Below are 140,002 nucleotides of genomic sequence, written 5' to 3' on the forward strand. Positions count from 1 at the left end.
CCGATACATAAACACCTTTTTTGCATAATCAGCATACTCCTGGACAGATTTGGCAAGGTTCGAGGCTATGCTTATAGGACACAAGTCTTCATGTTCGAAAACCACTTTGTTTCGACACCACCAAGCAGCCCAGGTTAGCGTTGCAATTGACCTCAGCTCATTACTTGTAGTCTTCGAGGCAAGCCATAAGAACCTCTCACAAAAGCTTGAATCCGGTGCTTGCTCTATCAGAGCCTAAAATTCGCTGACATTCCATATCTCAAGTGCAGCTTTGCAGGAAAAAGTAGCATGGATCACCGATTCATCACCCATTCCATAGATTGTACATCATTTATTTTCAATTATATGACGGTTAACCAGTCTTTCTCGCACAACAAGAAACCCTTTACATGCCCTCCATAGGAAATGGGCTAGCTTCGGGGGAATTTTCATGCTCCAAATAATTCGCCAAATTTCATCTTGGGGCTGTCTTTGTATTGTAGCAGGGCCATGCTTCGCCAGCCAGTACCCCGACTTCACAGAGTACTTGCCACATCTTGCAGGCCACCAAAACATTCGATCCTTCACACACCTAAAGGATAAGGGGATGGATTGAATTTGAGTTTGCTCAGCCATATTGAAGTTGTCAGCAAGAACCTCCTGGCGCCATGACATCGTTTCATGGTCGATAAGATCGCTTACTCTCAGTCCCATATCGCTGTTCTCCAGAGGAGTAGGTACACACACCGAAGAATTGCTGGGCAGCCACGCACAGTCCCACACTGAGATGTCACAACCATTTTCCACCCTCCACTTCAAACCCTCTAACAGCAGCGATTTGGCACCCCATAAGCTTCTCCATGTATAGCTTGGGTCATACCCTCTAGCAGCCTCCAGTACATCACAATTTTTAAAATATTTTACTTTCATGATAGCATGAACAAGAGAGCCTCGGTCATGGTGGAGACGCCATAATTGTTTAGCTAGGAGAGCTTGATTGAAACATCGGAGGTCCCGAAAGCCCAAGCCCCTATACTCTTTGGCCTGCATAACTCTTCCCATTTCTGCCAGTGTAGTCTTTTTATTGAGGATGTAGACCCCCACCAGAATCGAGCCAAAAGCGAGTGGATTTCATCAACAATTCCATCCGGTATCCTTAATATCCCCATTATGTAGGTCGGAATAGCCTGAGCAACAGCTTTGATTAAAATTTCTTTCCCATGATTAGATAACAGCTTCGCTGTCCAACCCTGCAAAATCTTCCAGATCCTCTCTTTTATACCAGCGAATATAGCTCTCTTAGACCTGCCAATTATCGTTGGTAGCCCCAGGTATTTTCCATTCCTGTTAACTTCCCGAACCCCAAGAGTATTTATTTTCTGGCCCGACGCTCTTTCATATTTGCTAATTATATTAGCTATCACAGAGCACTCTATAGTCTTAGCTTTAGCAAAAAGGATACTATCATCCGCAAAAAACAAGTGGGAGATACGGGGAGCTCCTCGACAGATTCTAGCACCATGTAACAGACCATCCCTGGTAGTCTTATTAAGACGAGTAGAGAAAGCATCAGCACAGATTAAAAAAAAGATACGGGGAAATTGGATCACCTTGTCGGAGCCCTCTGGATGGTATTACTGACCCTGAAATTTGCCCATTTATTTTAAAAGCAAATTTAACACTTTGAAGGCAACTCATTATTCTACTAATCCACGCCCCTGAGAACCCCATTTTATCCATTACCCTCTCTAAGAACACCCATTCCACTCTATCATAGGATTTAATCATATCCAGCTTTAGAGCGAAGCTTCCATCCTTACCCTCACCACCTCTTTTCATGGCATGAAAAATCTCAAAAGCCACAAGTGCATTATCAGAGATGAGACGCCTCGGAATAAAAGCACTCTGGTTGACTGAGATCACTTTATTTAACACCACCTTCAACTTATTAGCTACTGTTTTCGAAACAATTTTATAAATTACATTACAACAACTAATAGGCCAAAAGTCAGACACTTGCATCGGAGCTTCACACTTTGAGATTAGGGCTATGAAAGTCATGTTCACATCCGACAGGTCCACCTCCCTTCTCCACCATTTTTTCACAAAATTGATAATATCTGAACCTACAATGTGCCAGAATTTTTGGAAAAAAAGAGCATGCATACCATCCGGTCCAGGAGCTTTATTTGGGTGCATCTGAAACAAAGCATGTTTTATCTCCTCATCAATCGGCTCCCTATTTAACATGTCATTCATCTCCTCGGACACTACCTCTTCTATTCCCTCAAGAGCTTCTGGTATCCCCATTGGCGCACTTGTTGCAAAGATACGAGCAAAGTAGGCCTCAATTAACCTTTCTATGTCCACCTGATTCTCGAACCAATCTCCATTGTCATCCTTCAATTTCACAATTCTATTATGTGCCTTTCGTTGACTTGCTTTGTGATGGAAGTATTTTGTGTTTTTATCACCATCTCGAAGTTCATTCACCCTAGCCCTTGCATGCCAGTACGACTCCTCAAGTTTATATAACTCATCAAGTTCATTTGACAGCGAGTTACACATTTCCAGCTTTGCCGCATCCATAGCACCCCTTTTCAGTTCACTCAACCTTTTTTCCCCCTTTTTGATTCGCTTTTTCACTAAGCCAAAAGTCAGGGCAGCCCACGAAGCTAGTTTCTCACTACATATTGCGACTCTAGAGGCCATGCTACACCCTACACTGTCACGCCAACCTTGTCCAACCACCTCCCCGCACTCCTCATTAGACAACCATAGGGCCTCAAACTTAAAACCCGTATGGCCACCAAAACCAGCAGTATGATTTTCCGTAGTTAGAACAATAAGGGCATGGTCTGACTGTGATTTTAAGATAGGTAGATTTTTGACGACACACTCAGGGAAGAGCGTACACCGATCCTCCGTTGCAATGAATCTGTCAAGCCTTTCTCGGACAAAAATTTCCATAGAGTTACCTCTCTCCCATGTAAAAATATTGCCAGTATAACCCAAATCACGCATGGTGCAATTGTCAATAGCCTCACGAAAAGCATCCATCATTCTTTCACTTCTCGGCGGACCCCCCTCCTTTTCAAACTGGCTAGAGATCTCATTAAAATCACCAAACATCACACATGGTAGATTACAGTCAACATACAAAGAAGACATTAGGGACCAAGTCAGGTGTTTATTAGATTGTTTCGGCCATCCATAGATTCCAATAGCCCTCCACACCGCCCTACTATTTTCATCAAGAATATCAATAGCAAAATGATGCATAGAGTACGAAATCACATTCACGCCAATATCTTTCCACCACATGCCCAACCCCCCGATCTACCATTACTACTAACACAAACACCATCTGTATAACCACAACTACTTTTAATTTTATTAAGACGATTTGCATCAATCATAGATTCCATAATAAAAACAACATTCAGCCTATCTCTCTAGCATAAGTCCCGGAGAGCCCTAACCGTCCACGGGTTGCCAATCCCGTGACAGTTCCAACTTAAAATTTTCATTGTTGTTCGGGAGTTTGGGCATTCCCAATACTCCCTACTTTAAATGGAAAATCGACTTTTTCATCAACATGTACAAAATATTTTATCTTCTTCTCAGCATGGTTTACCTCGACCTCCGGGATCTCAATCTCAGTGGCATCAAGCCTTCTTTTCTTGGCCTTTCCAGCATGTGCGTTCCTAAGCATCTCCACATCCACATCCACGACATCAACAACAGCCCCCAAATCAACAGAAGCATCCCCATCGATCATGGATTCACAATTATTCTGCTCAACAGCTTCTTTCAGAGAGTTATTTGGTGAACCTTGGACAGAGAACGGGCGTAGTACCAGCTTACCATCACCGTTACAATCAACAGTCCTCAGAGCAATGGATCTTGGCAAAGGAGGAGAGACCTTAGGTGTCACAGGGGAAGAGAACAGTAGCTTTCTGGCCGCACTAGGTGGACCAAGCTTGATAGCCTTAGGGTCGTTGTAATCCGAGCGCTGCAACCTACCTCTCGAATTCAACCTCTCCAGCCATCTTCTGCCATGTTCACGATCAATCTCAGAGACTTTTGATCGATAAGGGGACGCTGTCAAGAAAGGGCCATATTGGAAGACGATAAGCGAGACATCACTGCCACCATCCTTCTGTTCGCAATCCTTATCTGTGTGGCCAATTCGACCACAGTAGTAGCAAAAATCACCTAACCTCTCGTACTTAAAACCAATCCATTTCGCACAACCATCCTCAACTGCAATTTTCATACCCCTTCGAAGAGGCTTATTGATATTCACCATCACTTTCACCCTCATAAACTCATCCCAACAAAGGGGGTCAGATTCATCGACATCTATACACTCACCAATACAATTCCCAATTTCATGAGCCACCCTAGATGAACGCATGCCGAAAGGTACATCAAGAAGCCGTATCCAGAAAGGGCATGCATCGAAAGAGACCTCCGATGGTTGTTCAGTAGCACACATCTCCTTCAATAACAAGATTTGGTTATCAAACACCCATGGTCTACCTTCCAACACCTTCTTTCTATCATCAATGTTAAAAAATTGGAAGACAAATATGTTCGTGTTCACACCTCGAATGGCCACATTGTCATCAATTCTCCATAAGGTTTTTAAAACCCTTTTCATGGCTTCAACATTAAAAGATTTTTTGGTAAGAAGCTTACCTACTAGAGACAGGGAAATTTTTGTGTTCGACATTTCCTCTGTCAAAGAAACATCCGATTGCCCAAAGATCACATTTTCTTCGTCCGTTAGTTTTAACCGTTCCCAATCTTTCATCAAACTCTCATCCATACTCAGCGATCACCAGAGGAGGGTTGCACGATCAAATTATGAAATAAAGCAGCACATAAATTTGTGGAAAAACGGGGGAAAATCAAGAAACCGAAACCCTAGACGAGGGAGAAAACAGAAACCCTACGCGAGGGACTATCTCTGATGAGTACATTATTAATATCTAACTTTTATAAAAATCTCAAGATAAAATAAAAGGTTTGTTATACAAAAAATAATTATAATTTTTAAAATATACGGTTAAACCGCAAACCGCACTGCACCAAACCACATTTTGCGGTGCGGTGCGGTTTGGTTTGGTTTTATTAATGCAGTTTGAGAAAAATACAAACCGTAATTTTGCGATTTGGTGCGGTTTAGAATCCAAATCGCACCGCGAACACCCCTAGCTGAGCTGGACAAAGTATTGAATTATTTTAGTGATTTGGGGAAAACAAGCCCGCATTTTGACAATATTATGAGAAATTATGGTTGCCTAATGCCTATAGCCCTATTAGGGACTACGACGTTTCCAACATTATTATGATAATAATGTTTCCAAATTATTATGCGAAAGTAGGATTACTTATAGAGAGTAAATAACACCCTAATTGCGATTTCTATGTTTAAAAAGATATATCCTCATTTTTTTTATTTCTTACTTTTATTGATTTCAAGTATATTTTTGAGAGAAAACAGTCACTTCATGGCACACCTTAATTGGAGTACAATTTATTGTTTTACCAGAGTTTGCTATTGAGAATGTAATTACGACGGATTATTATCTCGCATTCAATGAAAAGGTAAGCCTAGGTTTTCTGAAATTTCCCATTTCAGTTTTGATAAAAAGGTAGAGAAAATTAAGAGGATTAAATCAAGATTAGCTAAAATAAAAACGGATGCTATTTGCCCATTTCTACCATCACATGGAAAACAAAAGGAAATTGACAATATAATTGTCAGCTTTATAAATTGCGCTACTCCGTAGTAAATTAGAAGAGTAAAATTATGCAAGGATTTGACAGTTTTTGTAGGGTAGTGAAGTCAAGAACAGAGTAGTAAGGCTGATTTGCACATGCATTTGTAATGTAAGCCCGTGTTAGTAAGAACAACCAAACCCATGGTCCATTTTTGGGAGTAATGGGTGGGCCACTCTTTATATTGTGGGCCTAACTATCAATTTCCCATCTATACTTTCTTCTATTGGCGTATCATTTAGATCAGCCTAGACCATGACCAGACAACCCCTATATTTTTCTTTGTCCATAATATTGTTTAGGCTTTCGCGGAAGAAAGCCTCATCATCGGCCACCAGTAACCGGTGTATTATATACAATCATGAAAATCAAATAATGTAACTACTTCTATAAATATAAATTCAGAAGATTAATATTGATTTCACAACTTGTTAATACATTGTGTTGCGTTGTCGTAAATCAACGCCCCTTCTTTTTTCAGCCTCCAAATTTGGTTTTTAGGTTTTCTTTGCATTCTTTCTTTCTTTTGCGTACAAGGTTTTGTGTTCGGTATATATACCAATATACCATGAATTATTTTAGTTGGTGGAAAATGTACGGTTGCTAATACTTAGAAATTCAATAAAAATTGGTTCATATTAAATTTAATTAATGAAAATGTACAAATGTTAATATTCGAATTATATATCAAACTACTTGTATATAAAGTTTAGAGTAGAAAAGCACTTATTAAATAGGAAAAAAAAAGACAGACTTTTTAAATTACATAATCCTTTGATTAGAATACATTTAAGAATAATATATACAAGTCATCTCTTTTGAAGAGTTCTTACTAGATCACTACAAAAATCCTCTCTATTTCAAGATTATCTACATATATAGTGAGAAGTACAAAAACTAGTGTTACGAATAAATAATACAAGTAAAAACTTTGTATGTCATACCTTCTCTATTTCTTCAAATTCTTTTTGTATTTTTAATACATATTTCTTCAAATGCTTAGGAAAAGGTCACCAAATGTTCTTCACACTTATCTTAAACAATAGTGTCTTTAACCTTTTCTATCCATCAAATCATTTTATTTAACACTTAATTACATCCCTTTAATTATAATTGTTTTTCTAATTCAACTTGCATTAATAAAATTTAACGTCCATATCCACTCATGTGTGAAGAAAATTACGGGACTAGTCATATGATTAGCTATTAGATTAACATGCATTGATGTTGAATGAATTGTGCACGGGGACAAGTATGATCTGTGTAGGGGCTCTTGGTATAAGAGGAAGGACGACGACGGTGACAAAGGAGGGGGTGATGATACGTCGAAATCGACGTCTCCATCGGAAAGTCACACGCTTACGAGTTGGAAAAGAAACGCCTTTGATGATGCCTATAGCCACAAAAGGCAAACGAATGAATCCAAACTAAGATCAGGTTGTTTATTAATTGCACTTTGCCCTTAAATACAAATGTGTGACTGGTCTTACCATCTTAGATCTTCTTCATGGGACCTTTTTTGCTTCCTTGCTACCCACCAACCTAACTATTGCTTACTATACGTTTACTTAAATTCTTTGGAGATCTAATTACATATATTCATCTTACTCTTAAGAAAATAAATTCATTGAATCATTTAAGGTGTACAGATGACATTTAAACAACACTATTAACTTTTGATAAAATTAGTTTAATTTAGTAGTATTTTTATTTTTTCCCGTCAAAAAAAAAAGTAGTATTTTCATTTTAGGGCCCAATTTTACAAAGTTACACTTGACCATAGTCATTGTTAGCATATATAGCCCTGCCGGCCTCTCACTTTCACCCAATGGAACCACCATATTGTTTTTAATTATACTAGTTTAGTTTAGATTCACACTCGTTAATTTGATTAAATTAGTATATTTGTGCAATCTTACATCATAGTACACAATAGATTTTCAACGTTCTTTTTGTCCCCCTTTAGGACCATTTATAAATTACTTTTGTGGGTGGGGGAAGATCCTTTGAGCAATACTCTAGATGGAAAATGATAATGTTTAGCATGGGAGACTTCATGGGTGGTGATTTGAAGACATCATTTTTAAAAAATTCCTTGTTCTTACTTTTTTTTTAAAAAAATTTACTTTATCAATTGTCAACTACTCTCTCTATCCCTATTTTTTTGTCCCATTTAACTGTGCACAGTCCCCAATACGCGTCTTAAAACCTCTATATTTTTATTTCCATAAACGTAAAAATTATAAAACCGTGATATTAATAAAATATATAATGAGACGAATCTAACAAGACCACTCATGACTATATTATCTTTTATAGATTAACGGTAATTTATGGTCAAAGATTTCAAAATTTATCCCAAAAAATAACAATGGGGCAAAAATAAAGAAATAGAAGAAGTACATATCTAACCGCTACTTTATTACACAATAGGAAGTACAAACCAAATCATATTCCAAAAGTCAAAACCGCTCAAGTCATCCAACAGCAAATTACATGAATTGCATATAACGAACTTATGTATTTATACTTATTGGGCTGATAAAGTTTACTTCGTACAATTTAGTGTATCACACACTAATTGTCGGATGCTAATGCATGTATCGGTATATATATGTGATATGTTCAAGTAAGTCTCTAATGAATTTGACGATTGTGTTACCTTGTGCTGTAATTAAGAGAATGACATAACACTTATAAATCCGAGTTTTTTTTTCTAAACATCACCCATGTATACCCAATATTTTGTCAGCCACGTACGTCATATACCCTAATGTTCGAGATTTTTTAAAGGGTAACAGTAGGACACATAATGGACCAAACTACTCAAATTTAAGTTGAAATTTCAAAGTCCATAAATTGAACTTTGCCTATTGTGGACAGCAAACAAAGCGTACAAATACGTAGAAGAATAAGATGGATGGCACATTACATCAACGTTATTACAAAGTTAAAGTAATTTAAATCTTCTATAATTGAAATTTGAAAAGATAAATTATACGAAGTATAATCAATCATTAATTTAATATATATCATTAATAATGTACTCTTATTAATATGTTATAACTCTAGTGTGAACCAATGCTTTAACTAATTAAGATCATATCACTAATAAACTAGGCATCACACAATATTCTCCAACACATACAAAATAATGTCAACCAAGAAGAGGTGAAGATACAAAAGATAATGGCATTAGAGGGCGAAAAATTAATTTTTTTACTTAATTCATTTAAAGAGGTAAAATAAACCACCTTTTTTTTTTTTATCTAATTCAAAGAGGACAAAAAGATCTTAGTTGTCCTCTGAAACTAGTACAAAGACAGTAAGAGGTCGGGTGATTACGTTGCCTTCTTCGATCTTATATCTTGTAATACGTGAATACCACTCATAAGCTTTGATTGGGAGGAAAAACGAAAAACCAACTAACAAAGGTCACAAGATTCTAAGTCTGTAATAAATAAGATCGATTAATGAGCCTTCTAATTATAAAATGAAGGCTCATGGCTTCATCCATTTATTAACACGGAACAACATACATATTCGTACTTGTACCCGACACATAAACAAACTCTTTCCAATCAAATTACATACCATTGCAATTCCCTAAGACCAAACAACAAACTAATAATTTTGTAAAACCAAAGTAAAGGGAAAAGAAAGAAGAAAAGGAGTGGAAGGGAGCGAGTGAGAAAGCAAAGTGGGTTAGCTTGGCAATGTAGTAAGACAAGAGGGTGTATAGGAAGTCATAGATAATAGAGCACCAAAGTTGGTAATTCAGAGGATCCGACTACCTCTTCTCACAACATCCTACTCTATTTGACATGTCTACCTCCAACACTCCCATTCCTACTCTCACACTCTATTTGTAGCACTATTTCAATTCAATAACCATCCTTTTTTTTATTCATTTGCTGCTGTTTTCCCATTTCATCATTGCCTCCAACTCCACTATTTCTCTCTATTTCTTTGCTTTCTTCATACTATCATTCATTTATTGCCTCCATCTACCTCAACTATTCTGAGTGTATACATATATATATATATATATATATATATATATATATATATATATATATATATATATATATATATATTTCATGTGTATGTTTATTGAGTGTACTACGCTATTGGCTTAAGAGTATGATGAGAGATCCTCGTCTTTCAGTTCTCTTACTATTTGCCGTCTCCATCTTCGCACTCTTCACCTCCCCCTCTTCTTGTAAGTTACTACTTAGGTAACCTAATTCACTAATTTCCATGTAATATAATTGATTATGCTTAAGCATAAACTTTTTTTTTAATTGTTTCCCAAATTCTTCATCATCTTATGATCAGCTAATTTAATAATCTTTTGCTAGAATAATTCTTTCTATTAATATCTATGATGATTAATGAATTGACTTACTTATTTGATGTGCTTGTTAATCAGCTAGAGATATGAAGCTGTACATGCTCAACTGTAGAAATCATGAGTTGCAGCAAGTTCAGGTAAACATAAATTACCTCCTAAAGCTTACACTTTTTTTTTTTTTTTTTTTTTTTTGCATGTTAGAGAACTATAATCATATATATGTTACACCTAATTAATTTGAAATAATTAAGTTAGCTCCTAATTAATCTTTTAGTAATTATAATTAAGTGAAAGGATATGGTGGTGATTCTGACTAGTGACATTATCCTGACGAGATTCTCTCTGTCACCCCCATTTCAGGTTTCAATTATAATACCCATCATCTATTATTGTACTACTCACTACTCAGCACTCACCCCACTTATGATTTTTTAGGGTGAGAGAATTAGGTTAACAGATGCATTTATTTTAGTCCTGTTACGGTAATTCTGTGGGTTTTTTTTTTTTTTTTTTCACAGTTGCAATTTTCAAGCTTCCCTTGCACTCCGTGTTAGATTTTGTCCTAAATGATAGATCACATTTCTATTTAGGTTGTCCTTAAATTATAAGCTTCTTTCTATATGTAGTAAATTACTTTTTGAAGTTTCCTTATATTAATCTTATAGACAGAAGCATTGAAATAAACTTAAATCTTCAATGGCAGGTGAAAAGGGAATAAAATCAAACAATAAACAGATTTTTTAAGTCGATTTCTCACCTAACAAACAAAATTATGAATGAAACGATTCCTTTGGCATATCACCATTTTTTTGTGCGGAGTACATGTGAAGGTTAAGACGTAAATAACGTACATGTAAACACCACCAAGTTCGAAAAGGTAACACTATAGAGGGATTGGGGGTAACATTGATGATGACGGGCACCTTCAACTTAGCAATATAGTGATGGAGTACATTATTGAAGATGCTTTATAGGGTTATAGAATAAACATATAATACAGTTAATGTTAATTTTATTTCTATTTATAAAGGGTATGGCAGCGTATACAGCGGAGCTTTAATTTACATGTTGTGATTGTAGTCAAGCAGAGGCTAAGCTAAACATGCACCCCCGTGAACTTGTCTTGGCCATATCCAGTACTTGTGTTTGGAAACTATCAATTTCCAACCAGAATTTTATCTGACAAAACTATAAAATGTTGCTTATCACTATTAGTCTCTCTTGTCTTTTGTTTAAGACTAGTCTCGTAATTTCCTCTCGCCGCGCTTCAATCGTCGGTGCACATGTGTATTGCATCCCCTGCATAGTCTCTCCCATTTCTTGGCCTATATTGTTGGTTGCAATGCCGTCTCATTATGACACGTATGTCATATTGTACACTTGTACATGTAGGCATGTAGCCTATTTTGCTCGTGTTTTAGTGTTATTAAATGTTTAATATTTCTACTTTTAGGCTAAGGCGTTATTCATGACTTAAAGACTAACAAAGTTATAACAATATCTAAAACAATATGAAAATTGCAGAAGATTATAAATGGTGCAACAAGCAGCAAAGATGAAAGCAATGTAGCAAGGAGAATTCTAAGAGGGATAGGTTCATCCCCACCACGCTGCGCATCTAAGTGCGGCAAGTGCAGACCATGTAGACCAGTTCACGTTCCGGTGCCTCCAGGGACACCCGTTACTGCCGAATATTACCCTGAAGCATGGAAGTGTAAATGTGGTAACAGGTTGTACACCCCTTAAACAAAAAAGCTAAATACTCAATCTTCATACTAATATCCACATATTGGCTTCTCTTATTTGCATCACCGCATGCTTCCTTTTGGCCTCGTTCTCACTGATTACATAGAATTAGGGTACCATACTAGTGTAATGATATTGAAGAACATGTGACACCGTCGAAATCCCGTCTACTTTATTATTGGTTATACATGGTGATTGATTACCTAATAAGTTCGCCATACTCGCCATTATTAGTTATTATTGTAAATAAAGTAGCAAATAGTTCTATTGATTGTAAATACTAAATACTTGGTATAATATTTCTAGCACCTTATACAAGCTTGTATATACTTTGAAAATCAAGAAGACCCTGCATTTTAGTGGTGTAACAGCTTATATTATGCAATGTTCTGGATGCCTCAAGTTCATCTCGAAGTTTATTAGTGTCACTAGATTCGACCTCTAATGGCCTTACAAAGGCGTTTATATAGACAATAATATTGAACTGAATGAGGCTTTAGTTGTAATTTAGGATCTTGGTAACAGTACTTGACATTATTTTTGGACCTAAGGACTGGATATCAGAATCATACTTGTACTTCGTAAGTAGTATATATTATTGATTAATTTAAATGTCAATCAATATTTATATATTTAGTTGGTCTGATGCTTTGTGTTTCCACTACTTAAGTCTTAAGAATAGTGCATACCATTTTCGTTATTTCTTATATAGATGACTGATGGTCTGTCAACATTGTCCGGTATATATAGAAAGCTGGCATACACAGCCGACTAATTTTAATATATAAGTTAAGCAACTGGTCAACTAACAAATACTTGTATTAAAGTTTGACCACCATGGGTAAGGTTACCGGTGCCGACCATATTAGATCCTTACAATCCATACGTCATAACCTAAAAGGCTAAAACCACCTGCCCTGGCCTTAAAAAATAGGTATAAACATTGTGCCAATATAATGATAATACTCCCACAATTGAGTCGCTAGAAGAAAAAGTGTAACAAGTGTACATGGACACTTAATAAATACTTTGTACTTCGTATAATTAAATTTTGATTATAATTATTTGATATATGTAAAACTCTGTACAAATAAAGAAGGAAGATATGGACCTTTAAAGTATTTGAATTGCAATATTAATATAGATTAGTTAAATATGGAAAAAAAAATAAAAAATTCACACTTATTGCATTAATTTGATTCATTTTAATAAATTTTGTCCTGAAAATGAGTTAGTATACTAGAGCGATCTAAAATAGATGTGATATTTTATGACATAGGTCGGAGAGGGTGGATTGTGTATTGTCTCTATTACACTAGGCTAGTAGCCTTTATGTATAGAAGAATTTAACTAGAGTAAATTCAAATCAAAGAATACAAATTGATAACTAATTACTCTTAATTTAGTATTAACTTGATCCATTTCGAATAAAGGAAAAAATCCAATCTGAATTTAATATATAGAACACAACGTATGTCATAAACCTAATAGGTTAGGTAGGATGGGACTCTATCATACATTTTAAACTCGTTGGAAATCAACTAGATTTTCAGCATACCAAGTGATAACAAAAGTAAAGCCAGGCAAGATTGATGGCTACTTTCAGAAATCTAAATGTACACATTTTTGTAGTGCACACTACTTCTCAATGGCTTGGGTCTTAACTAGCCGTCAACCTCATACTACGGTAGTACCCCATCTTGCATTTGTGCCTTTTGTGGCGTTCGTTGGTCTTCTTTTAATCTTTTGCATTCATAATAAAGCATGTCATGTAATTCCCACTTGCATGTAGGCTAAATGATAGGCAATCATACAAGTGTTTGAAGAAAATTCCGGAAAAACTTTTAACGTAATCTCCTTACAATTGCACCATTTATATGACCGTATCTTATCCTTCTTTCTATTTTTTTTTTTTATTTCTGTAATTTGACTTTTATTACTCTAGTACTCATTACTTTTAATTCACACATGCCCTAAAACTAACAAGCTACTTCCATAATTAACAATTGTTTCTAATATTAATGTTTCGACTAGATTAGTCCTAAGATATAAACATTATATGTATAAGTTTATGTAATACTCCCTAGTAGTATTACTATGCTTTTTAATTAGCACTTTCATAATATTATACACAAAATCTATCCTTTACAAGTCATGCTGAAAACCACAATCACATAAAGTGTACCTTAGGTAATTATCATATACATCATCAAAAACAAAGTTTAAAACAAGTCCTACGGTGATACATGCACCACTTTCATTTTCATAAACCTTATTTTACTAAAAGAAATCACATAATCAGTCAATTATGGTTTAAATTAAAATATCAATTTAGGTTTTTATCTACAACAAGTTTAATTTGAATATATGTATGTACTTCCTTATCTCTTAATGTTATTTCATTTTTAATTTTCACTTTATTGTCATACTATTTTTTTATATTCTCCTAATATTGATAAATGGCAAAGACACAGAATGTAAGATGAGGAGAGATAAATTTTTTAAAATGATAATGTTTCAATATTAAGAGATCGACGAAGAAATAAACAAGAGTTGTACAAAGTAATTAAGAATCATACTATTAACGTAATATAGAATAAAAATGGGACAATTCTTTTAAGCAACTTAGAAAGGTATAGACAATCTTTAAAAGACGAAGAGAATAGACGCGATCAGCACAATGCCTTATAAAATCTCTTTGACACGCCGTCCTTATGGAATGTGTCCTTAAAACATTAATGAAGCCATACAAATCAAACTGAAAGAAAAACTAAACCGTGTTGCCTGATGATCTGTCCCCACTTACATATGAGCTAGATGAACACGTGGAGGACCCTTAATGGTTCTACAGCTATTCATTTTCATATTTTAAAAATAAAAATCACCGTCTACTTGGTCCCAATAACTTGTACCAAACCTTGGAATCAATGGTCAGAAATACAAATCAACTAGCCCCTTGTCCACTTCAACGGTTCAGATTAACCTAACATCTTGACTCTTTAAGCTATAATAATAATATACTTTAATTATTGACGTAAATAATTACAATAAATTAAATATTTTTGTTTCTATAAAAATGAATTAGAAGTTTCTAGGCCAGCATTAAAAAGGCTGTTATTAATTTCCACCATTGTTGCAAATATATACAAGGAAATAATAAGACACGTAAATTATAAGACAGCCTTATAATCTCAAACTCCAACTAAATATCAACCTGCCAGCTCAAAAGAACCATTTGAAATTTCGAAACCTTCTTCTTTTTCTCTCTCTTTTAAAACATCATCATTTTCTCTCTTTTTTTTTTTTTTTTTAATTTCGAAAAAAAAAACCAGAGATTGAACTCGAACATAATATTATTATTATTATGATCGAGTTACAATACAATCTATAATCAGTGAAAAAAAATTCATCAATGGAAAAAGGCGCGCTATTTGGAAAATACGAGGTGGGGAGGCTGCTAGGATGCGGCGCCTTCGCCAAAGTATACTACGCAAGGAACATTCAAACCGGCCAAAGTGTGGCGATCAAAGTCATTAACAAGAAGAAGATTGCAGGGACGAATCTAATGTCAAACATCAAAAGGGAAATAACGATCATGGCTCGTCTTCGACACCCGAACATCGTACGTTTGTACGAGGTTCTAGCGTGCAAGACGAAGATTTATTTTGTGATAGAGTTCGCTAAAGGTGGGGAGCTCTTCGCTAAAGTTGCCAAAGGCCGATTTAGCGAAGACCTCAGCAGAAAGTATTTCCAACAGCTAATCTCAGCTGTTGGATACTGTCATTTTAGAGGGATTTACCATCGAGATCTTAAACCTGAGAATTTATTATTGGATGAAAATGGGAGTCTTAAAGTTACGGATTTCGGGTTAAGTGCGGTTAAGGATCAGATCCGACCCGAGGATGGGTTGTTGCATACGTTGTGTGGTACACCCGCTTATGTAGCACCGGAGATTTTGTCGAAGAAAGGGTATAATGGTGCGACGGTTGATGTATGGTCGTGTGGGATAATATTGTATGTTCTTACAGCTGGGTATTTGCCGTTCAATGATCCTAATTTAATGGCTATGTATAAGAAGATTTATAAAGGAGAATTTCGGTGTCCGAAATGGATGTCGAATGATCTTAAGCGTTTGTTGGGTCGTCTCCTTGAAACGAACCCGAAGACTAGGATTACTATTGATGAGATAATACATGATCCTTGGTTTAAGAAAGGTGGGTTGTTTAAAGATAAAGGTCCGGAGTTTGAGTTTCAGTTTTACCATGATTGTTATAGTGATGATTTGGATGACAGCTTGAAGTTGTTTTCTGAACAACAACAGCAGCATCATCAGCAGGTGGTGGAGGCGGGTGCGAGTACGAGTAGTAGCACTAGTACTAGTGTGAGTGCGAGTACTAGTAGTAGTAGTAGTATTCCATTGAATGCATTTGATTTGATTGCATTTTCATCAGGGCTCGATTTGTCGGGGTTGTTCAACGAGTCTTACAACCCGTTCGTGGATGGTGAGAAGTTCTTATCGGCTATGTCAGTGGATAAGATCATTGCTAGCATTGAAGAAGCCGCCGGTGAGCTGAACGTGAAGTGCCGCAGGAGGAAGGATTGTGTGGTGGATTTGGAAGGTCCGAAAGGCGATTTTATAGCTAGGGTGGAGATTAACCAGCTAACTGAAGAGCTGGTAGTTGTTGAAGTGAAGATAAAAGGGGGAGAATCTGCATCCTATAAAAAAATTTGGAAGAAAAAGTTGATGCCTAAACTTTCTGGGTTAATATATGACCCTAACTCACAACCTGATGAGGAAACTGATATAACGAATGATGAAGTCGAAGTTACTCCTGCTGTTGCTTCTACTGAGTGATTTGATATTCTAATAGTAACGCTATATTGCTACTAATCCATTACATCATGATCATCATCCGAAGAAATGTTGATACATGATATAAGAATTCTCATCATTTTGCGTGTTTTATTGGAAATTAACATCAATCAGGTTTAGTAAACGCGGCAGCTGCAAGCTGGGGTGGGCTTAGAGCTTCTAAAGGAAAGCCGGTATGCTATTGAATCCGAGAATGGAAGTTATTGTTTGTGCATTTTGTGTAGTGTCTGAAGATCTATCATATAGATGGATTGTGTGAGGTTCTTTTGTTGGTGAATTTTCTCTGTTTGTACCATAGTTTGTGAGTTTTAGCATAATCATCATGTGATTCGATTGTTTATGTCTAAAACAAATTTCATTAGTAGTGTAATCTACTAAATACTGTAATAATAATCCATGTATTCAGAGAGGAGGTAGCCATACCCTGGGTTTTTCCTGATTGCCCGGATGAGTAAGCATGTTGAGGTACTGTTTTTCATTGACAAAAAAAAAAAAAAAAAAAGGGGGGGGGGGGATTCAGTTCATTTGTAAATTGTATAGAACATACTACTAATCCATTGTATAGTTTATGAAATTTTAATGAAGTGTCAGTTGGGCAAGTCATATGTGTTCATATTTCTGTTCTCTCTAACTTAATGGTGCAAGTACTATGAGATTGCTGTAATCAACCTGACTTATCAAAGGGCATAATAAGTCATACACACATCGAAATTGAATTTATAAATCCGTGCACATTTGTTAAAGACGCAACAATATGGTGCATTTAAGATTCTTGGTTAAAATTATACGAATTTACTTTTTTTTGTCCTTGTAAACGGACAAATTAGTCGATTGTAAAGCTGTTTTTCAGTTGCAGGAATCAGAAATGAGTGGTGGGTGGGCCGCAGCTGTACATATCATGGTAAGCACTTGGAAGAATATAAGAGGGTCAGCTGTTCATGATAGTGTGGGTGTTAGGTCGTCTAACTCAAGAGAAGATATTTTGTTTGAATTTCGTGACGCCAATCTAGATTTGATTATTTACAAGGATAAATGTCAAATCTTTCCAACTGTTCAGGCCATACAATCAATCAGCTCCATCACTTTAAAGCTAATCATTACTTGTATAAAATAATGATGATGATTGATAAAACGGAAAGTTAGAACATGCTTAAGTTGGGTACTTCAATAGCCTGCAAATGACAGGCAACAAAATCATGCAATATGGTAACATCTAACACAGCATCATGTAGTATACCAAATGATGTTTAATAATGGTGTTTTCAAGCAAACTAAGGGTTGAACTGATGAACTCTGCTGTGTTGAGACAGGAATTTTAACAAGAATGAAGCTAAAGGGTTTAAAGTCTGCTGTATTGGGACTTCAGTCAGTTAAGTTAAAAGTATCATGCTGGTGTTGTGGTGTATTTAAATTAGACCAGCTTAATCGACTGCTCGGGCCTGATATACTTAGGAATGGTACAAGTAAATTTTCTGTCTTGCCTTTGAAATATCTATTTAATCTTAGTTATTTTTCTGGGGGTGAATTCAGGATTCACATCACGGTGCTGCTGCAAACTCACTTACGTAAAAAAGATGTATGATCACCAAAACAGCAAAACAGAAATAAGTTTACAAACTGATATGGAATGTAAATCCTCTGCATTGGAAACTACTCCAGTTTGTGGTCCTTCAGACTCCTACTGCATGTTTAAAGGATTACAATTCTCATCTGCTAATATTTCAGACTGCGGTACCCCTTGTATATGCTTCCATATCTCTCTTGTTATGGTTTCCCAAATCGTTCCTAAGGAGGCGGGATAATGTCACTCCAGAGAAATCATCAAGAGTGCAATCCTTTCAACAATAACCAACATCACACACAGGCAAAGATAAATGATATTCTACCTGAGGACCCTATACAATAAAGCCAACCACAGACAGCCCCAGGATTTTTATAGTTACTCGTATAACAGATCAACAGCTTCCCTCTCCATAGGCCCCTCCTAAGCTTCTTAAATCTGTACCTCAGCCTCCCTAAGCTTTACTTCGTACATCTTTACCACAGGCACCATACCCTTAAGCTTCTAAAATCACCACATTGACAAGCACAACACAATTCCGTACATTATTGATCTAGATTGTTGGAAATAGTTTTTGACAGACATTTCAAGTTAATTTTGTGGAATTACCTAAATGGTTGTAATTAGTTTTTGTAAGAGTACAAACACAATGATATACAAAAACAAAAAGTTTCCATTTTTATAAAAAATAAGGCTGATATAATAATAATAATAATAATAATAATAATAATAATAATAATAATAATAATAATAATAATAAGAATAAGAATAAGAATAAGAATAAGAATAAGAATAAGAATAAGAATAATAATAATAATAATAATAATAATAATAATAATAATAATAATAATAATAATAATAATAATAATAATAATAATAAGAGACACTTTTCATGTATGTCTTCAGGCTTGGTATTTGGATGATGGTACCGTTATTGGTGACAAATTGGTTGTGGGGAAGGTTCTGCAGTTGATTATGGAGGAAGGGTCTCGTTTTGGGTTACATCTTAACGTGGAGAAAACTGAAGTATTTTGGCCTTCAGAAGACCCTCAAAGCAGGCTTGTGGGTGTCTTTCCACCTAATATTTCAAGTTGCTTGGTGGTCCCGCTAGTTCCGATTCTGGTTTTGGAGGTGAGCTTGTGATGCAGAGGGTGACCAAGACCATTGCGCTTATGGATAGGGTTGCTAAGTTTGATGATCCTCAGTGCGAGCTGTTGTTGCTTAGGGCTTGTACCGGAGTTTCTAAGCTCTACTTTGCATTGCGTACTTGTCCTCCTAGTACTTTTGAGACTGCTCAGCGTACATTCGATGGGGCTCTTAGATCTTCCTTGGAGCGTATTGTTACTGCTTCAGGGCCTGGGTTTGGCGATTGGCAGTGGCGGCTTGCCACCTTGCCTTTTGCGTATGGCGGGCTGGGTGTTTATTCTGCAGGTGATGTTCGTCATTATGCTTTTCTTGCTTCCCGGTTGCAGTCTGCTGGGTTGCAGACAAGGCTTCTACGGCATGCTGGCGTTGTTGGCCTTGGTCGAGCCTTTGAGGATGCGTTGAGCTTGTTCAATAGAACGGTCGAGTCTGACATTATGTGTAATCCTAGTGAGGTCGCTGCCCCTAAACTCATGAAGAAATTGGCAGATATATACTTCACAAAGGTTTCCGCTTCTGCAGAATCCACCTTTTCTTTGTCTCCTCGGCAATCGGCTTTGTGGAAATCGCAGCAGGGAGATTACTCCTCCTCTTGGCTTCGGGCGATCCCTATTTCCGGGTTGGGTCAGACGATGAACGCAAAGACCTACCGATGTGTGTTGTGCTACCGGATTGGTGTTCCATTGTTCTCTATCTCGGCGCCGTGCTCTGCTTGTTCTCGGGTTTTTACTGGGGATATTTTCGGTGATCACGCGGTATCGTGTGCTAGTATTGTGGGTATTAAACATCGGCATAATGTTGTCCGGGATATCCTTGTTGATATTTGCTACAAATCTGGGATTTTGGCAAGGAAGGAGGTTGACATAGGGTTGTGTGGAGGAAATGATGGGGCCTTGAGACCTGCTGATGTGCTACTTTATTCCTGGGATCGTGGTCGTGATGTATGTGTGGACTTAACAGGGTCTTCTCCTTTGACACTGACAGGGCTACCTGACTTTGTTCCTGGACGGGTTGTAGCTGATGTGGCTCATTGAAAGAGGGTGAAATATGAACCTAGATGTCGGCTGATTGGATATGGTTTCATTCCCTTCTCCTTTTCTTCGCTTGGGGAATTAGAGAAGGAGGTTGTTGCGTTGTTGAAGCGGGTTCAGAGGTTCTCGGCGACGCAAGACATTGGGGCTCGTGCTACAACTCATATCTTCACTAGGGTTGACTTTGCAATAGCTAGAGGAGTGGGGGCCCAGATCGTATCTCGGCTTCCCACTAATTTATTGTAGGTTGTATGACTTTGTCTGTTTATAATAATAATAATAATAATAATAATAATAATAATAATAATAATAATAATAATAAAATCTCATTATTGATTATTTTGCATTAATTAACACAATTATTCTTTAATACAATAATTAATCCAACACCATTACAAGCTAGGATAACAAGAAAAACAAAAACTTGTAAAGGAAGATCAAGGAAGTCTTCGATTACCTGAGGACAGGACTTTCAACTCTTATAGATTCACTAAGGCTGAATGATGATGTAGAACAAGCAATGACGACTTTGAAAATGAGGAATTCCCACTAGTAAATTAAAAGGTATCCACTGACAGCATTCCAATATTTACAGTTGGATGAAAGAAGGTGATCCAGTTAAATCAATGAATGAAGGAAATTCATTGACTGCTCTTCTCTTCTTGCTGCCTCTAGTGATTATATCAGGTGAAGGCGTACAGAGTTCTATAACCTCAATCCCCTCATTAGAAAATGGCCGAACAGTATTAGCATTTCTGATAGGAGACTGAACCCTTATTGGTTGGCATTGTTGCTCAGTGATATCATCAATTACTATACATGTTATTTTGTCTTTCTTTGTAACATCTTCCATAACTGCAACAAAATCAACCATTGAAGAGGGATATGTCTCTGAAGGACCGGCTTGTTCAAATGGCTGTATATGCTCCTCTATTTCAGGTGAAGAGCCTCTCAACTCCTTGGGCCAAAACTCATTTCCATATCTTGAGCACTCGTCAAAATCGTTCCCAGTGGGGAAAGGAGCATCAGCAGGCAAGTCACAAGAAGACTGCTTTTCCTCTAGAATGGGAAACAACTCATTGTCAGAAGCATATATACCACAAAATGGTTGTATGTGCTCTGCTAAATCAGGGAAAGAAGTTCTTTCATCCTCAATCCATGTCTCTTCACAAGGTCGTAAGTGCTCGTTTGAAGTGTTCAGAGTAAAGCCACTAACATCAACAGGTAATTGATGCAATGGTTGTTCCTCCGGTGCACTCATCATTGATGATGAATCACTCTCCAATGAACCAACAATGCCTATGAAATCTCCAGCTAAGATAGAATCACTTGAATTTTGTGAGGTACAGCTTTGAACATGAATTGAAGAAGGTATCATCTCCATTGAAACATCAGCTGAAGATTCTATTCTGTCATCAGAACAGCTGGCCGAAACTTCACCATCATTTGAGTCAAAGTTGTCATCATCATCATCACAACCGTGCGTTTGGTCACTGTCCCCATAGCAAGGAAGCTCATCTATGGAACAAAAATGAAGTTTCATTTGGTGAGGCAAGCTTGGACACCCAGCAGCATGCTTCATGTACTTTGTAGAGAAGAAACTAACTGTGAGGTTCAGACTGAACATACAGCAATTAGAGGACAGCACAATGATACTAAATCAAAAAAGAATACAGATATATATCACTGCACAAAATCCGTAAAACAAAGAAGCGAAATATATATATAATATACCTTTGCCAGGAGTGGAGAGTAAGCATAGTGAGTGCAAGTTTGATTTTGTTGGCAAGTCCTCCGAGGGTTTTAAATCCCGCTGCCGCTTCTCGTACCGCTACTGACTCTCTAGGATGCTGCCATGCCCATTCAAACTGCAAAACCATTTAACAGTCAATCTTACAACTGTGTATTTCCAAATTTTAGTAGAAATTATAGTAGCAAAACTTATTCATAAAATCTTGGAAATGAATTACGTAAGAAAAGGTGCTAAATATGCAAATATGATAAGGCAATTTCCAAAGTCCAAACATAGCAGAACAAATTAAAAGCAAAAACCATCATAATTGTATAAAATCATAATCAAATTGCAATCTTGCAATAAATCAGACTAATTGTATCCCAATTCAAATCATCAAAATGTAATCTTGCAATTGACCACACAAATCAAATTTCCCAATTCGATTAAAGATCATCATCAATTATACTTATACCCCCAATTCAATGAAAGATCATAATCAAAAAGCATTCTTGCAATCAATCACAAAAATCATATCCGCCAATTCAAATCAAGAAATCCAATTTATGTTATAACAATGATTTACACATAACAAAGATTGTAACTTCAACATTGATGATAAAAAATAAAGCTTATTAATATAAAAAGGGGAAAACCTGAAGAGCAGCAACATTAGTGGGAAAACCATGAATACAAAGAACCATTTCCCAAGGTCGTTTTTTTCTTCGTTCTGAAAGCTCCGCTAGTAATTTCCCCATTATGTTGCCTAATTCGTCGTTTCGGGTTCACTGTAAACCTATTAATTAAAACAAAATTCAAAAAAAAAATTCAATCGAATAAATTTACGAAATTATTGAAATCGAAGATCAAAAGTTACAAATAGAAAGAAAAAGAATACCCAATATAAGAATGACCCTTGAAACGAGGGCTAAGAGAAGTTAAGAGATAGCATCCAAAAAACTTAGAAGTTCGATTTTTAGCATCTTCACACTTCTCCTTCTTCAATGTTGGTGGCTGGAATTTCTTCTGCGCACGGCGCCATTTAATTGCCTGCTCCTGTGCTACTTTTTTCCCTGTTCTTCTCCGGCTCATCTCTGATCTCTTTCTCTTTCTCTTTCTCTCAGATGTGCAATTTATTTTTTTATTTTTTTTAACTTTGGAGTTTTATTTTTGACCGTTGGGACTATTTTTTTCCCAGAAAAATACTGGTTTTTTAAAAATAATTACTATAAATAAAAAGATAATGTATTTTGCTATTTCAAGGGTCATGGGCTCGCGACACATACACATTGCCCACGACGGGGGAGAGCCAATTGAGTTACACGAGTCAAGTCTTTTTGACATTCTACGAAATATATATACTACTATACTAGCACTTCATTGGTTCTTTGTTAATTAATCAAACAATTCCTTTCAAAAAAATTAATCAAACAATCAAATGTTCATACTATTTCGATTCAATATACGTAGTATTAGGAATTACGGAGTACTTAGAAATCTTCAATCTGTAGAGTAAAAGAGTGAAGTGAGAAAATAACCTAAGCATATTTGTCGAGCATGTTTCTCCGTTTAATCTTTATGTAAACCAGTTTCACTTATCATTTAAGGCATGTTGCACTTATTATAACCATTTTTATTATTTTAAGTAGTTTGTTGATTATCTAAATTATTTTTTTAGGTTGAACCCACTAAACCTATACTACCACTAACGCATAAATTTGTCAATTTATATTTCAATAATAAAAATTGGAAATGTTAAGCACACTTATTTTGAAGGTTTAGGGTGAATTTGGATACATGAGATAGGAGTTGTATATTGTTCTGATATACACTGTAATTTTGGACTCATAACCAATTAAATATATAAACAAATTTTTTTCCCCAACTAATATGAAACTTCACTCTATTATACGAAGTTTGAAATTTGATAGAGTACTCCGTATTTTATTAGTTATCACTTCAAATGTATAAGTAATAAATACTGTAGTAGAAGTAGATAAGAGAGGAGGAGATTGAGATGTGCAATTCTGAAATACTTTGTATTCATTTGCAATTTGTAAAATCTTGTGAAATTACACAAGTATATAATTACTGCTATGAATTTCTTCTAACATTCAAATTATGGAGATCCGGAGAGAGACATTCATTCTGAGTTTCTAACAATGGATTCGAAGCAATCTTCAATGTCCATGCGCATTGCTTTTGCTAATGTTCATCAATTAATTGTATTTTTCTCTGCTCTTCGATTATCTTCAATGTCCATTTCAAGCACCGAATACATGTAACAAAGCTTATAAGCACTCATTCTGCAAAAGGATTCTCAAGTATACATTTTCCAGTAACACTTCAAACGACATATTCTCCCGTCCAAAAACACAAATTGCATATTCTCCCGTCCAAAAACAAATTGCACATCTTTGCCTTTGGAATAGGCAACGTCATACATTAACATGTACAAGAAACACATGACAGCGAAAATAAGGAGGTTACCCATTAGCTAGGTGGGTTACATCACAAGAAAGTTAATTCAGCTACACAGAAAAGTCAATGATAAGGGATGTCGAGCGTAGATACAATCTCAGCAAAAGGAAGTGTTCAAAGGGAATGGAAGTGGGCGATCATGATACCTCCAGCCCTCCTGGAATTGAATGAGCAAAGTGATGTATACAGTGGCAGCTATTATTGAATTTGAAAAGAGTACCAGTAACAAGACTCCCATCAGTCCAATTTCAAAATTCATTGAAAATAACATTTTAGCCTAATTTGGAGTACTCACAAGTCATAACTCAAAAATCAAAAAGAAGAGTCCGGCTACAGTTCCCTTTCATGCACATAAAGTTTCTTGGTTCCTGCTAATCACCAGCTAACCCAAACCAACGGTTCCAATCAAAAATATCAGAAAATACTTCTCGGCCAACTGATATAACTACTTGGATGGTCAAATTAACCTAACTAATGGAGATTTTATTAAATATTATTAACCTATTTTTCATCAGATAGTTAAGGATTGTATTCTGAACCTACAAACGCAAGGAAGGAGCAAGAGAAGCCCCCAAAGAGCTAAGAGCATGATTTTCATCTCTTTTCAGATACTCAACAAGGAGTCAGGAATCAAGAGGACAAAAGCAACTTATATCAACTTTAAAATTAGAGAAAGTTCTAGAATCAAATGGATACATGTCCAAATTCTAATGGTAACACACAAGCAAAAAGTCCTAATTAAAATGCAATTCAATCTTGCCCAAGCTTAGCTGAGTTACAACTTAGTGACGACATAAACAAAAATCCAGAAACTTTAATCCAATTAAAATGATAGAGCTCATAGAAGGCTATGACTGCAAATTTTAAATAATGGAGGTAGAAGATGATGATTACCAGTTCCTCCTAGAGTCATTGTAACAACTCTCAGCTACCCTAAAATGGAACATGACCTGAACATGAACAGCTGTTTATTAAAGAATCCCCAAAATGGAAGAAAACACATTCCTTATGGAGGTAGGGGTGTATCTCTAGATGGGATTTGTACAACTCTACAGCACTGAATTTCTACTTAGCAAGTTAACACCCATGGGTAAGTGACTAAAGCTGGACTATTCAAGTAATAACAGGCCTCTATTAATAATACAAAATGCACTTCTGAAACAAATAAATCATTGACAACAGAACAGCAAAGAGTTGATGCTTGTCAAATAGACAACTTTTCTTAGAAGAAAGGTACCACTCCACACATGCAGAGAAAATCAAGGCTCAACTGCATATACAGCAAGCTGATCTTGGTCAGATAAGCCCCCAACTCCCCACCACTGGTGGAACCTACATTAGTAAATAACTAGCTCCTTATAAGTGTTATCCACAAGCATAAAGCTAACAGTAACACCACAAATAGTAGACCACTTGACACAAGGTACATTAATATAATGTGAGCAATTAATAAGGAACCTGAAATAGATAGTCATGATGGAGACTTGAGTAAGAGTTGTGGGTAATCTGGCTACTCTCCCTGCACAATGTACTTAGCCCCATTCTAATGCAATTCTTTCTTTTACCTGTACAAGTTGATCAACGTTCTTTCTATACCCAGATTCTAATTATATAAAAAGTAAAAGGGAACAAGGGCATAACAACAGTTACAAGGGCTATATTGGTCCAATAAGCTTTCTTATCAATTTTGACAGCCAAGTGGATAATAAACTTAACATTGTTTGATGAAAACATCTCATGGTGCTCAAATCTTGGGATACAGAAACATCCTTCAGTAACAAGGTGGCAGAAACTCCAACATTTTTATCACTATCTAAGTCCAGAGCAGGAGCAATAATATGGATTCATGAGTAGCTTTGTGAGGGTAGGCAGTAAAATAGGAGTGTCAAGTTTGTATGCTCGGGTTCTAGCTAGATGCGCTCGAATCTGCTGACTCCATTACTCCAGTATTGTATGGTACTATGGTATAGAGTCGGACAAGCAACTTCTCCATAGGGAATGACAGGAGTGAAAGCTCAATCCAATAGTTCAATTTCGTGGAATCACAATAAAGAAGTAAATAGGTCAATGCCAATCAGAAAGACAAGGTTTAGCCTAGTCTAGTCCTAAGGCTATGAAATAGATTCACTGATACAATCTTCATAGCAGCTGCCCAGCACAATGCCCGTTTTATGATCTTCTAAAGAACTAGTACTACTTCACCACTACAATTAACCTGATTTTTTTCACTCTTTCTTCAGCAGCAACACACATAACAAAATAATGATAAAGGAATTAGACCTCAGCAATCACACACCGCATATGATTTCCGTAACAAATGATCAATTAAAAAACTCATATTATATGCGCTAAACCACATTTGTAGCGTACCTGGATCACCCGACAGGCTAATCCCTCAAACTAAAAAACCTTAGCCATACCCCCCCGTGGTTCCAAATCTATGTAAACAAAGAGACAGGGGCACACACACAAACAGCATAGCATGATATTGATTGAAGATGCAGGCGAAGAAATTAAGCACAAGAGAAAAATCAAAATTTCCATATCATTAACAAACATGTATATGTACATATTATTCATAGAATATTACAACAATAATGCATCTTCTTCAAATTAACAGAATCGTCATCATCATCACAACAACAAATACAACTACCGTATTATATCGTATCGAAAAAGAATTAAGACGAGCTCTTAGCTGAAGCAGCAGAGAAATACTTCCAGAGATACCGACCGCTCGCCATATCCACAACCGTCCAGAAACTCGAACAAATCCCCGCCATTACCTTATCCTTCAATTCAAACGAAATCAATTTCGAAAATTAGAACAAATTACATCAATTCCAACAAATTTCAAACCCTAAACCAGTGAAATCAAATTAAAAGAAGAGAAATGCGAAATTGAAGATACCTTGTATGAAATCGGAGAAGAATTTTTAGGTTTTGGAGAATCAGGAAGAAGATTGAGGTCGACATCATCGGAAGAATTGAGATTCTTGAGGACGAAAAATCCGGCAAGAGCAGCAGAAAGAAAAATCAAAATAATTCGAAGTGGACACATTTGAAATTTCTGCAAAATTTTGGCAAATTCACCAACCAACAGTAATTGAGAGAGAGAGAGAGAGAGAGAGAGAGAGAGAGAGAGAGAGAGAGAGATAAGGGATTGATTGAAATTGAAATTAGCGAAAATGGAGGAGAAAATTTGAAGATTGGCCAATTTATCATCAGCTTGAGATTGAAATTGCAACTTATGAAATTTGTAAAATTTTAAAATCTCTCATGATAATGTTTTTGAGTAGAAGAGGTTGGGTGCTTGCTGAAGAGGACTCGTATCTCCTCAGTTAAGCTTACGGACTTACGGTGCAATGTGAGTTTGTTACCCAATCAAAACTTTTAGAGCCGCAAAGGTTTCAAGCCAAGGCGTCCAACCATTTTATTTACGTAGTATTGATACACAAGATTTGTTACTAAAACTTTTTCAATATATAATCTTCTTCACATTCCGATGGTAGTGAGATGAAGGAAGGAGAAAGGAAACGGAAACTTTGGGCTTGCCTAGCATTGCCCTTGCTCTGAGCATACTTATATATCAAAATTTCTCATTTCAAGTGATGAAAACTTTGCATTGGTGAACAATAGTAGGCTATTCAGGAATTATTTAGGACTCTTCTTCTACCAAAATTTAAATTTGGCTCTTCGCACTAGTAATCATTTGCTTTAACGAATACATCCAATGATATTGTTGACATCCTTTCAAATCAATTTTGTTGCACTTAAATATTTATGTTCACGCAAAGTTCTGTTTATTACTTTTCTTAGTTGGAAACTTGCAAGTTGCAACTAGTTAATTAGAGTTAGAAAAGAATGTCAGATTTTCAGTGAACTAAAGACCTTTGGTCTTAGGATCAACTCTGCACAGTTCTCGTCCCAAAAAAAAAAAAATGTTGCTCCATTCAAATAGTTGTTAGTTTGTTACCATCATAAGTATAATTCTCGTTGCTTTAATATGTTCATCGTTAAAGATGCTCTTGGTGTGTGAAGAAACATTAATGATGTAAAGCCACGCTGTACGTAGTATTATGAAACCAGAAGGAATGGAGGATATATGTTGTTCACAGAAGAATTTTAAGAGCAGAGAATTTTTTTTAAACTGAGCAACAAATCAGGCATGGTAAGGTAAACGTAATTTTACTGAATCTGTATTGGAAAAGTAAATACAAACTTTGATTTATCAAGCATACACATACATCTTACATCCATATACTTGCCTCATAAATAAGCTCTGACCTTGTTGCAAAGTCAAGAACAGTCAGTAATGCAGTAAAAGGCATATAAGTCATTTAAGCTTGGAAAGGAAAGGAATCACATGTTAACGTTGACATACTCTCCCATCATCAAAAACATGATCAAAGTATGGGACCAAGACGGCTAAAGAGAAGTTTTAAGAGTTTCCACCATCACTGCTACTGCTAAGACTGCTCCTGATTTTGCAATGGTTGCTGCAATTGCAGTGGCTGCTGTTGTTGTTCCCCTTGCCAGGCCCAAACAATATCTTTTAGGGAAGGCCTTATATCTTCTTTTATCACCTTTTGATACTCGAAAGTATCTCCATTGGCTTTTCTCATCTCCACCAAATAGAGTGCAGGGGTGACCTCAAATATTTCTGCATCAATTGACAGAACACCTTTCCTTCCTTCGCTTGTGCCCTCGAAGTTGAGTAATCCTTTGTCCATCCTCCTTACTTTTAACCTTAAGCTTTTAGCAGTTTCCATAAGCTTAGAGATTATGGTAGAAGCAGCTTCCCTGGACGTAAATCTTGCTTCCTTCTTATGACTACAGTCTTCGAATAAGCCAGACAAATCAAAACCACACGAAAGGGATATGATATCAAATGCATTTAACTCTGCAGGTTTGATCCCCTCCTCCCTGGATTCTTCATTGGCATTGCTACTTCTGGAAGGGCCTGGATCTCCGTTGCTAACCACATCATTAACATTTATGCTATCTGATTCAGATTGGATAGGTTTTGGGGACAAGTCCTTTTTATACCAAGAACTCTCCTTTATCTTAGCAATTGTGACTCTAGTATCAGGGTTAGGGTCCAAGATCTTTCCCAATAGTCGGCGTGCATCCTTTGGAAACCAACTAGGGCATTTATATTCTGCTTTACCAATCTTTCTGTACATCTCCATCAAATTCGAATCATGGAATGGAAGAAAACCAGCCAAGAGAACATATAAAATCACCCCACAAGACCATATATCAGCTTTGGCCCCATCATAGCCTTTCCTACTGATGATTTCGGGAGCAACATAAGCAGGGGTCCCACAAGTGGTATGGAGTAAACCATCTTGTCGTTTAGTTTCAGCTAGAGCACTCAACCCGAAATCTGAAACCTTCAAATTCTCATTTTCGTCTAGCAGCAAGTTTTCAGGTTTCAGATCGCGATGATAAACTCCCCGGCTATGGCAAAAATCAACAGCACTAATTAACTGTCTGAAATACATTTGAGCAACATCCTCCTTTAGCCTCCCTTTGGCCAACTTGTCAAAGAGTTCACCGCCTTTAGCATGTTCCATCACAAAGTAGATTTTAGTCTTGGTCGCCATGACTTCATATAGATAAACAACATTTGGGTGCCTAACCATTCCCATTACAGAAATTTCTCTTTTAATTTGATCCATGAGTCCTACTCTTAAAACCTTTTCTTTGTCAATCATTTTGATGGCCACACTCTGGCCATTTTGGATACTCCTCCCGTAATAAACCTTAGCAAAGGTACCTTGCCCTAGTAGTCTCCCCATTTCATACTTATCCATCAACACAGGCGCTCTTGGCTCCATGACTCACAAAGGAAAAAAATCTAAGAGGCAATATCAAGATACGAATCTCCTGCCAATACTGACTGTATAGTGTATAATACTATGTACAAAGCAGGAGAACTAGAACAGTGAGCAAAAATCAACCATCCCCATAAACATCACGCCTAAATGCAGACGGCATCCTATTGCAATCAATCCCTTGAAGCTTAAAGTCACCACCAAGACTCACAAAGCAGCGATGTGAGTATCCAATTTGATCAACCGCCAACAAAGCTAGAACAGACAAGTTCCTAGCCTCATCAGCTAAAACATAAAGTCCCCCAACAGACAACCACATCATTTAGCATTCCCTGAAAAATGTCTCTATACAAGACACAATCAGGAGAATGCTTAAAACAATCCCAAAACCAAAATTTCCGGAATAACTCGTCGATTATCAGGTTAAGCTGCAAGAAGAGGCAAATTGATGACAACTAAAATCACAAGTAACAAAAATCAAAATTCTGCAATTCACCCATACTTAATTCATCATAGCAAAAAGTTTATAACGTCTTCCTAATTTTCCTTAAATTAAAACAGAAATACTGGATAATTAATAGCAGTGCTACTTTTAAACATATAAAATTAAACCATAATCCTCCACAAAATTCAATTCACCAAATCAAAAACCATCATTCACCATTAACCCAAATTTAAATTCTCAAAAAACATCAGAAACTTCATATATTCATTTGCAAACACACATATATCAACTTAAACAGAAATTGAATTCAAATTTACAGAAAATTAATTGGGAAAAACAAAGTCAGTGAAAATTTACCAAGAATTCGAAGTGGGGTTGTAGCTGCGATATAAAATTGGAGGTAGAAGAGAAAATTGAGAAGATTAAAGAAAACGGGGGAATTTGATGACAGATCTGAAAGACAAGTACAAGTTCGTTGCAAAAGATGGCAAAATAATCGTCGCGCTTACGATAATTTGGCTGGGTCAGGGGCTCCGGCTTCTTCTTTGTATTTAAATTTCGATTTTTCCCCTAATTTTTATTTTTTTATTTTTATTTTTAGTTTTCCTTTTTCTGAATGTTGCATAAATAAAGAAATGAAACGTGAGTAGATTTTCCCCCAAATAAAGAAACGTATGGAGATTTACTGGTTTTGGTTTTGTTTTTTATTTTTTGGTTTTGTCTTCTTCCTTTTATTTTCTTTAGTTGAGGTGTAAGTGTATTGAGTTGAATATGAATTTTTTTAATTTTTTTTTATTTTTAAGGACAGAATATGAATGATTTTGGACGGGAATGGATAAGGGAAAATGGTACTCGTATTAAAATTATATTGGATGGATATGTGTTTTATAAATACATACTTAGGAAAGATTGAGGTTGATGTGTGTTGAATCTGTATATGAATTATGTTTATTAGGAATGATAAAGGAAAATATTAGTTAAAGCGGAAAAAAAAAACAATTAATGAGTATAATGATGTATGCAAGTAAACATAATTGCTTTGCCAGCTATAATGAGTATCGAGGTATGTATGTTCAATAGATGACAATGGAAAATACGACCACATGGGGGTACATCAAGAGAGAGTTGTGATTAGGGATGTTAGTGGGGCGAGTCAGATAGGAGACATGCCCCTAGAGCGAAAATGGAGATGAAAATCATACTCAATATGGGTGGTGTACCGTATAATAGTAATAGATCTTAAGTTATGCCCGCCTCAAACCTGCCTTGCCCTTTAACTACATATATATAACACCAAAGCTAAAAATTACCTTATATCCATTTAAATGAGATAACAAATTTTAACAATTGAGTTTCATCTTTTGGATTCTAGTAAACTTGTCCAACATCAATTCAAGGAAAATTTTGGTTGATACTTGTTTAACAGTTAAGTTTTATATATAACAAAGAAACTTAATAGACACGTATAGGAATTACGAGATGGGGATTAAGCGGGAGGTGGGGGCAGGGAAGGTGGGTGTGGATGCATACCTTGGTGGGTGGGAATGATTTTAGATTTAAATCTGGTATGTGGAGATGAGGATGGAAATATAAGGTGGCCTGGGGATGGGGATGAGAAGACCAATGAACATCTGCCCTCACTCCGTCCCATCCCATTAACATCCCTAATTGTGATCATGCTTCATTCAAACGCCTTAACGATTAGAAGATAAATGAAGGATTTTGGAATTGTTCCCTTTGTTTAAAAGCTTAGGGCTTAGGGTAATGTGACTACATGTGGGCCGTGGCTACGGCTAATTATGTGCGGTATTATATTCTTGATTCTCCATATGTACCTATCATCCAAAGTTGTTTGAGGTCATTAGACTATGTTGGTGGAGATATCGCGATTATACATGTTGCTGTATATCTTCACAATATTGTTAGTTAGATCACAACATGGTTATTTGTGTTAAAAAGTCACATTACTCAATAACTTTAAGTTAGGCCAGATTTATAATGCTTTGTGAACAAAACAAAATAAAAAATTAGAGGATCAATTTATAATGAATATAGTTGAATAGTTCTCTGCCATGTACAATAAGTTTAAATCATACATATGAAGTATGGTTATGATAGTGCCATTATTAAACTTATTGAATGTTTTTGTGTTTTTTAAAAGAGATATTAAAAAATTAGGAGTTTTGTTGATATTAAAAGATTAGGAGTTTAGAAGAAGAAACAAAGAAAAGAAAAAAGAAGCATGAACTTTGTTGATTTATTACATCAACGTTGAACATGGCATGTCCGACTCCGACAAACTTGACTTTGTCTATCGAAGTAAATTGATTTTTTTTTCTTGTCTATGTATGCTATGCGATTCATTGGTTTACAACTATACAAGTTGTATTCGATGCTAGGTAAGATGGGCCAACATAAATAACTCTTCTTGATGTGCGATAGAGTGGTGTATGATGCTCCTTCATTCCCTGTATTAGTAGCTCCCTCGAGTCCCTCGACTTATTAATTAGTATATAAGGAAACACTTTTCTGTTTTTCTAATACATGTAACAAGTTGAGTTTTAATTAATACATTATATAATAATAAGTTATTGCATATATAAAAAGAGTGAGGAAATATATACGGAGTATTAGTTGTGTTCAAATAATCAATTTTTCGTTAAATAAAAACCTGAAATGCTAAAATGACATTTATGTTTTTATAAGAAAAACCTTTTACTTTTGTGGTTGTCATTGGTGCTCAACACTTGACTATAAACTTTAGATATACTACGTATTAAATTTGTATGCAATTATCTCTAATTTGTATGCACCTCACCCCTCCAAGAATGAGCCACTTGCAAATTAAATGTCTTCATCCACTCCTAAAATTAGCCCTTAATTAAGTTTGCAAAGTCGTTGGCTTCTTTTGTTACAATAAATTGAAAGCTTAAAATAGAAACAAAACAAAATATAATTAAAAGCAAAACTTAAAATGAATTCCTATTTTATTGTTTTTGAATAACAACCTTCATGGAGGAAAAATCAAAATGTAATAGCCAATTCACAATGTTTTGAAAGACGTTGTAAGAAATTTGATTGTTTTTACTTTCTCATTTGTAATTATTGCTATTGACACACAGATAAATCATGTGACCCTTTCTTGTCTATTGTTCTCATTTTATAATAAATTTCTCCTTTAATCATCCTAAAGAATACGAAGTATGATAGATTGATCTTTGAAATCTAGAAACTATAAGTCTATAAGACTAACTTACGAAGTATTTTTATTTCCTTAACAAACATAAAATGGCTAAAAAAAAACCTATATTAAATCCTTATCTATTTAAAAGTGGAAGTTTCACAACTATTTGCTTAGGAATAGTTCTTTCATTATTGTACAATACTCCCTTTGTCCCTTTATTTTTGCCCCATTGTCATTTTTAGAGTCAAACTTTGAAAACTTTGCCATAAATTCCCATTAATCTATAAAAGATAATTTAGTCATCATGAATGGTCTTGTTAAATTCGTCTCATTGTATATTTTATTAATATCAAGTTTTTATAATTTTTACGTGTATGGAAATAAAGATGTAGACGTTTAAATACACGTCTGGAACACCGTACACAGTTAAATTGGACAATAAAATAGGGATAGAGGGAGTACTTCGTATTGAATATGATCTACTAATGGAGTATTTGTATAAACTGTTGACAACATAAGATACTCATGTGTAGTACTTCTTATAAGTCACTTCGTATTTGTTAAGATAATATTTTAAAGATATATAAGTCACTTCGTATTTGTTAAGATAATATTTTAAAGATCAAAAGGCAAAATTCACCAATCGAACGCTATAAATTTTTATATGTGGCTTGCCATACCGTGTAGCCGGAGTTATTTATAAAGGTTATTTATTCTGGGGTTACTTAGCTTATAAGTAATTCCTGAATAAGTAACCCTTGACCGTCTGAGTAACCCTTGACCAACTGAATAACCCCTATAAAAAAAACCCCTGACCGACTAAATAACCTCTGACCGATTGAGTAACCCCTAAATAAATAACCCCTATAACTAACCCCGACCATATAGAAAAAGCATATAAAAAAAGCTTTTTTTATGTGGCCGGGATAGTCAGCCATATAGAAAAAGCATGGATCAAACAAAGCTTTAAAAGAAATAAACATCTAAAAACTAAATTATCCTCTTCAAATTTCCAACAATTAAAAAATAAAATACAAAATGAAAGGGAAAGCAGAGATTTTTATTTTTTAATGACCATAAAAAAATACTACAGAAAAAAAAAAACAAAGAAAAGAAAAAGAAGAAGGGTTACGTGTATGGCGGGAAGGGTGTGGTGGACTGGTGGGTGGGGTATTAGAAAAAAAAAAAGAAAAAAAAAAAACCGGATGTAAAGAGTGGGCAACACCCAGTTAGGTGGTCCCGTCACCCGTGGAACTCGCCCGATTCAACTATTACTAGATCCGTTTCCATCTCGTCACCACCATTTTTTTATTTTTATTTTAATGTTTCTGTGACATCATCTGTAGTCTGATTTTTTCTTTAACATATCATGCTCTTTAAGCTATATATGGTATACTGATTATCAAGGACTCTCTTCGTCTTAAATTCTTAATTATTTATCCAATTTTTGACATGTATATCGACTTATGTCTATGAATATGTCTACTCTACTCCATACTTCAAAAGTTAATTTGTATTACTCAAAAACTCTATATGTATTAAAAAAAAAAAAAAAAAACTTATTCTATAATACATAACTGCTTATTGCAAACAATAAAAAGTACTTTGTATTTCGTGTTATTGTTTGGCAAGAATCTAAATTAAATTTGAGAATTATTTCAATGTGTGAACCTAAAAGTTTTACATTTACCGTATTTACCATCGATCATAGCTTTGCTGAAGCCTGAAAATGTGTTTGTATTTGATTCAATTGTTATCTTTTATTAGATCGATATAAATTAAATCTCTTTCTATCACTTTTTATTTATGAATAAACTTATATATATATATATATGTGTGTATATATTTTATTATTCTATACTTTTAGCTACTCCACATCACCTTATATTATTTCATTAATGTACTTATTAATTTTACACATTTTTTTTTCAAAAAAAAAAAAGTAAGAATACATACCCTAAGAGGGATAGATGTAAGCATGCATAATAAAATGCTCGTACTACGGTGCTACCTTTCTCTCAAAAAAAAAAAAAAAAAAAAGGATGTAAGCATGCATGTAACTATGTAAAATCAGACTCATCCCACATCCTCCCCATTTGGGTGCAGTGGGGATAGATGATAGAAGAATTTTTTTTTTGAAATAGAGGATAGTATTAGTGCAAAGTATATAGATTGATGAAATGATTTAACAAGAAGGTAAGGTATATACTCTCCCCATGACCCCATCTCAATTTTTTGGTCATCAATTGTCACTTAATTGAAAATTAGGAGATAATAGGACTATAGGAGTGTAGGACATTATCTGCACTGGCGGAGCCAGGATTTTCAAATTGGGGGGACAAATTATGGATATAATATAAAAGCGAAGACAGTTGCATTATAATGTATTTAATCCTGATATACCAAAGCACCAACAAGAATAGAAGTATAAGCAATCACATGATAATGCACTAACAGGATTATAAGCAAAGGATATCACAAAATCTAAAGTGTTGCACATAATGACACTTAATCAACAAAAACATAATAAAAGCAGAACCAAATATACTTGCCTAATGGAAGTCCATTTAATATGGGCAGCTCCCAAAGATTGTGTTTGTACATAAAAATGGCTAAATGTTGCTCCTTCACCGATGATCACCTCAAGAACATAATTAGTCCAATAACACTTGTTACCATCTCCACCTAAAAACACCTCAACTATACCCACCTCTCCTCCCTTCTATCAACACCAATACTCTCGGGTTCGAAACCGGCAACATATTCGACTCGGCATCACTCCCTTTCAGTGAGAAAGACCTCAAATTTAAAGGGGCATCAACTCGGCACCCTTCAGGCACATAAATAAAGATCAAATCAGGAGCACCAACCCCATTTAAAGACCAAAACAAATCCCCTTCAATATTTGACACAAATTCCGATACCCTTTTCAGAATATATAGCCTCAGAAAATAAGTAAAGTATGGGGAGAAAGAAAGGGTTATTGGGTTAACAATTAAAATTGCAAATTGGGGATTTCAAATTTTCAATTAGAAGAACAAATTAATATATTTAAGAGTTAAGACATACCTTTAGATGCAGCGAAGACCAGAAGATGACCGAGGCGGCGACTGGCGACTGACGGACGACCGACGACGATGAGGGGTTTGGCAGGCAGCGACCGAGCGACAGACAGGACTTTGGTTTTTTAATTTTGGTGACTGTCGAACGGAATTGAAGGCTGTTCGCTGTGCGCTGTCGTCTGTCGAACCTCGTCATTGGCCTCACTGCTGCGAACTGCCGGAGAACGGTGGACAGCGTCAGGCGACTCTGGCGAGGTGAGGGCGAATCGAAGAGAGAGAAATTAAAAATTGAAAGACTTAGGGTTTGGCTGCAAATGTCGCACAGAGCACTCTGTAATTGCGTTTTTTTGTTTTTTTTTTTAAATTTTTTTTTTTAATTTTTTTTTTTGAAAATGGGGGGACAAGTGTCCCCACTCGTCCCCTTCTAGCTCCGCCCCTGATTATCTGAATCCGTGAACATTTAATAATCTAAAATATTTATAAAAAAGATTGTATGTGAAAATCATCCAAAAAATTACATTAGTGTTTGAAGATCTAATAAAGTTCATCATTTCAAATCAAAATAGCTGCACCACTTTGAAATACATTTGTACTATTCATATTAATTCTTAGAACATCTTTTTATTTATAATAAAAAATAATAATGATGTTATATGTAAAAAATTATCATCTTAGTTCCAATGTACCACTTTAATAATTTCTATTTATCGAGAATTAATTAAAGATTTCAATTCAATAGTCAAAGTTATATGTTGGTAGCAAATTAAATGGTCAAGTAGTGCTGTAATTGCAATTCTATCTCCTATTAATAACTTAATACTAAAATAGACATCGGGAGTGACATGTGTCACATCCTGGTGCTGTTTTTTTCCTCCAAAACTCCCCCTCCCCTTTTAGCAAAAAAAATTTATTTTTGGAATATTTTTATAATAAAACTATAATAATATTATTCCAAACTTATATATTATCTCTATATAAAATGTATTTCTTTTTATTGTGTTCTAAAATTTTCCATGCACATTTACCTAAAATAGTTTTCCAATTCTTTTTTAATCATCTTTTAAACGAGTATTATTGAGTTTTACCGAAAAAGAATAATAAAATTGATTCATATCGAAGTAATTGATATTAAAGAAATTACTTTAAAACATCACTTTAATTTGTTTTTTTTTTCAAATTCCTTTTTATTTTGTTTATTAGACTAATGGAGTATTAGATATGACCATAAAATAAATGTTGTATTCGACAACTATATTATATGTCTAATTTGAAAATGTAAAATATCAATCAATTTTTTCTTATTACATTATTAAAAAAAAGTTAATATCTTAGTAAATACAAAAAAGTTATTATCTTTTGATGAAACACTTTATTAAGATAATAATTTTATTACATTCGACATTCATAAATAAGCTGCATCTTAAAAAACACGTCGGACATAGTGACAAGTGACATATTCTTAAGTTTTTTTTTTTGGATAAATAGGTATCATCAGAAATGAAATTTTAAGGCAATAAACAAACAATGATCAAACTATAATTATTGGATAGCTTTCAAACACATTTTTATATAATAACAAAGAGCGACGATATCATGTAGAGCATCAATCCATAAACAGAAAATGTACTACTAATAATATAGGTTAGTGATGCCTAATTAGTGATTGTTATTGCCTTTAATGATCTAAGTAGTATTTATTTCCATTGAAATTATTTTATTGGATATAAAGATGATATATTATTTAATTTGTAATCTATATATTTACATGTATATTGTGCCAATAGTTTTACTGTAGATTTTAGTTTGTTGTTTGATTAATGTTTTGATGTTTATTAAAAGACATTTATAAATAAGTCTTTAGTCATATAGTCACTAGATTGTATAGTTTTATTGGGAATAATATGCATTATTAAGTAATATAATGTATACTACTTTTAAATATTTTCAACTCAACTAATCAACAATAAATTTTTTTCTTTCTCAATTGTAGTTTATATGAATTTTGCCTTATTATTTTATTTTTCTATATGCATTGTATTTGTTTATTCCACATGAGTTGCCTCATTTTTATATTATATCAAAATTCATTATGGAAAAAAGATTATTACTGCATCGCACGGGTACTAATCTAGTAATTAAAAAAACTGAAACCCAAGGCGGGATGGGAATCCAACGTGATAATCGGCTCGATTACCATCAATGTGACACATGAGTTAGTGTATGTTGATCAGCTGAATATTTGGGCCGGGGATGCGATCAAATTAAATGTGGATTACTTTTGATATTTAGATGAGATGTACAACTTCAATAAATCAAAGCATGTGATTATTGGTCATCTCTTTCGGTATTAAACATTATACATGTGATAATGTTACAAGATCTCAGGTGCTCCTATAATTTCATCAACTTTTCGAACTAACTCAAAGTCATCGATCCCAATCCACCACATCCATGGCTGTTAACTGTTAAAGTGTATAAGTTTATGTTCAAGTCCACTCTTTCTACCGTTAATGACGCTTACTATTCACGTGCCAAACTATCCAATTAACATGGAAGTTGTCATATATATATATATACATACATTATTATTATGAAACTAGCTTTATCTAGTCTATTTCCTAGCTTAAATTCTTGTGATCCAACAAATTTTTCAGACGACATTCAGAAAGCTACCTTACACTCCAATAAACTAGGACAATTGTCACAAAAATGAATGTTGATCATCCTAAATATCTTCATTCAGTCAAAACCAAAGAAGCTGCTGCTGCTGCTACTACTACTACTATTGGTGTCGCAAGTTGTAAGGTGGGGAGAAGGCGGAGGTTGATATCTCGAGAAGCTTCTAATTTAAGTAACTTCTCCGTGGAGGCCGGGGGTGGTGAGTATCATGCACAAGAACCCGCGGCTGTGCCCTTTGTGTGGGAATCAAGTCCAGGTACACCCAAGCGCCATATTATTATGAGGTCTTCAAATTGTGATCATGAAGTTGATCACTTATTTCCTCCCTTAACTCCCCCGCCTTCTTATCAGTATAAAGGTAACAAATATGCAACCACAAGAATAAGGCCGGCTTTTACTTCTAGCAAGAAAAAGAAAGAAAATGATGCTAATAGTAATAATAATGTTAATCTTATTCAATCAATATTTCCAAGATTGTCTTTTACTAGAGATCATTCTCCAACATTGTCATCATCCTCATCGACCAAATCATCATCACTGCCATCAACTTCTTCATCGTCATCGCCGTCCTCACAATCACGTTCCGTGGTGTCAACTCCTCCTCCTATACATAGGCAAAAGTTGTCATTTGAGTACCCTAGTGCAGAAGTAGAGGAGGAGGAAGAGGAAAGAGTAGTGGGTATACGTAGGAGTGGTTCGCCTGTTTCTACTTTGTGTTTTAGTCGTCTTTCTTGTTGCAATGCCAAGTTCCGAGGTCTCTACTCGACTTGGTTCTAGCTTAGATGAGCAATCGCCAATGCATCACATTGGCTACCATATATATATATTACATTTTTTTGCGAATTCCAACCAATTAGTTTTGGTGATTCCTAATTAGATCCGTATTATGTAAGCTTAGGATCTAATCGTTCTAAGAAATACCCTAAATGCAAATAATTCAAGGAAAATTTGGTTTTAATAATCCTAACTTTAGCCGATTTTCTTTAAATAATCCCAACTTTTGATTATTCTATAATAATCTCAACTTATATAAGTACTTCTTATAATAATTCGAACTTTTGTTTTTGTAATACATAATAGTCTCAAAAGGGGTCAACAAAAGCAACAAAATAACACTTCGTATTATTTTAGGATGATACATGTATAAGTTGGAATTATTCCAAAATAATCAAAAGTTGGAATTATTTAAAGAAAATCGACCAAATTTGGAATTATTAAAACCAATTTTTCCATAATTCAATGAAAGTATTAAGCAAAAATGCATAATATAATTATTAGAGATTGAAAATCTATATGAACTTTGTATATGATGTCACCCTCTGTATATCCTTCTTAGCAGCGTAACACGTAACAAGCCAAAACGGCAAAATAATCCTAGAAATGTTTCACATAACACGTAACATTAACACTGGAGGTTAATGTTGTCAACAATGAAATCATTTGGCAAGTTGAGATTTGGAAGTTGCCAGAATTAATTCATCGCCTTTATGATATATATTTAAGAGGTTAATAGCTAGCGGGAAATAGTAAGGCCTAATTTCGTTTCTGAACAGACTTGATCACCTCAATTTATGCATCCAGCCGGCACCCTTAGCTTCATGCGCATAGCCAGTTAATTAGTTTAGCCGGCCACCTCGAATGTTAGCTACACTAGTGTGATACCGATACCTTAATGTCCATGGTTCAGCCACACCGTGTATCAAATTTATACCTTTAATTTAGGACATGATCATGTACTCGTAGCACTCAAATTGCCTTAAAATTGTTTGGTCTTGACCCAAGCGTTTTTATAAGGAGGTTAGATATACACGACTTTACCCCTAAACTATATGGCTTGGTGACGATACATTCAACACCTTCACCAGCCACCACATTATTGCTCATTAGATTCCAGAATAATTCAAATTGTGACGCAGCAGAATATTATTGTTTAACTGGGGCGTCAGACAGTAGTACGTAAAATATACTCTCACAAGGAAGATTCTGAGTGTTATTTTGAATTTTGAACGCTACAATCTGCAGCAAAATAATCTTAAATTGTAATGTTTCCTATTATGCATGAGCTTAATTAACAAGCAATATTATTAGATAAATAGCAAATGCTTAGCGCACAATTCGCTGTTGACTGATAATTTTCAGTTTCAATTGAATACAGAGCGACTGTACTGTGACTGACAATCCGGAGGACATAACATAATGTTTCGTCGTGCCATATCATGCGAGCTGTACGTAATGTCCGATGTCCCTGATTCATACACCACTGCACCCTCATAGCGCAGCTAGCTAGGCAGCATATTATCACTACCCAAGTTACCAAGACATATTTTGTAAATCAATCTGAGGCCTCATTTAATTTGCTTCTTGTTTTGTGGTTTGACTGGGTATCACTTGTATTAAGGTATAACTAATAAACCCCTGTATCGTAATTAAGTTGAACAACCATTGATTTTTGTGTTACTTCTTTATTGACTTGCTACTAAGACGGCTCGCTTTGAACACTTTGGGTCTTCCTTTGTTTATTTGCAGATTCCTTTATACGGTCAACGCACACAAGAATCTAATAGTAATGGCTTAGATTTTAAGAATAACTTGCATGTGAGTTGAGACTAATTGTACATATCACAAAGAGAAAAAGAAGATGATGACAATCATATATATAAGACAAGTGGATTAAACAACCTAACTATTACGGAATACCATCTGGTTTTAAGAAAGAACAGTATAAGTGTATAACAGCAGGGGAATCACAATATGTAGCAACTAGCAAGAGTGCAAGAGCTAGACTACCAACCTTGGCCTACACTACCATATTTATTTAATACGGAGTATCTCATAAACTCTACATATCGATCTATTTATTCAACAGTCTTCTTTTATTCTAAGTTTTAACATGACGATATTGGAATCCAATACTCATGACTTGAAAAAGCCACAATATTCAAAGGTCCTTTAAATACTTATGTAGTATACGTGTAGCTTTAAACTCATGGATGCAAAGGGCATGAGAATTGTGAAAATAAGTAATATCAGTTCAAATTTCTCTAAATTTTATTATTATAGATTTATAGGTTATATAACTATATGATAAATGAATCTTATTTTAACCCTTTATTGTTTTCTTTTCACTAGTACGAAGATAATACTACCTCCGTTAAATATTACTTGCAACTTTGAAATACAACTAATATTTAACGGAGGTAGTAAGTTTTTGATATATGTGAAACAAAAGTTGAAGTTTGATATATTATACCTCATTATAATTTTCTTTTTATTGAGTCTACTTTATTTTAATTTATTTATTTATTTTTTATTTTTTTTGACGGGCTACATTATTTTAATTTTGACAAGCAAACACTTGGCCAAATGATTGACTTTCTCTAAGCCTCAAAAGGATTTTTGTGCCCCGACGTCTCTCCACAGCCGCAAATTTTAGTGGTAATGGACTTGATAATTTATTTAACAATTACAAAATTTTTCCTACAGTTCATTAATTGACTTGGTAATGAACATTTGTTTGACGGATTCGATGCAGTCATGAACAACTTAATGGATTGATCGATAAGCCTTTCTAATATTTGTTTGCTGCACCCTATCATCATTCATCGCTTAACCATCATTAAGTCCAATATGATCAGGCGATCACACATACATGTATGTATGATGCATTATATCAGTAGTAGACTAGTAGTGTAGGTCCTATTCTCTTTAACTTAAATATAGTCACTAAATATTATATTCAATGTATAAAAATATGTTTTTTATTAGTAACCAATAAATTTATTGAACACATACAACATTGGATCGATCATTGAAAAAAAATAAGTTTGCAACTATGATTATTTGATCATTGCTGCTTATGTCATGTTTTACACCTTGGCCATGATCATAGTATTCAACTAGATTATCCCCGTGCGATGCAAGGTTTTAATAAAAATTATAGTATAGAACTCGTATATATAATGAATCTTTTCAAATTTTGTCATAAATTCATTGGAAGGAGATTTTTTAAAAGAAATAGAGTTTGAATATTTTAGGAAATTTCTGGACGTTTGAATATTAGTGTAAGGAATTGAGGAGAGGGAATGATAGATCTTTAAATCAAAAGAAAGGAATACAATTGCTATTCAATTTACATACTTTGGTTTTTTAGATTAAAGTTGTTGAAATAACTTAATTAGCTTGTTTACGACGTATCACACAAAAGAAAAAAAAGCCTTTCAAAAAAAAAAATGACATCATCAATGGTTTTAGACGGAAAAAAAAATTTCATAAAAAAGCGACACGTATACAGTTTTGAAGAAAGATGATGTCAGCAATGTTTTGTTTTAGTAATCATTAATAGATTATTCATAGTTGTAATTAATATTAATTGTAACATAATTGGGGTTTGGAATGAAAATGAATTTTTTTGAAAATGAAATTTATATATTGAGAGAAAAACCTAGTCACATGATGGCCGGTGAAGTTAGATTGACTGCAATAATATTCTTCATTTAGAATAATATAATTATAAAGTAATTAAGTATGCATGCAAGAAGGAATTGCTAATAAGTAGTAGTACCAAATTATTTAATTGGACACTCATGTGAAGTAGTTAATATAAGATGTATGTAAATTACTTAATTTGAAACAACTGTGCGATTTCTCAGCCTTAATTTTCGGGTCAAACAAGAACTCATGAACTCATATGAGTCATGGGTTTCAATTCTAAGCAACACCAGATTATATTGTGGAACAAAAAAATAAAAATAAAAATAAAGATAATTAAGCTCATATGCAATATGCTTGCAATTTTGCATTGTGTTGTGTTAGGGTGTTACATTTGATCCAAGAGTTCATACATCAACTTACCTAAAAATTTGACGATAATAATAATGGGGAAAAAAAATCTGCATCGTAATTTAAATTATGCTTTGCTTTGTGTTTGATATACCTGATCGTGTGTATAGTATTTAAATACTCTGTACTTTATAATCTATCAAGTGCTCTCCCTCTTATCTTATACTTGTATATTCTGTCATTCATATAAGTTGGAAAATAACCATAAGGGACTTGTATATTCTTTCATTCATATAACTAAGAACCGTACATAGTACGTAATTGTGAAATCATATTTTGATGTTGATGCAAAATTACAAACAAAATTAAATTGTTAATGCACAAACCTTTAAATTGAAATCAAAACATCTAAAAACAGTGAGTGTATTGTGTTAGTGGTTAATATTTAGTAGCTTAGTATGTACCCGATCCGATTGGATAATCTAAGTTGCCTCATTTTCTTACCTACCATCAGGATAGCGGCTTTGTTGAGTCAACTACCTCTTTTGTTACTTTGTTAAGCTTTCCCGCTTAATCACTCTTCACTAATTCAAGTTTGAAGGCTTTAGTAGTCATTAGTCAGCCCTAATAATAATTCATATAAGGAAAAAATTTGTCTAATAAGGTGTACCTCAAATTTAATAGCTGCATAAGTAACGTATAACCTTTTGAAAAATAAATTAATTGTGATTTAGTGTTACCTCTTATCAGACTTCACTTGATATAATTTTGGGGCTAATAACATCACTCATAAATTATGACTTATGACATTATATGGGGCACAAATAAAGCAAGAAAAAATAATGACGAGATTAGATTATATAATTTGAATAATAATCACCTCATAAGATTTAATCATACACTAACATATACGAATTACGGAGTACTCATTTACACTTCACATCCATTTCATAGTACATATTTACACTTTGTATAGTACTTCGTATATGTTAGCTAAACAATGTAAATTTGTTATCATATTCGCCAATTGCAAATTTTAATTAGAGGATTATGGTCTAAATTCAATTAAATCACAATATATTGCTCTAAAAAAAAACCGAATATAAATTAAAATAATGTGGTCAATGATAAGTTGGCTTTCATAGCCGTGAAGTAACCACACGTGGGGGAAGCATGAATCAGAGCTGGCATTACTAATATATTTTCATAATTTGTGTTCACTTTCCTTCTAATTTCCTCTAGAATTTTCTTTTTTGCGATCTCTTTTTGAGAATAACAAATTTCTTAATTGTATGCAATAACTACCGTATAAATTACGTACCATATTATATCTGCGTCTTTCACCAATTATTTGGTGATATATACCAAAATAAATTGTGTTTTATTTGCTCCATTGATGGAATTTTGACTTTGCCTTTTAAGCAACCACCCTTTCTCTATCCCCCTCCACTTCTTAGTTGCCTCCCTCTTCTTCTTCTACACAACATATGAATGTTCAGAGAAAGGTAAATGAGCCGAGCTGAGTCGAGTACTATCATATATAATAATAAACCTTTGTTTTAGTTGATTTACACGACCAATTCAATGTATATTGTATCGTTCTTAATTATTTTAGTGAATTTTATATATAGATATTGACTTTCTTGTGTTGGTGACAATTTCAGGGACAGGTTTGAAAAGGAAGAAATAGGAAAAAGGATAAAGAGAGAAATCGATGCTTCAAAATCAATGGTGGCAAGTAATAGTTGTTATGATAATAACAACAATAACAATAATCATCAGATAGTAGGAAGGAGATCGCACATGATGGGTGTAGGTCCTCCTCCTCATCTAGGTACAACTTTGAACACCATCACCCCTTGTGCTGCCTGCAAGCTTCTCCGGCGACGATGCGCCGAGGAATGTCCTTTCTCCCCCTATTTCTCCCCTCATGAACCCCAAAAGTTCGCTGCCGTTCACAAAGTCTTTGGTGCTAGCAACGTCTCCAAGTTGCTCATGGTATGTCCTAGTCCAACTACTTTCACCTGCCTAACTTAAACTTCTCAACTTGATTTTTTTTTTAAAAGTTTTACCATGGTTGTCTTCGCATTCAGAAGACAACCTTTGTAACAGAACAACCAGAACCAGTAGATTTTTATTGGTTCTGGTTGTTCATTGTATCATGTTACAAAAATCCATATTTTTGAATCATTGATTCTTTGATACAAATCTAAAATTAACGGTGTTTTTTTTTTTTTTTAGGAAGTTCCGGATAATCAAAGGGCAGACGCGGCCAATAGTCTAGTATACGAAGCGAACGTGAGGTTAAGAGATCCAGTATACGGGTGCATGGGTGCAATATCAGCTTTACAGCAACAAGTCCAAACATTACAAGCGGAACTTAATGCAGTTAGGGCTGAAATTTTGAAGTACAAATATAGAGAAGCAGCAAATAACCTGATTTCTGCAACTAATAATGCTACTAATCATCCTCATCATCATCATAATCATCATAATAATAACAATAATTCTTTGGTTACTTCTGTTGCTGCCGCGGTTATAGCTGCTAGTTTACCACAACAGGTACAATCCCCTCCGCATCAGCCTCAGTCTCAGCCTCAACGAGCATCCACACCGCCTCCACCGGCTACTCCTCCTCCTCCGTCTTCAGCTTCAGTCGTGGTTTCGTCTTCACCCTCCGGTGGTGCAGCCTCCTTGTATACACCACCACCACCACCTCCTGATCATTCTGTTACCAACACCGGGTTTAGTTCAATATCAACTAATAATCATAGTAGTGTTCCATATTTTGATTGATACTTTTTTATTCTCTTCTAATTTTCAGTTTTTATTTTTACCTTCACAAAACTGTAGTTTAGACTTAAAGACACTTTTTTTCTACTATAACATTGTCTGTTAGTATTAGTTTAGATTAATTAAATAATTAAGGCAAAATAGTACCGATACTACCTTGAACATTTGAGCCTACACAGTATTTACAGCATCTATTTTATTTTTAACCATTAATGGAATCTTTGTTAATTAGCCTTTTAAAAGAAGCAGCAATAATTGTTTAATTATCAATTTTATAAATGCGTACAACTTTCTCCGTTCCTTAAAGATTGCCCAAGAAACGGAGGTAGTATGCGTGCAATACAATAATATTATTTCCAATGGTTTTTTCTTCCTAGCTATTGAACAACGTTGACAAAAATGTTCTAAAATGTAATTAAGTACGTCCATTTCCTATCAATCTTAGTTTTCTTAGTACAATGTGAAAGCAAAGATTGATATATTAATGAGACGGTGATGATCAACAAATAACGCGACTGCAACCAAAGATTAGTTATAATCTTTCTTAAATTAGTGAAGATAGAGACTGCATACCACATTTTACATCATTCTCTGATACTCTCCGTATGACATTTGGTACCATTATTTGACATGTATGTGGGCTATTAGGTTTCTCAAGATTAAAGTGACATGAGGGTGATATATACTACTTATATGATATATGTTGGTCCACAGAATCATGTACTTGCCGGTAATGTTTTGCAAGCTAGGTTGATCATTAGGTTCACCATACATTTTTTTATTGCCTAAACTTTGAACCGTTAATATTTTGTTTACTTCGTAGATTGATTCAATTGTGTTATGTCATGGCTAGCTAATGTAGTTCAATTTACATTGAAAACACAAAACCTAGCTTATTATTTACAACATGTGTTTTCTAATAAAATTATATTGTACTTGAAGTTTATCTCAAATTCCATAAATTTTAATACAATAATGTGTCCATGACTCATATATTATCCTCAAATTTTATTATCTAAATTTGATGATGTAAAGCACAACAATATTATCTAATGAAAAGGTCTTTCGTTCCATCATGCAATTGATGTCACCTAAGGAACCCAAAATTGTTAAGGACGCCAGCTAGTTTATTTGGTTGATATATACTTTCTATATCAAATTATCAATTGCATGTAACTTATACATGGGAGTAAAATCTTTTAACCAAATCTAATTTGTATATAACACAATAATTTCAGTAGAAGAATGAGCTGTATATCATCATCTCATCATAGTTAAAATGTTAAGCTATGCAATACGTACGTATATATGACTTATATACTATGGTTGAACGGTCAAATAAAATTGGCAACAACCTTATTGAACTACAAATTGTGTTTCCTTGGCGTGGGGAGCTCACTTTAATTTTAGTAGAATATGGGATACAAAAATTAATTACTACCAAAATACTACCTTTTTCTTTTTTTTTTTAATATATATATATATTTCTTATTTTATGGGGAATCGTGCATGTCTACATACAATTACATATATAGTACACGTATGCAATGTGATCCGTATAAAAATTAGATAGATTCATACAAGATGCGTATTTTAATTCTTAAAATTTGTACAATTGTATGTTAGGAAACCTTAGAAAATGGAGAAGTGGTGATGGAATTTGGCGTCACGTCGACATTGCTTAAACATGTCGCATCTATTAAGCACCTTTGATCTATAGTCTACAACTCATAAGTACAGATTGTTATTTTTTAAAATTATTGAACAATTTAACAACAATTTTCTATCTATTAGGTCCGTCCCTATTTGCGCTATCTTATGCCCGTTGTCCTCAATAGTCATATTTGTAAAAAATTATCGTATTCATTGCAACTTCGGTTACAAAAATATACAACACGAGTCTAACAAAAAGAGGTTACAAAAGTGACAACTTTGTTTTATGTGGGTAAAACTTGTTACACACGTACCTGGTTTGTTGTAATCGATGCCAGGCCATTACATATTGTCAATATTGACAATTGTGAACAAATAAATATAGCAAAGGTAATTAAAACTCAGGCAGAAGAGATGTTGAGAATATAACACACAAAAAAGGGGTAATCACATGGTTAGATAAGCAGATTTCAATGCTGCTTTAATAACACAAAAAAACCCTAATATTAATCGTTAGATCCAGTTGAATAGTACTATATGTCCAATAAATTAACACAGCTTCTGGCTGAAAAGATTTAATCAAAGCTAGAGGGACTTGGAAAATAGCAGATCATGTTCATGGGATGGTTGTTTAATTTTGGATCTGGTCTGGTTATTTCATAAATAAATTGTACTGTGTAGTTTTCTGATTTTGTCTATTGATTGAAATTAAGGTACAATTTAATTTTTATAATCAATTATATAATTATTATTATTTTATATAATATTGACTCTTCCTCCCTTGTTCCGTTGTTCGTGCTAGCAAGTCTTTCTTTGTTTAATTAATTTGAGATGATACTTATAATGTCATAGATAATCTAATGAAAGCTAGAATTATAAAATTATTTAGTTTGAGGATTGTTAATTAGTGTGTATAATGCAACTTCCCATCAAGGGACCATATTTTGGAGGTGAAAGGTAGCAAATGGCAATTTTTTTTTACTCTTGTTGACTTTGTTATTTTGACAATTTACTCAATAGGAATCATCATACTACCTCCATTTCAAATATGTCAATTGTTGCAAATAATTAAAATTGAGATAGTATATAACTCAATGAGAAGTGAGAATCCAACTACAACAATAATTATTCAATAATAATCACATTAAGAGAGGATTTAAGAATATTCAAGGGTACATACCTCATTGCAAGTATAAGCAAATTACAAGTAGGGGCATCAATTCGGGTCTGCAGGTCGGGTTTGGGTCAAAATTCGGGTCGATTTTGGATTGTGCTTAGAAACTATCAAAAATAGTGTAAAACTAAAAAATATTACGAAATATGAAATTTAGGTCAAATCGGATCGAATTCGGGTTTGTTTAGATCAGGTCGAGTTAGGATTTCTCTCGATAACTTCGGGTTGAATTATCGGATCGGGTCAGGGATTGCCAGCTCTAATATTCCATTATATATTCTCTAATCTCTAAGATGATGTGACAATAATTTGCGAACGTTATTAATTTAGTATACCACTTTTTTTTGGAAAAAAATTGTTGCCAGGTCACATATGAAAGCATTATTTACAATTCCACAAAGATTAGAGGCTGATTCGCCTGATTGGGTTCAATGCAAGCAATTTTGAGACAATTACTTATCATTAATAAAGATTAAAGAAGTTACATTGAAATTAGCAACAAATATTTGCACACAATAATACATGAGTAAGCCCAACCTACCCAACCCACATATATAGTAAGTTGTGAAATTAAGTAAGGAAGCCCATGAGGTATAACTATGTTCCCTGGTCCATAACCCAAGCCCATAAGAGATAATGCTTAGGAAAAAAAAAAAAAAAAAGAAAGCTTCATTTTTATTGACCAGAAATTTCTACAATTGAAAACAATATTATGTCACACTTGAAGAAAATTTGTTGTGCTTCCCTCAGTAGTACAACCAAAAAAAATTTCACAACCCACACAAATAATTAAAAATTGGTACGTAGCTAAAAACAAATTCAATTTTGCTGATTATGCAAACTTTTTTTTTTTTTTTTTTGGTGTTACATGATCATTCTTCTTGGTTGATCAACTTAATTGGCCTTCCTACAATTCTTCCTGATTTCGCCTTGAGAGCCGGTGAGAGGGCTAATATCACCCATCTTGATCATGGAAGTGGCAAAATCTGACCTAAAGAATCCAGGACTGTTACTGAATGATCGAACGATGGAATCAGTTGATCCACCACTATAGAGCTGCTGGTCTGAATGTAGCAAACCCCTCTTGGTAACGAGGTTTGTGTAATATTTGTTGTCGAAATGTGTAGGACTCTGAAAGTCTAAGGGAGCGAGGTTGTTGTCGCCCTTTCCACTTGTTCTAGGACAGTTCTGCTGCCTTGTGCTTGCAAAAGAAGCAGCGATTGTGCTTGTTTCATTGTATATGTGTGTTCTGAATGTTGTACACCTTGCCTGTCCTATTGTGTGTGCTCCTGCATGATAATAATAATATTAGTCACATAACTCACATAATATTGTGTGTACTGTGTATATATCTGATGACCGTGAAAATCCAAATTGATTATTTTGGGATGGAAAGAGTATAATTTGATTGACTCGATATGATATTTATTTAAAGAAGCAAAACTATACAAATACATTATGACAGTCAGAACAGAGGTGTGCATATATACCAGATAAGGCAACCATATCTTTGGCTGATAAACCATTAGACTGAAACCGAGAGATGAGACTGCTAAGGCTAGAACTCGGGGCTGGGATTCCGTTGTTGGCAGCAGTCTGACTCGCTGTCTTGGAATCGCGACGCCCTAGCTTGACATTCCAATTAGGACCACCAAGCTGCAATAGATAGTAACAAGAACATCTAATTAGTTACCTAGTTAAATTGTAACAAATGTACGAAAACTCGATTGCCTAGCGAATATTAAAGGATATAGGAGCTTACAAGAGCGACAGAGTCACGGGAAGTTATGGCAAGGATATCAGCACAAGATACAACTCCGGGACAGACCTCCTCTACTTTGGACTTGATTTCATCAATGACATTGAATCCCCTTGCTGAGTTCAAATTTGGAGCTGCTGATTTCTCCCCTTTGAAAGACGAGGTGTCATCCAACAGAATTGAGCCATCACACCCCTGAAATGTTCAACAAATCATGATTATTATGAAAACAAGCTAAGCTATAGTTCATTTAATCTCTAATTCTCTGATATATATAGGACAAATATAAAAGTTGTATATATGTATTATGTGATCAAGCTATTCCTAGTGTTTCTCTAGCATATATTGATATTATGAAATAACACGTTCAAACTTCAGAATTTTGGTAATGTAAAGTAGAACAACACAAAACTCGGCCCTTGACCTTAAGGTTGGAAGGTTAGAGTGTTGCAACTTGTTAACTAAAAAGAGGGAAATGAAGGATATATGCATGAGATTTTAACTAATATGTACATATTTTCTATTTAAACCATAAGAATTAAATTCGAGGAAAAGGATGTTTAAAGTTACGAAATAATGTAAAAAGGCAGAGTTAATTACATTGACAAAGCAATCATGGAAGAAAAGTCGGAGAAGAGAGGCGCCCATGCGAGGTTCCTTAGATATGGCAGATTTAACAACGGAACGGACGGTCCCAAAGAGCTTAGGACATGACTTAGAATAGAAATTGGGAGAGAGCTGAGCGGAGGAACTGCCTATGAAGAGCACTAGAAAGGATAAACAGACTATCCTAATCAAACTGGAAGTTGAACTACTTGAAGAAGCCATTTCTTACGTCTAGTTTGTTATTTTGCTAGAAAAGATTGTAAGATGAGCTAGTACACCAAAATAGAGTAGATAAGGTGGGTGTATTTAAAGAGACGAAAATACTAGGATCTTAGCTAGAATTATGGCACTTTGGACCACCTGGTTTTACCTACTGCTGTGCATGTTCATTGAAAGTTCCATGCATAAAATTATCTACTATTACTGCTCATGACGGCCTCCATTCCTATAAGTCTCGATTACATTTAAGCACGTAAGCTAAAAAGATGTTAGTTATTGATTTGGTATTTAATTTACTCGAGCAATTGTATGCCCCAAAAAAGACTTCCTAGATAAATTTCAAAATGTACTATGGGTCATGTACGTGGACTCAGGGTCGATACATCCAACGCTCTGAGTCACTCATTTAACGACCAAGTTTTCATAATACTACCTATTAAAATGTTATTGGTTCATAGTTCACCTCGATCAAATACATAAGATTACATTAAGTTCTTAACTAATTGAGGTAAAATTATATGAATTTGGCTCAATAAATGTTCGATTAAAATTTATTGTGTACAGTATATCAATCATATAATCTTATATTATTACGTAGTAGCATGCTGCTAAAGAAAATTTAGCAACAATAATCAAGTGTTTATAAGAAGCAATTTCAAAGAAATGGGGTCCACTAAAGCCTTGATATACTAATTTGTTGAGGCTGCGCTGCTTTAGATCATTAGTGATGATAAAGATGTCGTAACAAAAATTATTTGACTCTCTCGAAACATGTATGTTTGATTACCAATTGACTTTGTCTTATGTTGTATGATTTGTTTGCTTTTTATCTTAATCTTTAAATTTTACTTTTTATTTACGTATTAAAGAGTTTAATGTTTGACATTCTACTTGAATCAATATGATTAAATTAGTTAGAGAATATATAGCAGCCGACCAATTATATCTTTGCATTTGTAGCAAAAAAGAAGATTAAGCAGGCCAACAACCAGGCAATATCTTCGTTAAAATAATTGTTCTTTTGAAGAATAACTCTATATTTTTGAAAATTTAATGTGTAAAAGGGGTTCAAAATTTACTGTTAAAGTCCGATCCCCTCAAAACTGACATTCCTTGTTTGCCTTCTTCTACGAAGGTGGAAAGCTAGAGATAATTTTTCATTATTTCCATTTTCATCTTTATTATGACCCGTGATTACTAACGGTCCATCATGTTTAGTCTTAACTCTCATCAACCCCTTGTAATCAAGGAACTGACTTGATTATGCGTGCTTGTTTTCTACTCCCTCCGTCCCTTAATGATAGTCCCTTTTAGGAAAATTTCACAAGAATTAAGAAACTTAAATAAGAAGTAGTAAAAGTACATTGTAAAAGTAAATTTACATGGGGCATGTAAAAAAGAAGAGAGAGAAAGTAATTAAAGTATATGGAATTGCAAAATTTACATAGGGAATCTAAATTTGCACAAATATTGTTGCAAATTGGAGGGAATTTTGGTAAAAAATTAATATTAATAGTTGTTGGAAAAAGCAAATGGGGTGAACATTTTGGGACTAAAATTTGGTCATAAGGGACTACCATTAAGGGACGGAGGGAGTATAATAATTGTTTATAACCTTCTTATTAGGGCTACATATAAGCATTAAATACACTCTTGAAAATTGTATAAAATTAGAAATCCATGACAAAAACACACGCGTAAATCAGTGTAATTAGTGTTATGATTTTCTAAATATATACGATTTTCTAGTATGTATTTAATGTTTATATGTAATGCTAAATTGCTAAAGGGTATGTATAACATTTTTCTTATTTATATACATTTACTTCAATTCCGGCTATACTAGAAAAGGTGACATGTTTTTCCAAATATCAAAAATAATACTCCGTATAGTGTATATGTGACGACTTTTAATTTCGGACGTAATAATATAAGAAGTATGTGTTACAAATTTACAATCATCAAGATGTAAGCCGATAAGATTTAATTGTAGAACCAATTGGTACTAATCTAATAAGCCCACGGGATTTATGTGGAAGCAATTAACACCTCCTTAAGACCTCAACTATATGCGAATTATTCTTTTCACACTAGCTAGTTATATATAAATTGTAGTAATTATTTTTAATTTTATCCAAACATACAAGTGATTATGTCCTTGTCCAAACCTAATGGTTGACTATATTATTATTTTAAGTGGATAATTGGTGCTTAGCACCCATAGTTTAGATCCTATCAATTTAATTCTTATCCTCCAACGTCTAGCAGCTAATAATTGGTGCACCAATCGACATCTATCTTGTTTGAAAATTATGCTACAAAAGACTATTACTAGCTCATCAATTTGATCTTTACAATTATATCATCAAGCTAGGTGGGTACTAACAAATACGTAAATGATTGATACACATTTAGTCCAATAACAAGGTACATTAGTCAATTTAAATACATTATTTTTTATTATTTGAGAGAGTCGTCAATAAATTTTTAAGTCTAAGCTAATACCATTATACCAAACACTTGTACTTGATCATACAACATCGTAACACTTATCGATGAAATTCCGAATTTATTATTCTAGTGATCAAACTCAAAATAACAAAATTAGTACTTTAATTTGTTAGCTAATGTTAATTCAAACATTGTGTGCCATGCAATGATGCATGCATGCGGAGCAATAAGAAGGACATTGAATTTGTATGAAGGGAATAGTAGTCGACGAATTGAAGGGTTTGGCGTGGAATGTAATAGAAATAAGATGATAGTCAAAAAAGTTAATGCAACTTTATAATGTAGGACAGTTGGCAGCAGCTAAGTTCCAAGCTAAACAATGCAAAAAAAGGTAGCAGGTATGTAGTGCAGCACACTATGCTTGAATAGAGTAGAATAGTACTTCATGTCGTTTTATCATATGCTTCAACAATTTGCATATAATCGAATATTATTACGAGTATTATTATCAGTAAAGAACACGTGAGAATGAATATGATTGTATGTACTATGGATTCAATATGAAGGTTTCAATTCAAATATAAGCGCAGACAATACTTGAAAGCTAATAAGGGAAGTTCATGGAATATTCATGCTGCGTGACGGCTCTCTTTTGAATGAATATTGTCCCAATTCTATCTTTTTTAATCACGAAAGAGAGAGACAATGAAGGATCGGAGGTAACAAAGTTAAGATACCGTTACTCAATAAGAGCATATACATAGTTCGAACATAAACAACTATTATAGTAATTAGACTATTAATAGTAAGATTTAGGTTAATTTCCCTTTCTTGCCTTTTAAACATAAGGGGATGCTTACATTAGAACAAAATTTGATGTTAGATTGCTAAACACTAAAGATTTATACATATATGCTACTCAAAAAAGGTAGGTGGCAAATAAAAAAATAAATAAATAACATTCAAAGCTTACATTACTTGTTATAATTTCACAAGTAATGAATTTGGTAGTAGTTCAAAGTCTTCAAACCATCTACTTGTATTACATGTTATATTCTACTTCATACATTATTTTAGATGTATTAGCAAAAATGTTATATTAATTGAGATTATGTTATTTTTCCTTGAAAAATCCTGATCAAAACGTATACACTCCAAATACGTACTATGTATCGTATGATATCTTTTCCTATCTTATTCAAGACTAATCTAAACTTATTTTTGTATGAAGCAATAATAATTTTGGCCCTAAAATTATTGAATCTAGGCATACCATTGGACCACATTCAACATATAATTAATATCGGTTGTTAATTTGTTATACTTCCTCCGGTTTCAGTTATTTGCAACATTTACCTAATCGGGGTGCTTGCTATTATTTGCAACAAATAGATTTGTTTCCCTTTATGGTAATTTTTTTAATTGTAAATTTACGATAATGCCCTTAGAAAAAACTGATTATATTTTAATCCAAAGATTAAATCTACTTACCTAAAATTAATACCCACCCAATTAATATAACCATTCCCACCAAAAATTTAGGGTTCCCATCCCACCTCATTTACCATCTCAGTGTTCATCTTCCCAACTACCCTATTGAATGCAATTCCCACCCACCATCATTAATGGCGACTGTTCAACATACTGGTTCTTCCCCCTTTCTACACCAATTATTCCTTGTTTTTGTCTTTTGCTGTCTCACTCTCACTCTTCTCACAGAAAACCCCTCCTTTATCTCACTTTCTCTCCAATTCGAAACCCTAATTTTGGCAGATTTGGGTTTTCTACTACCTATTTCTTCCAAAATCTTTGAAAAATGAGTTCCCCTAACCAAAAAAAGCCATACCCTGACGTTGATGCCACCTACAAGTGCCAGCCACGCACTGGGAGGATGCGTTTGATAGGTACGCGTACTGCAACCTACCTTGATATGAAACGTAGAACTGGAGGGGGTGCAAAGCTGGCTCCTTACGACTCCGATAAGGAGCGTGATCCCACTGTCTCTCTAGATCTGGGCAAAGAGGTTGAGGGATCCGTCAATAAGCCTCCTGAAATTGTTAATCTGGACAGCGATGATGATGAAACCCCAGTTGCAACCCCTGTATAGACCAGAACCGTTGCGGAGGTGGTGGGTGTGGTCAGATCTGAGTCCACCAAGGAGATTTCTGGAAAAAAAGCGCGTCAGATCTGAGTCCCCTGTGCCTGACGTTGTTGAAAGTGAAGGGTCTTACAACCCTTTCGCCACTACCTCCAACTAATCTAGCAGCGTAACTCAATTCTTTACCTAAATTTTTTTGACTACTTTATCTGGTGTTTTTTAGATTTCTCCTGATTTGTTGAGCTATTGTTTGAAAAAGTTGCGTTGAGTAGCCTGATTTCCATGCTAATTTCCATATACAGTGTTAGTTTTATCTGTTGACAATGATTGATTTTTATTGTTTACTGTTGTTGGTCGTTCATGCTGGTTGCCCTAATTTTGCTCTGTTTCGGGTGTTGAGAGTGATTGCTAGTAACTATGGGATTTTGTTAGTTGAAAGATTTGGTTGGTTTGTTGTCCTGAGGCTGGTGCACAGACTTGAGTATGTTGTTGTTGCCTGTATAGGTTGCTTGCTGTGTTTGCTGTTCATGCTGGTTGGTGGTTGGCTGTGAGTGGGAAATTGTTCCTATGGTTGTTTGATGATGTTGTTATTTATTAGGTTATCCTGTTTCTGGCTTTATATGTTTTCATTTGTGGTTGTGTGGGTAATTTTATTGCATTCAGTGAACATGCTGGTTGTCCCTGTTTCTGTTATGTTTTGATGTCTATTTGGCATAGGGGTTAATGCTATGGTGAATGATGATCAACTTGTTGCCTACATGAGTATCCCTGTATGAGTCCCCCCATGTGATATCTGTCCCTAGGTGAAGTAAGAGTCCCTCACTGTATTGTGTGTGCCTGCAAAATCCAAGTGATGAAGGGACTCATTTGACACTTAACATGCATAACTTGGAATTGCTCCAAAAACTCCATATAGGAGTTGTTGTTGAGGGAATCGATTTTGCAGTGTATGTGAAAAAAAACCCATCTGATGGAATGATGCTATGAGTCTGTTTTGCAAAGTTACCTCATCCTCATTCTTGTAAATAAGAGAACCATCATTGAACTGATAACATTTATCAAAACCTTGTACATTTCCCATAAATAGGTTGTTAAGACTGCCTTACAATAATAGTTTGCATACACAAAAGACACCAAACCAATGATTGACATACTGTAATTAAAAAAATAAAAATAAAAATAAAGCACATACTGTGTTACATGCTTGTTCTTAGCTTTTCAATGGTTATGTGTGGCAGTCCCAATAAAACCTTCTTCATTTCTTTGACTTGAGTTCAGTCAGCATCTACTTGCATCCCTTCATCTTCTTCAATCCCTTGGTCAGTTGATATGAAAATAGTGTTGAGGTAATCAACAGCCTGTTAAACCACATTTTTTTCCACTTCTAGTTGCTCTGGCAGCATCCCAATCCTCTCAAGCCTTTTTTTGCCTTTGTGGGGTGGGATAAAGTTATTCCCTCCTTGGTGTTTCAGAATCTCTTCCGTAAAACACTGTAGACTAATCCAACAGTGCTTGTTCAACATTGGGTTGAACAACTCATAAGCCTCTTTCACTTTTGCAATGAGTTCCATTAGGTTCTTGGGAAAATATTGGTATTGTATTGATTGTATTACATTGAACAGCCCTAAATCCAGCACATTTTAGTCTGGGGACTGAGCTGGCTGGTAAATGAATTGAATATTGAATCCTTCAGACTGATAGGTTGATTCAAATTCCTCATCCCTTGGAATTTGATGAGGTCTGACATTATCCCACTGAATCCATATATCCTTGGGTAGATGGGCAGGCCATTTAGCTTTGATTGCTGGAATGACATTGTTGATTAACATTGCTCTTATGGCTTCTTTGTTGACATTCTGTGTTGCCTTGATTTCTACATACAACACCAGCCTCTCTATTTTTGCTTTTTTTTCTTGGCTATGCTTTCATAGACAAATGAAAAAATTCCATATTTTCCATCATGTAGTAATGCTCCATTAGGGTCAAAAATTGGTTTCCCTATGGCTGCCATGAACATCCCTTTCACTTTGAACCTCTTGGACTGTTGGCACATGTATGGATTTGTCTCATTTGGTAGAAGGTAGAACCTCCTTGTTTCTTGGTTCAAGTAGAACCATTTTTCATCTACATGAATAACTTGTTGCATGTCCACAAACTTGGGGTCCCCATTCTGTGTGGCTGGTAGTATATGATTTAACACCCATTTCATTCTTGCTATTTTGTGGTTGGATGTCAATGCTGGGTGATTTGTTGCTGTATGTATTCTCAGTCTGCCTTATTTCTTTAATTTATGGATGGCTGAATGTGAGATGTTGAGAGCAGATCCATAGCTTCTCTATGTTGTCCTCTTATGCAATGGTGCTGACTGTAGGAACTCATCAGTGTACTCTCTGGGTTTGGGTCCAGTTTTGCTCAATTTCTTGCTCATGACATCTATGACATTCCCCTTTGCCATTTGTGTTTTGATGTCTGTAAATAATCTCTAGATGGTTGACCTGTGTACATTGAAATTTCTTGCTTGTTCTGATAAGTACCCTCTGGGCAACTCCCCCCCCCCCCCCTCCAACTTCAGTAGAAAACCATCTACCAGCTCCCTTTTTTGCTGTGCAGTCAATTGTTTTCTTGCTGTTGGTTTCTGAAATCCACCCTCATGCTGATTGTTGTTGCTGTCATTCAGTTCAGTCCCAACCTGGTTGTTTGCTTCACTGTGTCCCATATTGTGTTCGTCGTTTAGCATCTGATCAATGCCAAAAAAATGGATCATTTGCAAATACTGACATGTTTAGCTATGTTGCACCGATACGGACACGGACACGGACACGGGTACGATACGGACACGGTAAAACGGCAATCCTAAAATAGGGGACACGGGTACGGCGAATAACTAGGCATATAATATATTAAAAAAACGAAAATTTGACAACCTATTCAATAAAACACTAAGTAATTAAACTCAAAATAAGTCATTTTGTTTAAAACAAGTAATTATTTAGTGTCCGTACCAGTGTAATTATTTAGTACCGTAAAACAAGTAAACAAATTCGGTACTCATCTATCTAAACAAGTAAACAAACAAGTACACAAATACACTCAAGTAAACACTATTTCTTCTTCCTTTCTCTCTCCTCTCATCTATCATTTCTCACTCTTAAACTCCCATTTCTCGATCTCTCTGTGTCTTCCTCCAATCATACATCACAACACTTTGAAATTTTTTTCAACTCTTCAATAACACCAAAAAATCTACTCTAACAAGAAAAATCGAGAATTAAGGGATGAATTTAAATGAAAACGAGAATGAGAGGATTAACTGAGAGCACCGGCGGTGACGAGCGAGGGCGACGAGCGACGGGAAAGATTAAAGGGGGTTTCCGTTAAATTCGAGAAAGAGAGGACGGAGAATGACACCTGCGACACCGGTGTGAGTGGTGACGAGCGGCGGTCAGCCGGTGACGAGTGACGGCAGTCGGAGACAATCTAGGTTGCGGTGAGGCTGAAGTTCCAGTTGTTGCCTTGTTGGTGTTTGAGTGACGAGAGAAAGAAGCAGAGAGGATTGAATTTGAGATAGGCAGGAGGACATGAGCAATTGAGCAGTAGGGTTTGAGGAAAATGCAAAATTAGCGTGTCCACTACCAAACGGGCCGTGTCTAGGGGTGACACGGTCCGTGTCCATGCATCGTTTTTAAAAAAAAAAAATTGGACACGGATTTTGGTGTGTCCTAGACGTATCGTACCGTGTCCCACCCGTGTCGGTGTCGGACACGCGAGTCGACTCGGACACCCCTATTATGTGGCGTGTCCGTGCATCACAGATGTTTAGTGTACTTATGATGCTGAGTTCCCTAGTTGTCAGGTCTGGTGATGAGGTGTGGGAGGTTTTTTTTTTTACCGGGTTGCTGTTGCTGAACCAGAGAAGAAGAAGATGAAGCTGCAACTTACGTGGTAGTAGTTAATTTCTAGAATGTAGGTAGAACTGACTTTTGGGACTGTTTGTGTGTTTCTGGAATGTAGGACACTGATTTTGTAATGAATGTTTGGTAGGAACTGACTTAGGCAGGTGGTTTAAATACCCCTCCTTGAATAAGAAATTCAAAGGGGGGAAAATTTGAATGTGTTTTGTAATTTTGGATTTGGTGGGAAAAAAATTTCGGTGGTTTTCATGGTTTGTATGTGTATGGTTTGATAAAACAAGGGGGTAAAAAAATTTGAGGGGGAAAAATGGGTGGCAAAAAAATTGGGGCCAAAATTTGCCCAAAAAATTTAAATTTTGGGTCCACATGTTTAACTTTTTCTCTCTCCCAAAAGAAAAGACTAAACACTACCTAAAAGTTTTGCATTGGTATCCGTAAACGATACCATTGTTGCAAATAACCAAAATCGGAGAAAGTATATCAAATATCAATGCAACATTATTACCAGCCCAATGAAATAGGGCCCAAATTTTATGGACTAAAAGTTTAAAACACATTACCAAATAATGAATTCATAAATCATAATCCACTAAACAGAAAAATTAAAAATAAAATTCTTCAGAATAGCAGTTTCTCTCGCGGCGGAGAAAAAACTACTGAATATTTCCCGATGTCAATACCACCGCAAAACCCGCCGATAATCTCCGGCTCCACAACCTCCATTGACGGCGGCGCCACCGGTCTCGAAGCTTACTTACTCAACTTACTTCATCAACACCAAATCTCCGCCTCTTCCCTTCGCCATCAATCTGGTCTCTTTCTCTCTCCTCCATTTTCTCAAATTAGTTGCAGAAATCATGTAATTTGAATTGATTAGTATTTTGTTGATTAGAGAAAGCGAAGAAGGAAGCGACGAAAGCAGGTGTTCGAGTATCAGAGCTTTTGGTTGATGCTGTTAATGGCGGAGTTCAAGAATCGTTCCTCCATCAAAAGCAAATCGAGCTCGAAATTCGAGCTTTAACTACTACGGTTAATCGTTTTCAGAAGCAGACTCATCAATGGCTTGCTGCTTCTCGATCTCTTAATACTGCAATTAAGGTCTGATTATTCTTCAAATTATAACCTTAAATTAAAATATTATTTCTTACTTTGGTTGATTTTGTTGTGTATGTAGGAAATTGGTGACTTTGAGAATTGGATTAAGGTGATGGAATATGATTGTAAAAGTATTGCCACTGCTATTCGCAACATTCATCAAGCTTGAAGGCTTTGACTTTGATTTATTCTTTTTGTAATTATTAATCCGTCAAGCGGTTGGATTTTTAAGTTACGAGTAGGTTTTGTATACAACAGATGTATTGTATACAACCGAGTATAAGAGTGTTCATTGAATGTGTATTGCATTGGATAATATTAACTATAAATGCAACTTAAGGTTTGTTTTGGACATATTTAGGACATATTTAGATAATACAGTAACAATATTACATTGGTAATTTCAGCCAACAATTCCAAAATACTACGTACATTGTAACTTTGGTATTAGGAGTACATGCTTACGAATTATTTGATTGCTAAAAGTTCACAGCGATCATCTTCGAAGTAAATTTCGTACACGATTAGTATAGTAACAAAGAGTACAGAGTGATTAAAGATCATATTCAGCCTTAAGGCTTAGTTGGTTTTCCAGCAATTGGTTCTTATCTCTCCCCTTGTGCCGGTCAGGGGACTCAGGTTTCCCATTTTTACCATAGCCCGTGCAAAATCCCTATTAAAGGAAGATGGATCTTTGGTATAAGTAGTGACCTGCGAATCGGTGGATCCGTTGTTGAACAGTTGTTGATCCGAGTGCATCAGACCTTTGTTGTTCACCAGATCTTTGAAATACCCATTGTCAAACTCGACAGGAGTACTAGAATCGAGTGGAGTAAGATTGTTGTCTCCCCCGGTGTTTGGGCAGTTGGATTTCACTGAACTAACAAATGATGCATCAACGTTACTCTCGTTGTAAACTCTATTACGGAATACTACACACCTGGCTTGCCCTATAGTATGTGCTCCTGCAAGATGATACAATTTTCATTTTCCATTCAGATACAAAGCTACTATAGTGCGTCTCATGGTCAGTGTTGAGCGCCTAACATACATTTAATCACTAAATAATCACAATACTCTCCTCAATTCGCTTTAAGGAAAGCCAGGAGGATCACTCACCTGCTAGAGCCACCATTTCTTTGGCTGTCAATCCTTTCTTTGAAAAGGAAGATAGAAGGCCACTAAGGTCCATATTTGGGGATGGAATGTCAGCATTTGCAGTGCTTAAACTTGCTGCAGTAGAGTCTCGCCTGCCCAGCAGTACGTTCCAAGTTGGACCACCCAACTGCAGATGATAAAACACAAAAGGTTCAGTCTGATGACAAAAGCTAGCTGATATAAAGCTTTTAGTTTCTGTGTGCATTGAAATAAAGCATTATGTTTAACACAGCCTCGTATCTTAGTTCATGAAATTTGTGCCGAGAATAATGTGTAAGCAAAGCAAATTCCTGGCTGCACCTTATGCAAAATATTTGTAAGTTTTACTTACTACAACAACTGAATCCCTTGCAGCTACAGCTAGAATATCAGCGCAAGAAACTACACCAGGGCAAACACTCTCAACTTGAGACTTAATACTGTCAATCGCAGTAAATCCCCTCAGAGATCCTGCATTGGCACCTGCAGTTTGCTCCCCTGTGAACGTTGAGGTATCATTTAGAAGAACAGATGCATCACATCCCTGCACAAGCATAAAGCATATTAAAATAAGTCAGTTATCAGCTATTAATACACTTTCATGCACATTTGTAAGGCCTTTTAGGCACAGAAAAAGGGAGTGTCAACATGCATTAACAAAGCAGTCATGGAAGTGAAGACGAAGCAAAGATGCCCCCATACGATGCTCTGCAGCTACTGCTTTATGCACTGCAGATTTGATTGTGAAGAGAGCTTTTGGGCATGTCTTCGCATAATAATTGGATGAAAGCTGTGCTTGGACAGTCCCTAATAGAAACAAACTCAGCAAGATTCTAAGCGTTGTCATATTAATAGAAGTAACCATTGCAATCAAAGAGAGGAGAGAGCAACGTATAGAACTTGTTTCTCTGGTATAAGATATCCTCAAGTCCGGCTTCCTACTTATAGGATTACTTGGTTCCACAGATTTTTTTTGTTTTTTATTCACCTTTCACTCAATATTCGTGGTCAATAAATACAGAGTTCAGCACAAAACCGGCGAGGACGAAAAGTTGGATTACACTATTATTTTTTTTTAAGAAATGCTCAGTGTTTGACATTATGGCTAAGATTAGACACTTTAGATTACAGTATTAATTCTATTGAGAAATGCCGAGTGTTTGACATTATGGGTAGATTAGACACTTAGTGGTGTGTGAACGTTGTTGGAGTGGGGAATCTGGTTAAGTTTGTCAACTTTGGCATAGGTCAGAACCTCAGAGCTCCTTTTTGCAAATCCCCCTAACTTCAGAATATTCTCTATATCTTTACCAAGGACCGTCTGCCGTGGGAGTTCTATGGTGAATTAAGTTCCTTCCCAAAACAGCTAGCCCTCTTTTCATTATTGTGCACAGAGAACATGAGATCTTCATTTAAAAGACCATTTGAGTAAAACTAATCAATTTATAGCTTTGTTTAGAGCGCAACAGAGATGTATTGCACGGTTGTCAGAGTCCTACAGCACTGAAAAGGCACAGCAGATCACATGTTCATCAAGAGAAGCTCAGAAATCTACCAAAAACATCCATACGAACCTTTACAAAATTTAATGACAAGTATATTATAAGAATTGGCTCTATGGACTATGGCAAAGCATTGAAAAAAGACTTCCTCCCAACCTAAATAATTTTGTTAAAATGCATGATGTAGATTTACCTTTCATTTACTGTGTGTGTAACTGAAGATCATAGGTGTAATCAGAAACAAAAATTTCTCATTAACCAAAGGTGATTCCATCAATAGCAAAAAATATTTACCATACAAAAAATACTAGGAAGCTTCAAAATGCTCCCCACCACCAAGAGTAGAGGAAAAAAAACAGAGAGAGATACAAACTTAGGTATCCAACTCTTTTGAGATATACGCCGTAATAGAAACATAAAACAAAGCAAAATCAAACTATTTTGTTGATAAACCTATACGAGTATTCACTAATAGACATTCCTCATTCCTCTGCACTAAACTATAACGCAACTTTTCGTCTTCAAAAGACAAATTCCTCAGCTTCAGCACTAGAACTAGGTAGTCTGTCATCCATCTCTCTCAGAGAAGCTGCTGCAGAGTCACTGATTCCTAGCAAATACTGTAGACGCGAGATCTTCTCAGGTGCTGCGTCGCTCTTGGCATAAATAGCAAAAAGATCTGCTAGTTCCTCTGGCACTTCCCATGATAAGGGCTCAGCTGTCACAGCCTTGTCACAAGCTAGCAGATCATTAAGAGTGGAGACCTGCAAAATTGAGAGGCAAAATATCAGACTAAAAGAACCCACACATAAAAGACAACAAACAAAATGAAAGTGTGCAGCTGTCATCAGAAGCATACCACCCCACTGCGGTTTCTCTGCCTTAGTAAAGCTACTGCTTGAACCAATGAGTTAGCTAATCTACTACGAGCAAGTTCGTGGACAACTCCTTTAGCCTTCTCTGGGTTAATTTTCAAGTCGGCAGGAATCTTTTCGTAGACTTCCTCATCATCAAATTCTCCAGTACCAGAAGAAAATATCTCATCCACAGACTTCTTGAAGAGATTCTCCCGTAAGCTCACCGCTATCATGTTGTCAATATTTACACCAGCTTCCTTGAGTTCTCTAATTTGTTTTATGCTTAGCCTTCCTTGGCCAATAGCTGTTTCTATGGCAGAGGCCATTTTTGAATTTATAATGTTCTCCCTCACCTTTTGAGCATACTCTGGTGGCAAGCCAACTTGCTTCTGAACCTCATCCAGTTGCTCCATCCTAGCCTTAGTCAACTGTCCATCAGCCAGAATGACCTCTGCTTGTTGTCTAAAAGCTTGCTCGGCCATACCTCTATGAACCTCTACGATCTCCTTACGTGTAAGACCAAGAATATCACCAAGCTGATTCAGATAGAGGTATTCTGTGTTGTCCTTCTTCGTGGTGATTTGTGCACCAAATGGAATTTTGGTTACTTCACCAGTTATGCAGTACAACAAGTATGTCTTGTACAGGTCAGCCCTCTCCCTCTCTGGAAGGTCATCTTTAACAGTAATCTCTGTCTGCCCAGGTTTCCCAATTTTGGCCTCAAGTTCCTTAGTAGGTCTTGATTTTCTTAATGTCTGGAGTGATTCCCATTCTTCCTCATCTTCAATCTTCTCCTCTTCCTCTTTAACAGGTTCTTCTGTCGGAACATCAGTTGATTCCCCTTTAATATCAGCAACTAATTCAGTGACCACCAAGGTGTTGAATGCGATCATCTTCTTAAGTATTTTTGCAGATTCAGTGCGACTTCCAGCTGCCCTGGCCTGTTTAATATAGTTAATGAATATTCTGCGGACCTGCATGACATAAGATAAGGAAATATGAATTAGTGAACCATCAGGTTTCATGATCTCTCCTGCATAACTTAAGTTAGGTGGGGATCCCAGAATGAAGGCCTATCTAGGTTGAGATTGTCTTTAATAAATCAATAAATGATAAAAATGATTCAGCAGGGGAAGAGGACACTCACCGCCTTACTAGCAATTGACATTGCAGCTTCCCTAGTCAAGCGCAAACCATGTGCGGCTTTCCTCACATTTTCTTTTACATCTGCATCATATCCGTCAACACCGGAAGCAATTGCATCCTTCACAACCTGAAATCAAGAGAACACTTCAACTTGACGCAATGTGTAACCAATACCAACAACACAAGTAGAACAGGACAAAAATGCATTTTGCTGGCCGCAAACCACACAATCACTAAAACAGTAACGCCAGTAACCAAAAGAAACTTCTCAAATTTCAAATAGTAATATTTCAAAAGCTTAAGAACCCAAACAGACATGAATTATCAACCTCCATAAAGCATCTATACATCAGCCAGAGGAGGTGGGCAATTGACCAAATATACAAATATAACATCTCTCCGTGAGGAGGGAGGGGAAGGGGGTAGTTGAAAGGAGGCTCAGCAAATATCACACAGTTACAAGTTAGCCAATGCTCAAATTTCTATGCTTCATCAACAAGGTTTTCATCAGAACAGTACAATCTAATAAAATACAAATACACAAATACAACAATGCAATATAGCATATAATCAAAGTGGGGGATAGGAAAAACAGATGAGATCCAAAGAGGAAGAGGGGGAAGACTTCAAATTCTTACCTTCTCAAACAAACTGCCACAAATATCAGCATGAGCAGCTTCAACAATTTTTTGGGGAACACACAGCATGACCCGTACGCGTAGTAAAGCTTTGACATCCTCCTCACTCAACTCTCCATCAGCTAAGCATTGCTGTAGCTTCTGTCGATATATTTCTATAAGAAAAGACAAATAACAAACAGTACACAAGAGCAGGTAAGCGAGCTATAGATTCACAGAGGAACAAAAATATATAATGCAGATCCAAATGCTGACAAAGTTTAAGCAACCTTAACCCCATTCAGTTATACACAAGAATTTCCCAAAATCAAATAACAACACAAAATACAAAAGGTGCATTCTCTTGTCGCTTTGTCCGTCTAGAAAGTAAATCAACAACTACGCAAAATGATTCAACCTAAAAAATTCTCACTTAATTGCTCCTTCAGACTAAAAAGTAAAAACCCTGCAGGGAGAAAATTTACTCATTCGGCAACAAGCACCATAATCTGTCAACCAAGTAGAAGGGAACAGTACCTGCATGGATCTCACTCGCCTTCTCAGGGTCAAACCGCAGTTGGTCACACATATTCTGAAGGTAATTCGCTTTGCTTTCAGCTGCATCCAAATTACCACTAGAAAACGCTTGAGACAGTAGCTTGCGATAAACCTTCGAGGTCACATCCATCATAATACTTTCTGCTTCACGTTTTCCAAGACCAAATATGTTCTTTAACTGGTTCAATGCAGCAAGCTACAAATGGAAAAGAGAATATAAGTGAAGGCTAGCATATAATATTATTGTAGCTAAACCGCATAAGACCTATGGAAGGTACAGTAATTTATCTTCGCTACTTCGCTAGAATATGTCATTGACAACAGTAGATTTGAAAATAAAATGGAATAGGAAGAGTGAAAATATGTTTCCAGAACAGAGAAGATACAGGCTCATAAAAGGAAGTTAGCAAAGTTAGAACAAAGGGAGCATTTGAAAAATCTGTCAATTGCACCTTTCTCCAGACCTATAGGAAATGATATGGCAGATGAATAGAAAAGGAAAGGTTTGAATGGCACGATCACTTCATCACTTTGAATGAATTTAATGGTATTTTTATAGTTCTTGGTACATGAGGATGTGTTTTCAAGTGCTCCACAATTCTACAATCATATTTCCATTGAGGCCAAACCTAAGCATGTCCTCAAGAGATAGTTGTCCATAATACTCTGTCTCGAGCAACAAAGAAAATATATATATAATCACTGGCTCACAAACTAATCATATCATAGATTCATAGACTCGTAATAATGTATGTGTCTCAACGTCGAGAATGAATCACCCCAGCCAAAAAGGCAGAACAGCTATAAATGTTCACCTTCAACTTTAAGTAGAGGCCACCAGAAGGCCAATGGCTTAAAGAGTTACAGAGAATCACTAATAATTTTAAATTAAAAAAAATAATTATAATAATAATAATAAATTATCACCTTGCTGTCTTCCATGCGGCCACTTGATAAAGAATCAGTAATATATGCTTTGTAGAGAAGCTTCAAGTCATCAATCCTCCTGTCACTGTCAAACTCACCATCTGACAAATTATACAGAATGCTGTATTATACTAGTGTACCAGTTATCTCATGAACAGAAAAATTCTTACAAACACAAGAACCACCACAAAAAAGGACATCAGTATTATTACCTACTAAGGAAATTGGTCCGATGCCTCGGGCAAAATTACCAGCATCCGGATGGTTTCTTAATGAGACAAGCTTATCATTAAAAGCAAGCACTCTATTCAGCTCATTTACAACCTCAATAGCTCCCCTGTCAAACATAGGTGTCAAAGAGAGATATGCGTGAAAAAATGGCAAACAACTGATTTTTCCCCAAAACTAAAAACAATAAAAAGACACATAAGTCTTAACCCAAAGCATAAGAGGTTTTTTGTTTTTTTTTCCTCAAATGTAAAAGCAAACAAACTATATCAGTGAGTTTCTAGAACATGATGATAGCAACATCAACCATACCCTGCTCTATTACGGGACTTCAGAATGTCAACAGCTCTTGAAATGCATTCTTCTACTAGTTTTCTTGTATGTTCCTTAAACATCTCCTCGGCCAACTGTGAGAAATAGATCCAACAATATAAAAAAATTATAATCTTTCAACTGAAATTCGCCATCTCTGATACAATTTCACAAAGGAAATACCTCATCAGACAAACGATATGAAAGTTGAGCTTCTCTCAGATCAACAAGCTGCTTCATATCCAGATCTGAAAAACACATAATAAACCACAAGAAAATCACTGGGAATTCATGAAGCAATGCTAATTAATATACTAAATTCACAAAAGGCAAGAAATAAGGTAATAAGGTCAATGCCATATCTACTCGACACCAAACTAATATAAATAAATCAATATTTTTTTAAATCTATCTTGACAGTAATCAGTTCTCTTACAAAGCAAATAAATCACCACAAAGTGTACTGAACGTAGACACTAACCTCTGCTAATTGATTTCAGTCTCTGAGCATACAACCTTTGAGCATTGTCACGAACAGCAACCTCAACCTGACAGGACAACACAATATGAAATTTCCCTTTGATACCCAATACTACCACCAATTCAAAGATTTCAAACTAAGAGGTCAAATTTGCCTTTGTTGCCAAATCTGGCCTTATGGATCAAAAAGTATAAATAGGCTATAGGCCTTTTAGATGGGGTGAGTATTTCAATAGATGACTAAGGATGGATACAGATTCACACCAGAGATAGGGTACATTTTCTGCCAGATTTGCTATAGAACAAGATGCTGATATGCAAACATTTACCTGGGAATCAGTCACTTTAAATACACGCTTCCAGGGCAGAAGAAATGCAGAGGCCTCCCCAAAAACAAGAGTTGAAACATACACTAGCTTCTGAAATGCCTGCGCTGAAACTCACTGACATTGGTCAAGCTACATATCTCCATAAGTCCATAGTACCATCTAAAAATAAAAAAATAGCAAGTGGTGGAGCAACATGAACATAAATATCTCACCCGACGCTGCTCAATGTCACCCTCACGATCCCCAGTTTCAAGCCTTTGTCTGACAAACCGCCTGGCAAGCTGCAGTCAGAAGAATCACAGTAAAGTCCATAATTGTTGACAATAAGAACGACTACCACAAAATTTGATAAACTAACTCCACAAATACCTCAATATGCATGTTAGCAGCATCAGGATCATCGATGCCAAGAGCATTTTTGAACTTAACAATGGTTTCAACTTCAGTACCCTTGAGATCTTCATTTCCAGCAGGAAGCACCGACAAAAGAAAGCTATACAACCAGTTCAATACAAATTAAGGAATGAGTGAAATTCCATCTTTGCACAAATTATTGTGAAATAGCAGCAACTAAGCAAGATAAGCAGAATTCATTTGTGGTACTCCTTACTAAATAATTTGTTTGTCTTGTCACATTGTCACAACTCACAAAGTCATCACATTTACAGGTTAAACATGACTTTTCCTAATAGTTATCCAGCTTGATTTCCCCCATACATTCGAATCACAATATCATTAGAAACTCAAACATAACCCATTACTATTTTAGGAAATGTGACGAACATCGATTCACACCACGAAGAAATTTAATACAATCATTTAAATATGCCCACAATAGAACAACCAATATTAAGTTCTAAAACATAGTATTAAAAACAATCGGACCAATTCGCACTCACCTAAGGTACAAGTCACAAAGCTCAGCATTAAAAGATTCATCTTGCTTGCTAACACCATACCTGAAAACACAAATTCACAACATCACTTCAAAAATCCCCACCTCATTTCTCAACAAAAACAACAACAATAATAAAAATTCCAACTGTAACACAATACAATAATTATTACTTATTAGCAATGGCCAAGATTTCATCCTTGTTCAAAGAAAGCGGGTCATCACATTGCGCAACATAATTGTGCAAATTGGTAGCAGCAACCTCAGGAACACAAGAATTCAAACTATAAGCGGCGGCGCCACCGGCAGCACCAAGCGCAACCGCAGCACCAATTGCAACATTCCTCGAACCCCCAATTTTAGACCCTAGCCCAAAACCGGCAGCAGAAGCAGCCGCAACAAGCAGAACCGAACTGGCTATTCTCACCGGCGGTGACAGACTGGCAGCCAATGATTGCAAACCCGACAACTCTCTCGGACCCCCAAACAACTCTGAGCTCTTGATACCGCTACCGGGTTCGGGTCCGGGTGTGGGTGTTTGGTCAGGAGCAGAGCATCTGAGCTTAGAGAGGCGAAAACGGGTGAGTGGTATACGGATGAAATTGGGAGGAAGGAGAGAAGGGGTGTGATTAGGGTGGGTAAAAGATGAGAAGAGAAGAGGGGATTTGGATGAAGAAAGAGGAAGTGTGGTGTTCATGGTTTTTGGGGTTGTTCTTTCCTGTTTTTCTCTCTCCTAAATTGAGTAGATTTTGTGGGGTTTTAATGAAGAAGAAAACCCAGAAAAATGGTGGGAGTAGTTGCAGTGGAGATGAAGATGATAATGGAGTGAGAGGAGAGAGAAGAAGAGGAAAGGGGAGAGAGAGAGGGTTCGTTTCGTGCTGGTTTTGTTTTTGATTAGGAGAGAGAATGGGAATGGTGAGTGGATAGGGGGATTGGATTGGACTAGCCCATTATGTTTTCTTGGATCGTTCTTCTAGTGTAGCCCGTCTTGAGTTATAGATTTTGAATTTGATAAATGTCCTTTGAAACAATGGTATCAATGTCATCTGGACTTAAAATCTTAGATCTGCCTTTGTGTCGCAACACTCGATTTGCGTGGCTCGCTCTCATTTATGGACGACGAAGGTGCGAGTCAAGTTTGAGAATGAGTTGTAGCACGAAGCAACACAGTTGAGCCAACGATGTGTGCAGATGAGAGATACTCTTGTCTATTAGCTACAAGGGACGATCAGGGCTTGTGATGACCGAATGAATCTAGGCAGTGGTCACAAGCGGATTTGTCGACGGTCTCTAGGAGTTTTGACGCTCTAAAACAAGTTATGGTACAATGAGTCTAGGACAACACCTAAAGCAATGGGTAAGAAGTTGGATTTCATTAATCACTTGCTCTCTAAATTATTTTTTTTGTCCCTTAATTATAACATTCTCCTAGTAGACATTAAGTTAACCTAAACTTAATAATCTATTTTAAGTCCTAGAAAACTTAAGTAAGAGATGTACGAAGCTTGTTGGACTCTAACATTTTGTCTAGAAACTCGTCAACTCATACACACAAGAAAAGAGGAAAACTAGATTATGCCAATATATACCACTGATTACATTATTAACCAAAACTTTTTGAGCTTTGGTTTAATAGATTGATGGAGTTACCTTCCAATATAAAATGCATCCAACTCTTCTCTCCAATTTACGATTGTTCTCACCTTTTTGGCTCAATTACTCATGACTTCATGAGAGATTTATACTTACTATATTTGGACTAAACCTAGTTGTTCATAATCCATCCATTTTAAAAATAAAAGGCCAAACCTATGTGATAGTCAACTTTCAAAAGTACGACATGCACATAGTCTAGATATCTAATGCTATTAGAGCCTTGAAGTTAGTGTCATGAAATAAATCGAGTCATGTTGAGTTCATGTCAAAAGTGCAAGCTATTAAGTTGAATCTCTTATACCTAACTCTAATCCAACTTGCTAATCAAACAAGTTATATTTTTTTTGAGAACCAATCAAACAAGTTATATACTCATATGACACAAGTTTATTCATCAAACATACACATTAATCTGAACCCAATAAATTAACACAAATCTTTCTCAATTAAGATGTAACTTTTAAAAGATTACAAGCCACACTAAATAAATTTATACAGAATATTAGCTTAACTAGTGCACGATTGTCATGTTTAATTTGAATTCAAAGTTCAATGGTAAACCCTACTTTGCTATGTCAAATTTACCAATTGTATTACATTTGTAAAAAATCTAATTATAATTAACCTAGTTTTATATCAAGTTTGAGTTAATTATTATTATTTATTTATTTATTTATATATTTTCCGGTATTTAAAGAACCAACTGATAATGTGAATTGGTCCAAAATCTCTTGAAATCGGGATGATTAGAATTAAATTAATATACCGTTATTAGCATTCGAGCCATCAAAATCCAAAACATGGGCCGGAAAACGTAGCCTCTACACGAATATTGGATATAGTACCTCACACTTCATTTGCAGTGCCATTGTTTGATATCACTACAAAACCATAAAATGGCGGTTTGGTCTCTGCGTCTTCCATTAACAACTTCGTGGAGAAATGGCAGACTTAAACCCTTGTCATATCCATGGAATTTCTCTCTCTCCAACCATAATATTCATCTACTTGCTCATTTCTCTGCTACTTCTTCATCACCTTCAATTTCTGCTTCTACTCAAACCCAAGAACCTCAAATTCAACCCCAGATTTCTCAAACTCAGGAATTAATCGCTTCGCCTTCGAAATGGGAGGCATTCCGGAAGAAGAAAGTGGTCATGCGAGTCGGTTATGTTGGTTCCAACTACAAAGGTCATTTCACCCTTTTCTCTCTCATCTTCCCTTTTTTATTCTTCAAACTTGATCTATTTTTTCTGAAATTTGTTTCAATTTTGTTGTTTTTCTGGGTTTAATTTAGGTTTGCAGAAGCAACGAGAAGAAAATGTTCCCAGTAAGTTTGTTTTCTGTCTTAATTTCCCTTTTGTTCTACTTATACAAGTAAAAAAATTGTTTAAAGGTTTTTTAATTGTGTTTTTGTTGAATAAATTTATGGAATTCATCACTCTCAATGCACTTGGTTTATGGGGTTTAGAGTAGAAACCATACCAATTTGATTCAAGACATTAGTCTATAGCTTGTTTGCTACCTGTTGTTACTAGTTGCAATATTGTTGGGCACTTGGGCTGTTAGAATTTGGGGGTCATCTCGGTTTGCTACTCGTTACGAGCACCCCAAGATCAGTGGAATGTGTGTGTGTTTGTCAATTGCACTGCAATTGCTAGAATCCTAGAACTGTCAAGTATAGCTTTCTTAAGTGCTGCATTTTCTCAATTGTAGCCATTGAAGAAGCTTTGGAAAATGCTCTTTACAAAGTAGGTGGCATCAATGAAACCAATTATGGTAACTTACATAAGATTGCCTGGGCTAGGAGTAGCCGAACTGATAAAGGAGTAAGCTAGACACCTCTCAACTTTAATGTCACTTCCCCAATGCAATGCTGGAATAATCTGAAGTTCCTTTTGTTGATTGTTGTTTCTAGGTTCACTCACTGGCCACAACGATATCTTTGAAATTGGAAATTCCTGATTATGCGTGGATGAATGACCCCAATGGTCTCGTTCTCGCGGACCATGTTAACTCTCATCTCCCTGATGATATAAGAGTGTTTAGTATTTTACCTTCTCAAAGGTACTGTCAATCTCCTTGCACTGTTCTTCATAGCAGCAAATATTTGGCTCAATTACTGTGTAGCCTTTAACATAATTTTTCTCATGTGTATGATTTGTGGTTCATGTAGCCGACCCCACTTATGGGATTAAGGCTTTGATTGATTGATTGATCATCTAACAATTTAGCTCTAAACTTCTATGTAACAAAACCTTTGGGTGAGTATCTTTATTGAACACTATATATGGGGCAGCATCAATTCTATAGTCTTTTTACCCCTTTGTCTTGACATTTTGAAGATGAAAAGTCGTTCAATCTTAAAGTTTCTTCCTTAGTTGTGTGTATTTGGACAAGGGAATTTGGAGGGAGGAAGGAGGGACAAGAAAATGATGAATCCATTTTCCCTTATTTAGATATGGGATGGGAAAGGAAATCGGAGGGATTCATTTCCCTCCCTCTTTTTAATAAACCATTTGGAAGATAAATGCAAGTGCAGTCCTTTCCACCCTTCATCTTACCTCCCCTTTCTCCTTGTCCTTTCTCACCCATGATGTAGTAAATTTTGGGATGGAACCTTTGAAATCAGGGGTGTGTCTATTCAAGAATTTTATTCTTTGTTTTTTAAACTATGTGTTTACGTATGCAAAATGTGCTGGCCAAGTGCATATGCGTGTCAAACTAGACAGCACAGATCTCTCTCAACACAATTCAATCTTATTTACTAGGAGCTTTGATCCTCGACGGGAATGTCATGTCCGAAATTATTCCTACCTTCTTCCGGCTGAAGTTATTGGAATAACAAGTCACTCCTCTTCTGCTGAAATTGACTATCATATAAAAGACTTCAATGAAATTCTAAATATATTCGAGGTATCTCTCTTTGTATCATAATTCTTTATCATCTATGACATTCAATTTCTTCATTTGCATTTGTGGCTCATGCTGAAGCCAAAGGTTAAATGATGAACAAACTACATTTACCCTGTAATGTATCATGTGAATATGATGGGTCTGCTCTTCCACGTATCATTGTTTTCTTATTGTTGAGTATGTTAAGTCTTTAAGCTTATTGAGAATGTGAAATGGGTTTGGCAACCCAATAAGGAGGAAAGTTTATTCCACTTGCTAGCCTATAGGAAGTTCCATCTTTAAACCATTTGGTCATAGGAGTAACTTATAAAGCTTATAAAGCATTTATTTTATCTCCTCTTCTCCTATGTTAGACAACTAACATATGGATAAAAAAAGGGGTTCCAACTTTCAACAGAGTAGGAGTAGTGCTGTTATTGTTGAGATTTATTATATCATATGTACATTGTAATTACCTTTCTTGTCCTAAATCCAAATGGCATACACCAACTCCCCCTTCCCTCACTTTTGACCAGGGTGTGTGATGTTGTTTAAAGGAGTATTTCTTAAAGTTTAATTGAAAATATGGGGAATGGGTCATGAGCGAAAATATTCTAAAGATTATGCTTACCCCTCAGTCCTCACACCTTTGAGTAGAGATAGTGGATGGGTGTGCCGATCTGTCCCATGATTCTCCATTTAGATCCTCTGTGATGCACAAGTTCTGAACCATTTCTGCTTGCCTATATTCCTTATGCATGCTACTATTTATTTTTAGAAATTTACTTAGTGGACTTTAAATGCCTTTTGGTTTCTGTATACTGTATTATGGTTTTCTTGGCTGATTCACACAAGTGCTGTTAGTTTACTGTTTTTAGATGCATTTTGCAGGGAGAATACCCTTTTCATAACTATACAGCTAGGTCTAAATACCGACGAAAGCCACTAAAAGGACGTGCAAATAGAAGACACAAAATATCTGATAAGCCTCCCCTTATGGAGGTTGAGGATAACAATGCTGATTGTCATTCCTCAGTTGATGATGCAGATGCATTGTGTGATGAAGAACTTATTACTAATATGCCAGATGACGGTGATCTTGATGCGTTGTTTGACTCTGAAGATGGCCATGGTGATGAGTCAGAAAAGAATGATTCTACAGTAGTCATTAAGGCTCGATGGCTTCATGAACGTGATGAGGCGGACAAGCTCAGTTCTGCTCATTGGAGGAAGATATTTCAGTGTTCTTGTGGCAAGTTGGAGAGGTCACTTGACCTGGGTTTTGTGGAGCTCTCAATATGCGGGGAGTCTTTCATGCTGCATCAAGTAAGCCTCTGTTGATTGCTTTTATTTCCTTTAAGTTTCATACTCTGATTATTTATCTTTTACTTGTAGTCTGCACCATGCTGCAAATATTAGATATTATAGTGTTAAAAACTTGGAAAAATACTGTAGCTTGTTTAGCTCATTGGTCTTCTGATTTCCAATTGACAAATTATGTGATTTATTTGCGTAGCACGATGCAGTGACTAGGTAGAGAGCTATCTTTTCTCCCTGATTTTTTCTTTGGGTTGCTTGTGTAGCCTAGATATAGTTAAAGTAATGGTTATGTATTGACTTGATTTTTGGGGCTTATTCTACTTCAACAAGTTTACTGGTTCAAGGAAAGGTATGTACAACTTCGTGCAAGTCTATCCACAGCTTTAACTCATTGGTTGAACTGGACTTGGTGGGTGGATCTCCTGGGCTGCTTTAGTAATACATATACTTTGTAATTTTTAAGTAGAATCCTTCTAGATAGTAATATTCTTTTAGTGTGATTCAATGCTATTATTTACTCTACATATCATAACACTAGACTACCTTTAAGAGAAATTTCATTTGTGTTTGAAACCTAGGACCAACCTGATGCATATAAATTGAGAATTATGTGAACCTGATTGCTGGCTCTTTGTTCGAGTAATTTTTTTTTTTAAGATACGTTCTGTGTGAGTGAGTGGCTTCATTGGTATAAATTTATTAGTTTGATTCCTTTGTTCTATTTTCAATTTTGATTCCATTTTAGTTGTTTGGTTGGTCAGTCACTATAACCTTGTAAATTGGGCAGATCCGCAAAATGGTTGGCACTGCTATAGCAGTTAAGCGTGGATTGTTCCCCAGAGATATTCTCAAGCTATCACTCAACAAGTTCTCAAGAATTGTCCTACCTCTTGCTCCATCAGAAGTTTTAGTTTTGAGAGGAAATGACTTCAGATTGAGGAAACAACCTGGGAATAAAAAAAGGCCAGAGATGCGAATATTAGTTAATTCTGAAGAGATAAAAAATGTAGTAGATAAGTTCTATGTAACTATGATGCTACCTCAAGTTGCTAAGTTTTTGGATCCTCATAAGTCTCCCTGGAAGGAATGGCTTGAGATTTTGGATGCAAATGCAAGCATACCTGAATCAGAGTTGGATGAAGTCAGAAATGCCTGGAATGCGTGGAATGAAGAGTTTCAAAACAGGTTAAACAGGATAGTTACTATAGAGGTAAGCTTTTTTATTTTAAATTTATTAAATTCATTGCTATTTCTCAATTTTCAAATGACATTCTTATAAAAGTTTTTTAAGCTAATTTAACAACAATAATGACATTGTGACTGTATTGTTTTGATATATATATATGGCCAAGTTTACGAGTTTTGATCTCAACATAGCTCATTATCCTGTAATGGATGGGAATGTTACATTAGATTTTAGTGGAAATCTTTCTCAGTAATAGTAGAAGTTTATAGTTAGCTGAGTCTAAAAATTCGATATACTCACCAATGTGGCATTTTTGATATATGCTTACCTGCAGAAAACTGGAGCATTAGATGAATGATATGACATGAATATAACAACTCAAAATCTGACAAATCATGGGTGCTGGTCTATCAGGAGCTTTGTTATGCATGGGCATCTTGCTGCTGCAGGTTTTTTTTTCTTCTGAATTTCGTCTTCTTACCTAGCTTATCTATTGCTCTTGCATTCAGCATTGTCTTCTGCTGTTAGGCTGTGCAAAGTGGTATATGGATTATAGCCAATTTGTTGTATCTGAAGATTGGGATTTCCTCTTGTCTATAATTTTTTGATGAATATCTATTATCACCTTAAATACTACTTGTCTACTCAGTGTTCTTTTGCATATATATAAATTACTGCTTCAACCCTTGTGGAGTCTTACAGACTTGTGTTTTTGGTTGCTTTGTCATCTAAATCTGTTTTACTTGGTCTCTGTGTTACCATGTAAAATAATTTTGTCATGACAGATGCAATCGTGAATGAATTATGCTTAATTCTAGATTCTTTATATAAAATGACCAAGGATACATAATGTACTTTTTGTGAGTGGTCATGCTGCATTAGCAATCTCCAGAAAGACTCGTTGAGAAACCCATCTGACTTATTTTGTTTATTTATTGTCAGCCACCAATACAGCCTATGAACCTAAAAACATCTCAGTAGAATTTCTGACTAAAATTGCAAGTCTTCAAGTTTCTCAAACAGTCAAGATACTGTAAAACTTGTATACTGAGGATGAGATGTGACCAACTCTTGCTCATAGGGTGGTATTAGGGTCACTTGCATCTAAAAAGATCTACTTTAGCTTCAAAATTGTATTCAGTTAGATGTCTTGCCCGTCTGCCACACAACACAATACTTGGAGAATCCTGCTTACCCTTGCTATTCAAGAGCTTTGAATTAGATTAAAGGAGTCAGCCCTGCATTTGGGTAGAACCTAAATGATGTTCAGTTCTCATGGCTCAATTGCAAACTTAGATTTTAGTACTACTTTTTTGATAAGTTTGTAACTACACACATTTAAAGAAGGGATGGTAGAAGTAGGCTTCTCTTGCTTTAACTTCGCCAAATTAGTAGAAGAAACCCTTAGAAATAATTGTGTGGTCCTCTACAATAGATGCAAACATTCTTCATCTATGCATCCTATGGGGTCTTGGTTAGCTATGAAATCAATGTGATTAGATAGAAGGACCCCAACCACGTATTATTCTAGACACAAAGCTATGTTCTGACCAATGATGATTATCTTATCTAATGCCTTTTGCATGCATTATTGTGAGACACTCCTTCCTCTTTCTAATGTTTACTATCTTTCATCTTATGCATAATTGCATATTATCACCATTCTCTAGCCCCCTTTTCATCTCCCAATTTCTTATTTTGAAGGTGAAGCTTATAGAATTTTATTTCTCATCTCTTGACAAGATCAAAATAATGAAGCATCTGTAAAAATCCCCAAATTTGAAGGTGAAGCTTTCTTGAAGAAAGTTTTTAAGCTGTCTCCAAAAGGCCATTATGGTCATTTTTAAGGATTTGAGTTAAAAATACCATAATTGACCTTTACATTTCAAAGATATACATCTTCATCATAACAATGTTGAAAGGGTGATATGGTTTGTAATTAGTTAACTTAATCTAGAAAGTGACCTATTATAGTATTATCTAGGAACGGAGAAATTCAACAGTAGCAAGCTAAGGTCTCTAGCATTAGCAAGCTTTATGCAACTTAATTGACAACTTTTCAATTTCTAGTACTACAAGTCGTTAATGATTCTAGTAAAACCTTGTTGGTACTAAATTATGCTTAGTTAGTACAGAGTATTAATTTAAGGGTATGCTATATGCAGCTTTAAGGGGTTAGGGCTGCATATAAGCATTATATACACTTCTTAAATTTTGCAAAGTTAGGAATTCATGATAAAATCACGCGTAAATTAGTGTAGTTAATGCTTGTTTTTTCTAAAAACATGTGTAAACAAAAAAAAAGTAAATATTTGATAAAATAAACATTAATTACACTGTTCTACGCGTGTTTTTGTCTTAAATTCCTTAATTTACACTATTTTAGAATGTGTATTTAATGCTTATATGTAGCGCATATAGCATTGCCTTTGTTTTTTATAAACTAGAATTTAAGCTTTTTGTGGTATCAAGTATTTTTTTTTTTTGTTATAAAATGAGTACCAAGCTACCAACTATGTACAATTTAGAACCAACAACTACTAGTCATTAATGGCTCAAGGTTGAGAAGCTCCTCTAACCTAATTACACATGAGAAGAATTAATATGGAACAATTGGAGGTGTGTGTGTGTGTGTTTTTTCAATAAAAATGAAGGCTCCCTCAACAGAAGTTATCGTTGATAGGGACAATAGGGCCCTGCTGGACGGTTGTTGCAAGAATTAATTCGGATAGAAAAAAAAAATTAATGGGCGGTCGAATTCCATTAGGCAATATTAGATGTTATCAATTACAGTGTCTGTTAGTTGTTATAAGTTAGAAAGAAGTAAAATCACTTGAATGTTGAATCTAATAGCTAATCTCAACTGAAATCAGCTACACTTTTTTCTAACTTTTCTAATACACTGCCTTTAAATTTCAAAATCTTTGTATTTTGAGTAATATTTTACATCTCCACTGAAATCAGCTACACTTTTTCTAACTTTTCTAATACACTGCCTTTGAATTTGAAAATCTTTGTATTTTGAGTAATATTATACCAAACCTTATGTTTTACTTTCAGAAGAAAAAAAAGTTTTGACCGAGTTAAAATTCCGTTTACTTAGAAATTATTATTGCTGAATATGGCAGTAGACTCGTAATTACACCGAACTGTAGAAAGTACGAGTTTTTACGAAGACCATTCAACTTTCTTATCGTCAATATTTCTTGTTTTCTTTTCTATGAAACAAATACGGAGTAAGAAGTATTATGTGGTTTCTAATTTATGATGGGCATGTAGGTATCATATGGATGCCCAATTGTGGTGTATCATGGATTCATGGTACATGCATAAATCATAAACAGTTATTTTCATGTAAAGAATCATTTGCCTACAGCAGTACAAGTGTACAACCTATTTGGCGGCGTTTATGTTTGTTGGGCCCAACTTTTACTCTTTTAGGTCTTCCATTTAACGTGTGGGTCTGTGGTCTTTTTGCATGATGTTACTAAGACATCACAATGACGTTGGATACATCCAAGAGACCAAGAGCTTGACCTTGGGTTGACTTTGAAATTTCTTCAACACAATAGACTTTCATAATTTAATTTTGTTACTTTTTCAAACTAATTTCAAAACTAAAAGAAATCTTAATTTTCATGTAGGTATACTAGTGTGATTGGCTTATTTTACTTTTTAAATTTATTATTTTTTGTTGAGGTAAGGAGGTTATATCAAGCCGGAGTCACGCATAAGTCAACAAACCCATATTAGAATGGATAATGTCCCTTAAGAATGGGTGGAGCCGTGGAGGGGGGTATAATGCCCCTTAGGAATGGATAATACGGGATTTGATCCCACAATTTTTCCACCAGACCAAGCTTTGCTTGGCAATGCGCGAGACATATAGGAACATTAGAAGCCTGTAGCCATAGAAGTTATAGTTCACATCAACAGTTGGAAATAATCAATAATCTAAGGTTCTTCAGTTCATTCAAATGATTATAACATTTAAAGATTCTGTGAAGTTTGCTACAGTATTAATTCTTGGTATTTGATATAAGTCTTTCTTTCATTGATAAGCCTACAATGATGTACCTCTTCAGAGAGATGATGTTAGGCTTTTAGTTTCGTGGTCCAACCTTGTTGATATTGATTATTGCTAAAACATTCCTTTCATTATATTACTTAGTAGTTCAAACCTACTTTTTTTTTTTCCCTTCTAAGGACATGTACTCGTCTAATTTCTCTTCGATCCCTTTGTAATCTCTTTATTCCCTAGGCTGCCTCTAGTTTAGGAGACGACGGGACTACAGAGTATTTCTAAATACAAATATGACCATTCAATTCCGTTTGATGATATGCGACCAGAAAGGGAACAACCGCATTACTGTCTCTGAGTCACGCACTGTAAATCATACATGTTACGTGGCTAGATACAGGGTGTGGATTTAATAGCAATAGGTCACATCAAAATGCTTCCAAATTTGATTGAATTAAAGCACCTGAGGCTACTATGAAATTTCCATAAGAATCTAAATTTCCAATTGAATCAAAATGTAGCTCATTTGAACTGATTAGGGTCGATAGGATTAGGAGTTGCAGACCCAGTGATAGGTCCCCTTAGCTTACTCCTCTTAGTACACGGAAACACGACTACACAAGCACAGATGTGGAAAGTGTCAATTTGAAGTGCAATAAATGGGAATAACCTCCTCCAAAGGTTTGTAATGCCTTGTTTCGTACGATCAACTCTGTTATATGAATGGTTCTTATGCCTTGCTATTCATTCTACTTCTTTTGGCCAGTATGCCATTTCATCATTCTGTGTTAAGACTATAATTGATAAATTTCTAACTTGTTTGAACATCTGAATATATTTGTTAATGTTATATTGCTGTCAAGTCCTGATCATTTACATGACAGTTTAGTTTTTTTTCTGTTGAAGTCTGGACCAGTAATATACACTTCTGTATTTGGACTTCTTCAATTTAGATTTGTCGTTTTGAGCTAGGTGTATTTCCAGCTATGTTTGACAAGTCTTTTCGAACTTCATAGAGAAATATTTTTCTAAACCATGATTTTAACACTATTTTTCTAAACCTTGATTAAAGCTATCAATTTTCCTTGAAGGCTCCATTTGTCTTATGAAACATTATTTTCTAAAGAAAATCATTTTTGATGGAGAATAGATTGTGAAAAGGGTTTTTTTGTTTGTTTGTTTGAATATAGGAAACTTATAGAAAACAAGAAAATGGGAGTAAAAGGAAAGAGGGGGGGGGGGGGGGAAGAGGAGCGAATTGATAGGTAAAGAAGAAAATATGAGTTTTTCACTCTTTAAAAACAAACAAACAAACAAAGGAAAATGGAGGAATGATAGTTGGAAAATGATTTTACAAAAAAGCAAAAAGAGCCGAATGTTGTTAAAAACATTATGGAGTATTATCAAAACCAACACATTGGGAATCTATTTCTTTTTTTTTTTTTTTTTTTTTTCTATTAAGTTTTTGAAAATGTAAAGATGAATTGTTTCTTTAGATTCTTTGGCAATGTCACATAACGATCTTTGATGAGGACAATATAAGCATAAAATAAACAAATGTGAACCTTTTTTTATAGACGTGAAAAAATGACTTGTTTTTAATGAATTAATGTCCTAATATAAATCTTTCTTCTGCTTTCAAGGGATTCGTGTTTTTAAGTGCAGCAGTAAGGTGACCAATACATTTGCTGATACACAACTTTAAGATACCCATTTTTATAAATTTCAACATGTTGATATAATGAAAATACACATTGAAAAATTCAGTCAAAGTCATTAGTGAATAGTGCAACAAGTACGCTTAAAAGAAAAACGGAGAGAGTATGCATTTATTAGTTTGTAAGAGTGAGTGACATGTTGAAATTCATACGCTTATACATCACCTGGGCAGATGCCCAATTTAATGTTGATTATGCCTCAGCTACCTAACTCCCAAAGGCCAAATCACACTTTACAGGCTTCGGAACTTTTTGTGATGTTACCTGCTGTTCCTTAAGCCTGGTGAATTGATACTAGCTACTACGAGTACTATGTACAATGATATAACACGATTGTTTTAATAGCTTAGTAGTAGGAGACTTGGGGGAATAATTTCTTGTCTTAGGTTTTTGAATCAACCGGGGGAGTGGGGAGAGTTTGGTGATCCCAAACCGCACATAGAGGGGTGCGTGTTTATTATGGTCCCATGGAAGCTGTGTGTTGACACATTGCATGTATGTGCTGATAGTAGCACCATTCTCGGTGTTTTTACTTAGGAAAACCAATTCAGGTTTGAATTTAGAGTGGGCGATTTTCTGAATCATATGGATTGAAGAAATACACCCAAAAACGGAAAGAACTGTTGAAACTGCAAGTCATGAATTTCTCATGCATGTATGTAGTAGATCTACTAAAAATCTACCTACATTTGCTAGTACTAACACTCCTCCCAACTTAACACAATAACACAACATGTCAAATTAAGTGAGAATTTGATGACTTCACTGTAGTATACACAACCCAGAAAGTGCAGGAAAATACATGCACCTGGTTAGTATCTAGTCTAGTATATTGGGCTGTCAAAAAAGACAACAAATCCTATATGGTGTTTAGTATAGTAGTATTCTTCCTAAAAAAAAGCATTTATATGTATATATATGCTACTCTGCCCCTACAAGGCTACAACCTCTGCAAATAGAATTTGCGAGTGCGAAAATGAAGTACTAAAGCAAGGACAATTCCTAAGGAACATAGGGATCCCCAGATGCCGAAGGTTTTGCTGTAACATTGCAGACCCAAGCATCTGCCATGCCCATCTCCTTCTTTACGATACAAAAGTGCTGCTAACCCTCCGAATAGGAAGGACCCTAGAGGGATATTTGCGACCACAACATTATGATTCACTCCAAAATTGTTGGGTCCAAAAAGCTCTGTTGTTGTAGAAACTGAAATGGCAGTGATTATGCCAGTTGAAAAACTTATAATTGCTGTACTGAAATGAAGTAAAAGGTTGCTATTATTTATTATGAGCAAGAAGAATGCTGCTGCCATTGGCATCATTGCAACTCCTATAGAGGCCGGCCCTGGAACCATGCACTTGCTCCTGCTTGACAAAAAATACATAGTAAATCAAAGATCAGTTTCACTTCGCAGGATGCGCTAAGAATTGTTTGGTTTAACTCATTTCCGTGGGAAGTTTTACTTACCTAGGGGAGAACTAAGTAAGCAACTTCCTCCACTGGATGGGATGTCAACCAAACAACATCAGGGATTAGCCAAGACACACTTAGTTTTATTACAACGTGTCCTGGAATATATATAGTAGTAAGTTTGCTAGTTGAAGCATACCTGGAGTAGGCATAGTCGAGGGCAGTTGGCAAGAGACGGCCAAAAAACACGAATGCAGAGGCTAATGAGACCAAAGAAGATATCCTAGCATAGCCTCGAGACTCTGCTATTTGTCCCAAGTTGTTTAGATAAACCAGTCCCAGAGTGGCACCAGAAATGTATATGAAGAAGTACAACCAGAAATTCAGTCTCTTCAGCATCAATTTGACACCAATTTCTTCCATGGCACAAATTTCTTGCTTGACTTCAACAATATTATCACTCTGATCTTTGATTCGATTCTCAACATCTTGCTGATCATCTACTTCATCTGCATCAGTTGTAAGATCGCATACTCGTCTTTCCCTGTTAATACGACATTTTTCTTCCAATATATGAACAAAAAATTCTGCCATAGGAATTAGTAACAGTGCTGTTAGACAGACTCCTAAACCAACCACCTTAAACCGCGGTGAGGACTTCCTTGAGATTGGTCCCAAGTTACTCATTACAGCATATATTCCAGTGGCTATTGTTATCACTAGAACACCAAAAAACCCACGTCCAACCCTCTTAGGCTTATCATTATCAATATGCCGGAGAAAGGGTGCAGTTATGATACTAACTACTAAAGGAAAGAGAGAATTGAAAAGCATATATTCTTCAGCTTTTTTAGAATGCTTAGAAGAAAACGCACCAACAGCTGCAGTATAAATTACAGCACTTAATCCTAAATAGCAAGTACTCAGACCAACAGCAGCCTGCCTATGAAAGGGGAAGTTTTGTATGGAAACCAGATAACAAACTGTGTTGATCCAGCAAATGCCGTTTCCAGCTAAAACTGTGAGAAAGAATATATGCCAGTATGAAAGGAAAGTAATATGGTGGGTGAGGAAAAGATACTGCAAACCATAGCCGATCAAGCCGAGAGAAGAACCAATTAAAAGAACTAGCCACAAAGGTAGGTAAATGGCAGCAATGCCAGCAAACCAACCAAAGAGCTTCCCTGCATCAGATGCAAGTGCAAGGTTGTTGAGTTGCAGTTGGGATATGGAAAGGAGTTGCTTTAGCTGAGAAGAATAAGCAGGGAAGTTAGAATTGGTTCCGTTTATCGATTGAAGCCATATAATACCCACCAAGCTTAGCCATTGAAGAGCTGTGCTTCGAGTCATGATATGGCTGTAGTGGCTAGGTGGGTTTATATATTTTCTTAGACCAAAATCTATATTTCGAATATTTGATCTACCCTATTATTCCCTTCTTTATAGGCAAAATTCAAGTACATATAAGAGAGCCCTCTTTGAGAGGGAAAGGATGTGAATGAAAGACAAAGAGCTAGAAAGATATGTAAGTAGTTTTGGACAAAACTATATATTGTGGCTGGAAAAAATATAATGTGGATTTTTATCTACCACCACCTTCAGTTTTAATGTTGATGTACGAGCTTGATTAATGGAAAAATCATGAGTGATCGTAATACACACGCATTAATATTTGATGTGAGTACAAGCATGTGCATGCATGCCATATATTATATCATGGGCAACTACTTAAATTCCTTTCTTGGTTGGGGTTGGGATGATCTTATCTTGGGTTCTTGTTGGGTTAAATCTTTGCTCTTCCCAATCTTATTCCATAACCATGAGCATGATATACGGCCCTATATTGTCCACTCAGTCTTGAGTGTGATCGGTCTATAAGTGAGACACGCAGTAGGTCACCTTGATCTAATATGAAAACTTATCACCCTCAACAATATAACAAGTCACTTCGAACCCCAGTTGGACCCCAGTTGGATGTATCGATAAAATTAGTTGCGACCTGTTACACATACAAGAGTTTCTGCCATTAATTTCAAGCCTATCATATAATATGTCTTTATCAACAGAATAGTGAGACGCCGCCTGCAAGGGTAATTATTTAGAACCACCCACACATATCATAGGGTCCCAGTAATGAAATGAGAAAATCTTATTTATGGCTAAACTTGCTAATCAAATTAACAGAACCAACTGTAATTAATCTCATTAAGCGATAATTCTAGGATTTTCGACAGGCTAAATATAATTATGATTATGATTACGACTATGATGATGTAAATATTTTGACTATGATGTAAAAATATTTGTTACAGATTATCTTTGTTCCTGACTAGAGAATTAGAAACAGGTGTGAAGAGAAAAACATGGTAGTCAAGAGAGAGACCAATCAATTGTCTTAATACAAAGTATAGCATTAATTGCGTTGCTAACACTGAACTAATCATGTCACTAAACTTAGACAAGTTTTCCGGAATTGTTAAGGAACTTTTTCCTCTTTTAAGTCAAGGCAATTTATGTACATTTATTATTATATACCTAAAGTGACAGTACTGCTATTTCATTTTCATAGGCGTTATAAACTAAAGCATATACATTATATACGGTACAATCTTAACAAGATAACGCAATACAAGTACATAATTTTGAAATATATGAAACATAGAAAGTAAAATGCTAAAGGTTTAAGGTTTCCGTTATTAAAAGAGGACAAAACTTATAATCTTTATGTTATGTTACACTCTTCTTCTACATGGTTTATTCATGTTCCGATTTGCACTGCTTCTTTATAGCGTGTCACTAAATTACGGTGGCGGCCCAATAGTTTCTCATAGAACTGGCCTGCTTTATATGAAGCAATCAACTGCAACGTGAAGCAAATTAAAGCCTCTACGCAAAAATAGTAAAATGGACATTCAAGAGTTAAGCATCTTTCCACTTCTAGTGTGAAAAGGATAATACTTGTGAGTTGTGACTATGCTTTGATTGATTAAAGTAATAGGACCAACTACAGGTAAAAACAGTTGAGAAATCATTAAGCACAAAAGACGGTGTAAATTGAGTCATAATAAAAAACAGCAATATGGCTACAATTATCAGGTAGATTTATCGTATAATTATAACTGTATGTCATTAGTCTTTAATAATAAATTAGTGTACGAAGTACATTTATGGTTAAAATTGTGCATTGACAAATTGTATTCGACAGACTATTATAAGTATTCTAAAATGGAAAAGCAAATTAATATCCATGAAAATAAGAAGTTTACAAAAAATATTTTGTCATGTTAGCCAACCAAAATTTTCTTATAAATCATTCAAAGGTGTCTTATTAGATCGCATCATCTTATGTTAATTCATTAACATGTTTAAAAGTTACCCCGAAATCTCCGAATCATCAACCTATACAACAATGAAACGCAAAGGCCAAAAGAAAAGAAGTCGTCTTTGGACTATGATGCAGCAAAGCTGGCTAAGACCTCTGTTACAAGCTTTGCCCGAGTAATCAAAAGAAGAAAAAGGAAGCAACCTCCATTTCATAATTGCTTATCTTTTCTTAAACATGAACGAATTGATTGATAGATAAATCAGGAGGATAGGACGTGCAAAAAACAAACACTTGGCTTTCTTTTCACAAATGCAACAAAATTTATTTGGAGTTTGGCCAATGAAAATTTAAATAGTTTGAGAGTTCACACCGTTGCTCTAATACCCCAAAATAGTAGGGACACTCCGTAGCTCACTGAATCTTCAATTTCTTCCCAAATCCCAAGGCATGTTATATAATTCCAATTTAATAGATAGGAAATACACTTGAATTAGAAAAGCCTATGAAATCATTTGGCCATCTCTAAGATAGGAATAAGCAATATGGTTATCATGAATTCATACGTATCATTGACTTTTGACCATCTAATATATTACGTTTTTTTTTTTTTTGTAATTTGAGTGTGTATGTAGTTTTGGATACAATGATACATATTAGAAGTAGCCAACAAAAATAAATGAATACTACGGAATAATTTAAATCATGTTATGGAGAAAATAATTCAAAAGGAAAAAGAGAAGTGTCAATTATACCTATAAAGGTTGAAGAAGAGTGTAAGTGACAAAAAATAATGTCTAGCTCCTTGATGTTGTATTAATTAATTTGTCGAAGCAAATATTTTCAAGTAATCAAGTCATCAATCTTCGAAATCAGGTCATAGCTTACGAAGTGCATTAATAATCTTCAGTGGCACATGAATCAAATTAAACATGAAATATATTAGATATATACTCCAAAATTCTTAAATTTTTAACATGCAACATATACCATAAGCAAATTAACCTAACCAATAAATGTAATCCTCCAATTGATTTCATTGACAGTAAAGGCTTAAAAATCAAAAAGAAAAAGTTCCAAGGAAAAAAAAAAAAAAGCAAAGAAGAGAAGAAGATAGATCACATAGGTGCATGAACTCGATCAGTATGATGAAAATTGTTGATGCTTTGCATGCAAGATTATACCGAAAGAAAAAGAGTGAAGGATATGAATGCTTAGGGAAGAAGGGAGAGTTAACGTATAGGAGATTACAATAATAAAGGTGTTAAGTGAAATGCAATGTAACCTTAGACAATGAAATGGAGTTAACTAGGGAGGTTTTGATTTTAAAGGAACATTCAAAACCAAATGTATAATCATGATTGATGTTCAAGGCTTAATGCAAACAATATACCAAGTATGAAGTACTTTGTTTTTATTTTTTTATTAAGCAATTATATAATTTAATAATATTTTAGATTTTTTATTACCTATATTGTTTAGGCTTTTATTACTACTCCGTATCTATAAGTGAAAGAAAATAATTAGAATACACATAATCTTGCAATGTTATAGTTTTGGTTTTCTAAGATTGGGTGACTATCGATCTTTTTTCCAAGGATTATATAATTCGAATAAAGCTAAGAAAAAAAAAGATACCGTGTATGCTAAGAGCTCCTTTATAAAAAGGTACAAGTAATTTTTTACCATTAAAAATTACAAATCCAAAAACAGTTGAAAATAAACGCAAACAACATAAATAAATAAAGAAAATGCCAATAAACTGTGTCGAAATTCTGGAGCTCTTTCACAAATTCTGGGCAAAACCCTCCCTTAAACCCTTCAATTATATCTAAAATTTCCATCTTTTCGGCAAAATTGACGAACTTTCTAACTCAAATTCTAAATTAAAGTAGAAAAAAGAGAGGAAAATGGAGTCAATTATGAAGGATGAAGTTGGGGAAAGCTCTTCAAATTCAAGGTTATCGAGCGACAACAATGGCGATAATAAGGCAGTCGTTGTTAGGGTTAAGCGCAAGCTTGATCAATCTCCTCTTGAAGCTTTCTGTATGTTCTCTCTCCTTTTTTTTTAACTTTCTAATTTTGAATTTGCAAAATTTAATTTGACAAAGAATATGTTTTTATGATGCAATGCGATGTTAGGGCTGGAAATTAATGAGAGACCTGTAAAAAGACCGTTAATCGATTTTCAGAAGTTATCGATTTCTGATTCTTCTTCTCAAGGTTTGTTGCAATTTTGGTTTGACTGTTATAAAATTAGGTTAAATTTTGGTGATTGTTATAAAATTAGGTTAAATTTTGGTGATTGTTGTGAATTAGTTTTGTAATTGAATTCTACACTTTGTTTTCTGGGAATGATTTTCCATTGGAATAGCTTGTTTAGCTTAAACTTTGTTGAAATTGCAACTTTGGAGGTTGAGAATTTTATGAGTGTTTTGTAATTGAGTGTTACTAATAGTACTACCTGTGTCATTTCTGCTATATGATTGTGGTTGTGGCAGAGGAATTGCAGATCAAAAGGGTCCTTGTTGAACATGTCGAAACTGTTAGCAGTGCTAAAGCTAGCATTCACTTTCTGCAATCCTTTGTGGTTAGTTTTTCTATAACTTGCTGTCTCCCCCCCCCCCCCCCTCCACCCCTCCTCGAATTTGCACCTTTCGTGTTTTGTGCTCTAAATTCCTTCTTTTGGTCTGGATAAGTGTCATGTTGTTGCAACTCCTGGGTATTTAGAGTACACAATTTTAACCAAAATGCCTGTTGTAGGAAGCGAGGATATGTTGGGGCAAACAATTGAAATGACACTGTTTGTTAGATGCCCCAGAATTCTATTCACTATTGTTATTTTCGGAAGAGGTGGTGAATGATTATGCATCTCAATTTATATTTTGGACTTGTGGCATTGCCCCTGATGGACTAACATCTAATAGATCTTGCATGAAGATGCTTGGTTAAATTAGCCGTCATTATTTTAGATTAGTGTTCTCTCCTCCCAGGAGAAAATGTGATTATTTATGTAGCATCTGCTGCTTCATCTGATTCATATTCTGTTTTTCACCTTTACTTTGCTAGTAGTGGCTGTCTATATATTCCTGCTATTGTCTAACACTCAAATATGTGAATAGCTGTAACCCAATTCTCAATGATTTGTTTTCTTATCCAATTTCGCTTATGCATTTGTTCTTTATTTAGCCACCTACTCCTGATGGCGATTCCAAGTTTAAAGCTAGCACTAAAGAGAGAAGGCGCACTCTCCAGAAAGAGAATGTATGTGTGACAACCCCCCACCCCCCTCTTTTTGTTTTGGATTATTTGTATGCATTTGTAAGGAGGTTATTTTGAAAGCACTTATCTTTTTTGTGTTTTATTTTTGAATTTTGCAGAAGCATGACCAGCTATTGTCCAAAGCAAAGCAAGAACAAGAGGTAGTGTTGTTAGTGGGATTGCAAATCATGCAATTCATCAGTAGGAATCTTTAATATGTTGCACATTGGACATTACTGGTACTTTATTGTCTTTAATTTTTAATGGCATCAAGTGGGTGAGCATTTATCATGCTGCGTGTTATAGCGTCTTCACTGTCTCAATGACTACGGAAGTTGTTGGCTTTACCTGTTCTTTGAGCCACGAGAGAAGCAGTATAAATCATAATTAGCTCTACAAGCATCATAATTCATAACCCATCTGTTCTTCACCATCATCACACACTTCCTGGAGCACCTTCTAATCAATTCTTCTAAGTTCTAACAATTACTATGTATTGTATAGTGAAACATTGTACTGATTTTAGTTTGTTTCTATTCTGATAGTATATTCATAATTGAAATAGATATACTTATAACTTACATTTATTTGCCATCCATGTGATTTTGCTTCTGTTAGGAAATAGCAAGAAGTGCACGTTTTGAACAAATATGGAAGCATAGAACACACAATAAAAAGGCTATCCATGATGAGGCTTTGGATGAAGTATGTCGTGTCTATGATGTTCTTCGTGTTGACAAGACAGAGGAGACCTCTAAAATGATAAATAAACAGGAGTAAGTTTCCTAAGTTCCATTATCAATCAACAAAATATATATATATATATATATATATATATATATATATATATATATATATATATATATATATATATATATATATATATATATATATATATATATATAAAAGCTCTCTGTGCTCTTCATATAATTTCACCTGTTTAATATTGTGTAATGAAAGGATGCTAAATTCTTTGATCGTTGCAGAAAAATCTCTGTGGAAGAGCAGGAGATCCTCAGTAAATTTTTACCTCTATTAAGAGAGTGTGTTCCTGGTGCTGCTGAAGAGATCGAATCTGACATTGTTTCTTATGCTTCCAGACATGGTTTGTTTGTACATAATCTTTTGTTATGTTACAGTCCTTAAAGATTTCAAGTTGCTTTATTTGCTGTTATGTCATATGTTAGAAGATATTAGCCAGAGGGGACGGCTTTGCAATTCAGTTGTGAAGTTTTTGTTTATTTTGCTAGCTGTGTGATGGAATTTATCTTGTTAGCTGTGTGACGGAATTTATCTTGTTAGCTGTGTGACTAAGCTGGAATTTATCTTGTTATCTGTGACTAAGCTGGAATTCATCTTCTTATCTGTATGACTAAGCTAAAATTCATTACTATAATTCTTTTCTGTGAGAGTATTTTGTAGCTGTAATTCTTTTTTAGTAATCTTGGTGTAAGCTAAAAGATAAATTTATTACTATACAATTATACGTAATTACGTATGCTCTTTGCAGATTCAGCTGAGGAATACGTGTACGACCTGTATACAGTCAAGGAACATATTGATGAAACAGAGGCATCTTATCCCTTTCCTTTGTATGGAACTTTACTTATGTGCTTAATACGTCATCAATATTTGATTTCCCCTGGTTTTGCTTATGAACAATCCCTTGATCAGGGTCCAAGTTGATGATGATGATGATCACTATGATGGTCCTGATTATTCGGACTATGAAACTGATGATTCCAATGGTAATCTCTTCCATCTCTTCTAAGTCTGCCATAAATCTATTGATTACAGGGTACTGACACAAAATTTTCTCATACGGGGTGACAGCTGAGGATCATCCAGCTAACGATTATCCTGAAGAGGAGTCTTCAGACGAGGAGGAGAAGAGTTCAAAATCTGGTAGTGAGTCAGAAGAGGAAAGCGAAGCTGAGAGTGATATATGGGAAAAATCTGAGGACTCGATGGGATTTGACCGATCAGAAGATCCACTATATGAAGATGAAATGAACGAATCCCATGACAACGCTGACTCTCATGATGATGGTGATGATGAGGACTGGAGATGGGGACATCGTTGAGTTGTTGGCTTATACTACCTATTACTAACTATATATTCTCAACGTGTACTTGTAGAAGATAAATGACACGCTTATAAATTTATTACATCGATTTACTTGCGAATTGTTGATAAATTTCTAACTTAATACTCCGTACTGAAAAAAAGAAATACATTAAATGCTTATTAGCATTACCCTTTTTTTTTTAGAAAGTATCTTATTGAATTTTTACCATTTTAGTTAGACCGATACGTAGTGTAATTTAATTACTCTGTACAACTTTTATACCGAAATACTAAATACTCAAGTCGAAATTAAAAAAAAATTATCATTACAAGATGAATAAATTAGCTCACATAAAAATCTCACATGAAAAAATCTCACCTCCCCAATTTGTATTGAATTGAACCCTATAAAAGTCTCTCCCTTTCCACCTTCTCACAATTTTCTCTCTCTTACACAACTCATCATCTCATCCTTCTTACTTAACTTTCTCTCTCTTTCATTACATGGGCTATGGGCTTCTCTAATGCCACCTTAGACACCAACAATCACAACAACAACAACAACAACCACAACAACCGTTACAATTTGGGAACCGGGTCGGGTATTCCCAAATTCAAGTCGTCACCACCTCCTTCGATTCGTATCTCACCTCCTCCCATTTCACCTTCTTCTTACTTTGCTATTCCTCCTGGTTTGAGTCCTACTGATCTCCTAGACTCCCCTGTTCTTCTCTCTTCTTCTAATGTAAGTTTTTTTTTTTTTTTTTTTTTTGCCAAATAAATAATTTGATAATTTAAACAAAAACCCATTAATAATTTTAAGATTAAATATGAAATAGATGATTAATTATTGTTTGGGGTTTGTTAAATTTTGCAGGTGTTACCATCTCCAACAACTGGCGCTTTTGCTGCCAACTGGAAATCTTATTGCAGCAACGTTAACAACAACACCAACAACAACAAACAGGAAGATGTCTAATTTTAAGATTAAATATGAAATAGATGATTAATTATTGTTTGGGCTTATACTACCTATTACTAGCTATATATTCTCAACGTGTAGTTGTAGAAGATGAATGACACGCTTGTAAATTTGGTGTGTATTTTGCTATATGCTTAAAGTGTCGGAAAACGGGTGGTTGTTGCCGGTTGGTAATGTGTGAACAATTTTGACAACATTGTGGCTAATTGTTTAGGACTTTCCATGAATGAAGTTAACTACTCCGATCTTATTATCAAATTTGTTTGTACCAAACCTTACTTTACAATAAGATAAAATATTCTATTTAGTATACCTTAGTAAAATTGGAGTTTGACAGTGATTTTTTTTTTTTTTTTTTTTAAAGGATAATAAGAATACGTATAAAAAACGCTAGTTGAAGGAAAAAGGCAGATTCTATTTTCCACAATTCAACCTGGGCGATGATGATGATATGAGCAAAAAAAAAAAAAATGTCAAACCTTTGGATTTTAATTTTTTGATTAAAATTAAAAATCTGTAGGATGACTAATTCGAGTTTGAGTTCAGAGGAGAGAGAAAATGAAGAGACAGTAGTCGAAGTTCATCAAGGAATTCCACAAATACCCATAGATCTATTCGTCAAGAAAAATCGAAAAGGCGTACGATTTTTCGACGCTTTTGGTAATCTACGCTACAAAGTTGCCGACGCTTCTCCACTTTCACCGAGGCAAAACCATGGTTTACGTGGGCGTGTCTTATTGGATTCTTCCGGCAATCCTCTCGTCTCTATTTTCCGCTTTCATGTCAGTTTTTCTCTCCTCCTTTCTTTGGATTTTTGTGTTTTAATCGATTGTTGTACTTTGATATCTGGGTTTAATTCTGTTCCTGCAATTGGTGTCAAATAGTTGATGATTCAATCATTGGTTTCACAACCACCTCCAAAACTTTAACCTACTAAATTAGTTGCCCATATAATAATATCACATTCAAGAATAATTAGTTTTGGTTTTCCTAGGCTTGGTTAGGAAAATTAGTTCACAAAATCCAGGTATCAGAATCATTAGTTTACAAGAGAGGGTAATTCTGCAATGTGTTATGATTACAAGACTATTGATTTGGTGACAGTTAAATTCTGCAACAATTTGGCGCGCAGTGTTTGGTAGCTGATGTTGCTGACTATGAATAAGCAGTAATTAATTTATGGTTTATGAATGTAGGATGGGTCATGGAAAGGCTTCAAGGGCAATAGTTGTGAGGAATTGATTTTCAAGGCGGAACAGACACTCAATACATTCAATAAAGTAGAATTCAGTGTAAATGTTGCTGGAGATGATGGCACAAACTTAACTTTCGCGATCAGAGGTTGCGTTTTCTGGAGAACTTGCACCATTTATCAGGACAAATTCATAGTAGCTCAGGTATGGTACTCGACGCTAGCATGAACAGCCCGTCCACAACCCTGGCTAATGTGCATGTTTATCTTTCTGTCATCAAATTGCTTATTTTACCATCGTTTCTTGTGAGTATGACTTGAGTTTTCATTGGATGCAGACAAATCTCATGTACAAGCTTGGTTTTAGGAAGCATTTCGTGGGGAGGAGTAAATTCAGAGTAACTATTATTCCTGGATATAGCGATTATAACTTCATTGCTTCATTGATTTTAGTATTTTTGGATGGACGAAAACAATGATTTTCATTTTTTTGGCAAGTTGATGAAGAAATTTGTAAATTGTGATTACATTAGTTTGTACCTTGGTAGAAACCCTTCGCAAATATTGTTGCTACTCATTGTGGCATGCAAAGCATCCCATTCAATTGAAACAATTTAAAATCTTTTTCTCCATCTCAGTGCTACCCGGCTATTGTTTTCAGACTGATGTATATTATGTATCTGTGCAACTGATACGAAGTAATTCCTAGAGTCGATTCAATCTGTTGTGATCCTGTAACTTAATGGAGAAGGCAAATAGGATACCAAAATATAGGGCAGGTGCAGGATTAAAAAATAAAAAAATAAAAAAAAAACCTGCACTGTAATGATTGGCGAGATTTCCAAACAACTAACCGAAAACCATTTCTATCATCAATTGCACAGTGTTTACAAAACCTAAGTGCCTTGAAAGTAAGGCCAGTGGAGTTCTCCATCTTTCTTCAAAATCCCCAAAAGAAAGGTGGGGAGACATAAATAAAGTTACTATGAGGGGAGGACTAACCAAAAAAGAATCTGCTATTACTCCATGGTGTTTACAAGGAAACAACAGGACCTTATTCCTGGTGCTAGCAATCAAAATTGCAAGGTACGCAGTATAATGTCAGTTTGGATTTTTAGCTGAATAGCTGAGCCGAGGACAGGATTGTACATCATTCACCACATTAAGGGTGATAGCCATCTCATCTCTAATCCATTTCCATTTGAAAGATAATACATCTTCTTCCACTTCTCTTCAGTGAACACTTCTCGACGGATAAGCCTTTGCCTACATTTACAAAATTGTTAAAGCTCTAGATAAAAAACCATTATGCTCTTCACAATCAGCCATGAGAACAATCAAAACAAATTACAGTATAAAACAAATGATAAATAGTTAACGAAACCAGCATAGGCACCAATAAAAGAACCAGTGGAAATATCAGCGAGGGGAGCTAGTTACAATAGACACATTTTAATAGAATGACAGCAGCAATTCATAAACCTCGACATCCTGCATATAGGCAGAACAATAATGACGCATGTTCTCCATGCCAAAGTGAGGCAACCAATCACATGACCTGGGAGTCTGGAACAAATATAATCCATCCTACGAAGTACCAACTTCTTCTCCCAGTTCATATCAAAATTTACTTTCAGTATGCACATTTGCAGAGGGGTTGAAGTCCATCAAACCACAAAAGAAGAAAAGATGCAAAATTACCAAGGATAAACTACATCGTTAACACCATAAATCTTTAAATTCATATTATTGATGATTGGAGACAGTGCAATATGATCAGCAAAGTTACATTATGTAGCAATAATCTGAAGCCATACCTAAGGTAATAATGGCAAACAGCTGCAGCTTCATCCAGAGAGTACCGAGGGAAATCAATACGAGCATTATCTGGTACACCAGGCAAGTCTTTACGCAACTTCCCCACTGCTGTAGAATGTGAGAATGCACCAACCATCATGTCATCATGTGTCATAGGCCTGAATGCATTTACCTGCACACATAGGATTCAACGATGAACTAACACATCAAGAAAGCTTCTAAATATACAATGTTACCAAAAGTTACAGTACAATTATAAGAAATTATTGTGAGAGCCACTTCAAACATGCATATTATAGCTTAAGAGTGTGTGTGTGTGTGTGTGTGAGAGAGAGAGAGAGAGAGAGAGAGAGAGTTCTCACCATTGCAAGTTCTTTAGCATGAATTGGTCTGGAAGAACGGGGTGTAACCACCTCTTCAAATTCACTAAAAGTAAACCAATTGTTGTACTGCAAAAGCCAGCAAAATAAGCAGAATTTATAAGCTTAGATGAAGCCAAAAATGTATCCATATTTAAGTTGATAGGAAGTTAATCAAGAGTTGGCATAGAGATAACTTAAGTTGATGCACTATAAACTCACTTGGTCAATTGCAAGAAGCACCGGAACATCTTTCACCAGCGATAACTCCTTCCGTAAACGGACTAGCACTCCAACAGCAGCATGTGTATGAGCGATTCCAGTCTGGATTAGATCAAATAAAGTTGAACCATCTGGCATGGCCATGGAATCTGCTCCCTTCATAAATCCCACACCAGCACCTTCTCCCAAAGGAATAGGTTCAGATATATGACAAGGGAGTTGACGTAAGCAGGTTTCATTAAATTTGAGGAAGTCCTATAGAGCAAGTAAGAGGAATGAAACATTGGTATATATGCAACTTCTGTCAAGTTTATAAGTCAATATTATAAAGAAATAATGGAACAGACCATGCATCAACTTAATAATCACATTGTGAGTTGAAAAGGAACCAAAGATGGAAACTTATTTTTTGTGAAGTAGAGAATATTTCTGTGTTACTGTTCAAATGTCAAATTTGAATAATACTTTGTTTTCGGTAAGATTGCACACACTTTACTAACTTCACAGCCCTGAGAAGGAGCCTCTAGAGACATTAAGGTAATGTTGAAGTAGTTGGTGATGATGTAATAAATAATAAAGTGCCAGATATTTAATTAACATCCTCTCAACCTTGGAGACATCTTATTGATTTAGTCAACTTGATACAACCTCACTGTGATCACAAGAGTTAAAGACAGAGATTGGAACTTGCCTTCAGAATATTTTCAGCCTGAACAGGGGAATCCCAAAGACCAGTTTGTGGATTTTTATAGAAAAATCCACCATGAGTCCAATCACGACCTTTGGGGGAATAAAAGACCAGCCAACCTTCATCACGAGCCCAATGAGCAAGCATTGCAAGTGCAATACTTTTACCACAGCTACGAGGACCATCCAAGACAATCTGTTTTCTAGGTTTTGGTGCTGAAAATATTTACACAATCCATGTGCAACGCTTGAGTTAGGAATTCAGAACGCAAACCATACATGAACAATTCCACACATATCATTAATGGTAGAAAGGAACATCGTATTACTTTACTAGTTTCTTCCAAAACAACAAAGATAAACTTCCTACCCCCTTTCTTCACCAATTATGGTTGGCTACACAGATGATTTTTCAAAGTTCTCATAAACTGTAAGAGATCAAATTAGTTAAGCTCATACGCTGCTAGTAGTCCAAGAAAGCCTAAATAATTCATTAACTAACCAATTTTGATAAAGAATTGACAAGGCAATGACCATGTCAATCAAATAAACTATATGATGTGAAGAATCATCGGCGTAGTGAACTTTCCGTGAAACATGTTCATTAGTAGAATAATATCAAACTCCTCAGTTTCAGCTCACAGCAATCAGGTAGAACTCACAAAGTCGAATATTATGACAAAAAACAAAGGCAATGTGACAATTAAATGATTACAAACACACAATGGCTCCACACATAGTTTGGGACATCAGAAATACAGCAAAAGCAATACAATATCAAGTCTCATTCTTACAGCATTTGCTAGAATTAGAATATCTTCATATGCTCAACTACCTATAAAATTCCATTATTGAGATAGATAATATGTATTCGACAAGTTCACAATTGCTTGATCAGTCCCAAAACACACAAAATTCACTCTAACATAACTCAGTGTTCATAATTACAGCATAGAAAATTGAAATAGCAGCAAAATTGCATTTAAAAAATCAACACAATAAGTTATAATTTCAGGGTTTAGGGTTTTAGGAATAAAGTTGAGTACCTGTAGCAGAAGAAGACCAAGTAGGAGGATCGACAATCCGCCTAAAATTATCGCGAAGATCCAAAAAACTCTGCCTAACAAGCAAAGCGCATCGTTTTGTATCCTCAAACTCCTTCAACATCCCACTCGGCAATCCCTCCGGCAACGCCGCATTCAAATCCTCAATCCTTCAAATTCAACCCACAAAATCAAAATCAAATTCAAACTCAAATTCTCATCAATTTCAATTCAAATAAAAACAAGAAGAAAAACAAAAACCTGAATTTCATGTAAGAGCAAGTATCTTTCCGAGAGAGTTGAGAAAGAGAAGAAGTGGAAGTGAAGAGAGGGAGACCATTGGGGCCCACATCAAGGGACCTATCCTTGTCATCCTCAGCCAACAACCTTAACCGAAGCTGTTCCCCTTCCACGTCAGCATCGAGCTCAGCCGAGGAACTTCCGCCGACATCATCGGATTTTCCGTCGCCTTTGAACTTCTTCTTTGCTTTAGCGAGTGTAGATTTCGAGGGTTTTGCCGAGAAATGTCGGGAAAAGTCGGTGGTGTTGGTTGATAATGCGGCGGTGATTGGAGTTAGAGAGGATGAATTGCGGTGGCGCGTGGATGTTACAGCGGTGGTTAGAAATCGCCGCCACATTTGGCCGTCGGGAGTTTGGATGTCTGCTTTTGAAATGGGGTTCAAGAAATGAGTTCCTAAACTACGAAGAGGAGGTGCAGTGGTTGAGCTCCATTTGTTGGGCCTAAATTATTGGGCTGATAACTAAACAATTGGGCCTTCAATGACATTGCTAAAGTAGACATTATAAACTCACCCATCGTAATGGACATTAATCCACCACCATGGTCCATGTTCTATGAGGATAAAATTGATTGGGTATGGGAGGAATTTAATATGAGTAACGTCTAATTAGCCGGATAACCAGATTGGTATAAAAAGAACGCATCTGTGATCAGTTTGGTATATATATATATATATATGAATAATTAAGGAATAACTACATCCGTGATCCGTTTATTAATTACGATTTGTACTTTCATTGTTTTTTGGGTTGAAAGAATGCATTAAAAGACCTGCTAAGTATAAGCCTATATATCTAAATGGGAATTCACAAAATATAGTGTCAATTATTCGTTATCCATAATTATTTTGGTTTCATCTAGTCAAGATATTATGATTGTTATGAGTTATCCATGCAGGTATAGAGGATAGATAATATCTTAGTGATTGTAATGGTTATGATAATGAGGAAAGTTCATAACATTGTGACTTTTGTATTATTCTTATTGTTTCAATTTAACTATACTTTTTTTTTCCTAACATGTTAAAAAAAATGTTAGTACACATAAAATGAAGACCAACTTCGGTCCACTTGTTAAAGTTAAACAATTTAGTGTTATTGACCAAAATACTTTGGATTGAAGACCGGAATCTTTAAAGAATGTGAACCAAAAAATATACACTTAAATTGTTTGGAAATTGTAAGTTAGTTGTAGCAAAATTTAATACCCCAAAGGCCAAAGTGGTTTGGTCAAATTCTTTATTTCCACTAATAAGAACATATACAGTTATACTATCCACGTACAATGCACCTTCATAGTACATAGTCATTATTATTGACGACTACTTAGCAACCAAAAATCCAAAATGCAGGAACTTCTAAATAATGCAATCTTATCTACTGTAGGCAGCCTAATAACCACACTAGCTAGCTAGTATACTTAAATTGTATTGTCAACTAGTCAAGTAAGTCAACTAACATATTAAGTCATTCAAAATAAATAATACAAAGTACTTATTTAGATAGATTACAAAAAATTAAAAAAAAAAAAAAAAAAACTAATAATCCCATAAAATCGATTAAATTAAATTGTGAGTATATTTTAATCTGATGACTCCACCTTGATCTGCTAATTAGATTATAATGAGATTATATGCTTTACATTTATGTTTGTGTGATGGAAGTCAAAAGAGTCCACATGTATATGGAGTCCAACCTAATTTGCTCATGTATGATGGTTTACTTTGTCTCTTCATATTTTGTTGGAAGTCTTTATAAAGATAAGTTTCTAACTTCACTTATATTTTAATCTATATGCTATGACTAAGTTTGTTAAAGATAAATATATTTCTCAGTCATATTTTTTATCTCTTTATAACTACTATTTAATTTTTCAGATTATTTTTGAATAATTATATCTTGTGCTACCTAACCTAGTTTCAAGGATATTGTTAGCTTTATTGTTGCGAAGGATAAGGCTGATGTTTTATTCAAAGGATGAACGCTGAAACAGAATAAATCAGCTATCAACGTTTAAATTTCAAAAGGGCCGAAATTTCTGTTGAAGCAAGATTCAGGGATTTTTGTTGAAGACTTTCAAACGTTTTGAAACTGCTCTACATCGTTTGAAATCAATCCTAAAGCCTTATAAATAGCGTGAAGACTTGCTGGAAAAAAATCAACCGAAATATTCAGAACAAGAACACTCAAGAATTATCAAGCTTTATACACTATAGCAAGAGTGTTAAATATTTTCTCTCTAAGTTCTTTAATACCTTATTGTGTGATTAGATTGAGAGAAAAAAAAAGTGTATCTAAGAGTGGAAAAAGAATATATCAAAAGAGTGATATACTTAGAGTAAATTTATAATACTCAAAGTATAGTAAAAGTGAGATAGTCTTTTATTTCTGGGAATTGAGTTGCTAAAGTGTAACCGGGTGGTTGCGAAGAGAAGAGAGGTTATCTTCTAGGTGCTTTAGGACTTTAAGGGAAGAAATAAAAGTGGTTAAAATCCTACGGGTTGGACAACCCTAAGCGGAGACGTAGGACTTTGTGCTAAACTTCGTAACAATTTTTTGTGTCTTTATTATTCATTCTTGTATTTACTTTTACGCTGCTATAACTTATCACTAGCTGATCCAACCGAACGTTTCTAACATTCTAATTAGCAATCGTTTTACTTTATAAACAGTTTTCAAAGTCTTGAATTTAAAACTGAGATTAGTTTATTCCGCCTTGAAACTAATCTCAAGACCTTGACATTTTGTGTTTTGCGAAAATTGCCCATACTCTATTCAACCCCCCTTTCTAGAGTATTATTATGTTTATTCCATCACCATTGTGATCCTTTCATAATCCATTGTTGCAAAAAGTACAAATAATGTCCATCATGTACAATTGTAAAAAGCATGGAATCTAAGGTAAATTTGAAGATTGAAAGTCTAGTAATAATACAATTAAGACTGACAGTAAGAACAAAATGAACAATGTTTGTGAAATATGTTTGTGAAATTAGTAGATTATGTGTAATACGGTGTTTGGAAATTAATTAGTAGATCTCAATTAGCGTTTTTTAATGTATGAAAAGACAATGAATAAAAAGACATAATAGAAGCATATTATATGATTATGTACTCTATATATTTCTCAAAAAAATAAAATAAAATAAATAAATATTACTCTATATATCCTTAAATCATTTTAGGTGGAATCAAATCAATGATCAAGATTGCAACAAAAAAAAACTCATACTCATTACACTATAAATCTTTAAATCATTTTAGGTGGAATCAAATCAATGATCAAGATTGCAACATAAACAAATTCATACTTGTTTAATTAAGAAAAGAAAATAATCCCTTGGATTAGCACAGTACTTAGCAGGTAAGCCAAACAGTATATGCTAATTAAATTCTAAAGTACGTCCTACTATTAGAAGATAGTTTAATTAGCAAATCGTATTGTTCGATTCTTTCTCATCATTACACCATATAACTAATTTAACCGATAATAAATTAATAATGTAGTATCTACCCAGATTTGAGGCCTATATACTGTATCTTCTAGCTGATATCAAAAGATACATACAAATTTAATAAATGATCCAAAAAACTGTATAAATGTCTTATTTTCATAGATATTTGAATAATGCATATGTTGACCTTATAATAAGCTTTAGGGGTAATATAAGGAGCTAGGTGAAGTGGTTATTAGCTAATTAGTGCTTAGTGGTCCTGTGTCGCTTAATCAGGTTGTTGATGAAGTATTAGTTATGTAATTTAGTTTCTAATTTCTAGGTAATATGACATCAATTGTCGTGAATGGACCGACGTGAGGAGCAAACATTATAGTAATAAAGTACGTCTTGCTCTTAAAATAAGTATAGTTGCATCAATCACAAGTCTTATTGTTTATTCCAAGTTTTTGAGGACATTAAAACTTTATTGTATGTAATTCATAAGAGATTTGGAGAATTGACGAAATTTTATAATAGATGTACGTGTATTATTGTACGTACAATAATTTTCAATAATGTAAACAAGTCACTCGGATTATATATATGCAGAGTAAACTTTAACTTATATAATAACTATAGTCAGTAACTTATATAGTAACACCATTTTGTATCGGAGTAACTATTTTAAACCCAAATTGCATACAGAGTAAATTTCAACTTAATTATACGTACGAGACAGGCCGGTGGTAAAGGTGAAGCCAAACAAGAGGTGAAAGTCAACTTTAATGCATTAGTAATGCACAACTCGTATGAATATATGAATATATGATGTTGTGGAGTTGTGGACAGCTACATGTTCGTGAGTATCGTGAATCATCACACTATGCTGTCTATAAGTACAGTTGTATCCAGCATGAACTCATCAAGTGGAATACCGTATTACACTAATACCTATAATAGTAATAGTATTGTCATTAGCATTCGTACGTCTAAATAAATGTCAGGTTGAAATATTCTAATTGTACAATTTTTGCCCTATTAGGTATATTTACAGATTTCCTAACCCTACTAGATCGGATTTACCTTTATTTTAATGTCTTAGCTAGTTGACTTTTAGTGTTCTTATAATGAAAAAGAAGAAAATAAAAGGTTGAAATATATATATATATATATATATATATATATATATATATATATATATATATATATATATATATATATATATATATATATATATATAATCCTTTAATTGGATATATGTGAATGAATGTCAAGATATAGAATACTCCCTCAGTGCTCGATTTGTCCTATAACACTTTTGGTCAAGATCAATTTTATTTATTTTTAAACGAAAGCGTAAAGGTATTAAGAGAAGAAAAAAAAGTGTGTAGGGTGAGATTTAACTTAATTTAGAGGAAGTTTACAATATAAATAAAATTAATTTTCTGAATTGCGACCGCCTCTTTTTGTAATTTGTAATGTCGTTGACTATAAGTATTCTTACAATGAAAAAGAATTGGAAAATAAAATGTTGGAATTATCCTTTAATTGGATAGGTAAATGATATTCATCAAATACAAATACACAATACTTCAGATTCTTTGTGCTGGATCCTCCTTGACAATTCTCATCAAAATTTTACATATTTCTAATGAAAATGAAGAGGTACGGAGGGGAAAAAAAAAGTGTGCATGGTAAAATTGACTTAATTAGAAGAACAATAGATCGAAAAAAGATAGGAAAAAAAAATGTGATTATAATGATAATATGTAGGCATCCTAATACGAGTATATCGTAATAGTGAAAATTTAATTTATGGATGTACAAATATTTTTTTAATTCACAATCAAGTTGTGGGCAGGCAAATGTTACGTTGGAGTATTGAGCTATGGAATAATTAATAGCTAAGCATCTTTTCAAATGCTTGTCATGTCCAAAATTCAAACATACTCTCTCTCTCTCTCTTTTTTTTTTTTAAAGTCAAACCTACTTAGCTTGCATAATGCATTTATGAGATTGATTTACTATGTACGGAGGTTTTTTTTTTTTCCTTTGTGATTTTACTAGTACTCTTTGGAAAAAGAAAAAAAAAAGATTTGTCGAGAAAATTGAATTTTCAACCATTGGGGTTGGTGTCTTTGATGATTCAAATTGAAAGTTGACCAATGTTCTTAATATACTTTAAATATTTAAATACAAAGTACTTTTTATCTAATTGGAATACTTTCTTTTATGAATGTCAGTGTTATTACAAAATAGTATGTATTATGTAGTATAAATGTAATTGTCAAATTTAAAAGAATATAAGAGTTAAGAACACAAACATATTTGGTACAACACACCAAGTTTTTAATAAATAGATTGTGACAACTTTACACTAAATTAACGTGTAAACATTGTATCCACACTATAAAAATTTAGATTTTTTTTTTTTTTTCAATTTTGAATTTAAGGAAGAAAAACTACGAAAAGAAGAAAAAAAATGGTGGTATTGGTCACAAGCCAACACAGTTTTTGGAGGTAGTAAATCCACCATCAACAACAAGATTATGACCACTAACATACCTAGACTCATCGCTTGCAAGATAAAGTGCAGCCTCGGCTATGTCTTTGGCTTTCAAAGTAGCGCCTTTAAGTGTTGCTAATCCTCTCACAAACTCCTCCGTTTTCTCAACTTCTTTCTCACATGGCAACCCCAACTCCATCTCATCATCTTCGTCTTCGTCGTCACTTCTCCAAGCATTGATAAGCATAGAAGTGGCAACTCCAAAGGGTGATATACAATTAACTCGAATCCCGAACCGGCCCAACTCACACGCCGTGTTCTTTGTTAGCCCCACGATGGCATGTTTTGACGCTGTGTAGGCGTGGGGGCCCATACCGCCCATGAAGCCCGCCACGCTCGAGGTTGAGATAATGCAACCACCACCCCGTGGCATCATAACACGGGCAGCGTGTTTGATCCCTAAGGCCATACCCTTAACGTTGACCGACATGATGCGGTCAAACTCATCAGGGTCAAAATTGAGTATGCTTTTATTAGACTTTGTTTGTGACCCTAACACACCAGCGTTATTAAAGAGTATGTCTAGTCTGCCAAACTGTGACACGGCCGTGTCTACCATGTTGCAAACGTCGTCTTCGTTGCTGACGTCGCAGTGGACGAAGGTGGTGGAAGGAGCAAGAGAATCTGCCAATGCTTTACCTAGTGCATCTTCTACGTCCGCAATTACCACCTTAGCGCCGTGCTTTACAAATTGTTTAACCGTTGCTTCTCCTATTCCTCTTGCTCCACCCGTTACTATTGCAACTTTTCCCTCCAACCTACACAAACAAAATACAAGTATATTCTAATTAAGTAGGTGTACAAAAATAAAATAAAATAAAATAACATGCATTCATACTCCACTGCCACTGGCTATTACATACTACACAATAGTCCCTCCCAGTCTCCGACCACGTCCGTAATATATATATATATATTAATCCGTAATATTCTTCGTATAACTAAAGTTTTTGACACGCATATTTGACTGTCAAAACTTTAGTTATACGAAGTACGTACATTTTATTAAAAAAATTGATGTTTTGAAAATTTGTTTGTGAAGATGTATATAGCAATATTGCATTTGACAATAATGTTTGGCTAAGAAAATAAAAAATGATTTTATTAGACTTTTATTTTTGGTCTAGAGGGGACATTATTAGACTTATTTCAGTATTTTTTTTTTTATTATATATTTCAATATGTAGGTATTTTTGACATACGATGGAATACAACCAAAAAATGATGATGGATATAGATATGTCTAGATAATTAATCTTATTAAATAATATAGTACGAGTAACTGAAAAAATGATGGGAACCTGTAGATAATCTTATTAATTAATAGGAAGACAGGAAGTACATAACTGAAAAAATGATTGATGAAGATTGGTTTTGAAAACGGATGAAAATGAAAATTACTTAGAAACAATTTTATACATAGAAAATGCTTTAGTATTGAAAATTTTATATTTGTCAAAATAAAAGTGGTAGAATTATGGCCGGCTTTAGATTTGGAACATAGTAGAAAAGGAAAATTTGAGTATTATTAGTGTTGGTCAAACAATGTATAATAAGATCCACCGCTAACTAAAACAAAGTGTGAATTGAAGAAAGAAAAATACACAAATCTAACAAATTTTTTTAAGAAATTAAAACAAACACATTATACTTCCTCCGTTTCTCATCTTAGGTAAAACAAATACAAAGAAGTAATTAAAGAACAAATCAAGATAGAGGGAGTAATAATTAATAAAAAAAAAACGATAAATAAATATACCTTCGGAACGAGATAGAAGGGGCGTTATTATTATCTTTGCCCATAAGAAGAAATTTTTGATGAGTATTGGTTTCAGATATGACAGCAGCAGCAGGCATAATTTGAGTAGGAAGAATATAATTTGAGAAGAAGAAAATTAAAGGAAGAAGTTTAATTAGTAAAAGGGGGTTTGGTTTGGTTGGAGAAGTGGAACAGTGGGGACTAATAAGCAAAGTGAGATGAGCAGTGAAGTGAGGGAATTGAGAATGGTGGTGTGTTTTTATAATACTCTAACCAGCTTGGTCAAAATGTACAACCTGGCTTCCAAGGAACCTTCCCTTGTATTTTTATGCTATCTTCACCTTCTCGACCTATTATTCCCACTTTTGAGGATCTTCTCTTTCTCTTCTTTTTTTAAATTTCTGCCTTTCAATGGGAGTTGTACAACTACTCCCTTTGGTGTTTTCAGTTCATAGCTTTGACCGTACCGTCGTAGATTTTTACAAGGTTGAATTAAATGGAGCATAACATTGTGTAATTGGAGTGTGTCTCGATAGTTAAATTAAACAAGAAGTGAAACAAATATGTAAGATATTGTTAAGAGATGGGCATGGGCTGATACAACACGAGGGACTATGAGGCACGACACAAAATTGACTGGCATGAACATCATTTTTTCAAAAAAAAAAAAACAATTTTTTTTTTGGTGTTTAGAGAGCCACAAGGGTGAGTGATGAGAATCAATCCTAGGATCTCTTAGAATCGAGAGAGAAGCTATAACTCAGTCTCTCAAAAAAAGCAAATTTACGTCCATTGTTTTGTTTGCAAAGCAAGTATAAAAGCAATACTCCGTACAATAATACATGAATACCCCTATGGTTACCATATACATTTGGGAGAGCATGTGTCCTAATTGTTAGAGGTACATAATTTTTAGCATTTTAATTTAGTATCATCACGTCATTCATGGTCCCAACCAATAATAAAATTACTCCCAAAATTATGCTTATTCATTAATATATGATATGGTTTCCTAAACTCTTATCATCGTTACATTAAAAAGTTGTCTTATACGAAATACATATTACAAATGACATAGTGATCTTGGACGACTTAATTAATCGGGCTAGGTTGGTCATCTCTAACAAATATTTTGACACCATGCACTTGGGCTACTGATACTGAGCATACAAGTTATACAACCCATGTTGCGGTATTGCCATATGGTCGTTAATTCGTTATGGTCTTATACTCTCATCGAATTTCTTTGCAGGAATAAAAAAAAAAACAAGACCAAAAACAAAAAAATCGAACCAAAAGCCGTAGTCGAACAAGGGGGTTTTACCGCCTTGCTGAGTGTTTCTCTCTCCTCAACTCTGCATTCGACTGTTTAGGGCTTCGCAATTTTCTCCTTCTTCCCCCCGTTTTTTTTTTCTCTGAATCAAATCAATTCGATTAACATATTTTACGAAAATGATGTTATCCGGCGATATACCTCCTAATCAATCTATTTACGTTAAAAATCTCAATGAGAAGGTCAAGAAAGAAGGTAAACCCTAATTTTTTCACTCATTTTTAGCTTGTAATTTCTTCAATTTGCATCAATTTCATGCTTATGCTCTTTCTTATACTTGATTATCTTCAATTTTAGCTTCTCAGATTTCAGAAATATAAATGTCCTTTGATTTTAGGGTATAAATTAGGTTATCATGAATTTTGGGATTTCTAATTTTTGATGCAATGGCTGTTTTGTGATTGGTGACTTAGTTGGCAACTTTAAATCTCCCCAATTATTGTGAAATTGAACCAATTTACTTGGTAATTGAGAAATTTTAAGTGTTAATAGCTGTTGCTGTTGCCTCTTATTATGGGTGTGTAATTGTTGGGTTTGTATTTAGTTTTAGTTTCTGATTCAAGTATTTGAGCTAGTGAGAATTTCTTATGAATTTACCAGAATTGAAGCGGTCGCTTTACTGTTTATTCTCTCAATTTGGGAGGATCCTGGATGTTGTAGCTTTGAAGACACCTAAACTTCGAGGTCAAGCTTGGATTTGTTTTAGTGAGATTACAGCAGCGAGTAATGCTGTTCGGCAAATGCAGAATTTCCCTTTCTATGATAAACCTATCGTAAGTACATCCATTTCTAGCTGTCTTTCAATAGTTGTGTATTTAGTTGGTAAAATATGAAGGTGAGGGGTGAGGAGAAGAAGGAAGTATGGAAATGGTCAAATGGGTTTGATAGAGATATGGGGTCTATAAAAGATGGCACACTGCAATCAACTGAAATTGGTATGAGACCCTGCATTCTGCTGTCTGATTTGTACTGGTGGGCTCAGTAAATGTAATACAGTCAGAGTCTTACACTAGTATGTGTGAATAGGAATGCATATAGCTCCATAGGTCCAACATTTGTTTTACAAATACTTCCTCCATTCCGTTATAAATGCACCATTTGAGTTTCACGCTTACGAATACACAAGTTTAAAATTTAAAGTAATAATAAGGATATATTGGAAGTGAAAATATAGGCGAATCTAACAAGATCTCACAAAACTATAATTTCTTACATAGTTACATAAATTTCACAAAAGATGATGTGGATTTAAGCTCTTTTAAGTTAATAAAGAATCTAAAATCACACAAGTAACACAATCCTTCCAAATTCCTTAAGAAAATCAAAAAATTTAAGGACAACGAACCGAATATGACTTTAAAAACAACCACTCCTGGAACAAATTCAACGCCTACTCAAACTACTTAAACCACTCCTGGAACTAAGTATTTTGATGAACAAAACTTAGACTACTCCTAGAACTAAGAATTGAACGTTCTAATTATCAAAACAACTCTTTGAATTGAAAACTAGCAAAGCAAAGTTTAAGCAAAGCTAAACCAAAGCAAAGTTTAATCTGAATTTTTCATGTCCCTAAAAGCCATGAAAATACCCTATTTATAGACCAAAACTAACTAATTCTACTCCTACAAGGATTAGGACAAACCCCTAACCTTGTTCTCCAAGCATCCTAACTAGAATAGAATTACTACTTCTAATTAGAATAGGAAAATTAATCCTAAACAAACTCTAATTAACTAAAAACTTTCCTAACAACCTTAGGAAGTTTATAGCAACTAAATAACAAAAATTAAAACTTATCCTAAGTGCTTAAACCAAGAAACTCTTTTAAGTGAAAGTTAAAAACTTGCAAGCCAAACTCTAGAAAAAACTAAGTAAAATCAGAAATCATCCATTTCATTCCGGAGCTTTCACGACTCACACGCGCTGGCCCACGTCGTAGATGGACTCAAGGTGGTTGCAAGGAGGTGGCGCGTGGCCCTTGGAGTGGCGCGTGGCAATCGCAATCGCAATCGCCATCGGAAGCCGAATGTGTCATTTCTTCTTCCTTGGTGATCAAGCTTCCTTTTTTCCCAATTGATCTATTGAACCTTTCCTTGTTTATTTCCTTGCTTGGCAGCCTATAATGGAGTTCTTTAGACCTTCTAAAAGTGTATTAGATCCTTCAAAAGAATTAGCCTCTTGATTCACATCAAAAGATGGTTGAGAGGGAATGTGTGGACAGTGTACAAGTCCAAATAGTGCAATTTTTCAAGAATGGAGTAAGTAGAACATGAATCTCGTTAGTATTTGTTTGCTGTGAAGTTGGGGTTTGGTGTTTTACAAAGTATGCGCAGATAGTTACATCCTTGAGTGATGTTAACTTCCTACTTCCTCTATCTCATTGCTGAATATAAGTTTGTGATTTGATGGGAATATTGGTGAGAGTTAACATCAAATTTGAGAATCCAACTTTTAAAGAGGTTGCCACTAATGAACTTTTGACTACTCAACATGAACAATGGAACCAAATGTTGTTGAAAATGACTACAATATGAAGGGAGTATCGATCATTTTGAGATAGAGACATTTCTTCTTTAAAATGCAAGCTAACTACAGTTTATTGTTCTTTGGAAAACTTAATTTTAGATACTGGAAACTTTGATTCACCATCCCTATGATGTGTAATGTTGGCTTGGCACTCCAAGAAGTTTGATTTACTTAAGAGTCTTATTTCTGATACCCTGCAAGACACATGAATATAGTTACATATGCTAGTGTGTTTAACATTGTTTTGTACTTCTTGATGACTTCTTCCAGCGGATACAATACGCTAAATCCAAGTCAGATTGTATTGCGAAAGAAGAGGGAACTTATGTTCCTAAGGAAAAGAAGAAGAAACAAGAGGAGAAGGGTAAAAACCCTGTTCTATTCTTTGACTATTGTATTATCATATTACCAAAATTTTGTCATATGTGGTTATCAATTTTTGAGTAGTGGCTGTTTAGGACGCCATACTTACTTAATTCTTTGGTACATCTAGTATGTAATTACTGAGTGGCTTGAAAATCACTATGAGCAGGCAGGGAGGTTTATGTAATTTTGTCTGGCTCACCCACACCCACACCCAAACCCCAAAAACGCCAAAATATAAATAGAGAGGGAGAAAAGGGTCCAATTGGTCGCTACCTAGATCATGCATGCATTAGCTGTCCTTAGAGAATGTATTTGTAACCCCAATCTTTAGGATTGCAATGTGATCTTTTTCAATCATACATGTTCTTTTAGGGCTGTTTTCTGTAAATAAAATCACATAGGATTGCAAAAAAATTTTGTGGCTTGCTGTCTTGTCCCTTTTTTCCATCAATTATAGGCATATGTTTTAGCTATCAACTCTTAATGTTTCACCCATATGGATGTTCTTTAAACATAATATTTTTTATTTTTTTTTAATTATTATTATGTTTGCTCATAATTGTTTGTTAATGGTAGTTGTAGGATCTTAGATCCTTGATTTAATATTAAAAAACCTTCCATTGATAAAATCTTGATCAAGGGAAATAAACCATACATGTAAACATTAGTGGTATTTTCAGTCTTTTAGAATATAAGCCAATGGGTATGTTTGAAGATCACCCTTTTCTTGCTGTAGCAGGGTGGCCATTAACCCATTAGGAAAGATTTGTGTGAATAACCTAGTGCACAGAAAAGAGAAGATAAAGGGGTTCTATGAGAAACAGGTTAAAAAGAGTTTGTTGGTTGTCTTGGTAACTATTGTATGTTTAACAAAATATGTCAACAAGTCAAGAAGTTATATTCCATTGGGAAGGAGTGGCTTCACTGTTAAACATCTGGAATAGTGTGCGGGAGCAATGCGACTGTTGTTAGGCATGAGAAAATAGGCCAGTTATGCATTTTGGTCATTTGTCTAACATTATCTGTAATAGTCAGCTGATTTGGCATTAATTAAGACTATTTACGTGACTGTTAGCTGATGATCAAAGTGAGCAAATAGATAAAAATAAAATAAAAATAAAAGGTCTTAATGACGAGAGTTTGATCATTTGGCTTACTATTAGCAACAATCAATTAGACTTAAATCATTGAAAATGATAATGTTCACAATGTTTGAAGAGAGTGATAAGGGCTAACATAAGAAAAGGGTTACTTAGGACATTTTAGTTATTTTGTCAACTGTTAGATATCTAACAATTAGCCAAATAAAAATTCTTATTGGGAAAGAGTATATCTATTTGGCTAACTGTTAGGTATCTAATAGTTAGCGAAATGACCATAAAGAGTGTGTGTGTGTTTGTGTGTGTGAGTGAGGGAGAGAAAAAGAGAAAAAAAAAGGAATTACAATAATAGGATAAGGTGTCCTTAGAATCAAACACTTAACATGTATACAAATCAATGTATAAAAAAGCTTAAGGTGTCCTTAGAATCAATGTATAATAATAGGATAAGGTGTCCTTAGAATCAAACACTTAACATGTATACAAATCAATGTATAAAAAAGCTTAAGGTGCAATGCGGCGATGAAGGACTTGCTGCGCCATTTCCTAGAGGCGTGCCTCTTTGAAGTGAGGCACACAATATAAAACAGATAAAGAAATTTGCTTATGTGCGCCTCAGGTGCGCCTCTTTGAATGTGCCTTGCCTAGAGCAAAAAAGGCGCTTTACCCTAATCGTCGAGCGCCTTAGCGCGCCTTTTTATACACTGATACAAATTAGCCCAATTCCTTTGCAAGTCCTTAATTGTGTAGCTTTGGAAAGTCCCGATTGCCTTAATCCATAAAGACGCTGACAAATTTACTTTATCTCATAGTAAGTTGGGACAATACACCATTAATAGTGCGACCATTTATCTCCAGCCAAATACTAAATATTACTTATTATTACCAATCACTCCATTTCTTCAAAGCAACTTCTTGTTTTTCACCACTCCAAACCCTACAAAATGAATCCATAGCTACTCTTCTATCTTTCAAAGAGCGTACTTAGTTTGCTTCACACATCATAAACACTCGTCTTTTCCTTTCTCTCATCCTATGATCTGTGAAATATGGATCATTTTTTTAATGCTGCTTTTATTTATTCTATACTTTCTTCATCTGCCTTGAAATATTAGGCATCTGTATGTTTAGTACATAAAGTAAGGAGCGCTTAAATGCTGTATTGAGGTATTTGACATGTGTTTGGCATTAGGTTCTGGAATGGAAATTAGAGTTTATTTTTTTTAATTTTTATGAGTAGCATTTAGTATTGAACTAGCCAATAGTGTTAATGGTTATGTTTTAGCAGTTACTTTAAAATTTGGAGTTGTGCTAAGAAAAGCTATTAAAAGTTCATGTTTTTTTGATTTTTTAATTTATATTATTATTATTTATGCATCTCGTGTTATCTGCAATAATTAAATTTGTTATCTTTTTGTTGCTTATCTATGGTATTTTGCACTTGTGCTGAACACTTATATAAGATAATTATTTTGACAACTAATCTCTAACTGCTAACTTCTAACCACTAGCTGGAACAACTTAGAGCAATACAACAACTATTGTTGCCGTACAGACCTTCACTACTTCAGTAATCATAAGAAGCTGGATATGTTGTGAATAAAAAACAAAAAAAAGGGAAAAAAAGTGGAAAATTGATATATATATATATATATATATATATATATATATATATATATATATCAGGATATAATACTTGGGTTATTTTACTATATGCTTATTCTTGGCCATCCAAGCGTTTATGTTATTGGCCTTAAATTTCCCTTTTGAGGTTTTTTGAGAACTTTAAGTATGTACCTCAATCCTGCGTAGACCCCTTTTTTTGTGGTTGCTTTGGGGGGGGGGGGGTTGGGGGGAACTAACATGCATGCTAGATACTTTCTGAATATTCGTGCAAAATATCCAAAAAGAAAGTACCTTCACATCCCAATATGTTATCTAACTGACCTCCTTGCCTCATTGTAGGAGTGTTGTTTGAGGCATGTGGCAGGTTATGGTCATGTATGAAATAGTTAACCCATTGAGAGCTCACATATTCAAGATCTGTAATTTAACTGTAACTAATATCAGTAGATATTTAAGGGAAACTTTCTATGATTGGAAAGAGATCATTGGTAGGCTGGATCATCTTCATGCATGCTAGATAATCTCTGAATGTTTGTGCAAAATATATAAAAATAAAAAATAAAATTACCTTGATGTCCCAATATATTTTCTCTATGTAACTGATCTCCTTGTCTCACTGCAGGTTATGGTCATGCTCTTATGAAATAATTTACCCATTGAGAGCCCACATACTCACAATTTGTAATTTATACTGCCAAACCTTTGTTTTTCTGAAGTTTGAGTAACCTTATTCTGGCCTGTAGTATGTTTTGTGTGCGTAGTAGCTGTTATCCATTAGCAATATATCTATTATTATCAGTGAAGCATGCGTTTTTGGCTACTACTGTGATTTGGAGATTAACTATTATGTAGACCTCAGATAACGGCATATCAGCCATTCATTAAATACTTTTTCCTAACTCGGAACAAGGCTAGTTTTATCTGATTTTAAGAAGTTTTTTCCTTTCTCCAGGTGAAAGGAAGCGTCATCCAGAAGACCAAACTGGTGCTGCTGCTAATGGAAATGCTTCTCAAACCGATGGTGGCCCATCTGTAAGTATACTGCTCAGAAGTTCTGTTCTTTTCACCTAAAAACAACATTTTTTAGACAAGTTCTGCAAGTTCGAACAACTTCCAATAAGGCTTGGCGATGCTGACCAAAAGCTATGTTCTCCATAATATGCTATTTACAAACACCAAATTTTGCTCTGTATTTGCCCATTTTTATTTTAAAAGTTTGGCTCATTGTGAGACACATACAAAGTATAAAGATGCGACAAGCGAAAGGAGAGTTCTAGTGTACAGTACTTGGTGCCACTTTCCCACTTCACAAAGTTTTCAATTCTATGAAAAACCTTGGATGGTTATGTTAGTACATAAGAACTATCATGAATGGACTGGTGTCACACTGTCACTAGTTCTTGTTGTTTACTGTTCTGGGGTATTGTTCTATATTGTTTGAAGCTAATGGTCAATGCTTTATTGCTATTACAGGCTACACATCGCAAGACTGGTGCACAGGAATCTGCAGCTCCAAACAATATTTTGTTTGTACAAAACCTGCCCTATGAAACAACCAGTATAATGCTGCAAATGCTCTTCCAACAGTACCCAGGTTTCAGGGAAGTGCGGATGATTGAAGCAAAGCCAGGCATTGCCTTTGTGGAGTTTGATGATGAGGACAAAGCTGCAATAGCAATGCAGGCGCTTCAGGGCTTCAAAGTTACACCACAGAATCCCATGGAAATCACTTACGCTAAGAAATGATTTTATTCCGTACCCTTTTGTGGGAGTGTGATTGTCAATGGCAGCTGTAGACTGTAGTTCTACCATATGTAAGATACAAAGAGAAAAGTGTCAAATTTTCTTCCAAGGTGTCCTGCATTATTGCATTAAGTTAATTGTACATCAGATGATATCCTGTTACCTGTTATGAGAAGGTCTGGTTTTTTAGAGCAGCTATAGTTATAAACTAGCTAGTATTAGTGAGAAACATATTTCAATTTGTTCAAAACTCGTTTTCCATACGATTAATCGATAATTATGTGGTTATTGGCGAATGGAATCTTATAGTTTTAGTTTGTTTTCAAGGAGATTGTCTTAGGGCTTATTCGTGCCTCCCACAACGATTGCAATTTCTATGACCCCAATAAAGCTGCATAATTACGGTTTGTCAATGTGCCATCCTCACATCCAACCATAGGGCCTCTAGATCCATATAGCTCATACATAAGCCCTTTTTGAATGTGGCTTCGCATGAAGGATATATACTACGGTTTTCCTTACTCTCAAATCAACAACCTTACTCTCATCAAAGTCAAAATCAACTAGGCGACGTAGATCAGATAAGAGTACTCTTCCAAGCATTTCTTATCATTTGAATGAAAACTACAAAAGCATAATCTTGTCACCTCCACCGGTTAGAATATGCGGAGTAACCATTTTCCTATGTTCCTAACATAACTACATAAGGAAACCATTGTCATCTCCTTAAATTCCTTTCATATACGGAGTATTATTTTATTAAAGCATAAATCATGTTCCATAATATTACAATTCTTGGTTAGTACATCGTCCCTTTTATTATCTTTTTAAATTACCACTAATATAAATAGTATGTTAATATGATAAACAAATACATGGACTAAATAACTCTAGCCATTAATTAAATTATACTCCCTCTATTTTTAAATGTTTGCTCCATTTCTACGTTTTGCACTATTTATTTATCCTACTTTAACTAATGTTTGTGATTTATACATAAAAAAAAATATAGTTTTGTGGATACTTGTTGGAATCATCTCAATGAATAGATTATTAATTTTCAATTGTTAGAATTTATAGTCGTTGATAGTTAAAGATATTATTGATCAAAAGATTAACATCGACATACGTGCTCAGGAAAAATAGAGCAAGTATTTAAGAAGGGAACGAGTACTAGCAATACTAATTAATAACCAAAGGTTAATCTCGAAACTTTATTTTTGCTCATAAAAGTATAATAACTTTTTTTAAAAAAATTATTTATGAAAACAATCGTACTAGGAAGTGCACTTGTACTTAAACTTCCTCAAATATGGTCTGCCCCAGATGATATCACACCCTCTCCCACTTACTACCTTCTTCCCAACTTTCCTCAAAATAACAAAAAATTCAACCATTTTTCTTCTACAATTAGAAACTACTTCTTCCTGTACTTTCCTCCATTTTCTCTCCTCCAATCCTTCAATGGCGAAATCAATGAAGCATGAGAACAATAACCCTTTCGACCTCCTTAACGAAGAACTCCTCTTCATAATCCTCGATCATCTCTCCATTGACGACCACCTCTCTGTTAAATCATTTTCTCTCTCCTCAAAATTATTCCACTCCGCCGAATCACAACACCGAAGATCCGCCAAACTCCTCCGACCCGAATTCCTCCCTTGCGTTCTTCGTCGTTACCCGTTTCTCTCTCATCTCGACCTCTCTCTCTGTCCTCGAATCACTGATACCCAGCTCCAAACGACGTCGTCTTTGGGACCCGTTTTGCGGTCCATTAAGCTGACTTTGTGTAGGTTTGTAACCGGGTTAGGGGTTTCGGATCTGGTATCAAAATGCCCGAATTTGGTGGAGCTGGATCTTAGTAATGGTACTGAGCTTAGTGATTCTGCTGCTGCCGCCATTGCTGGAGCACAGAATTTGGAGAGGTTGGTAATGGTGAGATGTAAACGGGTTTCGGATATGGGTATTGGGTGTATTGCTGTTGGTTGTAAGAAATTGAAGAGGGTTAGTTTGAAATGGTGTTTAAGGGTTACTGATTTAGGGGTTGGTCTTCTTGCCCTTAAATGCAAGGGCCTTTGCTCTTTGGATCTTTCTTATGTTCCGGTATTTGATTTTCTCTTTTTCTTTTATCTTCGTGTTTGCCATTTAAAGTGTTCCATTTTCGAATATGTACATTGAAGTGATTTTAATACGTTACCATATCACATGACTATGTTTTTTCGTGTATGTAAGAGTTTTGGTTAGCCATGAGTAATGCGAGTATTTTACGACTTCAGTGGACAGTTGGACCCTGGAGATACTAAGTTAACGTACGAATTAATACCAATAGGGTCCCACTAAAGTGTCAAGGACTCGGGTTACTGTAGGAAGAGACTTTATCTATAGTTTTGGCTTTGTGTAGGAGATCAAAATGGGACTGTGGGAGTGGTATATTGAAAATTCAGAGTGGCATTACTTATGTGGGATGAAATTTTTTATTAAGTGGACAAATACTGCAGCATTTTTAAGAAGTAATTATGGTTTTGGTTGATTAAGTGATATTCTTGATGATTAGTCATACATTCTGCAAATGTGAATAAATTTTTTTTGCATTATAATGTTATTGGGCTTCTGCATGTTTATGTAGACTTTATTGACTATGATTACACTTATGTATGTAATGATTCTTATTTAGGAACAGATTTAGTACCAAGCATGTCTTATATCTAATACATATCAATTACATCGTGATGGTGACACGCTTTAGTTATGTCTTGACCGTATGTGAAGCAAGATGTCACGACTTATCTTCTTAGCCACCAAGCAAAGTACAAAACACTTATACGGTTATACCTATACCATTTTTGCTTACAAAAAAACTAATTGATTAACGATTGCTCCAACTAGGTAGCGAGAAGGTGATTAGGATAGTTATCTGTGCTGAATGAAATTTTTGTGTTAGGCTTCTTTATGATGCAAGTAGCTGCTGTTCGTCTTGTAAGCATTTAAAGTTAATTCAGCTCTTTTGCATTTGCACAATAAATAATCATTTACTTGAAAGATACTTATCCTTATTTACATGTATAACAGATTACAGAGAAAAGCCTTAAGCCTATATTGCAATTATCTTCTCTGGAAGATCTAGTGTTAGTGGGATGTCTTGGCATTGATGATGACGGACTTGGTTTACTTGAAAAAGGTCACACTATGTTAAAGGTCTGCAATTTCTTGTGCCAGATCATATCCTTACTTAATACATTTTCTTGTAGTTTCTGACTTCAAAATTCTAACCCCCTCTATTTTGCTCTTTATCCATCTTATCACTTCAATAGACACTTGATTTATCCAACCGTCAGAACATCAGTCACACTGGTTTAGCCAATTTGACTAGAGGTGCTGGATCCCTGAAAGAGATCATATTGGCATATGGCTCAGCTGTAAGTACCAAGAGATCTATGCACTTTTCTTATATTTTTACAAGTTATCTAAAGCAGAATAGTATGATTAATTTATAATTTTTCTCGAGTTCAGGTTACTCTTGACATAGCGAAGTGTCTTCAGAATCTCTCAATGTTGCAGTGTCTGAAGTTAGATGGTTCCCCAGTCACTTGCTCTGCATTGAGGATGATAGGAAACTGGTCTGGTTCTCTCAGGGAGCTGAGCCTGAGTAAATGCTCAGGTGTAACTGATGAAGGAATTGCCTGTATCGTCAGGAAGCATACAGAATTGAGAAAATTAGACATCACTTGCTGCCGCAAGATATCATTGGTGTCAATTGACTGTATCACAAGGTCATGTACTGCTCTCACTTCCCTTAAGATGGAGGCTTGCTCTCATATCTCTGCAGATGCTTTTGTATTGATTGGACTGCGTTGTCGAGTCTTGGAGGAATTGGATGCAACAGACAATAATATAGATGATGAAGGTTCGCTTCTACAATGCAGCTTGAAATCCCTTTCCTTCTTGTCACTCTTTTAGTAACAAGGTTATGACCACTCCTATTGCAGGTCTAAAATCTATTTCTAGATGTTCTAGGCTTTCCTGCTTGAAGTTAGGGATCTGTCTTGGCATTACTGATGAAGGGTTGATTCAAGTTGGGATACATTGCTCTAAGCTAAAAGAGATTGATTTATACAGGTAAATTTGATAGATTGCTGGAGTTATTAGCTTGACAGTGTCATTAAAACATTTGGCTAGAGATTACATTACTGAAAAAATCGAGCTGCAAACTCAAATTACATTAATTGCTTCCAAATTCCAATATTATTAGTAATTAAGCCCTTTTGTTTTCTACCAGAGCCGTAAGAATATCTGATAAAGGCATTGCATCAGTAGCTGAAGGCTGCCCTATCCTTGAGTTGATCAACATAGCATATTGTGATCAAGTTACGGATGTCTCTCTAATAATGTTATCAAATTGTTCGAGATTAAAAGCATTGGAAGCTAGAGGTTGCTCTCATATCACATCAAAAGGTCTGGCAGCCATTGCTGCTGGATGCGGGCAACTTGCTGTCCTAGACATAAAGAAATGTTTCAGAATTGACAACTCCGGAATGATTCCTCTGGCTCGTCATTCTTTGAACCTCAAACAGGTATAAAATCAAATTCGTAATTGTTGTTTCTTAGCTCATTATCCTATTCACAACTCTAACGGACTACTTTTATCAATGTCGGCAGATAAATCTGTCGTATTGCTCAGTTACAGATGCTGGACTGTTAGCATTAGCGAGCAGAAGCCCATTGCAGAACATGACGGTATTACATCTGGCTGGATTGAGCCCAAATGGGCTAGCAGCAGCCTTGCTGGCATGCAGGGGATTAAAGAAAGCGAAGATCCACGAATCCTTTAAAGCTCTGCTTCCTCAAATCCTTCTTGATCACATGGAGAGCCGTGGTTGTGTGTTTCACTGGAGAGACAAAGCCTTTCAGCCTCAGGTGATCAATCTTCTCAGTTGTCCTCTTATTTAATTTCAAACCAAATCCCCTCTTGTCTCATGCTTAATAAATTTGTTAACAAATGACTGAGAATATCTGAAGTTATTGACTTATCATTAATATTTAGATGACTGAATTATATGGTTGACAAATGATTGAGAAAATTCCTTTATGACTTGGGCAGGTTGACACAGACCCATTGAACTGGAACCTACAGAGTAATAGACACTCCTGACCCATTTGACACTCCATTTGGACCTGGAAGAAGAAACACATACGACGACTATGAGTACTAATTTATTGTAATTTTATTTAGCTTTCCTTTTTCCTGTTTCTCCCCTAATCACTAATCTGTTGTTTGTGCTTTTTTTTTTTTTTTTTTTTATTATTTTTTTATATAGAAAGAAACCTCATGAAATCGGCAATAATGAGGCATATCTGATAAGGACTTAATTTAACACAAGTATGTTAATTAATTAAAATAATTATAGTACGTTGTCAACTGCGTGATATTGTTATTTTTTAAGTGTGGATAACTTATAAATTTATTATGGTTGTATTAATGTCAACCAACCAAATGAGGTTGACAAGATTTCATACAGAATTGGTCCATCAATTTATGATGTGTTCACACAATATGCTACAGTAATTTCATACTGTATTAGCTTTCCAAATAATTGTACTTGGTATCAAATACCGCTTAATATTACTTTGCACTTTCTTGTTAAATCCCTGATATCCCTATCCCCCCTTCCCCTTCCCCTTCCCCTTCCCCTCCCCTCCAATCTCTCCTCTCCTTATTCTAGCTTCTTGAACTAAGATCTGCTCTTACATACATCCGAGTGTATGATACGCGAGTAATTAGCATGAGTAATACGGGCGCCACAAGGCCATGGGAACATACATACATTAAGAGCTATACGAGTACCTACATCGTATATTCGGATCTACGATGGCCAAAAAAGAAAAAAAAATACTTTTCTCTAAAATGGAAAAGTATAATGTGGGATAAAAGAAAGAAGAAAAAGAAAAGTAAACAGTTATACAAATGGAAATTTGGGAGAAAAGAGAGGTTGTTGGGTAGCCATTAGGAAGAAGCCACACTCGTGCTACATATGAAAAGGGGACCCACCCAGAAATTATGGAAATGTTACCCATTAATTTGTCTCTCTTTATTTTCTGGTATAATTGTATTCGTATCTTAGTCAGCCGCCTCTAGTGTCTGTTTTGTAATTGTATTGTATCCTAATCAGCAATCCAGTCAAACCCACATATTTTGACCAGTTTAGTCTCTTTCATCTTTTTTATTTTTAGTTTTTTTTTTCATTTTTAAGTGTTATTGCCGTGGGAATTCCACGGTCAAATGCCTCATCACCTTCTTAGAAGATGCCCATCTCTTCTTATAGCTTTTCCCTTGCGCGTTACGTGACCCTTTTACATTCCCCTTTTTTTATTTTATTATTATTATCATGCCTACCTAATATCGTCTTTTACTGCTCATTTGGGCGGTATACCTAAGTTTTATTTCTTTTACGAATTGTTGATTAATTTCTAACTTAATACTCCGTACTAAAAAAAGAAAATACATTAATGCTTATTAGCATTACCCTTTTTTTGAAAAAGTATCCTATTGAATTTTTACCATTTTAGTGAGACCGATACGTAGTATAATTTAATTACTCTGTACAACTTTTATACCGAAATACTAAATACTCATGTGGAAATTAAAAAAAAAAAAAAATTATCATTACAAGATGAATAAATTAGCTCACATAAAAAATCACATGAAAAAAATCTCACCACCCCATTTGTATTGAATTGAACCCTATAAAAGTCTCTCCCTTTCCACCTTCTCACAATTTTCTCTCTCTTACACAACTCATCATCTCATCCTTCTTACTTAACTTTCTCTCTCTTTCATTACATGGGCTATGGGCTTCTCTAATGCCACCTTAGACACCAACAATCACAACAACAACAACAACAACAACAACCACAACAACCGTTACAATTTGGGAACCGGGTCGGGTATTCCCAAATTCAAGTCGTCACCACCTCCTTCGATTCCTATCTCACCTCCTCCCATTTCACCTTCTTCTTACTTTGCTATTCCTCCTGGTTTGAGTCCTACTGATCTCCTAGACTCCCCTGTTCTTCTCTCTTCTTCTAATGTAAGTTTTTTTTTTTTTTTTTTTTTTTTTTTTTTTTTTTTACCAAATAAATAATTTGAAAATTTAAACAAAAACCCATTAATAATTTTAAGATTAAATATGAAATAGATGATTAATTATTGTTTGGGGTTTGTTAAATTTTGCAGGTGTTACCATCTCCAACAACTGGCGCTTTTGCTGCCAACTGGAAATCTTATTGCAGCAACGTTAACAACAACACCAACAACAACAACAAACAGGAAGATGTGAACAATTATTCAGATTTTACATTTCAAACCCAAATGAAGCCTATTGATGACGTTTCATCTACTATGTTTCAATCTTCAATGCCTTCGTTTATTAATGTAAGTTTTTTTTTGGTTCCATTTCAATCACGCGTTGATCAGTGTAATTAAATGTTTACTATATCGAGTATGGACTTTGGGATATGTATTTAAAGTATTTGTTGTATTTTTTAAAGGGGTTACGTTTAACATTTTCCAGTTTTAAAACGCGTTGTTGTTGATAAAAGCTTTGCTGTTTTAAATTTACTTTTTTTCAGGAACAGGCTATAAGAGGAAGGGAAAACCAACAACCACCACCACCCCAACAACAATCATGGAGTTTTGGAGATCAAAACAAGCAAAACAATGAGCAATCGTCGAATTCGATTACGACTATGGTGAAATCGGAGTATCCTAGTGAGAGTTACAATCAGGGAAACGTTGTACAATATGAAGGTGAACAAAATTCATCATTCCAACCAGATCAATTTACAAGAGAACAAAGAAAATCAGAAGATGGGTATAATTGGAGGAAATATGGGCAGAAACAGGTAAAAGGGAGTGAAAATCCGAGGAGTTATTACAAGTGTACATTCCCAAATTGTCCAATGAAGAAGAAGATTGAAAGGGGAATTGATGGTCAAATTACTGAGATTGTTTATAAGGGTACTCATAATCATCCAAAGCCTGTAAATACCAGAAGAAACTCTGCTTCAGCTGTTTCTGCAGCTTTTCAGCAGGGTTCTGTTCCTCAATCATCCAATGATTACCATGATCATTCATTGGGTCCACAGAAATCATCATCGGGACAGATGGATTCCGTTGCTACACCGGAGAATTCATCGATTTCGATGGCTGATGATGAGGTGGGTTCTCAGAGGAGTAGATCAGCTGGGACTGATCTTGATAATGTTGATCAACCTGACGCTAAAAGATGGTATACCTTTTAACTTGCTCATGATATTATGTTATTTTTCTCTTATGTCAACCAGCTTAGTCGGTTAAAGTCTTGGGATTTATCCCATCTGCGACAAATGCTAATTATTTGATTTGTTTATGTGAAATAATTAGGAGAGGAGAAGTGGAGAATGAATGTATGTCAGCAGCACCAGGGAGTAGAGCAGTGAGAGAGCCAAGAGTAGTAGTTCAAACAACAAGTGATATTGATATCTTGGATGATGGATATAGGTGGAGGAAATATGGTCAGAAAGTTGTCAAGGGAAATCCAAATCCAAGGTAAATTCATAGTTTTTCCTTTTTTTAATGCTATTCATTTGTTTTTGGTTCATAAAGTTGTATTGGATTTTGGTTAGTTTTAGTATATATAAAGTGAACATTTTTGTATTGAAATTTGTCTGCCTTTTTGATGCATTTTGGGTATAGGCAATAAAAAATTTCCATATTGATGAATAATGATGATGGAATGGCTTTAATTTCATTACTTTGCTAATTTTAGTATCATTAATTTGATATTATCCGGGATCTTTGATTAGTGTTTGGTTGGTAACCACTATTGTCATTTGATTCTATCATTATTAGGCCTAATTCAATTAGTTGAAGTTCAGTTCATACTTAATAGTTACTTTTCAAGATACCTATCTGACTTTTATGATGCCACATTGATTACAGGAGCTACTACAAGTGCACGCACCCCAATTGCCCGGTGAGGAAACACGTGGAACGGGCAGCTCATGATCTGAGGGCAGTGATCACAACCTATGAAGGAAAGCACAACCATGACGTTCCTGCTGCTCGTGGCAGTGGAATGAGCAGGGCAGTCGTGCCTCCTAACAATGGTGCAGTGCCCGCTATGGCTATAAGGCCATCGGCTGTAAACTATATGAGTTCAAATGCAGGCAACAGCCACTCTTACCAGACTAATCAAGGAATGCCCTCATCTTTCGATGGTGCAGGACCATTATCTCCCTTTACATTACAGCTGCTGCAAAACCCTGGGAATTTCGGGTTCTCAGGGTACTTAAATCAACCTCAATACTCAGACAACAACATGTATTCTGGTAATACAACAGCAACAACTACTACTTCTACTACTGCTAGAACCAAGGAGGAACCAAAAGAAGACATGCTTTTTGAGTCGTTGCTTTGCTGAAAGATCATACAGTATATTTTGCCTCTTAGTTTTTTAGGGGGGTCAGAGGAAATTTTTACTAAGAGGAAATTGGTAGTATTAGTTTTGACCGACAAAAAAAGATCAAGATTCATTTGTTTATTGTATTCAACATGGTTGGTTTGTTTATTTGTTTATATAGGAGTGTACACAGAAATGACATATAGGAGTTTAGGCCAAAAATGTGCCCATGCTTTGCCTTATTGTATATTGTATACATGAAAATGTATGTATAAACTCTATTGATTTTTAGTACTTTTTGTCACTGACTTTTTCTCCTCCGATTGATTTGTGGCTGTCAGCCTGTCACCAGATGGAATTTATAGTATCATACTCCGTATTACATAAGGCTTATTTAATACACTCTGAGGCGGTAGGAGCAACGATAGAACACTCTCATGAATCAGACTTTTAATCCGAATCGAAGGCAAATTTTTGATATTTTAAAAAGTATGTAGAAGTATCTTAAAAATTTCCTTATTTATCAGGAGGGTAGTTTGGATTAAAATATCTAAGAGTTGATCAAGAGGATCCGATTCAGGGATCAACTAGGAGTTTCTCAAGGAAGCCAAAAGGCGAAAACCATAACTGTTTAGTATGACTTATACCCTTATATTACGCTACACAATGAAACTTAATTGGAGGAAAGTTTTCTATTAACTCAATGCGTACTACTATACACCATCATGGTCCTACAATATTATAGTAAGATAACAAACAAACTTGTATAAAGAAGACTTTGGGATTGTTTAGCATTCTTTGACTTGTCTTATAGTTGGCTTCAAAGGGTACTAATTGACAATGTACTTTTGCACGAAGTATCTGAAAAGGAAACATGGATTCTAATGTGAATTTGGTCAGAGTAGATTGCATGAATTTGGCTGTGCTAGTCAAATTCCAACCAAAAGAGAGACAGCCTTAAATGGGAAAATTAAAGGGTGAGAAAAAATTAAAGGATGAGAAAGTAGTGTGTGTAAATGCATGATGTCGATAGAGTAAAACTCACTATGCGTCACTTTGATTCTTGTCCAGTGGAATCAAGTGTCTTGCATACTGATTCAACGGCCAGAGCTGGAAGTGCACCATTTGACATTAAAAATTCAGCTTCAACAATGTAGGGTTCAAAGGTAGGTAGCTCGGCGAGAATTGTAATTTTGCAACTAATTACATTCTCGATCCTTATTCATGAGCCTAAAACAAATTTAATAATGTAAAAGTCATCGATTACTCAAATCTAAGTAGAAAGTTTTATTAGTCAATTGATCTTTACAAATATAATAAATTAATTTACGTAAACAAAGGAGCATTATCGACTATACGATTGATGACCTTATTTCGGGTTTTGACAATAAGTATATGAGAATGAATGCACTTCAGCAACTCATCATGGGAGCAGAGAAGTGAGGAAGCCTAGAGTCATAGTCAAAACAAAAAGTGACACTGATGCTTTGTTTGGATAGCAAATAAGGAAAGGAAAGGAAGGGAAGACAAATAGGAGGAAGGGAAGGGGAAAGAAAGGGAGGAGGAGGTGAACTCCATTTTCCCTCCAAATCTCACCAATTTTGGAGGGAATATGCTTATTAAAGAGAGAGGGAAAATGGATTCCTCTATCTCCTTTCCCTTCCTTTCCCTAATCCTTTACCCAAATAAGAGAGTCTGTCCTCCTTCCCTTCTCTTCCTTCCATTTCCTTTTATTCAAACAAAGTGTGAGTACTTGGATGTTGAAAGCTCGTAATTGGTTAAGGATTATCAAAATACAAGGTAAACAAATATTCTTTTCCTTCTAGTTAAAAAAAAAATAAATTCTTTTCCTTCTTTTCCTTTGATTTTGGTTCAAAGGTCGTATTTAATTTTAAACTAAATCTATTGTAAAACAGTAAAAGTGAACGTTTTTGTATTAAAATTTGTCTGCCTTTTTAATGTTCTTGCTGAGCTTGTCTCTATTTGATCACTTTTACATATAAAAATATGATGAAATCCAGAATTTTTTTAGTAGGATCACCAATATTTGACCGATGACCAATACTTTGATTTGGTTTCCCATCATAATTCATAAGAAGGTCCTTTTCAACTTGCTGATCTTAATTCACCCAAGTCTATCACACACACGTACAGACTAGTTGTCTTCCAAAATTACACATAAACTACTCATGATTGTTGGAAGAAATTAGAGTGTTCACAGTTCACAGTCACAACTTATAATACTTATAGCAATTATTCTAGCTAGTTTTTATTTATCGAAGGGAATACACGATACATTTTATCAACATTCTGATCAAAGAGAATACATAGTGTGTCTGGTTACCAATTATCACAGGTTCATCTTTGACATTAAAAATTAAAAAAATAAATAAATAAAAATTGTACATGACTTTGAAATTGCCTAGTAAGCTCTAAAACATACATTACTTCGGATGAAGGGGGTGTGATTGTTTGTTTTATACTACCAGCATGAATATTGAATATGTTGCCGCTATTGGTATTGAATGTTGCAAATATAGTCAAACTTATAACTAACTATAAATGTGGGATCATCTAATTAGAGTACCAAAAAAGGATTAAAACAGAATCATGGGTTGGATTAAAACCTAATCAATGAGAATCAATATTGCATGTGGAAACAGAATCCTTCAATCTAATAATCAATTACCATAAAATAAGGAAGAGAGATTAGCTAGAGTGAGCTTAATTAGCAGGTGATTAAAACTCTTGAAGCATGATTCATGAGCTAGCTTTAAATTACTGTATTAGTGATGACACGTTGTTACATCATCAGTGACATATACAAAAAGATTATGACAAAGAAAATTAAGGAGGCTAAGGAAATTGCTTGTCACGTTGGTGAGGGTCTCTTTAGCGTATTTAATTATCAACCTCCTTTATTTTTTTCTTCTCTAGACGTACAACTAGAGCCTACATACCCTAATTATTCAATAACATTATCTCATCATCATCAATACTTCAATATAGTACATAGTCGGTGAGTAGTTATCTCAATCTAACACATTAATTAATTTGTTATTTGTTTGTCTACTCTGTTAACGAACTACTCCGATGTGTTACATACAACTTTTTCCGTCCCTTATTTTTTTTGCCTCAATTTCCTTTTTGGTCCGTCCTTTTAATTTTATTTCATTCAATTTTTGGAATATGGAACCACACATTTACTCTCACAATAAAACCACCTCATTAACTCCACCACTTTTCTCTTTTATCATTTTCTACCAATCAAAAATTTAAGTAACATTACCTGATTTACCTCTATAAAGCAAAAATAAGGAACAAAGAGAGTATGAAGTATTTCCTTTGTTAGTCTGGTTTATGTATTTCTCACTTTAAAATTTGATTTATCTTTTTGGCCGTTCTTAAATAGTTACATCACTTGTCTCTTAATTTGGTCCGTTTTGTAAATACTCTGTAATTGCAACACTAATTATTTCATCATGGAAAACTATTATCTTAAAGTTTTCCCTCCTATAACCCCATTTGCATTAATTATTTATTGTTTATCTCTCTCACAAACAATCAATAACACTTCTATTAATACCTATTGCAGATTAGTTTACCCAATCTATTTATATATAGTTATATACTACCCATAATTCTTCCTAAAACTACATGCAAACTCAAGTTTTGGAAGTATATAGAAACATAGGAAGAAGGTTTCAAAAAAAAAAAGAACATAGGAAGATAATATAGGAAACTGAAAAATTCTCCACCCTACCTGAAAATTATTGACCAACTCTTAAAATAGTGAAATATTAATCTCTTTATTTTAAAATAAATGTTTCAGACTAGTATATTTGTCAAAGTGGAACTTTAATCTTAAAATGGGTAAAGTAATATTCTAGTTTATTATTATTTATGGACTTGGTGATATTGGTTTTAATAAAATAATATTGGGCATTAATCGGGGCCTTTGGAATAGCCAGTAATGTGGCCCATAAAGGGCATAAGCTAAGAACACAATAAACCATTACCATATCCTTTTTTTAATTGAAGGAAATAATAATAATCCATTCCTTTGAAGTTAGAAGAGCACAACGAAACTACTCTAATTAGAGGCGAATCTAGAATATTAAGCTTGGAAGGGCACTTAGTAAATAATTATACAGGCGTTATTTTTTATACCATCAATATAATTGAATTTTAAACCAAAAAAGAAAAACTAAAATATTTTTGGTGGGGCTTGTGCCACCCAGGCACCCACCTAGACCCGCCATTGACTCTAATGTGTTAAAGAAGGAGCAAACAAAGTACATCTTTTAGCGCATAGATCATACACATTATTTGGATAGCAAATTAAAAATACATTTAAACCGGCCGATCAAATCAAACTAAACCATACTACAAAATCAAATAATATCATTCATAGTTAAAATACACGTTTATTAGCTTAGAAATTTATAAACATTTGAAGCTTCAAACCTAGGGATACTTTGTTGCCTAAGTCTTGAAATAAAATTTTGCAAAAAATAGGAAGATAATTACATATTACATTTAATTGCACAAATTACATTATGTGATAGTTATTCAAGTACAAATGATTATAGCAATTGGGTCAAACCCAAATCTTCAAAATTGGATAACATGGGCCAATATCATCAATGTGTATTGTAATTGCTAAATGGCAATAAAATAAAATCAAACCCAAAACATTTCATTCCTCCCTAATTCAACACACACATATAATATCAATATCATCCATATTCTGGCGCCAATTGCTGCAATTACACAAACTCCCCCAGAAAGGCAAAGATCGCCATAATCAACCAAAATGAAGCCAAATTATGTGAAAAACATCTTCCTTCGTCTTCTAATCTTCTTCATCTTCCTCTTCCTTTTACGCTTCATCTTCATCATTTCCTTCAATGGCGATTTTTGCAACCTTTCTTCTTCCTCTAATTTTTGTTTCTTCTCAAAAACTCCATCTTCTTCCCAACAACATTCTACCCAAATCACCATTCTTCCCAATTTTCGCGCTTCGAATGAATATGCATTTTACTGCAAAATCTTTCAAGATTTCATCATCCATGGATTTATCTCCCCTAATTCTTCCGCATTTTGTCTTAATTCATCTCATATTATTGCTCTCAAAGACCTCGGCATTGTTCAATCTTTTTCTCTCTCCTCTGAAATTGTATCTTCTTCTCATCTCCCCTTTTCTGATCAATTTTTTGATTTTATGTTTTTTCATAAGTTTGATCTTCCCTCTTCGATTCCTCTTCTGGGTTTTGTTTTGGAGATTGAAAGAACGCTTAAACCATCTGGGATTCTTGTAATTCACACACAAATTAAAGATTTTTACGCCTTTCATTCGATTCTTAAGCTTTTCGGTTTCTGCAGTTTTGTTAAGGGTCGTGATATTCCTGGTCCTAACCCTTTAATTCCCTCAATTCGTGAGATTATTTTGAAGAAACCCATTTTTTCAATTCATAATATTGATAGAAAAGATTCAATTGATCAATGCTCTGTTTCTGGGTATAAAATTCAATTGATCAAGGATTCAGAACCTTTGATTGAAAAAGAGCCATTGAAACCTTGGATTACATTAAAGAGAAACTTGAAGAATGTAAAGTATTTGACTTCAGTGGTTGATATAAGCTTCAAGCCTCGATACGCTTACATCGATGTCGGGGCTCGAAGCTATGGCTCCAGCATTGGTAGCTGGTTTAACAAAAGATACCCAAAACAGAACAAATATTTTGAGATTTTCGTAATTGAAGCTGATAAATCGTTCCACGGAGAATTACGAGCTAAAAAAGGCGTTATGCTTTTGCCGTATGCAGCTTGGGTGAGGAATGAGACATTGTTCTTTGAGATTAACAGAGAACCCACAAAGAAAGTGATTGAAGTAAACAGAGGAAACAGAGGAATGGGGAGGATTCAACCGGTGCAATCGTCGATAAATTTCGAGGTAAATGTTGATCAAATAAGGGGATTTGATTTTGCAGAGTGGTTGAAAGGTGAATTTGAGGAGAGAGATTTTGTAGTGGTGAAAATGGATGTTGAAGGAACAGAGTTTCAATTGATTCCAAGGTTGATTGAAACAGGGGCACTCTGTTTAATTGATGAGATTTTCTTAGAATGTCATTATAATAGATGGCAAAAATGTTGTCCTGGTGTTAGAAGTCCTAAATATGATAAAACATATGATCAATGTCTTAATCTCTTGTCTTCTCTAAGAGATAGAGGAGTACTTGTTCATCAATGGTGGTAGTTTGATGAAATTTTACTATTTTAGGTCTTAGGTATTAGATTAGAATTATGTTGTCATTTTGTTTCTCACAAATGTACATGAAATTAGTTTACATCCTACAATTTAAGATGAATTCTTTCTGTTTGATTTATTTATAAGTTGTTTGGTTGACATCAATTAATTTTCGTACATGCGGATTCGTCTATGTTACGGATTGTTTAAGTACTAACCCATAAGGCAAATTTGGTTATAGCTCAGATTTGGCATATAAATGGACAAAAGGCTAGTATATCTTAACAAAAATAAAGTGGATGGCGTGTATGACTAAACACTGTAATGGTATCTAAAGGTAAATTCTATCATACATTCAAGTGTATCCAATTAAGATATATTTGGTGTATAACGCGGTATGTACATAATGAAACTTATATAAAATTCTCTTATATTCCATCTATTATTTGTCAATCAATGTCAACTAAGCTAAATTAGGGCATATTCAAGTGCTTAATCAGCAAAAGGAATACGAAATCAACATGATAGAACACAAATGCGCATCAAAACATAATTATGTATCTAGATAAAGGTATGTAAATCTAGTGGCATGCAAGCTGGTGTGTGCACATCACATGCTTTAATCCACGTCATGAGAGACTTTTTATGCAGCATAATAAACGTTTAAAAAAAAAAAAATCATCAACATACTTACATGTTTATGCCTTGCATGAGAGACGTTCTTCTATAACATCACGAATAATTTTCGTATTCTCAAATGATCGATAATATTGATCGAAATCACTAAAGTATTACTTGATCTTCTTTGATCTTGATGGGCACATTTTGGATAGTCACTATGTGTTAGATAAACAATATAAACACCCGTTATCATTTGTCCATTTAACATATTATTACACCATATGCATAACATACTTCGTATAAAGCTGCATTTTAAAACGGAAGAAATATCACAAATATAATCTCTAATTCTATTATTAACCCTTACAAAAATGGTGGTTATTTTTTCCGGTAATAAAATATAGAGTATATAACATAATTTCTTTTGTTACAAATGCCTTAATTTGGATAAATAGAAATGCCAACTATTAATGCTCTCCCTTATACCTTACTTCCTTCTTCCCCTCTCATTTCTCTTTTTCAATTCCAACTCTATTGCTCCTCCACCAATCTCTTTTTCTCAATTCTCTCTAAACATCCCTCTTTCTCCTCCTTTTCCTCTTTTTTGGCTCCTCCCTTTCCTAATCTATCATTCGTCGAAAACTCGATTTTTCATTAATTTCTAGCAATTACCATAAGATGTTTTTGGAATTTGTTAACCCCAAATAGCAAGATTATTATGATAATGGGTGGTGATCATAATAAGAAGTTATTGGTATCGATGGGTAAGGCCGCCATTGCGATGCTAATGCAAGATGATAGTAATAATGATGATATGATCACCCCAACAACATCTACAAGAATGTTTTTAGAAGCACAAAAGAAAGCTATAGAAGCTGATGCCTTTCACCTAGATAATGGCTACCTTTGTCATTCCATGGGTCGAACCGGGTCTCGAGGCATCTTCTTTGGGGATGATCCTATCCGGTTCACCATACCTGGTTTGCTGCTCCAGCTTTCCATCATATCTCTTTGCACCCGTGTCGCTTATTTCCTTCTCAAGCCTTTTGGACAACCTTCTATTGTTTCTCAAATCTTGGTCAGTGTGTATATATGTATGCATCATTATATTTAATGATTTGGTCTTATGTTAATTTTTAGCAATGTCATACACTAAGTTTTTTGTGTATATGAAATGAATGTGTACACAAATTTTTGTTTGGTTCATTATCATACGGTTTGCACACACCTTTATATGTAAACAAATCTGCTAGTTTATACTTCTCATTTTAGTTGATTGTGTTTTATCCAAAATATGTAAACAACTTTTTGTTTTGTTTGGTTGAACATCCTAGGAATTGAAGTTGTATGTCCTTTATTTTTCGCTAAACTAATAACACTGTACTGAGACTTATATGTTACCTTGAACTTTATTTAGGTGCTAATTGAAAATCTCTGTAAATACAGTACACATAGATATATTAGCTTTGCAAATGTGTTAGATTGGAATTGTCTTAAATGATTTGATTCTACTAGTACTAATGACAAAATTAAGCCTGACTAAATATGCAATGCATGCCTTTTTTGTGCCTGCAGGGAGGTGTGGTTCTCGGTCCTTCAATCCTCGGACACAACAGAAATTTTCTAGCAGAAGTATTTCCAGCTAGAAGCAGAGTTCTTTTGGAGAACTTATCTGTCTTCAGCCTGATGCTTTTTATATTTCTGCTTGGAGTGAAGATGAACTTATCTTTGGCATTGAGGTCAGGCAAGAAGCCGATAGCTATAGGAATATTAGGATTTATAATTCCTTATGCCATGGCTAGTCTAGTTGCCTGCCTCTTAAAACACTTTGTTACATTGGACCGTGACATTTTGAGAATACTTCCTTTTGTAATTGAGACTCAGTGTATGTCAGCCTTTCCTGTTATTGCTTGTTTTCTTGCTGATCTTAAGATTCTGAACTCAGAGATAGGGCGTTTAGCCTCTTCTTCTTCAGTAGTCTCAGATGTGTTTCAGTGGTCTCTTATGACAATTAGGTTCGCGATCAGGATAGCCAAAGCAAAATCATTCTCATCATCTGTAGGATCTTTTCTATCAGTAGCCCTTTTTATTGTTTTAGCCTTGTATGGAATCCGCCCTGCAGCTTTATGGGCGATCAGGAAAACACCTGAAGGGCAGCCTGTTAAAGAAAAGTATATTATTGGTGTTCTTCTTGCTCTTCTAGGATGTGGTTTTATAGGTGAAGTTATTGGCCTTAGTGCTGTTATAGCTTCCTTCATTGTTGGACTTGTCATACCGGATGGACCCCCTTTAGGAGCTGCTTTATCTGAAAAGCTTGACTCTTTCGTCTCTGTGCTTCTAATGCCCATCTTCTTCGCCATTTGTGGCCTACAAATGGATGTTTTTGCTATTCAGAAGCTGAAGAATGTCGGTGCTATTCAGTTGGTGGTATTTGTTGCCTTTATTGGGAAGGTTGTAGGTACGATTGCACCTCCGCTCTTTTACAGAATGCCATTTCGGGATGCCCTTTCTTTAAGTCTGATCATGAATGCAAAAGGCCTCATTGAGTTGGTATTGCTGAATCACAGAATGAAGGACAGTGTAAGGCTACATTCTTTTCATCTGAAAATTATTAATGTTATCTTATTATTCGAACTTATCATGTCTTATTTTTCCTGAACCACCTCTTCATTCTAAAAACTGTCAGTAAAAGATTCTCACTAAAATATGCACTGTAACAAAGTATGATGTGTTCAATAGTTTGGGTCCTGAAAATGCAATAGGCACAAATTTGCTACTTTTGCAGGGCATGACTGAGGAATGCTTTGCAATTATGATCATATCTGTGGTGTTCATCACAGGAGTTCTGTCGCCTATTGTAAAGGCGATGTATGATCCTTCAAGGAGGTATGTGGCATTTAAGAGGAGAACCATAAGACACCATAAACGCGATGAGGAGCTCCGCATTTTGGCCTGTGTCCATAGTGCAGATAATGTTAGGGAGGTCATGAATGTGGTGAATGTCTCTAGTCCCACCAAAGCGAGTCCCATAAACTTAACTGTCATGCATCTTATCAGGCTAATAGGCCGCTCCTCTTCCCTACTTGTTGCTCATCAACCTAGGGAATCATACTCTACTTACCCAAGCCAATCTGAGAGGATTTTCAATGCGTTCAGAAAGTTGGAGCAAGTACACCAAGGGCTTTTCATGGTGCAGTGTTTCAAGGGTATCTCCCCCTATGCATCTATGCACAATGACGTGTGTTCCATTGCCTTAGAAAAGAGGACATCATTTATTATAATCCCTTTCCAAAGGAAATGTAGCGAAAAAGATATAGAGCCCTCTTTTGTTTACAGGAACCTTAACAAGAAAGTTCTTGACAAGGCTCCTTGCTCAGTTGGTGTCCTTGTTGACCATGGAGGATCACAAAAGACTAAGAAAAATCTGTCATATACATCAAAGCCTGCAATATTCCGGGTGGCAGTGTTATTTTTCGGGGGTCAGGATGATCGAGAAGCACTAGCATATGGCATGAGAATGTCAGAGAATCCCAGAGTAAACCTGACCCTGATAAAATTTTCAAGCGCCTCTTCTGAAGACATGATTATTGACAGTGAGAAAAGCAGGTTGCAAGATGGTGACATACTAAGTGAATTTAGTCTCAACACTTTGCACAAGGAAGATAGAACCTTTTATGAAGAGATGATACTAATAAATGTGATGAGTTTGGCAACTCTGATAAAATCACTAGAGAATTCTAATTACGATCTGATTTTGGTAGGAAGACGTCATAAGAACTCAAAGTTCATGTCTGAACTTTTACAGTGGAGTGACTGCACTGGGGAGTTGGGACCGGTTGGAGAAATGCTCACTTTGAATTACAAAATCAAGGCTTCAATAATGGTGGTGCAACAGCAAACTAGAGTTTGGGGTCTGCATGACCCTGAGGAGTCCACACATCTGAGAAGAATTGATTTGTAGGTTCCTTCCTTCCCTTTTCTTACCACTTTTGTTCTCTGGTAAGCATAAGATTTTGTTAGGACAAGTGCTTAGATCAGAAACTTGTTTAATGACTATATACTTGAAGTTTGTAAATACTTGAAGCTTTTGGTAATCTACTAATAGTAGGAAACAAAATTTGATCGAGATCAAACCTTTTATTATGTTCTGTTATTACGGTATACTTTTTCCATCCCAGAAAACACGTAATCTGTAGATTCTTTTCTTCAGCCAGTATTTCGCGATCTTGCATGATTAGATCCCTTCATACACATTTTATACACACATTGAAAAAAAACACATACACGATCATATTGCTCATACATATTCCATAATAGAAACTTTATTCCATTCAAAGATAATTTTATAATTGTTTCATAGAATTTCCCATAAATAAAAGGATATAGGCCAAGACATTTTTAAAAAATCCATAATGCAGATTACAGGACAATACACATGACACATAGCTTTAATGAAACATATATTGTTTCCAATACATTGGACATAGATGAGTCTCGGTATTAATACTGAGGTAGCTAAGCAAGAACCCAGGGGTGCTGACGTATCTTGGAGATAGTCATTCGATTCAGAGGACAAACAGTGAGCATTCCAGCAACCAGGTCACGGAATTCAGCTGATAAGTACATGTCAGGAAATTCAAACTGCCCACTCTGCACAAACCATGAAATATGTCAGCAATAGTAGAGCTGTGATGTATAAGTAGATCACATAAAATTAGGACACAATTATCATACACCAGGAAAATCCAATCAGGCATAATTTAATATAATTGCGATATACAATCTGCTGAGAATCATTGATTACTATAATGAACCTTTTAACTTACAGCTGAAATTCTTTCACTGAATAGAACTACTCTGAATTTAATTATATTGTACAGAAGAAAATAATAATTATATTCATAATATAACTTCAATAGAAATTTTTGATAGGTTGCTTTTAAAAGAAAATGAGCATACAAGATGAATCCTCTTTCAATGTTTCAATATATGGTTTAGCTAACATTATTATACTTGTACCAAGATTATATATATATGACAAACTTCTGTTGTAAGTAGATTAAGATCGATGGCTAGATGATACGAAGTATATAGTTCCATCAGAAATCAGGATTATAACATCAAGTCAAATTACAAATACCTTGATTTTGTCGTAAAGGCCATCAGGTTCCACATCCTCAAATGGGAATGAGCCACAGACGATGGCATATAAGATGATGCCACAGCTCCAGGCATCTACTTGTGTACCATAGTATGGTTTATTCGAAAAAATCTACATCAAAGAAGTATAGATTTTCCCATCAGCAACTCAAACACGTATTATAACAAAAGCAGGTATAAATTCTATAAAATTTTACAAAGCTACAGATCATCACTTTCTCATAAGTGAAATAACTCCATTTTTCTTAACAGATCTAAGAAAAGTCCTGCAGATAATGTCTGAGAAAATATTGAACACGAATATATAATGAAAAAATTCAGCTTCCAACAGGCATTAGATTATACATTAAAACATAATAATCTAGTACAGGAAGTTATCAGACCTCAGGAGCAGCGTAATGTGGGCTTCCACAGCTTTGTTTCAGCAAATAGCTATTGTTCATTATAGCACTCAAACCAAAATCCGATATCTTCAGATTGAAATTTCCATCAATAAGAAGATTTTCTAGCTTCAGGTCACGGTGTGCAACCATCTTCTGATGCAGGTACTCCACCCCTGATATCAGCTGTTTCCGGACAGAAGAGAACTAAATCATACTAGTATCAAAAAATAAAAAAATAAAATACTATAGAATGTTTTCAGAGGATGAATCTATGTCGTACAGTCTGATTTGTACCTGAAGGAAATATGGCCTTGCTTCGGCCTCTGACATCTTGGTCCTTACAGTGACATAACTTAAGAAATCCCCATTTGGTGCATAATCAAGCACGAGACATGCATAATCCTCGGTGTATACAACATCATATAGTCGAATTATTTGAGGACTTTCGACTAGCATCTTCAGTATTGTAACTTCCTTTTTCACTACATGGATAAAAAAAAAAAAAAATTAGAACAAAAGTTCATCGGTCTCTTAAACCCCAGAATGATGTAACAATAACATATCAGAAATCACCCATTTTAAAGTCAAATGACTACCTTAAGGCCTCTTATTCATACAATCAAATCAAAATTAATGAGGGACAAAGAAAATCTATAAATTCATCATGACTAATATATTAATTTGCTTGCTAACATCTAAATTACGACAAATATATTAAATTCCTTTAGAGTGATGTAACAAAAACACATCAAAAGCGCGCGCGCGCACACACAAAAAAAAAAAAAAAAAAAAACAAAAAAAAAAAA

The 140,002-nt window shown here is 35.0% G+C and overlaps 22 protein-coding genes and 1 pseudogene across 22 annotated transcripts in view; 13 read left to right on the plus strand and 10 right to left on the minus strand.

Annotated features, from left to right (window-relative positions):
* The first annotated feature begins 9,859 nt into the window (after positions 1-9,859).
* On the plus strand, positions 9,860-12,287 carry LOC110684613 (EPIDERMAL PATTERNING FACTOR-like protein 6). Its single transcript, XM_021861050.1, has 3 exons — positions 9,860-9,991; positions 10,202-10,260; positions 11,648-12,287. The coding sequence occupies exons 1-3, from the start codon at positions 9,913-9,915 to the stop codon at positions 11,867-11,869; spliced, it is 360 nt and encodes a 119-aa protein (XP_021716742.1). The 5' UTR covers positions 9,860-9,912; the 3' UTR covers positions 11,870-12,287.
* A 2,679-nt stretch (positions 12,288-14,966) lies between these two features.
* Positions 14,967-17,244, plus strand: LOC110684652 (CBL-interacting serine/threonine-protein kinase 11-like). Its single transcript, XM_021861088.1, has one exon. The coding sequence runs from the start codon at positions 15,282-15,284 to the stop codon at positions 16,722-16,724; it is 1,443 nt and encodes a 480-aa protein (XP_021716780.1). The 5' UTR covers positions 14,967-15,281; the 3' UTR covers positions 16,725-17,244.
* Positions 17,245-20,787: 3,543 nt separating this feature from the next.
* On the minus strand, positions 20,788-23,572 carry LOC110684653 (annotated as a pseudogene).
* Positions 23,573-27,203: 3,631 nt separating this feature from the next.
* LOC110684654 lies at positions 27,204-27,841 on the minus strand. Its single transcript, XM_021861089.1, has 2 exons — positions 27,602-27,841; positions 27,204-27,482 (listed from the first exon to the last, which is right to left on the minus strand). The coding sequence occupies exons 1-2, from the start codon at positions 27,749-27,751 to the stop codon at positions 27,372-27,374; spliced, it is 261 nt and encodes an 86-aa protein (XP_021716781.1). The 5' UTR covers positions 27,752-27,841; the 3' UTR covers positions 27,204-27,371.
* A 1,021-nt stretch (positions 27,842-28,862) lies between these two features.
* LOC110684655 (CBL-interacting protein kinase 2-like) lies at positions 28,863-32,053 on the minus strand. Its single transcript, XM_021861090.1, has 2 exons — positions 31,333-32,053; positions 28,863-30,958 (listed from the first exon to the last, which is right to left on the minus strand). The coding sequence occupies exon 2, from the start codon at positions 30,531-30,533 to the stop codon at positions 29,160-29,162; it is 1,374 nt and encodes a 457-aa protein (XP_021716782.1). The 5' UTR covers positions 30,534-30,958; positions 31,333-32,053; the 3' UTR covers positions 28,863-29,159.
* A 7,791-nt stretch (positions 32,054-39,844) lies between these two features.
* LOC110684614 lies at positions 39,845-40,836 on the plus strand. Its single transcript, XM_021861051.1, has one exon. The coding sequence runs from the start codon at positions 39,931-39,933 to the stop codon at positions 40,675-40,677; it is 747 nt and encodes a 248-aa protein (XP_021716743.1). The 5' UTR covers positions 39,845-39,930; the 3' UTR covers positions 40,678-40,836.
* A 5,029-nt stretch (positions 40,837-45,865) lies between these two features.
* Positions 45,866-47,742, plus strand: LOC110684656 (LOB domain-containing protein 15-like). Its single transcript, XM_021861091.1, has 3 exons — positions 45,866-46,184; positions 46,344-46,677; positions 46,921-47,742. The coding sequence occupies exons 1-3, from the start codon at positions 46,171-46,173 to the stop codon at positions 47,473-47,475; spliced, it is 903 nt and encodes a 300-aa protein (XP_021716783.1). The 5' UTR covers positions 45,866-46,170; the 3' UTR covers positions 47,476-47,742.
* A 3,211-nt stretch (positions 47,743-50,953) lies between these two features.
* LOC110684657 (peroxidase P7-like) lies at positions 50,954-52,991 on the minus strand. Its single transcript, XM_021861092.1, has 4 exons — positions 52,659-52,991; positions 52,062-52,253; positions 51,790-51,955; positions 50,954-51,588 (listed from the first exon to the last, which is right to left on the minus strand). The coding sequence occupies exons 1-4, from the start codon at positions 52,884-52,886 to the stop codon at positions 51,194-51,196; spliced, it is 981 nt and encodes a 326-aa protein (XP_021716784.1). The 5' UTR covers positions 52,887-52,991; the 3' UTR covers positions 50,954-51,193.
* An 8,809-nt stretch (positions 52,992-61,800) lies between these two features.
* Positions 61,801-62,792, plus strand: LOC110684662 (biogenesis of lysosome-related organelles complex 1 subunit 1-like). The gene is made up of 3 exons (XM_021861097.1): positions 61,801-62,155; positions 62,236-62,441; positions 62,518-62,792. Exons 1-3 carry the CDS (start codon positions 62,014-62,016, stop codon positions 62,605-62,607), a joined length of 438 nt encoding a protein of 145 aa, XP_021716789.1. The 5' UTR covers positions 61,801-62,013; the 3' UTR covers positions 62,608-62,792.
* Positions 62,793-62,811: 19 nt separating this feature from the next.
* LOC110684661 (cationic peroxidase 1-like) lies at positions 62,812-64,602 on the minus strand. The gene is made up of 4 exons (XM_021861096.1): positions 64,228-64,602; positions 63,928-64,119; positions 63,558-63,723; positions 62,812-63,403 (listed from the first exon to the last, which is right to left on the minus strand). The coding sequence occupies exons 1-4, from the start codon at positions 64,438-64,440 to the stop codon at positions 63,018-63,020; spliced, it is 957 nt and encodes a 318-aa protein (XP_021716788.1). The 5' UTR covers positions 64,441-64,602; the 3' UTR covers positions 62,812-63,017.
* Positions 64,603-65,308: 706 nt separating this feature from the next.
* LOC110684658 (protein TIC110, chloroplastic-like) lies at positions 65,309-72,123 on the minus strand. Its single transcript, XM_021861093.1, has 15 exons — positions 71,600-72,123; positions 71,431-71,490; positions 70,901-71,024; positions 70,744-70,812; positions 70,532-70,630; positions 70,204-70,270; positions 69,906-69,970; positions 69,723-69,817; positions 69,395-69,519; positions 69,183-69,283; positions 68,235-68,451; positions 67,719-67,873; positions 67,082-67,207; positions 65,937-66,908; positions 65,309-65,841 (listed from the first exon to the last, which is right to left on the minus strand). Exons 1-15 carry the CDS (start codon positions 72,121-72,123, stop codon positions 65,599-65,601), a joined length of 3,042 nt encoding a protein of 1,013 aa, XP_021716785.1. The 3' UTR covers positions 65,309-65,598.
* A 1,772-nt stretch (positions 72,124-73,895) lies between these two features.
* LOC110684659 (putative tRNA pseudouridine synthase) lies at positions 73,896-79,162 on the plus strand. Its single transcript, XM_021861094.1, has 8 exons — positions 73,896-74,273; positions 74,380-74,412; positions 74,799-74,911; positions 75,001-75,149; positions 75,854-75,998; positions 76,869-77,303; positions 78,085-78,507; positions 78,818-79,162. The coding sequence occupies exons 1-8, from the start codon at positions 73,979-73,981 to the stop codon at positions 78,839-78,841; spliced, it is 1,617 nt and encodes a 538-aa protein (XP_021716786.1). The 5' UTR covers positions 73,896-73,978; the 3' UTR covers positions 78,842-79,162.
* A 5,647-nt stretch (positions 79,163-84,809) lies between these two features.
* LOC110684660 (protein NUCLEAR FUSION DEFECTIVE 4-like) lies at positions 84,810-87,235 on the minus strand. Its single transcript, XM_021861095.1, has 2 exons — positions 85,832-87,235; positions 84,810-85,586 (listed from the first exon to the last, which is right to left on the minus strand). The coding sequence occupies exons 1-2, from the start codon at positions 86,980-86,982 to the stop codon at positions 85,163-85,165; spliced, it is 1,575 nt and encodes a 524-aa protein (XP_021716787.1). The 5' UTR covers positions 86,983-87,235; the 3' UTR covers positions 84,810-85,162.
* Positions 87,236-90,604: 3,369 nt separating this feature from the next.
* On the plus strand, positions 90,605-94,384 carry LOC110684664 (RNA-directed DNA methylation 4-like). Its single transcript, XM_021861099.1, has 10 exons — positions 90,605-91,000; positions 91,097-91,177; positions 91,456-91,544; positions 92,144-92,218; positions 92,335-92,376; positions 92,834-92,991; positions 93,202-93,320; positions 93,726-93,807; positions 93,890-93,963; positions 94,049-94,384. Exons 1-10 carry the CDS (start codon positions 90,865-90,867, stop codon positions 94,297-94,299), a joined length of 1,107 nt encoding a protein of 368 aa, XP_021716791.1. The 5' UTR covers positions 90,605-90,864; the 3' UTR covers positions 94,300-94,384.
* Positions 94,385-94,501: 117 nt separating this feature from the next.
* Positions 94,502-97,159, plus strand: LOC110684665 (protein LURP-one-related 7-like). Its single transcript, XM_021861100.1, has 4 exons — positions 94,502-95,028; positions 95,161-96,047; positions 96,462-96,662; positions 96,796-97,159. Exons 2-4 carry the CDS (start codon positions 95,787-95,789, stop codon positions 96,934-96,936), a joined length of 603 nt encoding a protein of 200 aa, XP_021716792.1. The 5' UTR covers positions 94,502-95,028; positions 95,161-95,786; the 3' UTR covers positions 96,937-97,159.
* A 136-nt stretch (positions 97,160-97,295) lies between these two features.
* Positions 97,296-101,286, minus strand: LOC110684663. Its single transcript, XM_021861098.1, has 7 exons — positions 100,848-101,286; positions 100,590-100,756; positions 99,548-99,759; positions 98,857-99,111; positions 98,638-98,724; positions 98,275-98,447; positions 97,296-97,723 (listed from the first exon to the last, which is right to left on the minus strand). The coding sequence occupies exons 1-7, from the start codon at positions 101,222-101,224 to the stop codon at positions 97,612-97,614; spliced, it is 1,383 nt and encodes a 460-aa protein (XP_021716790.1). The 5' UTR covers positions 101,225-101,286; the 3' UTR covers positions 97,296-97,611.
* A 5,350-nt stretch (positions 101,287-106,636) lies between these two features.
* LOC110684666 (short-chain dehydrogenase reductase 2a-like) lies at positions 106,637-109,012 on the minus strand. Its single transcript, XM_021861101.1, has 2 exons — positions 108,649-109,012; positions 106,637-107,647 (listed from the first exon to the last, which is right to left on the minus strand). Exons 1-2 carry the CDS (start codon positions 108,744-108,746, stop codon positions 106,819-106,821), a joined length of 927 nt encoding a protein of 308 aa, XP_021716793.1. The 5' UTR covers positions 108,747-109,012; the 3' UTR covers positions 106,637-106,818.
* An 856-nt stretch (positions 109,013-109,868) lies between these two features.
* Positions 109,869-117,641, plus strand: LOC110684667 (U2 small nuclear ribonucleoprotein B''-like). The gene is made up of 5 exons (XM_021861102.1): positions 109,869-110,176; positions 110,582-110,754; positions 112,781-112,874; positions 116,555-116,634; positions 117,076-117,641. Exons 1-5 carry the CDS (start codon positions 110,101-110,103, stop codon positions 117,346-117,348), a joined length of 696 nt encoding a protein of 231 aa, XP_021716794.1. The 5' UTR covers positions 109,869-110,100; the 3' UTR covers positions 117,349-117,641.
* An 850-nt stretch (positions 117,642-118,491) lies between these two features.
* Positions 118,492-122,863, plus strand: LOC110684668 (F-box/LRR-repeat protein 3-like). Its single transcript, XM_021861103.1, has 8 exons — positions 118,492-119,448; positions 120,415-120,540; positions 120,657-120,761; positions 120,856-121,249; positions 121,332-121,461; positions 121,622-121,916; positions 122,002-122,259; positions 122,444-122,863. The coding sequence occupies exons 1-8, from the start codon at positions 118,672-118,674 to the stop codon at positions 122,492-122,494; spliced, it is 2,136 nt and encodes a 711-aa protein (XP_021716795.1). The 5' UTR covers positions 118,492-118,671; the 3' UTR covers positions 122,495-122,863.
* Positions 122,864-124,116: 1,253 nt separating this feature from the next.
* Positions 124,117-127,095, plus strand: LOC110684669 (WRKY transcription factor WRKY24-like). The gene is made up of 5 exons (XM_021861104.1): positions 124,117-124,430; positions 124,577-124,774; positions 124,972-125,630; positions 125,765-125,929; positions 126,323-127,095. The coding sequence occupies exons 1-5, from the start codon at positions 124,191-124,193 to the stop codon at positions 126,801-126,803; spliced, it is 1,743 nt and encodes a 580-aa protein (XP_021716796.1). The 5' UTR covers positions 124,117-124,190; the 3' UTR covers positions 126,804-127,095.
* A 4,263-nt stretch (positions 127,096-131,358) lies between these two features.
* LOC110684615 lies at positions 131,359-133,104 on the plus strand. The gene has a single exon (XM_021861052.1). It carries the CDS (start codon positions 131,599-131,601, stop codon positions 133,039-133,041), a length of 1,443 nt encoding a protein of 480 aa, XP_021716744.1. The 5' UTR covers positions 131,359-131,598; the 3' UTR covers positions 133,042-133,104.
* A 1,273-nt stretch (positions 133,105-134,377) lies between these two features.
* LOC110684692 (cation/H(+) antiporter 15-like) lies at positions 134,378-137,719 on the plus strand. Its single transcript, XM_021861132.1, has 3 exons — positions 134,378-134,731; positions 135,229-136,233; positions 136,439-137,719. The coding sequence occupies exons 1-3, from the start codon at positions 134,378-134,380 to the stop codon at positions 137,612-137,614; spliced, it is 2,535 nt and encodes an 844-aa protein (XP_021716824.1). The 3' UTR covers positions 137,615-137,719.
* Positions 137,720-138,168: 449 nt separating this feature from the next.
* Positions 138,169-140,002, minus strand: part of LOC110684693 (SNF1-related protein kinase catalytic subunit alpha KIN10-like) — a 2,129-nt gene continuing 295 nt past the window's right edge. Inside the window, exons 2-5 of the mRNA XM_021861133.1 lie at positions 139,491-139,678; positions 139,197-139,379; positions 138,794-138,925; positions 138,169-138,303 (exon numbers count right to left, since the gene is read on the minus strand). Coding sequence (XP_021716825.1) covers positions 138,169-138,303; positions 138,794-138,925; positions 139,197-139,379; positions 139,491-139,678 — 638 coding nt within the window. The remainder of the gene's footprint in view (positions 138,304-138,793; positions 138,926-139,196; positions 139,380-139,490; positions 139,679-140,002) is intronic.

This window comes from Chenopodium quinoa, unplaced genomic scaffold, assembly GCF_001683475.1.
Source record: "Chenopodium quinoa cultivar QQ74 unplaced genomic scaffold, ASM168347v1, whole genome shotgun sequence".
NCBI classification, from domain to species: domain Eukaryota; kingdom Viridiplantae; phylum Streptophyta; class Magnoliopsida; order Caryophyllales; family Amaranthaceae; genus Chenopodium; species Chenopodium quinoa.

Coding starts and splice junctions, on each gene's coding strand:
- LOC110684613 (XM_021861050.1), top strand. CDS start 9,913: ATGATGAGAGATCCTCGTCTTTCAGTTCTCTTACTATTTGCCGTCTCC. Junction 9,992..10,201: donor CTTCACCTCCCCCTCTTCTT/GTAAGTTACTAC, acceptor CTTGTTAATCAG/CTAGAGATATGAAGCTGTAC. Junction 10,261..11,647: donor ATGAGTTGCAGCAAGTTCAG/GTAAACATAAAT, acceptor TGAAAATTGCAG/AAGATTATAAATGGTGCAAC.
- LOC110684652 (XM_021861088.1), top strand. CDS start 15,282: ATGGAAAAAGGCGCGCTATTTGGAAAATACGAGGTGGGGAGGCTGCTA.
- LOC110684654 (XM_021861089.1), bottom strand. CDS start 27,751: ATGTGTCCACTTCGAATTATTTTGATTTTTCTTTCTGCTGCTCTTGCC. Junction 27,483..27,601: donor CTTCTCCGATTTCATACAAG/GTATCTTCAATT, acceptor TTTGAATTGAAG/GATAAGGTAATGGCGGGGAT.
- LOC110684655 (XM_021861090.1), bottom strand. CDS start 30,533: ATGGAGCCAAGAGCGCCTGTGTTGATGGATAAGTATGAAATGGGGAGA.
- LOC110684614 (XM_021861051.1), top strand. CDS start 39,931: ATGAATGTTGATCATCCTAAATATCTTCATTCAGTCAAAACCAAAGAA.
- LOC110684656 (XM_021861091.1), top strand. Junction 46,678..46,920: donor ACGTCTCCAAGTTGCTCATG/GTATGTCCTAGT, acceptor TTTTTTTTTTAG/GAAGTTCCGGATAATCAAAG.
- LOC110684657 (XM_021861092.1), bottom strand. CDS start 52,886: ATGGCTTCTTCAAGTAGTTCAACTTCCAGTTTGATTAGGATAGTCTGT. Junction 52,254..52,658: donor TCCATGATTGCTTTGTCAAT/GTAATTAACTCT, acceptor TGAACATTTCAG/GGGTGTGATGGCTCAATTCT. Junction 51,589..51,789: donor AGATATGGTTGCCTTATCTG/GTATATATGCAC, acceptor ATTATCATGCAG/GAGCACACACAATAGGACAG.
- LOC110684662 (XM_021861097.1), top strand. CDS start 62,014: ATGTCAATACCACCGCAAAACCCGCCGATAATCTCCGGCTCCACAACC. Junction 62,156..62,235: donor TTCCCTTCGCCATCAATCTG/GTCTCTTTCTCT, acceptor TTTGTTGATTAG/AGAAAGCGAAGAAGGAAGCG. Junction 62,442..62,517: donor CTCTTAATACTGCAATTAAG/GTCTGATTATTC, acceptor TTGTGTATGTAG/GAAATTGGTGACTTTGAGAA.
- LOC110684661 (XM_021861096.1), bottom strand. CDS start 64,440: ATGGTTACTTCTATTAATATGACAACGCTTAGAATCTTGCTGAGTTTG. Junction 63,724..63,927: donor CAAGGGATTCAGTTGTTGTA/GTAAGTAAAACT, acceptor TATCATCTGCAG/TTGGGTGGTCCAACTTGGAA. Junction 63,404..63,557: donor AGAAATGGTGGCTCTAGCAG/GTGAGTGATCCT, acceptor ATCATCTTGCAG/GAGCACATACTATAGGGCAA.
- LOC110684658 (XM_021861093.1), bottom strand. CDS start 72,123: ATGAACACCACACTTCCTCTTTCTTCATCCAAATCCCCTCTTCTCTTC. Junction 71,491..71,599: donor ATCTTGGCCATTGCTAATAA/GTAATAATTATT, acceptor TTGTGTTTTCAG/GTATGGTGTTAGCAAGCAAG. Junction 69,818..69,905: donor CATATCGTTTGTCTGATGAG/GTATTTCCTTTG, acceptor TATTTCTCACAG/TTGGCCGAGGAGATGTTTAA.
- LOC110684659 (XM_021861094.1), top strand. CDS start 73,979: ATGGCGGTTTGGTCTCTGCGTCTTCCATTAACAACTTCGTGGAGAAAT. Junction 74,413..74,798: donor ACGAGAAGAAAATGTTCCCA/GTAAGTTTGTTT, acceptor TCTCAATTGTAG/CCATTGAAGAAGCTTTGGAA. Junction 75,999..76,868: donor AAATTCTAAATATATTCGAG/GTATCTCTCTTT, acceptor TGCATTTTGCAG/GGAGAATACCCTTTTCATAA.
- LOC110684660 (XM_021861095.1), bottom strand. CDS start 86,982: ATGACTCGAAGCACAGCTCTTCAATGGCTAAGCTTGGTGGGTATTATA. Junction 85,587..85,831: donor CTCGACTATGCCTACTCCAG/GTATGCTTCAAC, acceptor TTTGTCAAGCAG/GAGCAAGTGCATGGTTCCAG.
- LOC110684664 (XM_021861099.1), top strand. CDS start 90,865: ATGGAGTCAATTATGAAGGATGAAGTTGGGGAAAGCTCTTCAAATTCA. Junction 92,377..92,833: donor AAGCAAAGCAAGAACAAGAG/GTAGTGTTGTTA, acceptor TGCTTCTGTTAG/GAAATAGCAAGAAGTGCACG. Junction 93,964..94,048: donor TGAAACTGATGATTCCAATG/GTAATCTCTTCC, acceptor ACGGGGTGACAG/CTGAGGATCATCCAGCTAAC.
- LOC110684665 (XM_021861100.1), top strand. CDS start 95,787: ATGACTAATTCGAGTTTGAGTTCAGAGGAGAGAGAAAATGAAGAGACA. Junction 96,048..96,461: donor TCTCTATTTTCCGCTTTCAT/GTCAGTTTTTCT, acceptor TTATGAATGTAG/GATGGGTCATGGAAAGGCTT. Junction 96,663..96,795: donor ACAAATTCATAGTAGCTCAG/GTATGGTACTCG, acceptor CATTGGATGCAG/ACAAATCTCATGTACAAGCT.
- LOC110684663 (XM_021861098.1), bottom strand. CDS start 101,224: ATGTGGCGGCGATTTCTAACCACCGCTGTAACATCCACGCGCCACCGC. Junction 99,760..100,589: donor TTGGTCTTCTTCTGCTACAG/GTACTCAACTTT, acceptor AAATATTTTCAG/CACCAAAACCTAGAAAACAG. Junction 98,725..98,856: donor TGCTTCTTGCAATTGACCAA/GTGAGTTTATAG, acceptor TGGCTTTTGCAG/TACAACAATTGGTTTACTTT.
- LOC110684666 (XM_021861101.1), bottom strand. CDS start 108,746: ATGCCTGCTGCTGCTGTCATATCTGAAACCAATACTCATCAAAAATTT. Junction 107,648..108,648: donor CCTTCTATCTCGTTCCGAAG/GTATATTTATTT, acceptor TTGTTTGTGTAG/GTTGGAGGGAAAAGTTGCAA.
- LOC110684667 (XM_021861102.1), top strand. CDS start 110,101: ATGATGTTATCCGGCGATATACCTCCTAATCAATCTATTTACGTTAAA. Junction 110,755..112,780: donor CTTTCTATGATAAACCTATC/GTAAGTACATCC, acceptor GACTTCTTCCAG/CGGATACAATACGCTAAATC. Junction 116,635..117,075: donor AAACCGATGGTGGCCCATCT/GTAAGTATACTG, acceptor TTGCTATTACAG/GCTACACATCGCAAGACTGG.
- LOC110684668 (XM_021861103.1), top strand. CDS start 118,672: ATGATATCACACCCTCTCCCACTTACTACCTTCTTCCCAACTTTCCTC. Junction 119,449..120,414: donor TGGATCTTTCTTATGTTCCG/GTATTTGATTTT, acceptor CATGTATAACAG/ATTACAGAGAAAAGCCTTAA. Junction 121,917..122,001: donor ATTCTTTGAACCTCAAACAG/GTATAAAATCAA, acceptor CAATGTCGGCAG/ATAAATCTGTCGTATTGCTC.
- LOC110684669 (XM_021861104.1), top strand. CDS start 124,191: ATGGGCTTCTCTAATGCCACCTTAGACACCAACAATCACAACAACAAC. Junction 124,775..124,971: donor CAATGCCTTCGTTTATTAAT/GTAAGTTTTTTT, acceptor ACTTTTTTTCAG/GAACAGGCTATAAGAGGAAG. Junction 125,631..125,764: donor CAACCTGACGCTAAAAGATG/GTATACCTTTTA, acceptor TGAAATAATTAG/GAGAGGAGAAGTGGAGAATG.
- LOC110684615 (XM_021861052.1), top strand. CDS start 131,599: ATGAAGCCAAATTATGTGAAAAACATCTTCCTTCGTCTTCTAATCTTC.
- LOC110684692 (XM_021861132.1), top strand. CDS start 134,378: ATGGGTGGTGATCATAATAAGAAGTTATTGGTATCGATGGGTAAGGCC. Junction 134,732..135,228: donor CTATTGTTTCTCAAATCTTG/GTCAGTGTGTAT, acceptor TTGTGCCTGCAG/GGAGGTGTGGTTCTCGGTCC. Junction 136,234..136,438: donor ATCACAGAATGAAGGACAGT/GTAAGGCTACAT, acceptor CTACTTTTGCAG/GGCATGACTGAGGAATGCTT.